The sequence below is a fragment of the Impatiens glandulifera genome, chromosome 7 (genome assembly GCF_907164915.1).
Source record: "Impatiens glandulifera chromosome 7, dImpGla2.1, whole genome shotgun sequence".
Lineage (NCBI taxonomy): Eukaryota > Viridiplantae > Streptophyta > Magnoliopsida > Ericales > Balsaminaceae > Impatiens > Impatiens glandulifera.
The window spans coordinates 800,468-922,363 of record NC_061868.1 but is presented as its reverse complement, the minus strand read 5'-3'; the positions used below and the strand labels follow the sequence as shown (position 1 = coordinate 922,363).

Here is a 121,896-nt window from a genome sequence, read left to right as displayed (position 1 = left end):
TCTCGCCGACCCCTCTCTCTTCATTTACAAAAAAAATGGCGATCTCCTATATGCACTTGTTTATACCGATGACATTATCGTAACTAGTCCTTCACCTGATTTTGTCTCGGTCTTTATTTCCAACTTTGCCAAACGCTTTTCTCTCAAGGACTTGGGGCAACTTTCCTTCTTAGGAGTGGAAGTACAAAACAATACTTCTGGTCTCCTTCTCTCCCAAAGAAAGTACATACACGACCTCCTTCAACGTCATGACATGCTTGACTGCAAACCATCAACTACCCATATGCTTGCTCACCCTCAACTGCTACAAAATACCTCCACACCTCCATGTGATCCTACTACTTATCGTTCTGCTGTTGGAAGCCTCCAATACTTATACCCCACACGTCCTGACATTGCTTACTCTGTCAACAAGTTAGCCCAGTTCATGCAACACCCGTAAGAAGCTCACTGGACAGCTCTCAAGAAGCTCCTCCGCTACCTTCACGGGACTTCTCACATTGGTTTGCAATTACATCGCAATACTCCGTCATCACTATATGCCTTTAGTGACGCGGATTGGGCAAGCGATGTTGATAACTTCATCTCCACTACAGGTTATATCATATATCTCGGCAAAAATGCTATCTCCTGGACATCTCGCAAACAAAAAACGATAGCCCGATCCACAACCGAAGCTGAATTTCATGCCATTGCTGACACCACTTCCGAACTCAATTGGATAAAATCCCTTCTACAAAACTCGACATCCACTTACCTTCTACACCTGTTATATATTGTGATAACTTAAGTGCTACAAATTACTCCGCCAATCCGATTTTTCACTCTCGAATGAAGCATGTTGTTCTCGCCTTTCATTTTGTTCGTGAACAAGTCCAAGCTGGAACACTTCGGGTACAACACATCAGTGGACATGATCAGCTCGCCGACGGCCTCACCAAACCTCTCCCTCGCCCGCGTTTTGAGTTCCTATTATCCAAGATTGGCCTCTTCAATGGAAGGTCCATCTTGAGGGGGAATGTTAAGGAACCAGACAATCTTACTCCACAAAATCTGCAAGTCAAAGATGCAATCAAGTCACAATATATTCCTCCATAATCTTAGTGATTGCACAGCTAATTGCTCCACATATTTAGACTTTGCATATAACAAATTGTAATATAAATAACCTATACATTTCCCATTCATATATACAATTATTCCTTTTCAATCATACATCTTCTCTACACCAACCACATTTTTATTTAAGGTCTCATCTGAATTTATATATACGGATTCTTCTAGGAAAATTTCTATCATGGTTTTTTCAACTATACTAATTTAGGGCGGGTTTGGATTCGAATTTTTGAAATAATTTGAATTATTTAAAAATTAATGATTTATGATGACTTTGAGTGTACATTTTATTTTATAAAATGCTTAAATATATTATATATAATGATAAAGTAATAAATAATAATTTAAAATATGAGATATTTTAATATTTTTGAAACGCATTGAGTTGAAGCGAGAACATGTAGACATATTATTTCTCATTAATTAAAATAAAAAAATTAAGAATCAAACACAAACCCCTACACATACAAATATAAAACATAATCTTTCATTCTAAATATATAATCAAACACAAACTTTATATACATTTTATATACTCAAACAACAATTCTATACGTAATTAATTAATCACAATCCCTCTACTTGGAATATTCAATCACAATTGATATGTTTGGACAATTAAACAAGATTCATGTATTTAGAAACCAAAATACCAATTGAAAAAGGGTGTGAAAATTAGAGAAGAGAGTGACCAAAACCGAAGGTATTCTACAACAAAGTAAGAGACGCCCGTTAGCTAGAACAAAGTAAGGTAGTGATAAAGATCCAAACTTTGTCAAATACAAATTTTAGAAGCAAAATTTTGTAAGTAATAATACTCTTGAAGGCTTGAAACTATCTTATACTAAATCTATTGAGAAAAAAAATACAATATCTAATGTGGGATAATTATATTCATTTTAAATGAAATGAATATAAGTTAGTTTTTTTTTTTAAAAAAAATTGTATTTATTTATAAAAAACTATAAAGAATATAAAATATAATGGAAACCTATTAAATCACACCACGACAAGCCTCATTTTGATACAATTTAAGCAAAATAAACTAAGAATTTCTGTTATTTTTATAAAAAATTACTCAAAACAACTTCAACACCACATGTGTCATGCACCATGTATGTAAACAAAGGAGAAAAAAAAAAGAAAAGAAAAAATCATGACTTGCATTCATCTCCTTCTCTTTCCTCCTCTCACCCAAACCAAAATAGTGAAGCGATTCTCATTCACAAGAAACTTCAAATCTATCCAACCAAATTCAATATCTTCTTCTTCCCCAAAACTATCAAACCCTCAAACCACCTTCTTCTCCGATTTAATCCCATTTGCATTAACAGCTCTCATAACCCTAACTTCTCCATTACCCTCCTATGCAATTCCTTCTCTCAAATCCCCTCCTCTCTTACCCACCACTCCATTCTCACAGTCCAAGAACTTACCCACTGGTTTGGAAGATGGGTAATTTCTCTTTTCATCACTTCCCATTAATAATTTGTAGATGGTTAATGAAAAAGTTGTGAAATTTATGTTTTTTTCAGGAAAATCAGGCCCTGTCCTTCTGTTAATCCGGGTTGTATTTCCACGAATCCGAAATCTTCTTCCTTTGCATTTCCATGGGAAATTCCACAAGGTTCCATAGACAATGCTATTCAGGTTGAAAATTCATTTTTCTTTCCTTCTTTTGAGATCTTGGATTATTGATATGTATATGTATGATGAAACTATCACCAGTACTTTGATTATTCCTTTTGAGTTTCAGAAATTGGAAGAAGCCATTTTGAAGACACAGAAAAATGCAAATATTATGGTTAGGGAAGACATGACTGATGGTAATTTGTGACTCAATTTGGAAACATATGATTCCTACATTTTTTACTATATATGTCTGTTGTTTCAAATGAGATCAATTTTGATTAACTTCTAGCATTCAATATTAATGACTTTTTTTTTTATTAGGTTTCTATGATGACAAATTATTTTATAAATAGTTAAATAAAATATATATCCAAATTGAATTTAATCTTGGTTTGAATTCCAATTATAGTTGTTTAAATGAATAGAGTATAGCTCGATTATTATTAAGGACGTCCTACAGCATAACTAAGTTGTACTAACTTTTTAAAATAAAAAATATCAAATGTATGAATATATATATATATATACCTAAGTTTTATGATAGAAATGATCTTATTCTAAATCAATTTTTGAATGAGATACTTAAAGAATGGTTCAAACTCTGGCTTAAATGTTTTCAAATAATTTTTTTTTTTGTAAATATAGTTCATCTTGTAAAGTGTAAATGACTAATTTAATGATTGATCAGGTCACTATTTGCAAGCAGAGATTGACAGTGGATTTGGCCGTGACTTTGTGGAATTTTTGGTGAAAGGAGACGTGGTTTTGTATCGTTGTATGGCCACAAAAGTTACATATGTTTACCCATTCACTACCGCTTTAGGGGATTCCAAGGGCCAAGAAGAAAGATTAAAGAAGATCAATGAGTATTTGGGTTGGTTATCACCCGATTTTGATCTCGGTGAGTAGATACGCCAATTCATTCATGTTTGTTTGTAATCTCTTAAGCTAGTCCAACTCAAAATGGTGGTTGGTTTAGTCTGAGGTATGATGTCAAACCATATGTTTAGTGACTTAAAATAGTTCTTGAACACAAAGTCATAAACAAACACATTAATTACTTTTGTATATTGGTTTTGCCCATTCAAGGATATGGCAATATTAAGAACCAATGGTACCTTTTTGATTTGGATGAAAATATGGTCATTTTTTACCCATTGTTTAACTTGTAATTTGACATAATTTAGTGTCAATTTCAATCAAGAATATTGCAATTTTCATAATACCTTTTTAATTTGAATAAAAATGTGGTCATTTTTTAGTAGTTTGACTTAACTTAACGGTTAATTTCCTTTAAAATTTTTCATAAATTAAATTTAAATTAATTTGTTTATTATTTTATAATTTGAGAAAAAAAGGTTATAAAATTAATTTGGTCTATAGTTATTTTTAATCATTACTTGTGATTTTTTTTTTCTGAATTGAGTATTTTTATTTTTATTTTTATTTTTATTAATTCAAATTTAACTCATGAATTAGAAGTCAAATATAAAAAAATCTATTAATAATAAATAATAAAATTTATACAAATAATTAATTGATATTTTTTATATGAAATTGTAAAAATAATTTACAAAACTAAACTTTTTAACTGAGATATTTTAAAAAAAGAATCACTTTAATAAAGAACTCAATTGATTTTTTAAACGATAAAATTTAAAATAAAATACATCAAACCAGGGACGAATCCAGGAATTTGTATTGAGGTGGGCTTAAATTTTATGTAATAAATTATATATCAAAAGAAGACTTAAATAAGTTAAACTCTACCGGAGTTTAAAACATAAAATTCATCTATAATAATATATATTTACATTTTTAGATAAATCTCGTTCAATATATTGTGTCAAAGAGTCAGCAAAAAAATTATGCTCTATTTTATTGCGAAGTTCCGTCTTCACATTTTCATTATTGAAAATGTTTGTTCCGTAGTAGTAAAAGTTGTAACGTTAAAACTAAATAAATATTTTATTAAACAGTTAGAGTGAAAATCATAAGAAAAATAGAAAAAAATTGAGAGGTTGTTAACTTGTAATATTAATCTAACATAATAAAATCAAATCAGTTATAAACATAATAAAATTAATCTACATAAATTAAGAAGTTGGATATAATGGAAGAGAATTAGAAAAAAAATGATGATATTTGTAAAGAATTATTACTCTTTTATTATTATCTTTATTATCATTCTCATTTTATATTTATCTCATAACTTGAACTTGAAGAACTTGTTTATTTATTTTGTTAATACTTATAATGAGAAAACTCTCAAAAAGTGGGTGTCAGTTTTCTATTCTCTCAAAACTTAATCTCTAAAATTCTCTACTATTTTTTTAATCTCTCAAAATCTAATTTTCAAATCTCTCAATTATTCTCTATTTAGGTTTATTACATAAATTAAGAATATGGATATTAGGGTAGAGAATTAAAAAAAATAATAATAATTAATATTTAATCTCTTTTCAAATTAGAAAATTAAATATAATTTTTTAAATAAAAATAATTAAATGATAAAAAAATTAATAGTAAAATTGAAAGTTAATTAATTATATGAAATTAACTTTCTTATTCTTATTATTCTTATTATTATTATTATTATAAAAAAGAAAAGTAGAGTATATATTCTATATAGAATAACATTGAAAAAGAATAAGAAGCAGGATGTTTTGATTTTTTTTTTAATTATATATATATATAAAATAATTAAGGTGGTGAGCTTAAGCCACCTCAACCCTGTATGTCCGTCCCTACATCAAACGAACTCACCAAATAAATTTTTTTCCATCCACTATTTTAATTTGAATTTTCAGAAAAAGAGAAATGGAAATACCGGGAACAGTGTGCGTTCTGATCAGTATCATCAGACACAGCTGTGATCATCTTTGGCCAAGGATTCACGAAATTATTATTTTTTTTTCTAAACTAAAACTTATTTTATTTCAAAAACTAGTCTCCAATTCTTGCCCTAGTTTATTAATAAACTGGTTAACCTACATGAGTGGAAATTTGAAACAAGTGTTTCAATAATAAAAAAAAATAAAATAATTTTTAAATTAAATTTCATTATTTAAAACATATATAAATTAACAATTATATAAAAATATTATTTTAATTATAAATATAAGGTGGGTCTCCCTACCTGTATCATATATCTCAATCCCTCTATTCCGACCTAATTTTTTCGAAAAAGAAAAAAAAAATAATAATAATTAAATTTGCTCTGATTTTCTATATAACACCACCTTCATAGGGAACATCAAATCCACAATCATCTTCCCTATTCTACAATTTCCTACCAATGAAGCAAAACCAGCAGCTCAACCAGCACCACCAGCAGCTCAGCCAGCAGCACCACCAGCCACAGCAACAGCAACACCACCAGCCACAGCAACAGCAACACCACCAGCCACCGCAGACCGGAATGCCTCCTCCTCTGATGCCATATCCAACCCACAATCCTTACCACCACATTCTTCAGCATCAAAAACAACAACTTCAGCGTTTCTGGAACCTTCAGAGGCAAGAAATCGAACAAACTACCGACTTCAAAACCCACAAACTTCCCTTAGCCCGAATCAAGAAGATCATGAAAGCTGATGAAGATGTTCGAATGATATCGGCTGAAGCACCTGTTCTGTTCTCCAAAGCATGTGAGATGTTCATCCTTGATCAACTAACTTATCGATCTTGGCTGCATGCAGAGGAAAACAAACGGCTTACTCTTCAGAAGAACGACATTACTGCTGCGATGACTCGCTCTGACATCTTCGATTTCCTTGTTGACATTGTTCCACGTGAAGAGAACAGGGATGGTGGTACTCATGGGATTGGAGGGATTATGAGTGTTGTTGGTAGCAGCAGCAGCGTTCCTTATGACTACCCTCATATGGGTCAAGACCAGCAGCCGCAAACTAGTGTTATGATGGGACGTTCTTCAATGCCCACAATGCAGACCCTACCCCCATTGCCCCCAATGCAGACAATGCCAACAATGCCGACCATGCCTATGGTCGATCCGGGGATGTATGCTCAGCCGCCGTCCCAGGCATGGCAGTCGGTTTGGCAGACAGGGGTCGATGATGGCCCGTATGGAGATTGTGGGAATATGGGACCGGATCTCGATGATGGTCATGGACATGGACATGCGTATGTTTTCTCTTTCTCTTTACTTTAAATTTGGTCATGAAATTATTAGATCTTTAGATAGTGTTTGTAGATCTATGCATGCATCCATTTATTCTCTTATTTCTTGTATTTTTTGTCAAAGAGTTCAAGTTTTCACATTTTAGTTTCTTTTGATAGCTCAACTTTTTCATTTTAGATTTCATTTGACATTGAGCTTAAGATCTAGAATGTGATCTAGTCAAAACACTAATTTGTGATTAAGTTTAAAATCCAACTAAAAGTTAAACCTTTTATGAATATGATAGATCTACAATCAAATCAAATATTTGGGATAATTCTCACTTTCAAAATTAACTTACTAGTTTCTTTATGAACATTATTGGACAATTTTTCATATGAGGGTTATGTCAATATTTCAATTTTATGTGTTTTATAAATGAGTTTTTTCTTTAAACATCTTCAACCACTTTAAAAGATCTGGTCTTGTTTTATCACCTTTGAAATACATCTTTCTCTAATTTATTCATTTCTACTTTCTTTTTAATTCGGTTGGGGGATTGAATTAGTGTCATTATTATGAAATTGATTTAATACTTTACATGCATTTATGATTCATACAAAGACATATATAGATTTATTCAACCCATTAATACCATTAGTTTGATTATGGTATAATAGATTATTTTAATGAAATATAAAAAAGTTTATCAAACAAAGACCTAACACAACCCCTGCACATTGATCTACATTGGAATTGAGTTTATTCTAATGTTTGAGCATATATTTACGTCGGTTCCTTATCATTTTTTGCAGCTAAAATCGACGGTCTCTTCTGTGAATCTGTAATGTAATAAAAGGAGGAGGGATGGGAAGTTGAATTGCTGGTCTAGTGAAACTTGTTGTTATTTTAATTTAATGAAAATTATTTTCGGGATGTTTGTTTTTGTTTTAAAAAACTTGTGAACACTTGGTTCAGAATCCAAGTAGTTGTTTGTATCACTATGATGTGTATCATGGTATTTCACTTTGGGTTTTTCTATTAATCTCTTTTGCAGTTGATCATATCTTTTTGGGGATTGCTTATAATTTTTATAATTAATTAATTTAGTTGAGATATTAGGGTTAGGATGAACTTAGGTTAGGTGACCCTATAGGCATGGCTAGATCCGAAGTTTGGAGTACTAGTCGAAAAAAATCTTACTTATTATTTTACTTGCATGTTATATTGAAAATATATAATAATTTTAATTAGTTAATTAAAGATTTTTTTACTCCACTAATAAACTAATAAATACAAAGTTGCAGGTTCAACCCTGGTATAAAGCAGTCAAAGATGACTAGGAGAGGTTCAGGCCTATACAGCTATATACAGCTTGCCTATACAACTATCTAAATCGTCTTACCATAGGTTCAACCCTATAGATGAGATTCCTGTAAAATCCATCTTTCACGTCCATTAGCTTTCCTTTCCTTTCTTTCCCAAATTCACAACATCTTCCTTCTAAATTATTAAGGATGACTTCAAGGAGCTTAATACCTCAATCAAAACTATAAGAAATGCTGTTATTTTTATTCATTCTTCTCCATCCAGATTGAACAAATTATTAAGGATAACTAGTATGTCAACGGTACCTATGGATGTTAAAACAAGATGGAATGCAACTTATAAAATAACCTGAAATAATAGTTTTTAGACTTTGACCAATTCAAATAAATAAATAAAATTATTCATAAAAGAACACGGATTCATAACGTGGATTCTAAAGATCTCTCATTTTCCATAGCCTCCTTCCTTCCCTCCCTCCCCGTATATAGGGTTTCAACAATTCCTTCTTTGAGTTGAGAAGAAGAGAAGAGAATAGAGATGGACGCCTTGGATTCCGTCGTGGATCCGTTGAGAGATTTCGCAAAGGACAGTATCCGACTCGTTAAGAGGTGTCACAAGCCCGATCGCAAAGGTAAACAACAAACAAACAAACAAACCGGATCTGTATTAATTTGATCTGAAATTTCATTTCAATATCTGATTTTGCTTTTTCTTCCTGTAGAATTCTCCAAGGTTGCTGTTCGTACTGCGATCGGGTTCGTCGTTATGGGTTTTGTTGGGTTTTTTGTTAAGCTCATCTTTATTCCCATCAACAACATCATTGTCGGCTCTGGTTAGGTAATTATTATTATTATTATTATTATTATTAGGATTTCCTTTGATAGTAAGATTGCTTGCTTTTGCATAATCATGTTTTGAAACATAGGTGTTCAATGTAGCTTAGATGCATTTTGATGTTTTTCTTTTTCTTTTCTTTTTTTTTTGTCTGAAATGGTTCAAGAAAAGGATTACAATGTTTATGTTTTCTTTCTTCATTGCTAATCTTTCCATACTGTTTTGGGTTTCTTACTTGATGTTGTCACTTTCTCCCATGGACACATAGAATAGAGAACAGTTTCCCAAACTAACCTTGTTTGGCGTTTACTTTCTCAAACTTCTTTGAACTGTGTTTGTTGAGTTTCCAATACAATTCAAAATGATCTTGTTGATGTAAAAATGTGGTATATTAGTTGATGATTTAGTGATGGCCCTTCTTGTAGAATAAATTATATACTAAAACAAGAACACTTGTTCTATTCAATTCAATTGTATTGTCTTCTTACACCTAATAGTATATTATTATTACACATTGAGGTTCCTTATTTATTGTAACTATAATTTGTGGTTGGTTGAGCTCTATTTATGATCATTTTCCTGGCAGTTCTTAGATTGGTAATTTTCTTTTTGCAGGCTTTCAGGACTTACAAGTTTATAGGAAGAACACAAACACAAATCTTTAATCTAGTGGATGGAATTCAGTGTTAATGAGGAATTTCTGATGTTATAGAGAGATATAATGTTTATTTTTGTTTTAGGATTCTTCTTTCATAGACATGTACTTCACAGCTTTTTAATAAATCAAGTCTAAATTTCTATTATTTTGCTTTAGCATCTTGCTCTTGTACTTGTTAGAAGTTATTAGTGAAATAAATAAATAAACCATATTTAAGTAAAAATTGTATGTTAGAAAATTATCTTAAGTTATCATTTTGGTAAATTTTAATGCTAATCTAATGTGAAATTTCAGCATGAGCTAAAAGGAGTCAAACGGACAACATTTTATTGTGTCATATAGTTCAAAAAGAAATGCAAAATATTTTAATTGATTAAACACATTATTGATAAAAGGAAGTATTTTATAAAAATTATATATAAAAAATATTAATTAGTTGAAAAAAAAAAGGAGGAAATAAAGAATTGAAAAATTATTTTAATTTTCAAACAATCAGATTATGTCAAGTCAGTCTTTCTCTCGTCCCTTCCCCTAATTATTTTTTTTATTAAATAAAAAATAAAATAAAATAAGTTTGTGTATGTTAAAAAAATTGTTGCTAAATTTCTTTTAGATTTTGATTTCTTTTAAATGAAATTTTCTTTTCTTTGTTCATATCAACCAAGTAAATCAATGTTAATTTATATAGAACTATAATTAGACTTAGGCCTTGTTTGATGTATGGGTTATTTGGATAAATCCTGGGTTTTTTCCAAATAACCCCTGTGTGATGAAAATGATAAAAAAACCAGGTTTTTTTAATTTTATTCCTATTATACCCCTCTCTCTCCCTCTCTCTCTCCCTGTATATATATATAATAAAATAATATTATATTAAATAAAATTTTAAATATAATAAAATAAATATTAAAAAACTATATATATATATATATATTAATATTAACTTTTATTAATATATAAATAATTTTTTTATAAATACTTCTAAATAATTACTATTATAATTAAAATATTACATAAAATAATATAATAGATTATAATTTTATTTATATTGTGTATTTATTTTTATTTAATATAATTAATATAATTTTTTTACATAAAATTAATGTTATAAATATTTTTATTTAAATATATATCACTTTATTTTCTAACATAATTATTTATTTACACTATTTAAAATTTAAATGGTATATTAGATAATATAGAATGTTATAAATTTATTTATATTTTAAATTTATTTATATTTAATATAATTTTTAAAAATAAAATAATTTATTAATTTAATTTATACGAAAATAAATTTTATAATGTAATAAAATAATATATATATATATATATATATAAATATAAAATAAAATATTTAAGTAAGGGTAATATGGGTATTTTAATTAATAAAAGTGTTGATTTGATTGATGATGGGATTGTTGGGTTTTGGGATAAAACCCCAAAAACTCAAAGATCAAACGAGGCCTTAATATCTTCACTAAAAAAGAGTATAAAATGAATATAATTAGTAAAACTTGAATAAAAAAGAATTGTAATAAGATGAGAAGAATTAAAGTGGAAAAATATAACCCTATTAAAATAAGAAATAATGAATTAGAATGAGAGATATTTCAACTCATTCATTTTATTTATAAATTATTTTTCAATAACTTAAAAGATATAACATCATTAAATAAAATTTACAAATAAAACTAAAATTTACAACAGTATTTTGCTACATAATTTGTAGGTTTTTATCGCTGCAAGGGAAGCAATGAACCTGTAATAATTTGTTTAATGTCTTATTTAAAGTGGTGGTGACATGATATAATTTGTTTAATATATTGTCTAAAGTAATGTGACATGACATAATTTGTTTAATTTTTATCTAAAGTGGTGATGACATGACATAATTTGTTTAATATATTGTCTAAAATGATGATGACAGAACATAATTTGTTTAATGTCTTATCTAAAGTGGTGGTGACATGACATAATTTATTTAATATATGGTCTAAAGTGATGGTGACAGAACATAATTTGTTTAATGTCTTATCTAAAGTGGTGGTGACATGACATAATTTGTTTAATATATTGTCTAAAGTGATGGTGACAAGACATAATTTTTTTAATGTCTTATCTAAAATGGTGGTGACATGACATAATTTGTTTAATATATTATCTAAAGTGATGATGACATAACATAATTTGTTTAATGTCTTATCTAAAGTGGTGGTAACATGACATAATTTGTTTAATATATTGTCTAAAGTGATGATGACAGAACATAATTTGTTTAATATGTTTAATGTCTTATCTAAAGTGGTGGTGACATGACATAATTTGTTTAATATATTGTCTAAATTGATGGTGATAAGACATAATTTGTTCAATGTCTTATCTAAAGTGGTGGTGACATGACATAATTTGTTTAATATATTGTCTAAAGTGATGGTGACAGGAGGACATGATTTGTTTAATGTCTTATCTAAAGTGATGGTGACATGACATAATTTGTTTAATATATTGTCTAAAGTGACGGTGACAAGACATAATTTGTTTAATGTCTTATCTAAAGTGATGGTGACATGACATAATTTGTTTAATATATTGTCTAAAGTGATGGTGACAGAACATAATTTGTTTAATGTCTTATCTAAAGTGGTGGTGACGTGACATAATTTGTTTAATATATTGTCTAAAGTGATGTTGACAGAACATAATTTGTTTAATATATTGTCTAAAGTGATGTTGACAGAACATAATTTGTTTAATGTCTTATCTAAAATGATGGTGACATGACATGATTTGTTTAATGTCTTATCTAAAGTGGTAGTGACAGAACATAATTTGTTTAATGTCTTATCTAAAGTGATGGTGACATTACGTAATTTGTTTAATATATTGTTTAATGTCTTATCTAAAGTGGTGGTGACATGACATAATTTGTTTAATATATTGTCTAAAATGATGATGACAGAACATAATTTGTTTAATTCTTATCTAAAGTGGTGGTGACATGACATAATTTGTTTAATATATTGTCTAAAGTGATGGTGACAGAACATAATTTGTTCAATGTCTTATCTAAAGTGGTGGTGACATGACATAATTTGTTTAATATATTGTCTAAAGTGATGTTGACAGGACATAATTTGTTTAATGTCTTATCTAAAATGATGGTGACATGACATGATTTATTTAATGTCTTATCTAAAGTGGTGGTGACAGAACATAATTTGTTTAATGTCTTATCTAAAGTGATGGTGACATTACATAATTTGTTTAATATATTGTTTAATGTCTTATCTAAAGTGGTGGTGACGTGACATAATTTGTTTAATATATTGTCTAAAATGATGATGACAGAACATAATTTGTTTAATTCTTATCTAAAGTGGTGGTGACATGACATAATTTGTTTAATATATTGTCTAAAGTGATGGTGACAAAACATAATTTGTTTAATATGTTTAATGTCTTATCTAAAGTGGTGGTGACATGACATAATTTGTTTAATATATTGTCTAAATTGATGATGATAGGACATAATTTGTTCAATGTCTTATCTAAAGTGATGGTGACATGACATAATTTGTTTAATATATTGTCTAAAGTGATGGTGACAGGAGGACATGATTTGTTTAATGTCTTATCTAAAGTGATGGTGACATTACATAATTTGTTTAATATATTGTCTAAAGTGACGGTGACAAGACATAATTTGTTTAATGTCTTATCTAAAGTGATGGTGACAGAACATAATTTGTTTAATATGTTTAATGTCTTATCTAAAGTGGTGGTGATATGACATAATTTGTTTAATATATTGTCTAAATTGATGGTGATAGGACATAATTTGTTCAATGTCTTATTTAAAGTGGTGGTGACATGACATAATTTGTTTAATATATTGTCTAAAGTGATGGTGACAGGAGGAGAACCATTTCCTGTCCTACCCACCTTTTAAATAATTTTTCCCAAACTACCCACCTTTTCATTCACATTCCCAAACTACCCACCTTTCTCTCTCTAAATCATTAATCAACCCATTAATTAACTCACTCTCTATCTTAACCCACTAATTAACTTTCTCTCTCTCTCTAAACTCATTAATTAACTATTCTCTCTCTTTCAACTATTAATTAATATCCTCACTTTTAAACTATTAATTAATTCAATTGAAATATATTATATAAATATTAAAATAAAATAACACATATGTTTTATTTTTATTTAAATCTATAAATATAATATATATAGTTCAAATTAAATACACTAAATTAAATAATTTAAATAGCTATTATAAAATAAAATAAAATAGAATACATTAAAATATATTACATAAACATTAAAATAAAATACATTACATCACAATAAAATACATAACATAAATATTACAATAAAATAAAATACATAATAAATATTAATCGCGTTCAATATACAATAAAATGCATATTTTATCTTTATAATTCAATTTTATGATATCTACTCCATTTTCCACTAGAGCAAAAACCTCTATATAAATCCACATTATGTTTGTTACCATCCTTCCAATATCCATTTATAGTTCTGTATTGTGCAGTAACGATTTCGAAGACTCCTCTTTGTTCATTGTATGGAATAACCTTGTGTGATGATGTTTTTTTCTCAACAGTTTCAAATAATTCTCTTGACCTTTGACAATAAATTTGACCATTTTGAAGGTCATTAAACGTCGCAGTTTCAAATATATAAAAAAATTGAATTATAAAGATAAAATATGCATTTTATTATTTTATTGTATATTGAACGTGATTAATATTTATTATGTATTTTATTTTATTGTAATGTTTATGTTATGTATTTTATTGTGATGTAATGTATTTTATTTTAATGTATATGTAATATATTTTATTTCAAATTCCCGTTTATGTAATGTATTCTATTTTATTTTAATTTATAATAGCTATTTAAATTATTTAATTTAGTGTATTTAATTTGAACTATATATATTATATTTATAGATTTAAATAAAAATAAAACATATGTGTTATTTTATTTTAATATTTATATAATATATTTCAATTGAATTAATTAATAGTTTAAAAGTGAGGATATTAATTAATAGTTGAAAGAGAGAAGCTAATTAATGAGTTTAGAGAGAGAGAGAATTAATTAGTGGGTTAAGATAGAGAGTGAGTTAATTAATAGGTTGATTAATGATTTAGAAAGAGAAAGGTGGGTAGTTTGGGAATGTGAATGAAAAGGTGAGTAGTTTGGGAAAAATTGTTTGAAAGGTGGGTAGGACAGGAAATGGTTCGACAGGAGGACATGATTTGTTTAATGTCTTATCTAAAGTGATGGTGACATTACATAATTTGTTTAATATATTGTCTAAAGTGACGGTGACAAGACATAATTTGTTTAATGTCTTATCTAAAGTGATGGTGACATGACATAATTTGTTTAATATATTGTCTAAAGTGATGATGACATGACATAATTTGTTTAATGTCTTATCTAAAGTGGTGGTGACATGACATAATTTGTTTAATATATTGTTTAAAGTGATTATGACAGAATATAATTTGTTTAATGTTTTATCTAAAGTGATGATGACATGACATAATTTGTTTAATATATTGTCTAAAGTGATGCTGACAAGACATAATTTGTTTAATGTCTTATCTAAAGTGGTGGTGACATGATATAATTTGTTTAATATATTGTCTAAAGTGATGGTGACAGAACATAATTTGTTTAATGTCTTATCTAAAGTGGTGGTGACGTGACATAATTTGTTTAATATATTGTCTAAAGTGATGTTGACAGGACATAATTTGTTTAATATATTGTCTAAAGTGATGTTGACAGGACATAATTTTATTAATGTCTTATCTAAAATGATGGTTACATGACATAATTTGTTTAATGTCTTATCTAAAGTGGTGGTGACAGAACATAATTTGTGTAATGTCTTATCTAAAGTGATGGTGACATTACATAATTTGTTTAATATATTGTTTAATGTCTTATCTAAAGTGGTGGTGACATGACATAATTTGTTTAATATATTGTCTAAAATGATGATGACAGAACATAATTTGTTTAATTCTTATCTAAAGTGGTGGTGACATGACATAATTTGTTTAATATATTGTCTAAAGTGATGGTGACATGAAATAATTTGTTCAATGTCTTATCTAAAGTGATGGTGACATGACATAATTTGTTTAATATATTGTCTAAAATGATGATGACATGACATAATTTGTTCAATGTCTTATCTAAAGTGGTGGTGACATTACATAATTTGTTTAATATACTATCTAAAGTGATGTTGACAGGACATAATTTGTTTAATATATTGTCTAAAGTGATGTTTACAGGACATAATTTGTTTAATGTTTTATCTAAAGTGGTGGTGACATGACATAATTTGTTTAATATATTGTCTAAAATGATGGTGACAGAACATAATTTATTTAATGTCTTATCTAAAGTGGCGGTGACATGACATAATTTGTTTAATATATTGTCTAAAATGATGATGACATGACATAATTTGTTTAATGTCTTATCTAAAGTGGTGGTGACATGACATAATTTGTTTAATATATTGTCTAAAGTGATGTTGACAGGACATAATTTGTTTAATGTTTTATCTAAAGTGGTGGTGACATGACATAATTTGTTTAATATATTGTCTAAAATGATGGTGACAGAACATAATTTATTTAATGTCTTATCTAAAGTGGCGGTGACATTACATAATTTGTTTAATATATTGTCTAAAATGATGATGACATGACATAATTTGTTTAATGTCTTATCTAAAGTGGTTGTGACATTACATAATTTGTTTAATATATTGTCTAAAGTGATATTGACACGAAATTTGTTTAATATTTTATCGCAATCACTTTAATAAAAAGATTAAGGGCCGTTTGATGTAGAGGTTATTTGGATTTTATCGAGATTTATTCCAAAATCCAAATATTCTATCACATATCTAATCAACAATTTTATTCACATAAATACTAAAATTATCCTTCACTTAAATATTTTATTTTATATTAATAAAAATTCACTTTAATATATATATATATATATATATATATATATATATATATATTTACATTTTAATAATTTTTAATATAAATTAAATTTTAAAATTATTTTATTTTAAATATTTTTATTAATTATATTAAATTAAAATTAAAACAAAATATAAATTCAACTATAAGATACCATTTTATTTAATATAACATTTAAATTTTAAATAATTTAAATTAATAAATAATTATACTAGAAAATAAAATTATTATTATTAATTTTATATATGGAGAGAGTGTGTGAGAAAAAAAGAGTGATATGAAAATAAATTTAAAATCTGGATTTTTTCATTATTTAGTCAAACAATAGTTATTTGGGATATAAATTGATAAGAAACTCGTTTAATTAAGTGATAAAAAAAAATTTGATTAAAGGAGAGAAAAATTGTAAGTAGGAAGGAAAAAATATATATTTTTAATTTAAATTATTTTGAATTTTTCCGAATTTAATTCAAACTAAAATAATTAATTCGGTTCAAATTAGTCCATCAAATGTTCACCTCTTCAATTAAGAAAACATAATTACTTAATTTATATTATTAGTTAATGTTTAATTATAAAAAATATATATTATTAAATTTTTAATGTTATAATTAATTTTGTTTAGTTATATTTGTATATGAGAATGAGAAAGATACAACAATAAATAAAAAATATATTATATTGAGATGAAATGATTTACAGAAAAAAAAATTAAAAAATATATTTTTATTTAGATAGTTTGAATAATATGGATAATCCTAATCCAATCCGAATTTATTCTTATCCAAACTCAATCTGATTTCAATCCAATCCGAAATAGTATTTTGAATTCGGATTGAATTTCGAATAAATCACCCAAGGCTCAAATCTACCTCTGCATGTAACTCATATTTTCTCACAAGTTTGCAAAAAAACAAAACAAAACAAAATCTGTCATATCTATTTACAAAAACATACTTATCTTCTCAAAACATTCAAATAGATATAATATTAGAGATGAATGTAAGAAAATGTAATATTTCTAGAATGAATTACATCTAATGCACTTACTTGTAGAGGAAACCACATCTCCTTTTGAGAACAAAACATCACTTGTCTCTGTCCTTTTTCTACAATATAAAAAACAAACATGAATCTTGTAAGGAAACTGTCCATAAAAAAAACTAAGAATTGGATACTTTTATGAATCTTTTAAGGAAACTGTCCATAAAAAAAGCTAAGAATTGGATACTTTTACAAGAATCCTATTCTTTCATCATATATTATATAGGACATATCAAACCAAAGCCTTTTCAAGGCCTTGTTTCATGAAATATTAAATAATAAAGATATTTTTTTAGTCATTTTACCCAAATAAGCCCACATTTGGTTACGACAATCATTCAAACAATTCATAATTTGAGCTTACCATTCTTTTACCAACATATGGCTGAATCTTAATCGACGCTTCAGATTCAGAATCACCAACTTTATAATTAGTTGATTTTTTCTTCTTTTCAGACTCAAATTCTTTTCTAGATTTCTTCCGGGTGCCTGATTGCCAAACACTTCCAAAATTTGGAAGCCAGTTTGGATCCACATCTCTGAAAACAATCTCTCCCTTTTTCTCCATTTCCATCTCGATTTTTCGTTGCTCTGCCCAAGCAGCTCCCACTCGATTTGGGTTCAATTTACTTTTCCCTCCTTGCTTCGAAAGAGAACCACTTGACCGACTTTCAGATTTTAGTCCAACATTCAGATGATCAAACCAAGGAGGTGGTGCTCCTGAGTGCACATTTCCTTGACCATCTTGTTGTTGTAGAGGGATGGAGATTTTAGTTAGGTTATTCAAGCCTGAGGAGGAAAATGTAAATTAGTAAGACTTATATTAGACAATAGGCCTATTTGAAACACTTTCTGTTTTTGGATTGAGAAATTATCTATTTTCAAATGTAATCTCATTTGGATCCACAAACGAGATAGAACAGTGTTTCCAATAGGGGCCAATTACAGTAAAAGAAAACGAACTAAGTGCTCACCTTGATTTACAATCTCTCTGTTTACCGCTTCTCCGTCTAGATGGACCTATGTCTCAATCAAGAAAATCAAAAAGCTTTCCAATAGAAAGAGAGCAATAATGCTCAAACTAATGTCTCTATTCATGTGCATACTTTGACTTTCTAAACTAAGAATGTGTTTTGATAACACAACTTAGAACTTTATCATTTGAATTAAGTTCATCTCCACAATCCACATGATTTTACATATAGTTTCAGTAACTTACAAGTGAAGTAGTTCAAGTAAGAAACCTTCTAAGTTGCACATCAACTCACATCATAACAAGATAACATGCACTGAAAGAGTTGTAGATCATGGATATAAAATATTGAAGAAAATATAAGGATATCAAGAACAATAAACAATATCATAGGGAATACCTTTACTACGTCTGCTTCCAAAATCCTCAATGAATCCACCTTATCCATCTTACCACCATGTTTCCACAAAAAACTCTTGGTGTTCTTCAGATGACTCGCACTCGCCAGATGATGAATTGCAGTGCCACTACCAATCAATAATGTTCAACTTACAAAATATATTGAATAAAGGGGACAACAATATTCCCTTTAATTTTCTCACGTTGCACTAGTAACACTTCAATTTCTACCATAATTGAAAGGCCTATACTCATGAAAAGAAGAATTCGGATAAAAAATCATACCATGATTGTTTTTCAAAACTTAAGCTTGCTAAATTTGCAACCATTTTAAGAATTCAGAAACAAGTTCAGCCAGAATGATAACAAGTTGGCCAATGCTTTTAGGTATTCTACATCAAATCTATCATTATATTCAGAATTCAAAATTTCACTTCCATGTATCAACGGAAAGCAGAGAGGAGTACTTACAAGGCAAAGAAGCTGGGGAGTTCTTCAATATCGCAATTGCAGAACACGCACCAAACACGATTCTCGGAACCATGGGGGACAGGATTCTTCAGGTATGAGCGGATGTTGGAGAGCTTCTTATGGAATCGAGAGATGACGACTGGGAAAGTATTTGTGACGACTGTCTTGATTATGATTGAGGTTGCACACCTCACAATAACTTCATCTACATTAATTTCACAATAATTTCATACAAAGTTCACAAATTGAAATTCGTTTTTTTTTTTTAATCTAATTCAACAATACAGAACTGTTGGTGTTCTACTACTCTAAGATCAGAAGAAAAGAAACAAAATTTTCTAGAAAAGGGAAGACAATTTTTTCTATTCAATCAGTTTTTGGAAATCCAATACACAAACCCATATGTTAAGCGGAATCAAAAGTATATGAACTTACAGGTTAAAAAAGGAGACAATCTTGCTGATCCCTAGAGCTAACAAAGGGGATCTACTACCTCTAATGCATCAGAAAAAGAGGTTATTCGAGCTTTCCTTTGCCAAAATCGCTCAAGATTCTGCCTCCCTCAGAACCACGAACACCGTTCTCCCCCTTTATCTTATATTTCTTCTTCGCGATCGTCGTGCTCCAGAGACGATTTCCTTCAGCGATTCGACAGTCAGATCTTTCCTAAATGAGCTTCTATTGTCTTTGTTTAATCCTCCTCCTCCAGGTGAGAGAAAAGAACAGACACGAAGCTGAAAATATGAGAAGAAATGAACAAGGAAGGAAGGGGAAAGCCGCTGTTTGGTTTTTTGCTTTTTGGGTCTGGTGCCTTAGCCCCGTTTGGTTTGAGATATTTTTTCTTCTTCTTTAATCTTTATTTCAAGTTAAAAAAATATATAATATCATTTCAAGTTATTTTTAATTGGTTGATTTATTTATTTTTATTAAAATGAGCCCCAAATTTAAATTATAAATTCGGTGAAAAATACAGTGTTTATATTATAAATTTATAACATCTCTTCAAGGATGAGGAGGTGTTCCTCAAGGATGAGGAGGTGTTATTAATTAAATAAAATGAAAATATAACTTAATTAATAGATTTTGATTTTTATAATAAATATACCCAAATAAAAATACTATAAAATTCATGAATTTTGTAATTCAAAAATTATGTAAGAATATTTCAAAATTTTTATATGATTTTATTTGCGACTTTGACAATTTTACTTGTTTAAATGGTTAATAATATTTGCAAAACATATTTGATTCAATACTATATTTGATCAAACATATTTGATTCAATACTATATTTGATATAGTGACGAATAGTTTTCAACCAATAATTTACATCATTTTAGGTTTTAATATATTTTTGTTGTCATATTAATCATATTAGAGAATAAGATAAGTCATGAATTATGGAGTAATTAATTAAGCATTTACTAATTATACATATAGAAGAAGATTATTATCCTGATTAGACTTGAGGACATTTTTTAGTTTTATTCTTTTTTTTACTGATTAGGAAATGAATTATAGGCATGACAACAAAATTATATAAATAAATATTTTTTTAATTAATAATTTAGTTTAAACATTAAAAATAAAGTCACTTACCTTAATATTTTTTGATAGAAAATATTTTTTTTATTTAAATTAGATTAAGATTTAATTAATACATGTTGTACATTTTTCATAGGTGGTACATTTTACTTGTTTTATTTTAACTTTTATTTTCAAAGTATAAATAAATTTATTTGTAACAAATAATTATCATTATTAATTTTCAAACTTTCTCATACTCTTTGTCTAAATGAAAAAAATTTCTCCAGTCTAAAATATCATAGAGGGACCCTCTTCCTTCATTTATGTTCATAAAATATTATTTAAAAAATTAATTTAATAAATAATGTTATATCATGTTTAAAATTGAACATAAATTCACATTGACTAAATCATAAGCACTAAATCTTAATTCATAAATCCTAATCTTACAAAATTAACTTGAGGGGTAAATATTGTTATAAGAATTAGATAGGATATCTCAACAATAATAATAAAAAAGAATTATGATCTAGATAAAACAAAATATTTATAAATAAATTCTAACAATTGATTCCTAACTAACTAACTAAACATTATAAATGAGTCCTATAAAAAATCACGTATACTAGTTTAATAAATATTTAGTTACACCACTTAATTTATAGCATCTTTTAGAGAGAAAAACAAATTTGACAACCGCGGTATCGGAAATTTTTAGCCACGAGTTTACGGCATAAGAATCAACTGTTTATTCTCTTCTTTTAAATGATGTACAAATGTCTTTGCTTCTTATTAGAAGATGTTCTAATGTTATCTAAAAATGTACAACGAAAATTTCTAATTATTATGATAGTAATTTGAAATTGGACTAACTTAAAGTCTAGACATACACGTCATAATATAATCTCATTAGACTATACTCTTTAATGGAATTATCAAAGTTGACTATGTAAGTCAAAGTTGACTAGGGTTTAGGGCTTGACTATAGTGCATTAAAAAATATCGATTTAGATTAACTTTGACTTTTTTAGAGTCGCCACCTAATTTACTATTTGAGAAATCAGGAAAGAAAATGTTTTGCGTGTTCAAATGCATTTTAGAGATTATGTTTTTGGTTTGGTACTTTGTTACACGTGAGAAAAGACTTTCGCGCTACATCTCATGTGTCTGTCACATGACAGTCTCTACTTTAAATTTTTTGTAATTTAAAAGAATATTATTTTACAACTTATTTATTTATCTAATATTAGGGCATGCGTCTAAAGGTAATCCAAGCCTAAATATATGTCTAGTTTTGTATCATTCTGTTTCTAGAATATGCGTCTATGTCAATGTTCTAAATCTAAAACGTAATGAAATAAAATCAAATGTTACCTTTGAGCGAGAAGTGAGGCTCAAAAATAGTATCTACAAAAAGAAAGTTTAAATGTTAGTTTGAAAAATGAATAGAATCCAAACAAACATTTATTTAAGCTTATTAAATTTATATATATATATTAAAAACTATTTTTATTTCTTGGGATTTTTCTTAACAGAATAATCAAACAAGTCCTAAATAATGTTTTTGTTGAAAATAATTATTGTTTTTGTTGCTTTAAACTCTTTTTTGTGGATTTTTTAAAAATGATTAAAGCATTTAATGATTATTTTAAACAATTGGTAACTTGGTACAATTGTTTTAAATTAAAAACGCCTCTGGCACAGTCGCCGAAGTACCAATGCCGGTCACGACCGGACTAAATAATTCTAAACCAAATCCAACACTAACCCAACTAACCAGTAACAAAACAAAACAAAAAGCTTGAACATGGAAACATAAACCATTTTAATTATGAATCGAAACAAATAAAAGACCTGCAACAATAATTCGATTTTTCAGACAAAAACAGAGTTTTTATTTCAGATTCATTTGATCAAACGTCTAATTAAACCAAATCAGAAACAATCATATAACATATAGGAACTACACCATAACACAAGATCAAACACTGTACGTCTAGAAGATTAGAAAACTATTTTTCTTCATTATCCATCTGATTTTTGGAAAGTTACAAAGCTACATCATAAATGGGATTTAGAAGTTTACAAAGCTTACTAATGTCTCCAATGAAGCATTCAGATTGATCGCACACAAAATTGAGGCTTCCAACTGCAAAAAGCCAAGATCCAGAAAAGACTGAGGGCCCATTCCTAGGATAAGTCAACCTATGAAGTTGCATAGGTCCCACTTTTGTAGGGCCACTTTTTTATAGGTCCCATTATTTAATATTTAATAGTATTATACAATTAATTTTATTTTTTTTCTTATTTCTCTTTTAATATTATATATATATATATATATATAACTTTTCTATTTCTTTTTTAATCTCTATTCTAATATATTATATAATATATATATAATTTATATCTCAATTTATATTATTAAAATTAAAAAATTACTATTTTAGAGGTCCCAACTCACTCAAGGGTCGGCCAAGACTCAAGAACACGAGCCCGTCAGGCGGCAAGTTCTGTGTCTGGTTAATTGGTTAAGTATGTTTGCGGGCTATGTACTTAACCCGCGGGGATTAATCGCACTCCATAGGAGTAGCGGAACCCAGCGTTCTAAAAAAAAAAAAAAACTCAAGAACAAATGGCAATGGCAATCTCCATTTTTTTTTTTTTTTTTTTCCAGCCTATCTCCTTTGATCTTCTTATATAGTAGTTTTCTCCCAAGCCTCGTATCCTTGCGTTTTCGTCCTCATCCGACTTCTAAAACCAGCGGGAAAGGGGTTCTGTCTTCTGGTCTAGTCTGGTCTGTTTGGCGTTTTGTTCGGAAGCAAGCTGTTTGGTCAAGAATTGGAAAGGAGAAAGGTAGTAAGTCTTGTTTGATTTGGGATTTTTTTTTTGTCTTGACATGCTTTGTGGCATTATTTTTAAATGGGATTAATAATTAATGTTTATAATGAATACCTCAAGAGGGGGAGGAGATATAGTAATATTTATATATAATGATATTGATTGATTTCTCTTAACAACAAAATCTATAGAATATAAACATTAAAATATCATGTTTTAGATTAATATTAAATTATTAAATTAAAAAATGATAATGATATTGATTGACTTCTCCTAACAACAAAATCTATAGAATATAAACATTAAAATATCATGTAATTCAATTATTGTTCTATTGTTAAATTTAGAAATTAGTTAGATCTGATTTTAAACCTTTTTTTTCTTTTTTTTTTTGTTTTTTTATTCTTTTTAATTTTTTAATGAAATGATATTAAGTTGTTTTTTAAAAAAAAGATTAAAAAATTATTTGACTTTGAAAAATTAACAAGGAATTATTTTATCTTACCAGAAACTATCTCATCATATTTAATTTATTTTAAAGATTAGTCATTATGATTTTACCCTTAAACCTTAAAGATATTGAAAGGAAAGTGAAACTCCAATTCTAAATAAGTTAGTTAATTGTATTGGACAAACAATCTACATAATTGAATATTAAACTACCAACTACATTTTTATTTAAGGTCTCATCTGAATTTATTATATATATATATACGATTCTTCTTGGAAAATTTCTTATCATAGTTTTTTCAACTATACTAATTCAGTGCAGATTTGGATTCAAAATTTTGAAATAATTTGAATTATTTAAAAATTAATGATTTATGATGATTTTGAATGTACATTTTAGTTTATAAAATGCTTAAATTTATTATATATAATGATAAAGTAATAAATAATAATTTAAAATATAAGATATTTTAATATTTTTGAAACGCATTGAGTTGAAGCGAGAACATGTAGACATATTAGTTCTTATTATTTAAAATAAAAAAATTATTCTTGATAGGACAAACTCTTAACCTTAAATGCTAACTTTGTAGTTATGAGTTCTAAGTTATATTATTGATATTTTTTTATGATAAAATTTGTGACGATAATTAATTCAAATGTTTCAAAAAATTATGTGGTTAAACAAGTCAAAATGTATTTAGGAGATTAATGAAAAAGAAAATATGTGAGTAAATCAAGCACAATTCAAAAAAACTAGACAAGCTAATAAACCTAAGAGAGTATACTCTACTGATTATCCCAACTCATCGATCTACTATTGTAATCATATTACAATAGTTTATGAGTTCTAATTTTGTTTATACTCATCATTTATTGATATCTTTTTTTAAGTTATTTGAGTTTTTTCTTCAATAACGAATTATACATCTTATTATAATCTGTACATAATTGTTTTTTGGACTATTTACTTTTGATATTTGACAGCGATATCTACAGTTAAATTAATCAATATAATGCACTTTATCACTTAGAAAAAGAGAAAAAAAATATAAACTTGATTAAAAAAATGGAAAAAAAATATGTAGAAGATAGAATTAAAATTATTGGATTAAAATGATTTTTAGGACTGAAAATTTGTTTATGTTAAAGTCGTAATACAATTCATTAAATCAAACTATCAAAACATATAATTTCAAACCAACCCTAAATACAAAATGAACAAAGCAAATCAAGCCAAAGAGAATTTGTCCAATTACAAGATTATGGTCCCTTTTTATCAATAGAGAATACAATTCTTGAATAACATGAAGAAATGCGCATTATCTAAATTAATGTGTTTAATGATAAGAAATGAATTTTAAAATGAGGGATCAAATGGTAGATATACAAATGTTTTAATATCAATTGAATTGGAAAATTTTGAGCCACAAGCTTGATTCCACATAAAGTTGTGTAGAGGGTAGCCAAAGTTGATGCAAGTGAATGGTCACATCCCACCTCACATTTATATGTTGCCAAATACAATGAGTAGTCTTTTTGTTACCTATCATTAATATTTTCCCCTTTTTGAACATCTTGATCAAAACATGTGTTTTACATTTACTTAATTAATTAAATAATAATAATATATATATTTTTTTTTCAATTTCTCATGTTAATATAATTTTTTCTTTCTCAAATATGATTATTTATGTAATGTAAATATCACAGGCACAACTTTCTAATTAATATTAAATTATTATTAATATTAAGAAACTAGTCCAATATAACGAAGTTAACTTAAAATAATTTTATTGAGAATTGAATATAAAAATTATAATCTTTTGAATAAAAAAATTATCTTAAACTAACTAGTAAATTATGTTATAACTAAATTATGATAAACCTAAATTAGAGTGACATAAAATTAGTAATTATATTGTTGTGTTTGTGTTAAGACATTCAAGTGGATAAGATTACTTTTCACAATATAATTATCTTATAACAGGTTAACAAAAAAAAATGTATTCCATAAACTAATATAACAAACAATAAGAGTGATACATAAAAGATGAAAACTCGTACTAACTTTATACTTTTAACAGAAATAATAATAATTTTATTATCAAATAAATAAAAGTCAATCGCTATTTAGGACTCGAACTATGATCATTTTATGAAATGAGACTTAAACTTTAAATTGTGTCATATAATATTTTAATTATTAAAATTTTAGCCATTAATTTTCATTTTTACTTTCTTACTTTAATCTAGTATTTTTTTCTTAATTAATTTATCTCATTTGTAAAGATAAAATATCAATTCTTATTTTTTCGATTTTTTCAATTATTCTCACTTGTTATATATATTTTTTAAGGTATTATAACAATATTTGACATTTTTGAACACATATATTTAAAAAAATACTCAATTTAAAACATAAATACGTCTAAATTGGTAAATGAAACACAAAGTTATGTCTTCATGAATATTTAAGAAATAAATACAAAATCTTGGTGTGTAGTGACAAACTTGGGTTATCTTCATCAAGAAAATTCAAGTGCCCCCAACATGTAATATAATTCACCTATTATTAAATGTTTTTGTTTAGTTTGGAAATCCATTATTTCTTATGTTTTGCGCAGACATGTCACCCTTGTTAAAAAAAACTACTAGCATACACATTTTAAAAGTGAACACTATTTCCTACATCTTATTTAATAACCAATAAGCATTGTCACAAATTGAATTGTATACACATTTGAATTGTATATGTATCTTTGATAAGGAAGAAGGATTTCTTGAAAAAATTGATGTTCGCTACAAGGAAAGATTGATAGCTAAAGACTACGCTCAGAAGGAAGGAGTTGATTATAATGAGATATTTTGTCCTATTGTTAAATACTCTTCTATTAGAATTTTGTTGGCCTTGGTAGCATATATGAATTTGGAGCTAGCTAAACTAGATGTGAATACCGCACTTCTACACGATCATTTGAACGAAGAAATCTACATGTCTCAACCAGATGGATTCAAAGTTGCTGATAAAAAAAATTGGGTTTGCAAGTTGAACAAATCATTGTACGGATTGAAGCAATCGTTGAGACAATGGTACAAATGACTTGATAAGTTTATGATGGACCACAACTACACAAGAAACAAATTCAATTATTGTATGTATTTGCGCAAAATGCAAAATGTGCCTTATATAATCCTATTTTTACTAATGTATGTTGATAACATCAAAGAGCCAATATGAAATTGACAAATTGAAGGCTCAATTGAGTAGAGAGTTTGAGATGAAATGCATGAGAAAAAACAAATATAAACATTGTTTAGATTTGGTAAATATCTCACGTATTTGAGTCGGCGCTGAAGAACGCCAATTGGAAGTACTTAAGAACTATTATTTAATGATGAAGATTTATATTGGATACTTTTCCAAGACAATTAAAAATCCCACGTCGGATGAAGATGGGAGTGGGATAAGTTTTTTAATTTATAAAAAAACTCTCTTCACAATTAGAATTTCACACTGGAAGATGATGAGAGTGGGGAAGTTTCTTAGTCTATAAAAGAAATTCTCCTCTCTTTGGTGCCACCCAATATTTGTATCTCTTCTTCCTTATTAATTGATAAATTTAGTGCCCGGAGACACAGTCAACATTTGGCCAAACTCCGTTATAAAATTCTTAGTGTGTTTTTTCATTTGTTTATTATTTATTATGTTAGTTTTCCACAACATTGACCTCATTCATGTCGCCCGCAAAAAAAGGGAAAATCCCATAGACTAACAACACTAGTCAACTTAGAAAAAGCTTCGTCTTTAGTTGTGGAAGGACATTCCCATAAACAGTGAAGATAACCCACCTAAAGTCATCCCCACATTTTTTCAACTGAACGCTCCCAGAAAATCTTCCAATACTAACATCCATTTTTTCCGAACATGTCATCATTCCATGCCACTAAAATCCCACCTACAGCTCCCACAGAATCAAAAAATTTCAACCATAAAGCCGCCAATTACAAATATCCCGAACAACCCATTATTCTATACACTGCATCTTCGTTTCATTGAAACAAAAAATACCACATTTGAGATTACCTAATAGAGACTTAAGTGTCATTCGCTTATTAGTACCATTGAATCCAAAATCGTTCTACATAATAATCTTTCCAATCATTAGGTAATTGATTATAATACACCTTGATCGGCTTCGAAACTCGTTTCTCAGTATTTAAATAGCCGATAGGAAGTGTAAGCTTTCTCATTTCTCTGTGTTGATAGCTATATGGAAGTGAAGGAATTTCACAAACTTTCGAACACCTCCATTTCGGCCTCAAGTACTGCCTCATGGACAGGGGATCTATTAACATTTAAAGACATATTGTGGGTTGAGAAACCCACACAAACCTCATCATCAATATCATACTCAGTTTCTGTGACAACATATTTTTCTAATGAAATAACATACATGTACACATGTGGTTTATGATATAAAATTCTAATAGGGGTGTCAAAGGAAATATTGGCCATAAGAGACAAAAACTCATCCTCAAACAACTTCATTGTGTCCACATTGGCAGCCAACTCAGAGATAGGATGTGGGAACGTCGTCCCACGTTCATTAAACACTGTCAATTGAAGCTCAAGACGTGGTGGAGATCAATCTGATGTAAGAATAATGTCACAAACAGATGAAAAAGATGAAAGTGGTGTCTCTAAAATCGAAATAGAATCCTTAATAACTACACTCATTATTAGAGACGACAAAATCAGAGTCATTCCCACTAAGGTAGTGATAAAGATCCAAAAATTGTCAAATACAAAATTTAGAAGCAAAATTTTGTAAGTAATAATACTCTTGAAGGCTTGAAGCTATCTTATACTAAATCTAGTGAGAAAAAAAATACAATATCTAATGTGAGATAATTATATTCATTTGATGTGTTTTTCTTAACTTTCTAAATTAATTGTTTAATTCTGTTTAATTTTTTTTTAATATATTGAGACAATATTTGTTTTGTCCAACTCGAAATAATTACAACCGTTTTCCTACTCTAGGACATTTTTAAATGAAATGAATATAAGTTTTTTCAAACAAAAAAAAATTGTATTTATTTATAAGAAACTATAAAGAACATAAAATATAATGGAAAACCTATTAAATCACACCACTTTTGATACAATTTAAGCAAAATTAACTAAGAATTTCTGTTATTTTTATAAAAAAAATTACTCAAAACAACTTCAACACCACATGTGTCTTGTACCATGTATGTAAACAAAGGAGAAAAAAAAACTCATGACTTGCATTAATTGAATCTCGGTTCAAATTCCAATTAAAGTTGTTTAAATGAATAGAGTATAACTCGATTATTATTAAGGAAGTCCTACACCATAACTAAGTTGTGCTAACTTTTTAAAATAAAAAGATATCAAATGTATGAATATATATATAATTAAGTTTTATGATAGAAATGATCTTATTCTAAATCAATTTTTGAATGAGATACTTAAAAAATGGTTCAAACTCTGGCTTAAATGTTTTCAAACAATTTTTTTTTAAATATATTTCTTTTTGTAAAGTGTAAATGACTAATTTAATTATTGATCAGGTCACTATTTGCAAGCAGAGATTGACATTGAATTTGGCCGTGACGTTGTGGAATTTTTGGTGAAAGGAGACGTGTTTTGTATCGTTGTATGGCCACAAAAGTTACATATGCTTACCTTCACTACCGCTTTAGGGGATTCCAAGGGCCAAGAAGAAAGATTAAAGAAGATCAATGAGTATTTGGGTTGGTTATCACCCGATTTTGATCTCGGTGAGTAGATAGGCCAATTCATTCATGTTTGTTTGTAATCTTCTTAAGCTAGTCCAACTCAAAAGGGTGGTTGGTTTAGTCTGAGGTATGATGTCAAACCATATGTTTAGTGACTTAAAATAGTTCTTGAACACAAAGTCACAAACAAACACATTAATTACTTTTTTATATATTGGTTTTGCCCATTCAAGGATATGGCAATATTAAGAACCCATGGTACCTTTTTGATTTGGATGAAAATATGGTCATTTTTTACCCATTGTTTAACTTGTAATTTGACATAATTTAGTGTCAATTTCAATAAAGAATATTGCAATTTTCATAATACCTTTTTAATTTGAATAAAAAGTGGTCATTTTTTTACCCACTGCTTAACTTGTAGTTTGACTTAACTTAACCTTAATTTCCTTTAAAATTTTTCATAAATTAAATTTAAATTAATTTGTTTATTATTTTACAATTTGAGAAAAAAAAGGTTATAAAATTAATTTGGTCTATAGTTATTTTTAATCATTACTTGTGATTTTTTTTTATGTATTGAGTATTTTTATTTTTATTAATTTAAATTTAACTCAATTAGAAGTCAAATATAAAAAAATCTATTAATAATAAATAATAAAATTTATACAAATAATTAATTGATATTTTTTATATCAAATTGTAAAAATAATTACAAAACTAAACTTTTTAACTGAGATATTATAAAAAAAGAATCACTTTAAGAAAGAATTCAATTGATTTTTTAAATGATAAAATTTGAAATAAAATACATTAAATCAAACGAACTCACCAAATAAATTTTAAAAAATAATACTAATATTTTGAGTGATAATAAAAATTATTTAATAAAAAAAATAACATTATTGAGTTGTCCCCATCCACTGTTTTAATTTGAATTTTCAGAAAAAGAGAAATGAAAATACCGAGAACAGTGTGCGTTAAAAAAAAAAAAAAAAAAAAAAAAATCATGACTTGCATTCATCTCCTTCTCTTTCCTCCTCTAGTGAAGGATTCTCATTCACAAGAAACTTTAAATCTATCCAACCAAATTCATTATCTTCTTCTTCCGAAAAACTATCAAACCCTAAACCCTAAACCCTACACCCTCAAACCACCTTCTTCTCCGATTTAATCCCATTTGCATTAACAGCTCTCATAACCCTAACTTCTCCGTTAACCTCCTATGCAATTCCTTCTCTCAAATCCTCTCCTCTCTTACCCACCACTCCATTCTCACAGTCCAAGAACTTACCCACTGGTTTGGAAGATGGGTAATTTCTCTTTTCATCACTTCCCTTTAATAATTTGTAGATGATTAATGAAAAAGTTGTGAAATTTCTGTTTTTTTTTTTCAGGAAAATCAGGCCCTGTCTTTCTGTTAATCCGGGTTGTATTTCCACGAATCCGAAATCTTCTTCCTTTGCATTTCCATGGGAAATTCCACAGGGTTCCATGGACAATGCTATTCAGGTTGAAAATTCATTTTTTTCCCTTCTTTTGAGATCTTGGATTCTTGATATGTATATGTATAATGAAACTATCACCAGTACTTTGATTATTCCTTTTGAGTTTCAGAAATTGGAAGAAGCCATTTTGGGAAGACATGACTGATGGTAATTTGTGAATACATCAAACGAACTCACCAAATAAATTTTAAAAAACAATACTAAAATTTTAGAGCGATAATAAAAATTATTTAATAAAAAAAATAGCATTATTGAATTGTCACTATCCACGGTTTTAATTTAATTTTCAGAAAAAGAGAAATAAAAATACAGCTGTGATCATCATTGGGCAAGGATTCTCTTGTTATTAACGAAATTATTTTTTTAATTTTAAATAAAAATAACTTTGTTTAATTTTTGATGACATTTATGAGTGTCAGTAAATGCCAAATATTAAAAGCTTATGACTTGTTTGGCTAAGTGTTTATCAAGTTATGTTAAAGAGAAAAAATAAAATAAAAACAATTAAAGAGATTAAGAATTAATATTTTTCAACATTTTTAAAATTTATAGAATAAAATAAAATACATTACTTTTTATTTTTTAAATAGAATATTTGGGTGATATTTTTTTTTTTGTATACATCAGATATAAAAATTATATTTTAGATAAGGGTCTAAATTATTTTAAAAAAATTAATGTAATTTTGATAAGTTAAACCAATATAATATATAGTTGATTTCTTGTAGGTGACATTCAAGTTGAAATTGGATAATGAATGGTGTCACAATACAAACAATACTATTAAAGACAAGATATATATATAATATAATATAATGAATAAATTTAATTTAAAATGTATTAAATTTTTAAGTTTTATCGTATAATTTAAAATGTGATTCAATTATACTAAAAATAATTAAGAAAAAAACCAAAAACAAAATTGGATGAATAAGTAGGCGACAAAATATACCAATGAACCGTGCCAAAAATTATAAATGTGAATATTATCGACAACACAAATAAATTGATTCCTCGTCTAAACACACGAAAAATGTTTTAGACTCAAATCAGTTATAATAATTTTATTTTTAACGTGAAAATCATATTTTATTATTAAATGTGAGTGTAGTATGTTTTGAATATTTTAAAAATACATTAATTATTTAATTTGTATCAAAGAATGTCCCAACCTTAAAAATAAGTTTAATTCTAAACTAAAACTTATTTTATTTCAAAAACCAGTCTCCAATTCTTGCCCTAATTTATTAATAAACTGGTTAACCTACATGGGTGAAAATTTGAAACAAGTGTTTCTCTAGTAATAAAAATTCAATAAAATAATATTTAAATTAAATTTCATTATTTAAAAATATAAAAATTAACAATTATATAAAAATATTATTTTAATTATAAATATAAGGTGGGCCTCCCTACCTGTATCATTTATCTCAACCCCTCTATTCCGACCTAATTTTTTCGAAAAAGAAAAAAAAAATAAAAATAATTAAATTTGCTCTGGTTTTCTATATAACACCACCTTCATAGGGAACATCAAATCCACAATCATCTTCCCTATTCTACAATTTCCTACCAATGGAGAATAACCAGCAAAACCAGCAGCTCAACCAGCACCACCAGCAGCTCAACCAGCAACAGCAGCACCAGCAACAACAACACCACCAGCCACCGCAGACCGGAATGCCTCCTCCTCCGATGCCATATCCAACCCACAACCCTTACCACCACATTCTTCAGCATCAAAAACAACAACTTCAGCGTTTCTGGAACCTCCAGAGGCAAGAAATCGAACAAACTACCGACTTCAAAACCCACAAACTTCCCTTAGCCCGAATCAAGAAGATCATGAAAGCTGATGAAGATGTTCAAATGATATCGGCTAAAGCACCTATTCTGTTCTCCAAAGCATGTGAGATGTTCATCCTTGAACTAACTTATCGATCCTGGCTGCATGCAGAGGAAAACAAACGGCGTACTCTTCAGAAGAACGACATTGCTGCTGCGATTACTCGCTCTGACATCTTCGATTTCCTTGTTGACATTGTTCCACGTGAAGAGAACAGGGATGATGGTACTCATGGGATTGGAGGGATTATGAGCGCTGCTGGTGCTGGTAGCAGCAGCGGCGTTCCTGATTACTACCCTCATATGGGTCAAGACCAGCAGTTGCAAACTAGTGTTATGATGGGACGTTCTTCAATGCCCACAATGCAGACCCTACCCCCATTGCCCCCAATGCTCCCAATGCCCCCAATGCAAACAATGCCAACAATGTCGACCATAGGCATGGTCGATCCGGGGATGTATGCTCAGCCGCCGTCCCAGGCATGGCAGTCGGTTTGGCAGACAGGGGTCGATGATGGCCCGTATGGAGATTGTGGGAATATGGGACCGGATCTCGATGATGGACATGGACATGCGTATGTTTTCTCTTTCTCTTTACTTTAAATTTGGTCATGAAATTATTAGATCTTTAGATAGTGTTTGTAGATCTATGCATGCATCCATTTATTCTCTTATTTCTTGTATTTTTTGTCAAAGAGTTCAAGTTTTCACATTTTAGTTTCTTTTGATAGCTCAACTTTTTCATTTTAGATTTCATTTGACATTGAGCTTAAGATCTAGAATGTGATCTAGTCAAAACACTAATTTGTGATTAAGTTTAAAATCAACCTAAAAGTTAAACCTTTTATGAATATGATAGATCTACAACCAAATCAAATATTTGGGATAATTCTCACTTTCAAAATTAACTTACTAGTTTCTTTATGAACATTATTGAACAATTTTTCATACGAGGGTTATGTCAATATTTCAATTTTATGTGTTTTATAAATGAGTTTTTTCTTTAAACATCTTCGACCACTTTAAAAGATCTAGTCTTGTTTTATCACCTTTGAAATACATCTTTCTCTAATTTATTCATTTCTACTTTCTTTTTAATTCGGTTGGTGGATTGAATTAGTGTCATTATTATGAAATTGATTTAATACTTTACATGCATTTATGATTCATACAAAGACATATATAGATTTATTCAATCCATTAATACCATTAATACCATTAGTTTGATTATGGTATAATAGATTATTTTAATGAAATATAAAAAAGTTTATCAAACAAAGACCTAACACAACCCCTGCACATTGATCTACATTGGAATTGAGTTTATTCTAATGTTTGAGCATATATTTAAGTCGGTTCCTTATCATTTTTTGCAGCTAAAATCGACGGTCTCTTCTGTGAATCTGTGATGTAATAAAAGGAGGAGGAGATGAGAAGTTGAATTGCTGGTCTAGTGAAACTTGTTGTTGTTTTAATTTAATGAAAACTATTTTTGGGATGTTTGTTTTTGTTTTAAAAAACTTGTGAACACTTGGTTCAGAATCCAAGTAGTTGTTTGTATCACTATGATGTGTATCATGGTATTTCACTTTGGGTTTTTCTATTAATCTTTTTTGCAGTTGATCATATCTTTTTGGGGGATTGCTTATAATTTTTATAATTAATTAATTTAGTTGAGATATTAGGGTTAGGATGAACTTAGGTTAGGTGACCCCATAGGCATGGCTATATCCGAAATTTGGAGTACTAGTCTAAAAAAATCTTACTTATTATTTTACTTGCATGTTATATTGAAAATATATAATAATTTTAATTAGTTAATTAAAGATTTTTTTTACTCCACTAATAAACTAATAAGTACAAAGTTGTAGGTTCAACCCTGGTATAAAGCAGTCAAAGATGACTAGGAGAGGTTGAGGCCTATACACAGCTGCCTATACAGCTATCTAAATCGCCTCACCATAGGTTCAACCCTTATAGATGTAGATGTGCCTAGTTTGTTTTATACCTAAATTTTTTAAATTAACCATTATTATTTAGTTTATTTATATTTATACATAAGTTTAATACAAAATTCAATACATTAAAAAAAATAGTAAACAAAATTATTAAACTGTTTACATTAACCATTATATTACATTTGGGTAATTGGGTGGTAGGTCAACTGAAATCAAAATATTTAAAATGAAAATTTTAATTTAAAATATATATTAAACATTTTAGGTTTAAGGTATAATTTTTATAATTAATTAATTTAGTTGAGATATTAGGGTTAGGATGAACTTAGGTTAGGTGACCCCATAGGCATGGCTAGATCCGAAGTTTGGAATACTAGTCGAAAAAAATCTTATTTATTATTTTACTTGCATGTTATATTGAAAATATATAATAATTTTAATTAGTTAATTAAATTTTTTTACTCCACTAATAAACTAATAAGTACAAAGTTGCAGGTTCAACCCTGATATAAAGTAGTCAAAGATGACTAGGAGAGGTTGAGGCCTAACTAAATCGCCTCACCATAGGTTCAACCTAGATGTAGATGTGCCTAGTTTGTTTTATACCTAAATTGTTTAAATTAACCATTATTATTTAGTTTATTTATATTTACACACAAGTTTAATACAAACTTCAATTTATTAAAAAAAATAGTAAATAAAATTATTAAACTGTTTACATTAACCATTATATTACATTTGGGTAATTGGTTGGTAGGTCAACTGGTATCAAAATATTTAAAATGAAAATTTTAATTTAAAATATATATTAAACATTTTAGGTTTAAGGTATAATTTTAAAACATAGTAAACAATTATATTTAATATGTTTGACAGCTTAATGTGTGAAACATTGTAAACCTGAATAATAGGCACGACATTACACGGATGACCAATATCATAGTGCCTTAGAGCATCAGCAATGCATAAGACCTCTGCCCTCTTATTTTGTCAAATTTATATTCCACTTCACAGAAAGGGGGCACACATTGTACTTGGACAAAACACTCCAATTCTCCTATAATATAGGAATATTAGTTATAATATTCCTATATTATAAATTAGTTATTCATTTAAAATAGTATAAATAAAATTTATTATTTAGATAAGAGGGCGGACAGAAGCATTGGAGTGTTTTGACCAAGTACAATGTGTGCCCGCTTTCTGCTGATGTGGAATATTGATTTCACAAAAAAAGAGGGCAGAGGTCTTGTGCCTGCTGATGCTAAAGGGCACTGCCCTCTTTTTGCTTTTATCAAAAAATGAAAAAAAGTAATGACCTGCCATTTTACACGTTGTCCGGGCACAAGTCATGTGGTGTAGATGCTCTTAAGCATGAATGAGTAATGTTGTGCCGATATATATGCCCAATTATAATGATACATTGCAATCACTCATATTTATTAATATTTTGAGTAATTTTAATTAAGAGTATAATGATAATTTATATTTAAAATTGAATAATGTTGTGCCGATATATATGCCAAATTATAATGATATATTGCAATCACTCATATTTATTAATATTTTGAGTATTTTAATTAAGAATATAAAGATAATTTTCATTCAAAATTAAATTTTAAAAGAAATGAAATATCACTTTATTTAAAAAAAAAAGTTGAAAGTAATATAAAAATGTTTTAGTAGGAGAGGGAGCTTAAAACAAAAAATAATGGAACTTGAATTATCATAATAGAAATTTAAATGGTAAAACAATATTGAAAAATGATATAGAGCGCAACTTAGAGCATCAGCAGCGCAAATGACCTCTGCCCTCTTATTTTGTCAAATTAATGTTCCACCTCAGCATAGAGCGGGCACATATTGAACTTGGGCAAAACACTCTCTTATCCAAATAATTTAAAAGTGTTTTAAATAAATAACTAATTTATACTATTATAACTAATATTCCTATATTATAGGAAAATTTAAAAATTTAAACTTTAAATATAATTAATAGAAAAATATACTAATTTATTTGAAATATATATTTATTAATTAAATATATATATAACTAATATTAAATAAATTGAAATATAAAATATTTTTATAATTTAAAATATATTATAATATTAAAAACATTATAAGAATAAATTTGAGAATATATAACTAATATTCCTATATTATAGGAAAATTTGAGAATATATAACTAATATTTCTATATTATAATAAAATATAAAATATTTTTATAATTTAAAATATATTATAATATTATTATAATTTAATATATAATTAATATTATTATAATTTAATATATAATTAATATTCCTATTTTATAGTAAAACTTTAGAATATATATTTATTTAATGTTATTATAATATTACTTAAAAATAGTAGAAAAAAATATTATAATTAAATATATAACTAATATTCCTATATTATATAATATATTATATTATATAATCATGAAAAAGTCAGAAGAGGGCATGACCGGCATAGAGGGCACTGCCCTCTTTTTCCTTTTATCTACAATGCAAAAAATGAAAAAAACCAATGACCTGCCCTTTTCCACACTGTCCGATGCGGGGCACAGGTCATGCGTTGGAGATGCTCTTAAGACAGCGAATAATACAAAAATGACGTGGTGGATAGGTAGAATATTCTCTCATATTATTAATTATTTTATCTCTCCTCTTATTAAATAATTTCTATCATATAATTCTAGTTAATGGCCTAGTGCGGACAGGTGAAATTAAAATAAAGATATAAATTCATAATTCATTAGGGTTTAGGATTTAGAATTTAAGGTTTAGAGTTTAGGTTTTAGAGGGTAGAGTTTAGGATTTAGGGTTTAGGATTTAATGTTTAGGTTTAAGGTTTAACTTTAGGGTTTAGCTAAACATATTATTTAAATATTTAATGTGAGAGTTTGTTGTAAATTATTGAGTTATTTTATCCAATAAACGAGAGATAATAATAAATGGAATAAATTAATTTGTAATGATAGAGAGAGAAATTATTTAATAAGAGGAGAGAGAAATTAGTTAATAAGAGGAGAGAGAATATTTTACAAGCCTTAATTATTATTATATTTTTATTTATTTATTAATTTCACATGTTGGCCACATAGACATCACTCTCCCAGTCGCTGTCTCTCAGGAGAGATATGTATCATTCCTCAATAATATTTAGATTTATTTCAAACATTCAGAAACACCCATGGCCTTTTTTTAAGCTTTAAATTTTAGAGTTGCTGGTTTATGATTTTAGTGATTTTTTAAATATGTTTAGAATGTTTTTGTGATATTTTGTTTTTTTATTTTGTTTATTTAATCGAGTTTCATTTATATCATATTAAATTTATTTTTTTTTTTAATATTACTTTTGATAGTGCTTAATTTCATAGACATTATCATTAAAATTTCAAAATTTCACGATAATATACGTGGGAAGATGGAAATATTGTCAATTTAACTTGGATCTTACATTTTTATATAATTGATTGAAGAATATTAATTGAATAACATAACTATTTAGTAGAATTTTGAATATATATAAAAAAATTTAATAAACATAATAAAAAATATCAATAAATAAAAAATTATAACCCATATTTTTTTATTTAATTTTAACTCTTATGTTCAAATGCATTACCAAATTTCAATTAAAATCTTAATAAACTAAGGCAAATTATTTGGAATGAGATTATTTTAAAATTTTGTTTGAAATGAAAATATGAAAGGTTGAGTTACTTGTTAAAATTAAGGGCGGGAAAAATTACCGATATTATAGGTATATCGAAAATACCGTACTATAATTTATCAAAAATATCGATATATTAGGTATACCGAAAAATAGGTAAGGTATGATATCGTTACCGAAATTATTTGTAAGGTAAATGTATGAGATTTTCAAAATTTTGGTATATCTTGTTATACCGAAATATCGAAATAATATTTATAAATTAAAAAATATATATTATATAATACTTATAAGGAAATAAATAAACTTGATATTAATTTAATTAAAAAATAATAATTATATTGTAATATATTTCAATGTATGCGAAATTATATTTTATAAGATATAAAACTAATTTTATTTCACTATAAATTGTTTGATTTCTTTTTTTCAAAACAAACCTAATGGAGTCAAGTTCATCTCAAATACAAAATATGACTCGAAAGAGAGCAAGAATAACTTCAAAACCAAAACTGATTATAACTCCTAAACAAAGTATGAGTATATTTTGGGAACACTGTGAAAAGAAGACAAAAGAGTTGATTGATGGAAGAATACAACCAATCGGGGTATGCAAGTACTGTCAAGTTGAGATACCAACCATTTCTAGAAGTACCAGTGAGTTGAAAAACCACTTATTAAAAAGGTGTAAGTTGAGTCCACTCTATTAAACAAATAAAACGAGTATATGTGATAAAAGTCAAACTATATTGACGAACGAGACGATGGAGCAAGAAAGTGCTTTGGTTCAACATACTTTTAACCAAAAAAGGTGTGAAATAAAATTGTCTAAGTTTGTGATCCTCGATGAAGTGTCATTTAAAGTTGTCGAAGGAAAGAGGTTTCTCAGCTTATTACATGAAGCACAACCGAGGTTCAAGGTTCCTGATCGAAAGAAAGTTGCAGGTATGATTTTTGATTTATTCTTAGTTGAGAAAGCTAAGATTCAAAGTGTGATTAATGACCAAATGGTAAGTATCACAACTGATACTTGGACGTCCATTCAAAACATAAATTATATGGTAATTACCGCTCATTTTCTAGATAGTGATTGGATATTACACAAAAGAATAATAAACTTTACAAAAATAACTAGTCATGTTGGGAAAGAAATTGGCAAGATGGTTGAAATTTGTTTGAGAGAGTTGGGATATAAAAAGTATTTTTAATTGTAGTTGACAATGCTTCCTCTAATGATACTGCAATTTATTATTTGAAAAGAAGAATGAAAAGTGAAAATAAATTGTTGTTTGAAGGAAAGTACTTATATTTTATATTTATTAGTATCCAACTATTATTTATTAGAATTATTTAATATTTATTACACTATATAAATAATAATTGAAATATATATATATATATATTAAAATACAAATAATCAAATTTATAAAAAATAATTATATTTAAATTATATATCAAAATATAAATAATCTAATTTATAAAAATAATGATTTAAAATATATATCAAAATATAAATAATTTAATTTATATAAGTAATAATTTAAAATATATACATCAAAATATAAATTTATATATAATAAATTTTAAATGTAAAAAAATAAATAAATAAATAAAACTGAGTTTGAATAGTAAACTAGGTTAGTTTGGGAATGAATAAACAAACTAGGTTAGTTTGGAAAAGTGAACGCCAAACAAGATTACTTTGGGAAACCGTTCGGTGTTCAATGTAGCTTAGATGCATTTTGATGTTTTTCTTTTTTTTTTTCTTTTTTTTTTTTTTGTCTGAAATGGTTCAAGAAAAGGATTACAATGTTTATGTTTTCTTTCTTCATTGCTAATCTTTCCATACTGTTTTTGGTTTCTTACTTGATGTTGTCACTTTCTCCCATGGACACATAAAATAGAACACAACTTCTTTGAACTGTGTTTGTTGAGTTTCTTCATTAGAAACATACTAAGATTGGAAGAATTTCAATGAATTAAACTTTTTATTAGCTAACAAAATGGATGTTGAATGTAGTTTTGTTCTTTTTACATTTGCTTAATGTTTGTAGATAAATTGTTTCTAGGAAATAACTTCTTGTAGTATTCTTGATTTGGGTTTTTAATGTTGATATTCATTTGAATAGATTAGAAGAACTTGTTTGATCTTGGGTTTATTGCCCATTACAATTCAAAATGATCTTGTTGATGTAAAAATGTGGTATATTAGTTGATGATTTAGTGATGGCCCTTCTTGTAGAATAAATTATATACTAAAACAAGAACACTTGTTCTATTCAATTCAATTGTATTGTCTTCTTACACCTAATAGTATATTATTTCAATTCCTGATTTATTGTAACTATAATTTGTGGTTGGTAGAGCTCTATTTATATCATTTTCCTGGCAGTTCTTAGATTGGTAATTTTCTTTTTGCAGGCTTTCAGGACTTACAAGTTTATGGGAAGAACACAAACACAAATCTTTAATCTAGTGGATGGAATTCAGTGTTAATGAGGAATTTCTAATGTTGTAGAGAGATATAATGTTTATTTTTGTTTTAGGATTCTTCTTTCATAGACATGTACTTCACAGCTTCTTAATAAATCAAGTCTAAATTTCTATTATTTTACTTTAGCATCTTGCTCTTGTACTTGTTAGAAGTTATTAGTGAAATAAATAAATAAACCATATTTAAGTAAAAATTGTATGTTAGAAAATTATCTTAAGTTATCATTTTGGTAAATTTTAATGCTAATCTAATGTGAAATTTCAGCATGAGCTAAAAGGAGCCAAATGAACAACATTTTATTGTGTCATATAGTTCAAAAAGAAATGGAAAATATTTTAATTGATTAAACACATTATTGATAAAAGGAAGTATTTTATAAAAATTATATATAAAAAATATTAATTAGTTGAAAAAAGAAGGAGGAAATAGAGAATTGAAAAATTATTTTAATTTTCAAACGATCAGATTATTTCAAGTCAGTCTTTCTCTCGTCCCTTCCCTTAATTATTTTTTTTATTAAATAAAAAATAAAATAAAATAAGTTTGTGTATGTTAAAAAAATTGTTGCTAAAATTTTTTTAGATTTTGATTTCTTTTAAATGAAATTTTCTTTTCTTTATTCATACCAACCAAGTAAACCAATGTTAATTTATATAGAACTATAATTAGACTTAATATCTTCACTAAAAAAGAGTATAAAATGAATATAATTAGTAAAACTTGAATAAAAAAGAATTGTAATAAGATGAGAAGAATTAAAGTGGAAAAATATAACTCTATTAAAATAAGAAATAATGAATTAGAATAAGAGATATTTCAACTCATTCATTTTATTTATAAATTATTTTTCAATAACTTAAAAGATATAACATCATTAAATAAAATTTACAAATAAAAATAAAATTTACAACAGTATTTTGCTACATAATTTGTAGGTTTTTATTGTGCAAGGGAAGCAATAAACATGTAATAATTTGTTTAATGTCTTATTTAAAGTGGTGGTGACATGATATAATTTATTTAATATATTGTCTAAATAATGTGACATGACATAATTTTTTTAATCTAGGGTCAAAACCGAAGGTTTTTAAATAAACCTTCGGTTTTTACCCTTCTCCGTACTTAAAAAATTTTCAGATTTTTTTAATCTAGGGTCAAAACCGAAGGTTTTCAAATAAACCTTCGGTTTTTACCCTTCCCCATACTTAGAAAATTTTCAGATTTTTTTAATCTAGGGTCAAAACCGAAGGTTTTCAAATAAACCTTCGGTTTTTACCCTTCCCCATGCTTAGAAAATTTTCAGATTTTTTTAATCTAGGGTCAAAACCTAAGGTTTTCAAATAAACCTTCGGTTTTTACCCTTAGAAATTTTTTAGATTTTTTTAAACGAGGGTCAAAACCGAAGGTTTTCAAATAAACCTTCGGTTTTTACCCTTCCCCATACTTAGAAAATTTTCAGATTTTTTTAATCTAGGGTCAAAACCGAAGGTTTTCAAATAAACCTTCGGTTTTTACCCTTAGAAATTTTTTAGATTTTTTTAAACGAGGGTCAAAACCGAAGGTTTTCAAATAAACCTTCGGTTTTGGCCATGCTGTTTTTTTTTTAAATGAAAAGTAAACAAATATAACATATAATTAATTAACAACATATTAAAACCAAACCAAACCAAACAAAACCAAACCAAACCAAACATAATACTAATAATTCATGAATATTAAAAAAAACACATAAAAATATTGTCATCGTTCGTACGGAAAAACTAATAAACACATAATAAATCTAGAAATTATTAGATGGGGTGGAAGGAGGGGGTGGTTGATTCAGTCGACTCCTCAACAATACAAGTTCCTGTTCGAGATTCTCTAATCTCTGGGCCATTTCGGCCTTATCCGCTTTAATTTCAATGAGCAAATGACCTCTTTCCGCATTCCTTAATCGGATTTGTTCCATTTCCAGCGTCATCTGTCTTACCTCTTCCTCACGTGCCGCAATTTCTGATTGTGTTATCAGATTCTGGTAACACGGATGCAGTTTCTCCGGTGTACGCCGAAGTCTCTTCCATGTCGAATCACCCATATCCTAAATGCATTTCAGATATATGTATATATATATTAATCAAACAAAATAACGTAAACTAACATAAATCTAGATATATAATATATATATATATATAAACTTAAGAAATCTAAATCTCATAATAAACAAAACAAAAAAAACCAAATGAAACAAATTACCTGAACGAGAGAGGAGAAGAACCGGCGTGGAGGAGGCAGGCGGCTGCGGCGCGGAAGAGAGAGACAGGAGAGAAGAGTGGAATGAAAAAGAGAAGGGTTAGGGTTTGTATTTATAGAGGTTGATGCCGAAGGTTTTCATATAACTTTCGGTTTTGATATTAGTCAAAACCGAAAGTTTATTAAAAACCCTTCGGAAATAACCATTACTAAATTTAGAATTTTTTTTAATTGAGCAAAACCGAAGGTTCTTTGTAAAACTTTCGGAAATGAGAATTTCAAAAAAGGCAAAACCGAAGGTTCTTTGAATAACCTTCGCAATTAAAAAACCAGGGATTTCAAAACCGAAAGTTTTTACAAAAACCTTCGCAATTAACCCACATCCAACACTTAGAATTTTTTTTGTTTTTTGGAAAGGTAAGAACCGAGAGTTCTTTGTAGAACTTTCGGTAATAATTAATAAACCCGAAGGTTTTATATCCCACTCGGAATCTATTTTTAATCCCGAAGGATTTGTTCCTCTCGGGAGTATTTAGGAGAGTTTTACAAAACTTCCGAGAAAAACCGTCGGTAAAGATCCTTTTTTTACTAGTGAGTGATTGTGACATGACATAATTTGTTTAATATATTGTCTAAAGTGATGGTGACATGACATAATTTGTAATGTCTTATCTAAAGTGGTGGTGAAATGACATAATTTGTTTAATATATTGTCTAAAATGATGGTGACAGAACATAATTTCTTTAATGTCTTATCTAAAGTGATGATGACATGACATAATTTGTTTAATATATTGTCTAAAGTGATGCTGACAAGACATAATTTGTTTAATGTCTTATCTAAAGTGGTGGTGACATGATATAATTTGTTTAATATATTGTCTAAAGTGATGGTGACAGAACATAATTTGTTTAATGTCTTATCTAAAGTGGTGGTGACGTGACATAATTTGTTTAATATATTGTCTAAAGTGATGTTGACAGGACATGATTTGTTTAATATATTGTCTAAAGTGATGTTGACAGGACATAATTTTTTTAATGTCTTATCTAAAATGATGGTGACATGACATGATTTGTTTAATGTCTTATCTAAAGTGGTGGTGACAGAACATAATTTGTTTAATGTCTTATCTAAAGTGATGATGACATTACATAATTTGTTTAATGTCTTATCTAAAGTGGTGGTGACATGACATAATTTGTTTAATATATTGTCTAAAATGATGATGACAGAACATAATTTGTTTAATTCTTATCTAAAGTGGTGGTGACATGATATAATTTGTTTAATATATTGTCTAAAGTGATGGTGACAGGACATAATTTGTTCAATGTCTTATCTAAAGTGGTGGTGACATGACATAATTTGTTTAATATATTGTCTAAAATGATGATGACAGGACATAATTTGTTCAATGTCTTATCTAAAGTGGTGGTGACATGACATAATTTGTTTAATATATTGTCTAAAGTGATGTTGACAGGACATAATTTGTTTAATATATTGTATAAAGTGATGTTGACAGGACATAATTTGTTTAATGTTTTATCTAAAGTGGTGGTGACATGACATAATTGGTTTAATATATTGTCTAAAGTGATGGTGACAGAACATAATTTATTTAATGTCTTATCTAAAGTGGTGGTGACATGACATAATTTGTTTAATATATTGTCTAAAATGATAATGACATGACATAATTTGTTTAATGTCTTATCTAAAGTGGTGGTGACATGACATAATTTGTTTAATATATTGTCTAAAGTGATGTTGACACGAAATTTGTTTAATATTTTATCGCAATCACTTTAATAAACAGATTAAGGTCCGTTTGATGTAGAGGTTATTTGGATTTTATTGAGATTTATTCCAAAACCCAAATATTCTATCACACATCTAATCAACCATTTTATTCACATAAATACTAAAATTATCCTTCACTTAAATATTTTATTTTATATTAATAAAAATTCACTTTAATATATATATATATATATATATATATATATTTATTTATTTACATTTTAATAATTTTTAATATAAATTAAATTTTAAAATTATTTTATTTTAAATATTTTTATTAATTATATTAAATTAAAATTTAAACAAAATATAAATTCAACTATAAGATACCATTTTATTTAATATAACATTTAAATTTTAAATAATTCAAATTAATAAATAATTATACTAGAAAATAAAATTAATATATTTTTATTCATTTATAAATATATCACATCTAAATTAAATATTTATAAAAAGTTTTTTTTTTTTAATTTTTTTAATAAATAAGATTGTGTTAATAAAATTTAATATTAATATTAATATAAATTAAATTATAAAATTATTATTAATTTTATATATGGAGAGAGTGTGTGAGAAAAAAGAGTGATGTGAAAATAAAATTTAAAATCTGGATTTTTTCATTATTTAGTCAAACAATAGTTATTTGGGATATAAATTGATAAGAAACTTGTTTAATTAAGTGATAAAAAAAAACTTTGATTAAAGGAGAGAAAAATTGTATGTAGGAAGGAAAAAATATATATTTTTAATTTAAATTATTTTGAATTTTTCCGAATTTAATTCAAACTAAAATAATTAATTCGGTTCAAATTAGTCCATCAAATGTTCATCTCTTCAATTAAGAAAATATAATTACTTAACTTATATTATTAGTTAATGTTTAATTATAAAAAATATATATTATTAAATTTTTAATGTTATAATTAATTTTGTTTAGTTATATTTGTATATGAGAATGAGAAAGATACAACAATAAATAAAAAATATATTATATTAAGATGAAATGATTTACGGAAAAAAAAAATTAAAAAATATATTTTTATTTAGATAGTTTGAATAATATGGATAATCCTAATCCAATCCGAATTTATTCTGATCCAAACTCAATCCGATTTCAATCCAATCCGAAATAGTATTTTGGATTCGCATTGAATTTCGAATAAATCACCCAAGGCTCAAATCTACCTTTGCATGTAACTCATATTTTCTCACAAGTTTGCAAAAAACAAAACAAAATCTGTCATATCTATTTACAAAAAACATACTTATCTTCTCAAAACATTCAAATAGATATAATATTAGAGATGAATGTAAGAAAATGTAATATTTCTAGAATGAATTACATCTAATGCACTTACTTGTAGAGGAAACCACATCTCCTTTTGAGAACAAAACATCACTTGTCTCTGTCCTTTTTCTACAATATAAAAAACAAACATGAATCTTTTAAGGAAACTGTCCATAAAAAAAGCTAAGAATTGGATACTTTTACAAGAATCCTATTCTTTCATCATATATTATATAGGACATATCAAACCAAAGCCTTTTCAAGGCCTTGTTTCATGAAATATTAAATAATAAAGATATTTTTTTAGTCATTTTACCCAAATAAGCCCACATTTGGTTACACAATCATTCAAACAATTCATAATTTGAGCTTACCATTGTTTTACTAACATATGGCTGAATCTTAATCGACGCTTCAGATTCAGAATCACCAACTTTATAATTAGTTGATTTTTTCTTCTCTTCAGACTCAAATTCTTTTCTAGATTTCTTCCGGGTGCCTGATTGCCAAACACTTCCAAAATTTGGAAGCCAGTTTGGATCCACATCTCTGGAAACAATCTCTCCCCTTTTCTCCATTTCCATCTCGATTTTTCGTTGCTCTGCCCAAGCAGCTCCCACTCGATTTGGGTTCAATTTACTTTTCCCTCCTTGCTTCGAAAGAGAACCACTTGACCGACTTTCAGATTTTAGTCCAACATTCAGATGATCAAACCAAGGAGGTGGTGCTCCTGAGTGCACATTTCCTTGACCATCTTGTTGTTGTAGAGGGATGGAGATTTTAGTTAGGTTATTCAAGCCTGAGGAGGAAAATGTAAATTAGTAAGACTTATATTAGACAATAGGCCTATTTGAAATACTTTCTGTTTTTGGATTGAGAAATTATCTATTTTCAAATGTAATCTCATTTGGATCCACAAACGAGATAGAACAGTGTTTTCAATAGGGGCCAATTACAGTAAGGGTGTGTTTAATGAGGGGGAATTGGAATTGGAATTGGCATTGGAATTCTAATTCCAATTTCATGAGAATTGGCATTGAATTACAATTCAATTCCTATGTTTGGAAAAATGATAGAATTGTAATTCAATTCTAATTCCTATGTTTGGGAAAATGATAGAATTGTAATTCAATTCTAATTCTAATGTTTGTAAAATAAAATATCGGTTCAAAATGTTAACTTTTAAAATATGTTTTCACGTTTTGGCACGTTTAATACGTTTTTGACATTTTTTCACATTTTCACACGTTTTCACGTTTTTCACACGTTTTAACACGTTTTTCACATTTTCACACGTTTTTCATACGTTTTTCACACGTTTTTCACGTTTTTCAAACGTTTTTCACGTTTTTCACACGTTTTAACACGTTTTAACACGTTTTTCACGTTTTTCACGTTTTTCACACGTTTTAACACGTATTTACACGTTTTCACGTTTTTTACACGTTTTAATACGTTTTCACATTTTTCACACATTACAACACGTTTTTCACGTTTTTCACACGTTTTTCACACATTTTCACACGTTTTCACGTTTTTCACACGTTTTAACACGTTTTACACGTTTTTCACGTTTTTCACACATTTTAACACGTTTTTCACGTTTTCAAACGTTTTCACGTTTTAACACGTTTTTCATGTTTTTCACACATTTTTCACGTTTTTCACACATTTTCACACGTTTTTCACGTTTTCACATTTTTCACACGTTTTAACACGTTTTTCACGTTATACACGTTTTTCACGTTTTTCACGTGTTAAACGTGTTAAAACGTGTTAGATGTGTTAAAAATGTGTCAAACGTGTCAAAAACGTAAAAAACATGTGAAACGTGTCAACAACGTGTTAAAAACGTTTTAAACGTGTTAAAAACATGAAAACATGTCAAAAACGTGTTAAACGTTCCAAACATGTGAAAAACATGTTAAACATGCCAAAACGTGAAAAACGTGTTAAACGTGTCAAAAATGTGGTAAATGTGTCAAAAACGTAAAAAAAGTGTTAAATGTGTTAAAACGTGAAAACATGTTAAACGTGTCAAAAACGTAAAAAAATGTGTTAAATGTGTCAAAAACCTGAAAACGTGTTAAATGTGTCAAAAACGTGTTAAACATGTGAAAAACTTGTTAAACGTGCCAAAATGTGTTAAACGTGTCAAAAATGTGATAAACGTGTCAAAAACGTAAAAAAATGTGTTAAATATGTCAAAAACGTGAAAACATGTTAAAACCGTGTTAAATATGTGAAAAACTTGTTGAACGTGCCAAAACGTGAAAAACGTGTAAAACGTGTCAAAAATGTGGTAAACCTGTCAAAAACGTAAAAAAACGTGTTAAATGTGTCAAAAACATGAAAACGCGTTAAACATGTTAAAACGTAAAAAAACGTGTTAAATGTGTCAAAAACGTGAAAACGTGTTAAACGCGTCAAAAACTTGTTAAACGTGCCAAAACGTGCAAAATGTGCCAAAACATAAAAAAAACATGTCAAACGTGTCAAAAACGTGTTAAACGTGTTAAAAATGTGAAAATCATGTTAAACGTGTCAAAAACGTGTTAAACGTGTCAAAGACGTGAAAAACGTGTTAAAAATGTCAAAAACGTGTTAAACATGTTAAGGACGTGAAAAACGTGTTAGATGTGTCAAAACGTGTTAAACGTGTTAAACGTGTTAAACGTGTTAAAAACGTGAAAATCGTGTTAAACGTGTCAAAAACGTGTTAGACGTGTCAAGGACGTGAAAAACGTGTTAAATGTGTCAAAAACGTGTTAAACGTGCCAAAAACGTGTTAAACGTTCCAAAATATGAAAATATATTAAACGTGTAAAAAACGTGTTTAATGTGTGAAAAACGTGTTAAACATGTCAAAAATATGAAAAACATGTTAATTTGGAATTACAATTCCGACCTAAAAAGATAGGAATTGAGAACTATCAAATTACACTGTATTGAATTCTATTGAAATTCTAATTCCAATTCCAATTCTTAATATTAAAGTGTCTAACAAACATAAGAATTGAAATTGGACTCTCCAATTCCAATTCCAATTCCAATGCCAATTTTAGGGCTATCAAACACACCCTAAAAGAAAACGAACTAAGTGCTCACCTTGATTTACAATCTCTCTGTTTACCGCTTCTCAGTCTAGATGGACCTATGTCCTCATCCGCCTTCTAAAACCAGCGGGAAAGGGGGTTCTGTCTTCTGGTCTGGTCTGTTTGGCGTTTTGTTCGGAAGCAAGCTGTTTGGTCAAGAATTGGAAAGGAGAAAGGTGGTAAGTCTTGTTTGATTTGGGATTTTTTTATGTCTTGACATGCTTTGTGGCATTATTTTTAAATGGGATTAATAATTAATGTATAAACTATTTATAATGAATACCTCAATAGGGGGAGATATAGTAATATTTATATATAATGATATTGATTGACTTCTTCTAACAACAAAATCTATAGAATATAAACATTAAAATATCATGTTTTGAATTAATATTAAATTAAAAAATGACTCTAATTTAATTATTGTTTTATTGTTAAATTTAGAAATTGTCTAAATCTGATTTTAAACTTTTTTTTTATTTTTTTTCTCTTTTTAGTTTTTCATTCTTTTGGTTTTTTAATGAAATGAATTAAGTTGTTTTCCAAAAAAAAATATTAAAAAATTATTTGACTTGAGAAATTAACAAGGAATTATTTTATCTTACCATAAAGAAACTAGCTATCTCATCATATTTAATTTATTTTAAAGATTAGTCATTCTCTGATTTTAACCTTAAAGACATTGAAAGAAAAGTGAAACTCCAATTCTAAATAAGTTAGTTAACTGTATTGGACAAACAATCTATAGAATTTCTATCGTGGTTTTTTCAACTATACTAATTCAGGGCGGGTTTGGATTCGAATTTTTGAAATAATTTGAATTATTTAAAAATTAATGATTTATGATGACTTTGAGTGTACATTTTATTTTATAAAATGCTTAAATATATTATATATAATGATAAAGTAATAAATAATAATTTAAAATATGAGATATTTTAATATTTTTGAAACGCATTGAGTTGAAGCGAGAACATGTAGACATATTATTTCTCATTAATTAAAATAAAAAAATTAAGAATCAAACACAAACCCCTACACATACAAATATAAAATATAATCCTTCATTCTAAATATATAATCAAACACAAACTTTATATACATTTTATATACTCAAACAACAATTCTATACGTAATTAATTAATCACAATCCCTCTACTTGGAATATTCAATCACAATTGATATGTTTAGACAATTAAACAAGATTCATGTATTTAGAAACCAAAATACCAATTGAAAAAGGGTGTGAAAATTAGAGAAGAGAGTGACCAAAACCGAGGTATTCTACAACAAAGACGCCCGTTAGCTTGAACAAAGTAAGGTAGTGATAAAGATCCAAAAATTGTCAAATACAAAATTTAGAAGCAAAATTTTGTAAGTAATAATACTCTTGAAGGCTTGAAACTATCTTATACTAAATCTATTGAGAAAAAAAATACAATATCTAATGTGGGATAATTATATTCATTTTAAATGAAATGAATATAAGTTAGTTTTTTTTTTAAAAAAAAAATTGTATTTATTTATAAGAAACTATAAAGAATATAAAATATAATGGAAAACCTATTAAATCACACCAAGACAAGCCTCATTTTGATACAATTTAAGCAAAATAAACTAAGAATTTCTGTTATTTTTATAAAAAATTACTCAAAACAACTTCAACACCTCATGTCATGTACCATGTATGTAAACAAAGGAGAGAAAAAAAAAAAAAAAAATCATGACTTGCATTCATCTCCTTCTCTTTCCTCCTCTCACCCAAACCAAAATAGTGAAGCGGTTCTCATTCACAAGAAACTCCAAATCTATCCAACCAAATTCAATATCTTCTTCTTCTTCCCAGAAACTATCAAATCCTCAAACCACTTTCTTCTCCGATTTAATCCCATTTGCATTAACAGCTCTCATAACCCTAACTTCTCCATTACCCTCCTATGCAATTCCTTCTCTCAAATCCTCTCCTCTCTTACCCACCACTCCATTCTCACAGTCCAAGAACTTACCCACTGGTTTGGAAGATGGGTAATTTCTCTTTTCATCACTTCCCTTTAATAATTTGTAGATGGTTAATGAAAAAGTTGTGAAATTTATGTTTTTTTCAGGAAAATCAGGCCCTGTCCTTCTGTTAATCCGGGTTGTATTTCCACGAATCCGAAATCTTCTTCCTTTGCATTTCCATGGGAAATTCCACAAGGTTCCATAGACAATGCTATTCAGGTTGAAAATTCATTTTTCTTTCCTTCTTTTGCTATCTTGGATTCTGGATATGTATATGTATGATGAAACTATCATCAGTACTTTGATTATTCCTTTTGAGTTTCAGAAATTGGAAGAAGCCATTTTGAAGACACAGAAAATTGCAAAGATTATGGTTAGGAAAGACATGACTGATGGTAATTTGTGACACTCAATTTGGAAACATATGATTCCAACATTTTTGACTATATATGTCTGATGTTTCAAATGAGATCAATTTTGATCAACTTCTTGATTTATAGTAGCATTCAAAATTAATGATTTTTTTTTATTAGGTTTCTATGATGGCAAATTATTTTATAAATAGTTAAATAAAATATATATTCAAATTGAATTGAATCTTGGTTCGAATTCCAATTAAAGTTGTTTAAATGAATAGAGTATGGTTATATTCAAATTGAAGAGCTAAGTTTCTTAAAATAAAAACGATATCAAATTATGTATGAACATATGTATAATTAAGTGTGTGATAGAAATGATCTTATTCTAAATCAATTTTTGAATGAGATACTTAAGAAGGATTCAAACATTAGCTTAAGATGTTTTCAAACAATTTTTTGTAAATAACTAAATATAATTCATTTTGTAAAGTGTAAATGATTAATTTAATGATTGATCAGGTCACTATTTGCAAGCAGAGATTGATAGTGGATTTGGACGTGACGTTGTGGAATTTTTGGTGAAAGGAGACGTAGTTTTGTATCGTTGTATGGCCACAAAAGTTACATATGTTTACCCATTCACCACCGCTTTAGGGGATTCCAAGGGCCAAGAAGAAAGATTAAAGAAGATCAATGAGTATTTGGGTTGGTTATCACCCGATTTTGATCTCGGTGAGTAGATAGGCCAATTCATTCATGTTTGTTTGTAATCTCTTAAGCTAGTCCAACTCAAAAGGGTGGTTGGTTTAGTCTGAGGTATGATGTCAGACCATATGTTTAGTGACTTAAAATAGTTCTTGAACACAAAGTCATAAACAAGCACATTAATTACTTTTGTATATTGGTTTTGCCCATTCAAGGATATTGCAATATTAAGAACCAATGGTACCTTTTTTATTTGGATGAAAATATGGTCATTTTTTACCCATTGTTTAACTTGTAATTTGACATAATTTAGTGTCAATTTCAATCAAGAATATTGCAATTTTCATAATACCTTTTTAATTTGAAAAAAATGTGGTCATTTTTTTTAGTAGTTTGACTTAACTTAACGTTAATTTCCTTTAAAATTTTTCATAAATTAATTTGTTTATTATTTTACAATTTGAGAAAAAAAAAGGTTATAAAATTAATTTGGTCTATAGTTATTTTTAATCATTACTTGTGATTTTTTTTTTCTGTATTGAGTATTTTTATTTTTATTTTTATTAATTCAAATTTAACTCAATTAGAAGTCAAATATAAAAAAAATCTATTAATAATAAATAATAAAATTTATACAAATAATTAATTGATATTTTTTATATGAAATTGTAAAAATAATTTACAAAACTAAACTTTTTAACTGAGATATTCTAAAAAAAGAATCACTTTAATAAAGAACTCAATTGATTTTTTAAACGATAAAATTTGAAATAGAATACATCAAACCAGGGACGGATCCAGGAATTTGTATTGGGGTGGGCTTAAATTTTATGTAATAAATTATATATCAAAAGAAGACTTAAATAAGTTAAACTCTACCGGATTTTAAAACATAAAATTCATCTATAATAATATATATTTACATTTTTAGATAAATCTCATTCAATATATTGTGTCAAAGAGTCAGCAAAAAAATTATGCTCTATTTTATTGCGAAGTTCCGTCTTCACATTTTTATTATTGAAAATATTTGCTCCGTAGTAGTAAAAGTTGTAACGTTAAAACTAAATAAATATTTTATTAAACAGTTAGAGTGAAAATCATAAGAAAAATAGAAAAAAAAAAATTGAGAGGTTGTTAACTTGTAATATTAATCTAACATAATAAAATCAAATCAGTTATAAACATAATAAAATTAATCTACATAAATTAAGAAGTTGGATATTATGGAAGAGAATTAGAAAAAAAAAAAATGATGATATTTGTAAAGAATTATTATTGTTTTATTATTATCTTTATTATCATTCTCATTTTATATTTATCTCATAACTTGAGGAACTTGTTTATTTATTTTGTTAGTACTTATAACGAGAAAGATCTCAAAAAGTGGGTGTCAGTTTTCTATTCTCTCAAAACTTAATCTCTAAAATTCTCTATTATTTTTTTAATCTCTCAAGATCTAATCTTCAAATCTCTCAATTATTCTCTATTTAGGTTGATTACATAAATTAAGAATATGGATATTAGGGTAGAGAATTAGAAAAAATAATAATAATTAATATTTAATCTCTTTTCAAATTAGAAAATTAAATATAAATTTATTAAATAAAAATAATTAAATGAAAAAAAAATTAATAGTAATATTGAAAGTTAATTAATTATATGAAATTAACCTTCTTCTTATTCTTCTTCTTATATATATATATATATATATATATATATATATATATATATATATATATATATATATATATATATATATATATATATATATATAAAGTATTGGGTATATATTCTATATAGTATAGCATTGAAAAGGAATAAGAAGCAGGATGTTTTGATTTTTTTTTTAATTATATATATATAAAATAATTAACGTGGTGAGCTTAAGCCACCTCAGCCCTGTATGTCCGTCCCTACATCAAACGAACTCACCAAATAAATAACTCACCAAATAAATTTTCCCCATCCACTATTTTAATTTGAATTTTCAGAAAAAGAGAAATGGAAATACCGGGAACAGTGTGCGTTCTGATCAGTATAATCAGACACAGCTGTGATATCTTTGGGCAAGGATTCACGAATTTTTTTTTTTTTTTTCTAAACTAAAACTTATTTTATTTCAAAATCTAATCTCCAATTCTTGCCCTAGTTTATTAATAAACTGGTTAACCTACATGAGTGGAAATTCGAAACAAGTGTTTCTCTAATAATAAAAATTCAATAAAATAATATTTAAATTAAATTTCATTATTTAAAACATATAAAAATTAACAATTATATAAAAATATTATTTTAATTATAAATATAAGGTGGGTCTCCCTACCTGTATCATTTATCTCAATCCCTCTATTCCTACCTAATTTTTTCGAAAAAGAACAAAAATAAAATAAAAATAATAATAATAATTAAATTTGCTCTGGTTTTCTATATAACACCACTTTCATAGGGAACATCAAATCCACAATCATCTTCCCTATTCTACAATTTCCTACCAATGGAGAATAACCAGCAAAACCAGCAGCTCAACCAGCAGCTCAGCCAGCAGCAGCACCAGCAACAACAACACCAGCCACAGCAGCACCACCAGCCACAGCAACAGCAACACCACCAGCCACGGCAGACCGGAATGCCTCCTCCTCCGATGCCATATCCAACCCACAATCCTTACCACCACATTCTTCAGCATCAAAAACAACAACTTCAGCGTTTCTGGAACCTTCAGAGGCAAGAAATCGAACAAACTACCGACTTCAAAACCCACAAACTTCCCTTAGCCCGAATCAAGAAGATCATGAAAGCTGATGAAGATGTTCGAATGATATCGGCTGAAGCACCTGTTCTGTTCTCCAAAGCATGTGAGATGTTCATCCTTGAACTAACTTATCGATCCTGGCTGCATGCAGAGGAAAACAAACGGCGTACTCTTCAGAAGAACGACATTGCTGCTGCGATTACTCGCTCTGACATCTTCGATTTCCTTGTTGACATTGTTCCACGTGAAGAGAACAGGGATGATGGTACTCATGGGATTGAAGGGATTATGAGCGCTGCTGGTGCTGCTAGCAGCAGCGATCCTTATTACTACCCTCATATGGGTCAAGACCAGCAGCCGCAAACTAGTGTTATGATGGGACGTTCTCCAATGCCCACAATGCAGACCCTACCCCCATTGCCCCCAATGCCCCCAATGCAGACAATGCCAACCATGCCTATGGTCGATCCGGGGATGTATGCTCAGCCGCCGTCCCAGGCATGGCAGTCGGTTTGGCAGACAGGGGTCGATGATGGCCCGTATGGAGATTGTGGGAATATGGGACCGGATCTCGATGATGGTCATGGACATGGACATGCGTATGTTTTCTCTTTCTCTTTACTTTAAATTTGGTCATGAAATTATTAGATCTTTAGATAGTGTTTGTAGATCTATGCATGCATCCATTTATTCTCTCATTTCTTGTATTTTTTGTCAAGAGTTCAAGTTTTCACATTTTAATTTCTTTTGATAGCTCAATTTTTTCATTTTAGATTTCATTTGACATTGAGCTTAAGATCTAGAATGTGATCTAGTCAAAACACAAATTTGTGATTAAGTTTAAAATCCAACTAAAAGTTAAACCTTTTATAAATATGATAGATCTGCAACCAAATCAAATATTTGGGATAATTCTCACTTTCAAAATTAAATTACTAGTTTTTTTATGAACATTATTGGACAATTTTTCATAGGACTTGCTTTCATGAGGAGATGTTCCCTGTTTTCTCCACCTTTATAAAGTTCAAAACGTTAATTGAAAATAAGTTTGGTCATAAAATCAAGGCTCTTCAAACTGATTGGGGCGGTGAATATCGGCAACTCTCAGCATTTTGTGATTCACAAGGAATTATTCATCGACGATCTTGTCCTCACACGCATGAACAAAATGGGAAGACAAATTTATAACTCTATTTTAAAGATTTTGTCAAATTTAAGATTCTTAATTTTTTATCATTTTAAAAACTTTACTCATAATATTTTCTTATACTTAATACTTCATGTTAACACCGTTAATTTAAGAAAAATTCTGTTAAAATATTTTTCATATTATTTATTTAATATATTTATTGATACGTCATTAACTTTTATATAATTCTAATTTATTTATATCAAATTCATCCTCAATTCCTCTGCGGAGGCCGACTACGGTTTTCCTCAGCCATCTCCGATTCTCCACCTCCACTAAGAATTTTTATTCTCTCTCCTTCTCGGACTACGGTTTCTCCCAAACAAATCACTGCCACTTGCTGAAAATGTTTGCTGGTGAATATAAATAGATTAACTTTGGGATTATATGGTGTGAAAAGCTTCTTGATCTTGATGGCAATATCATCAATGATCAGACTACAAGTTGATCATCTTCCATACCTGTATTGAACATCATCTTCCGGCTTATGCATCCCATCCTTGAATGTTATAAAGAGTTTGTAAATCGGTATTCATCGAAGTTGGAGGGACTGATACATTCAACGATTCAAGTTGCACGCAAGTTCGGGCGGCGCTGAATGTGGACATGCACTTCCTTTCTCTATTTTCACATCCTTTCGGATTTTGGCATCGTTACCTAGTCGAGCTGTGTGCCGGCCTTGTGGTACGAATATGATCATTCAGCATTGTTTTTGACCGGATTCTATAAGCTCAACTGTTGTGTTCAATTTCTATCCTTGAATTGACGTCGGACTATCAGATAAGTCATCATCAATGCTTGAAAAACCTCCGGTTGGTACAATCTCGAAGTCTCCATTGATTAGAAGACGTGAAATTAAGAGAACGCCATAAATTAAGTAAAAAGGAAGTAGGCGGGTGTCGGCAGCGGGGAGAAGGGCGAGTGGAAAGCGGTAGAGAAGAGGTCGGATGATGAATTTGATAAAAGGGAAATTATAATTTTATGAGGAATGATACATATCTCTACTGGGATTCTCCGAGAGCAATGGTGAGAGCGATGGTGTTAACAAAGAGTATTAAATATGATAAAATATTGTAACTAGAGTTTTTAAAATAACAAAAAATTAAGAGAGTTCTAAATTTAAAAAAATCTTTCAAGTAAAGTCTTAAATTTATCATTTATCCCATTTTTCATATGGGGTTATGTCAATATTTCAATTTTATGTGTTTTATAAATGAGTTTTTTCTTCAAACATCTTAAACCACCTTAAGAGATCTAGTCTTGTTTTATCACCTTTGAAATACATCTTTCTCTAATTTATTCGTTTCTACTTTCTTTTTAATTCGGTTGGGGATTGAATTAGTGTCATTATTATGAAATTGATTCAATACTTTACATGCATTTATGATTCAAAGACAACATATATAGATTTATTCAACCCATTAATACAATTAGTTTGATTATGGTATAATAGATTATTTTAATGAAATATAAAAAAGTTTATCAAACAAAGACCTAACACAACCCCTACATATCAAGTTTATTCTAATGTTTGAGCATATATTTACGTCGATTTCTTATCATTTTTTGCAGCTAAAATCGACTATCTCTTCTGTGAATCTGTGATGCAATAAAAGAAGGAGGGGATGGGAAGTTGAATTGCTGGTCCAGGGAAACTTGTCGTTGTTTTTACATCCACTTTTCGGGATGTTTGTTTTTGTTTTAAAAACCTTGTGGACACTTGGTTCAAAATCCAAGTAGTTGTTTGTATCACTATGATGTGTATCTTGGTATTTCACTTTGGTTTTTTCTATTAATCTCTTTTGCAGTTGATCATATCTTTTTTGGGATTGCTTATAATTTTTATAATTAATTATTTTAGTTGAAATATTAGGGTTAACATGAACTTAGATTAGGTGACCCATAGGCATGGCTAGATTTAAAGTTTGGAGTACTAGTCAAAAAAATCTTACTTATTATTTAACTTGCATGTTATATTAAAAATATATAATAATTTTAGTTAGTTAATTAAATATTTTTTTACTCCATTAATAAATTAATAAGTACAAAGTTGCAGGTTTAACCCTGGTATAAAACAGTCAAAGATGACCTAGGAGAGGTTGAGGCCTATACAGCTATCTAAATCGCCTCACTATATTTTCAACCTTTATAGATGTATATGTATAATAAGATGTGCCTAGTTTGTTTTATACCTAAATTGTTTAAATTAACCATTATTATTTAGTTTATTTATATTTACACATAAGTTTAATACAAACTTCAATACATTAAAAAAAACAGTAAATAAAATTATTAAACTGTTTACATTAACCATTATATTACATTTGGGTAATTGGGTGGTAGGTAAACTAGTATCAAAATATTTAAAATGAAAATTTTAATTTAAAATATATATTAAACATTTTAGGTTTATGGTATAATTTTAAAACATAGTAAACAATTATATTTAATATTTTTTACATTCGAATGTGTGAAACATTGTAAACCTGAATAATAGACACGACATTACACGAATGATCAATATCGTAACGTGCCTTAAGCATGAATGAGTAATCTTGTGCCGATATATATGCCCAATTATAATGATATATTGCAATCACTCATATTTATTAATATTTTAAATAATTTTAATTAAAAGTATAATGATAATTTATATTTGAAATTGAATAATATTGTGCAAGTATATATGCCCAATTATAATGATATATTGCAATCACTTATATTTATTAATATTTTAAGTATTTTAGTTAAGAATATAATGATAATTTTCATTCAAAGTTAAATTTTAAAATAAATGAGATAACACTTTATTTAAAAAGAAGAAATTGAAAGTAATATAAAAACGTTTTGGAGTTACTCAGTAGGAGAAAGAGCTTAAAAAAACAAAATAATGGAACTTGAATTATCATAATCGAAATTTAAATGGTAAAATAATATTTAGATTTATTTCAAATAGGCAGGAATATGTGACATCATGAGAGTCAATGAAATGCTATCAAATTGTTACAAGGATTGGGTGACATGGCCTTCTCTAAGCTTTAGATTTTAGAGTTGTTGGTTTATGATCTTAGTGTTTTTTTAAATATGTTTAGAATGTTTTTGTGATATTTTGTTTTTTTTTTATTTTGTTTATTTAATCGAGTTTCATTTATATCATATTAAATTTATTTTAATTTAATTTTTTTCAATATTACTTTTGATAGTGCTTAATTTGATAGATATTCATCATTAAAATTTCAAAATTTCACAATAATATGTGGGAAGATGGAAATATTGTCAATTTAACTTGGATCTTACATTTTTATATAATTGATTGAAGAATATTAATTGAATAACATAACTATTTAGTAGAATTTTGAATATAGTTGATTGATGAAAGAATACAACCAATCGAGGTATGCAAGTATTGTCAAGTTGAGATTCCAACCGTTTCTAGAAGTACTAGTGAGTTGAAAAAACACTTATTAAAAAGGTGTAAGTTGAGTTCACTCTATTAAACAAATAAAACCAGTATATGTGATAAAAGTCAAACTATATTGACGAACGAGACGATGGAGCAAGAAAGTGTTTTGGTTCAAAATACTTTTAACCAGAAAAGGTGTGAAATAAAATTGACTGAGTTTGTGATCCTCGATGAAGTGTCATTTAAAGTTTTCGAAGGAAAGGGGTTTATCAACTTATTACATGAAGCACAACCGAGGTTCAAGGTTCCTGATCGAAAGAAAGTTGCAGGTATGGTTTTTGATTTATTCTTAGTTGAGAAAGCTAAGATTCAAAGTGTGATTAATGACCAAAAGGTAAGTATCACAACTGATACTTGGACGTCCATTCAAAACATAAATTACATGGTAATTACCGCTCATTTTCTAGATAGTGATTGGATATTACACAAAAGAATAATAAACTTTACAAAAATTACTAGTCATTTTGGAGAAGAAATTGGCAAGATGGTTGAAATTTGTTTGAGAGAGTGAGGATAGAAAAAGTATTTTCAATTGTAGTTGACAATGCTTCCTCTAATGATACTGCAATTTATTATTTGAAAAAAAGAATGAAAAGTGAAAATAAATCGTTATTTGAATTGTTAAGGATGACTTCAAGGAGCTTAATACCTCAACAATTCAAAATATCTCTCCTTTTCCATAGCCTATACAATTCAAAATCCATTATTTCTTATGTTTTGCGCAGACATGTCACCCTTGTTAAAAAAAAACGACTAGCATACACATTTTAAAAGTGAACACTATTTCCTACATCTTATTTAATAACCAATAAGCATTGTCACAAATTGAATTGTATACACATTTGAATTGTATATGCATCTTTGATAAGGAAGAAGAATTTCTTGAAAAAATTGATGTTCGCTACAAGGAAAGATTGATAGCTAAAGACTACGCTCAGAAGGAAGGAGTTGATTATAATGAGGTATTTTGTCTTATTATCAAATACTCTTCTATTAGAATTTTGTTGGCCTTGGTAGCATAGATGAATTTGGAGCTAGCTAAACTAGATGTGAATACCGCACTTCTACACGGTCATTTGAACGAAGAAATCTACATGTCTCAACCAGATGGATTCAAAGTTGCTAATAAAAAAAATTGGGTTTGCAAGTTGAACAAATTATTGTACGGATTGAAGCAATCGTTGAGACAATGATACAAATGACTTGACAAGTTTATGATGGACCACAACTACACAAGAAACAAATTCAATTCTTGTATGTATTAGCGCAAATTGCAAAATGTGCCTTATATAATTCTATTTTTACTAATGTATGTTGATAGCATCAAAGAGCCAATATGAAATTGACAAATTGAAGGCTCAATTGAGTAGAGAGTTAGAGATGAAATGCATGGGAAAAACCAAATATAAACATTGTTTAGATTTGGTAAATATCTCACGTATTTGAGTCGGCGCTGAAGAACGTCAATTGGAAGTACTTAAGAACTATTATTTAATGATGAAGATTTATATTGGATACTTTTCCAAGGTAGAAATTTGTTATTTTTTGGCACAATTAAAAATCCCACGTCGGATGAAGATGGGAGTGGAATAAGTTTTTTAATTTATAAAAAAAACTCTCCTCACAATTAGAATTTCACACCGGAAGATGATGGGAGTGGGGAAGTTTCTTAGTCTATAAAAGAAATTCTCCTCTCTTTGGTGCCACCCAATATTTGTATCTCTTCTTTCTTATTAATTGATAAATTTAGTGCCCGGAGACACAATCAACATTTGGTCAAACTCCGTTATCAAATTCTTAGTGTGTTCTTTCATTTGTTTATTCTTTTATTATGTTAGTTTTCCACAACATTGACCTTATTCATGTCGCCCGCAAAAAAAGGGAAAATACCATAGACTAACAACACTAACAACTTAGAAAAAGATTCGTATTTAGTTGTGGAAGGACATTCCCATAAACAGTCAAGATTACCCACCTAAAGTCATCCCCACGTTTTTTCTACTAAACGCTCCCAGAAAATCTTTCAATACTAACATCCATTTTTTTCGAACATGTCATCATTCCATGCCACTAAAATCCCACCCACAGCTCCCACATAATCAAAAAAATTTCAACCATAAAGCCGCCAATTACAAATATCCCTAACAACCCATTAATCTATACACTGCATCTTCGTCTCACTGAAACAATAAATACCACATTTGAGATTACCTAATAGAGACTTAAGTATCACACGCTTATTAGTACCATTGAATCCACAAACGTTCCACATAATAATCTTTCCAATCATTATGTAATTGATTATAATACACCTTGCTCTACTTCGAAACTCGTTTCTTAGTCTTTAAATAGCCGGTAGGAAGTGTAAGCTTTCTCATTTTTCTGTGTTAATAGCTAGCTATTTGGAAGTGGAAGAATTTCACAAACTTTTGAACACACCTCCATTTCGGCCTCAAGTACTGCCCATGGACAGAGGATCTATTAACATTTAAAGACATATTGTGGGTTGAGAAATCCTCACAAACCTCATCATCAATATCATACCCAGTTTCTGTGACAACATATTTTTCTAATGAAATAACATGCATGTACACATGTGGTTTATGATATAAAATTCTAATAGGGGTGTCAAAGGAAATATTGTCCATAAGAGACAAAAACTCATCCTCAAACAACTTCATTGTGTCCACATTGGCAGCCAACTCAGAGATAGGATGTGGGAACGTCGTCCCACGTTCATTAAACACTGTCAATTGAAGCTCAAGACGTGGTGGAGATACATCTGATGTAACAATAATGTCACAAACATATGAAAAAGATGAAAGTGGTGTCTCTAAAATCGAAATAGAATCCTTAATAACTACACTCATTATCCGAGAGACGACAAAATCAGAGTCATTCCCACTAAGGTAGTGATAAAGATCCAAAAATTGTCAAATACAAAATTTAGAAGCAAAATTTTGTAAGTAATAATACTCTTGAAGGCTTGAAGCTATCTTATACTAAATCTAGTAAGAAAAAAAAATACAATATCTAACGTTGGATAATTATATTCGTTTGATGTGTTTTCCTTAACTTTCTAATTTAATTGTTTAAATTTTTTTAAATATATTGAGACAATATTTGTTTTGTCTAACTCGAAATGATTACAACGTTTTCCTACTCGGGACATTTTTGAATGAAATGAATATAAGTTAGTTTTTTCAAAAAAAAAAAAAATTGTATTTACTTTTAAGAAACTATAAAGAACATAAAATATATTGGAAAACCTATTAAATCACACCAAGACCAGCCTCATTTTGATACAATTTAAGCAAAATAAACTAAGAATTTCTGTTATTTTTATAAAAAAAAAATACTCAATACAACTTCCACACCACATGTGTCATGTACCATGTCATGTACCATGTATGTAAACAAAGGAGAAAAAAAAATCATGACTTGCATTCATCTCCTTCTCTTTCCTCCTCTCACCCAAACCAAAATAGTGAAGCGGTTCTCATTCACAAGAAACTCCAAATCTATCCAACCAAATTCAATATCTTCTTCTTCCCAAAAACTATCAAATCCTCAAACCACCTTCTTCTCCGATTTAATCCCATTTGCATTAACAGCTCTCATAACCCTAACTTCTCCATTACCCTCCTATGCAATTCCATCTCTCAAATCCTCTCCTCTCTTACCCACCACTCCATTCTCACAGTCCAAGAACTTACCCACTGGTTTGGAAGATGGGTAATTTCTCTTTTCATCACTTCCCTTTAATAATTTGTAGATGCTTAATGAAAAAGTTGTGAAATTTCTGCTTTTTTTTCAGGAAAATCAGGCCCTGTCCTTCTGTTAATCCGGGTTGTATTTCCACGAATCCGAAATCTTCTTCCTTTGCATTTCCATGGGAAATTCCACAGGGTTCCATAGACAATGCTATTCAGGTTGAAAATTCATTTTTCTTTCTTTCTTTTGAGATCTTGGATTCTTGATATGTATATGTATGATGAAACTATCACCAGTACTTTGATTATTCCTTTTGAGTTTCAGAAATTGGAAGAAGCCATTTTGAAGACAGAAAAATGCAAAGATTATGGTTTGGGAAGACATGACTGATAGTAATTTGTGAATACATCAAACGAACTCACCAAATAAATTTTAAAAAACAATACTAATATTTTAGAGCGATAATAAAAATTATTTAATAAAAAAAATAGCATTATTGAATTGTCACCATCCACGGTTTTAATTTAATTTTCATAAAAAGAGAAATGGAAACAGTGTCATCAGACACAGCTGTGATCATCTTTGGCAAGGATTCTCTTGTTATTAACGAATTTTTTTTTATTTTTTTTTTAAATGTCATTTATGATAGTCAGTAAATGCCAAATATTAAAAGCTTACGACTTGTTTGGCTAAGTGTTTATTAAGTGATGTTAAGTTTAAAGAGAAAAAATAAAATAAAAACAATTAAAGAGATTAAGAATTAATATTTTTCAACATTTTTAAAATTTATAGAATAAAATAAAATACATTACTTTTTATTTTTAAAATAGAATATTTGGGTGATATTTTTTTTGTATACATCACATATAAAAATTATATTTTAGATAAGGGTCTAAATTATTTAAAAAAATTAATGTGATTTTGATAAGTTAAACCAATATAATATATAGTTGATCTCTTGTAGGTGACATTCAAGTTGAAATTGGATAATGAATGGTGTCACAATACAAATAATACTATTAAAGACAAGATATATATATAATATAATGAATAAATTTAATTTAAAATGTATTAAATTTTTAAGTTTTATCGTATAATTTAAAATGTGATTCAATTATACTAAAAATAATTAAGAAAAAAACCAAAAACAAAATTGGATGAATAAGTAGGCGACAAAACATACCAATGAACCGTGCCAAAAATTATAAATGTGAATATTATCGACAACACAAATAAATTGATTCCTCGTCTAAACACACAAAAAAAAATATTTTAGACTCAAATCAGTTATAATAATTTTATTGTTAATGTGAAAATCATATTTTATTATTAAATGTGAGTGTAGTATGTTTTGAGTATTTTAAAAATACATTAATTATTTAATTTGTGTCAAAAAATGTCTCATGTTTTTGACCTTAAAAATAAGTTTAATTCTAAACTAAAACTTATTTTATTTCAAAAACCAGTCTCCAATTCTTGCCCTAATTTATTAATAAACTGGTTAACCTACATTGGTGAAAATTTGAAACAAGTGTTTCTCTAGTAATAAAAATTCAATAGAATAATATTTAAATTAAATTTCATTATTTAAAAAATATAAAAATTAACAATTATATAAAAATATTATTTTAATTATAAATATAAGGTGGGCCTCCCTACCTGTATCATTTATCTCACCCCTCTATTCCGACCTAATTTTTTCGAAAAAGAACCAAAAATAAAATAAAAATAATTAAATTTGCTCTGGTTTCTATATAACACCACCTTCATAGGGAACATCAAATCCACAATCATCTTCCCTATTCTACAATTTCCTACCAATGGAGAATAACCAGCAAAACCAGCAGCTCAACCAGCACCACCAGCAGCTCAACCAGCAACAGCAGCACCAGCAACAACACCCGCCACCGCAGACCGGAATGCCTCCTCCTCCGATGCCATATCCAACCCACAACCCTTACCACCACATTCTTCAGCATCAAAAACAACAACTTCAGCGTTTCTGGAACCTCCAGAGGCAAGAAATCGAACAAACTACCGACTTCAAAACCCACAAACTTCCCTTAGCCCGAATCAAGAAGATCATGAAAGCTGATGAAGATGTTCGAATGATATCGGCTGAAGCACCTGTTCTGTTCTCCAAAGCATGTGAGATGTTCATCCTTGATCAACTAACTTATCGATCTTGGCTGCATGCAGAGGAAAACAAACGGCGTACTCTTCAGAAGAACGACATTGCTGCTGCGATGACTCGCTCTGACATCTTCGATTTCCTTGTTGACATTGTTCCACGTGAAGAGAACAGGGATGGTGGTACTCATGGGATTGGAGGGATTATGAGTGTTGTTGGTAGCAGCAGCAGCGTTCCTTATGACTACCCTCATATGGGTCAAGACCAGCAGCCGCAAACTAGTGTTATGATGGGACGTTCTTCAATGCCCACAATGCAGACCCTACCCCCATTGCCCCCAATGCAGACAATGCCAACAATGCCGACCATGCCTATGGTCGATCCGGGGATGTATGCTCAGCCGCCGTCCCAGGCATGGCAGTCGGTTTGGCAGACAGGGGTCGATGATGGCCCGTATGGAGATTGTGGGAATATGGGACCGGATCTCGATGATGGTCATGGACATGGACATGCGTATGTTTTCTCTTTCTCTTTACTTTAAATTTGGTCATGAAATTATTAGATCTTTAGATAGTGTTTGTAGATCTATGCATGCATCCATTTATTCTCTTATTTCTTGTATTTTTTGTCAAAGAGTTCAAGTTTTCACATTTTAGTTTCTTTTGATAGCTCAACTTTTTCATTTTAGATTTCATTTGACATTGAGCTTAAGATCTAGAATGTGATCTAGTCAAAACACTAATTTGTGATTAAGTTTAAAATCCAACTAAAAGTTAAACCTTTTATGAATATGATAGATCTACAATCAAATCAAATATTTGGGATAATTCTCACTTTCAAAATTAACTTACTAGTTTCTTTATGAACATTATTGGACAATTTTTCATATGAGGGTTATGTCAATATTTCAATTTTATGTGTTTTATAAATGAGTTTTTTCTTTAACATCTTCAACCACTTTAAAAGATCTGGTCTTGTTTTATCACCTTTGAAATACATCTTTCTCTAATTTATTCATTTCTACTTTCTTTTTAATTCGGTTGGGGGATTGAATTAGTGTCATTATTATAAAATTGATTTAATACTTTACATGCATTTATTATTCATACAAAGACAACATATATAGATTTATTCAACCCATTAATACCATTAGTTTGATTATGGTATAATAGATTATTTTAATGAAATATAAAAAGTTTATCAAACAAAGACCTAACACAACCCCTGCACATTGATCTACATTGGAATTGAGTTTAATCTAATGTTTGAGCATATATTTACGTCGGTTCTTTATCATTTTTTGCAGCTAAAATCGACTGCCTCTTCTGTGAATTTGTGATGCAATAAAAGGAGGAGGAGATGGGAAGTTGAATTGCTGGTCAGTGAAACTTGTTGTTATAATTTAATGAAAACTCTTTTCGGGATGTTTGTTTTTGTTTTAAAAAACTTGTGAACACTTGGTTCAGAATCCAAGTAGTTGTTTGTATCATTATGATGTGTATCATGGTATTTAACTTTGGTTTTTTCATTAATATCTTTTGCAGTTGATCATATCTTTTTGGGGATTGTTTATAATTTTTATAATTAATTAATTTAGTTGAGATATTAGGGTTAGGATGAACTTAGGTTAGGTGACCCTATAGGCATGGCTAGATCCGAAGTTTGGAGTACTAGTCGAAAAAAATCTTACTTATTATTTTACTTGCATGTTATATTGAAAATATATAATAATTTTAATTAGTTAATTAAAGATTTTTTTACTCCACTAATAAACTAATAAATACAAAGTTGCAGGTTCAACCCTGGTATAAAGCAGTCAAAGATGACTAGGAGAGGTTCAGGCCTATACAGCTATATACAGCTTGCCTATACAACTATCTAAATCGTCTTACCATAGGTTCAACCCTATAGATGAGATTCCTGTAAAATCCATCTTTCACGTCCATTAGCTTTCCTTTCCTTTCTTTCCCAAATTCACAACATCTTCCTTCTAAATTATTAAGGATGACTTCAAGGAGCTTAATACCTCAATCAAAACTATAAGAAATGCTGTTATTTTTATTCATTCTTCTCCATCCAGATTGAACAAATTATTAAGGATAACTAGTATGTCAACGGTACCTATGGATGTTAAAACAAGATGGAATGCAACTTATAAAATAACCTGAAATAATAGTTTTTTAGACTTTGACCAATTCAAATAAATAAATAAAATTATTCATAAAAGAACACGGATTCATAACGTGGATTCTAAAGATCTCTCATTTTCCATAGCCTCCTTCCTTCCCTCCCTCCCCGTATATAGGGTTTCAACAATTCCTTCTTTGAGTTGAGAAGAAGAGAAGAGAATAGAGATGGACGCCTTGGATTCCGTCGTGGATCCGTTGAGAGATTTCGCAAAGGACAGTATCCGACTCGTTAAGAGGTGTCACAAGCCCGATCGCAAAGGTAAACAACAAACCGGATCTGTATTAATTTGATCTGAGATTTCATTTCAATATCTGATTTTGCTTTTGTTCGTGTAGAATTCTCCAAGGTTGCCGTTCGTACTGCGATCGGGTTCGTCGTTATGGGTTTTGTTGGGTTTTTTGTTAAGCTCATCTTTATTCCCATCAACAACATCATTGTCGGCTCTGGTTAGGTAATTATTATTATTATTATTATACTAGCTAGATCTGGAGTATTTAAACCAGACTTTAACGTTTTAGGATTTCTTTTGATAGTAAGATTGCTTGCTTTTGCATAATCATGTTTTGAAACATAGGTGTTCAATGTAGCTTAGATGCATTTTGATGTTTTTTTTTTGTCTGAAATGGTTCAAGAAAAGGATTACAATGTTTATGTTTTCTCTTCTTCATTGCTAATCTTTCCATACTGTTTTGGGTTTCTTACTTGATGTTGTCACTTTCTCCCATGGACACATAGAATAGAACACAACTTCTTTGAACTGTGTTTGTTGAGTTTCTTGATTAGAAACACACTAAGATTGGAAGAATTTCAATGAATTAAACTTTTTATTAGCTTACAAAATGGATGTTGAATGTAGTTTTGTTCTTTTTACATTTGCTTAATGTTTGTAGATAAATTGTTTCTAGGAAATAACTTCTTGTAGTATTCTTGATTTGGGTTTTTAATGTTGCTATTCATTTGAATAGATTAGAAGAACTTGTTTGATCTTGGGTTTATTGCCCAATACAATTCAAAATGATCTTGTTGATGTAAAAATGTGGTATATTAGTTGATGATTTAGTGATGGCCCTTCTTGTAGAATAAATTATATACTAAAACAAGAACACTTGTTCAATTCAATTGTATTGTCTTCTTACACCTAATAGTATATTATTATTACACATTGAGGTTCCTGATTTATTGTCACTATAATTTGTGGTTGGTAGAGCTCTATTTATGATCATTTTCCTGGCCGTTCTTAGATTGGTAATTTTCTTTTTGCAGGCTTTCAGGATTTACAAGTTTATAGGAAGAACACAAACACAAATTTTTAATCTAGTGGATGGAATTCAGTGTTAATGTGGAATTTCTGATGTTGTTACATCTTATTATACACTAGAGAGAGAGATAATGTTTATTTTTGTTTTAGGATTCTTCTTTCATAGATATGGACTTCAGCTTCTTAATAAATAAAGTCTAAATTTCTATTATTTTGCTTTAGCATCTTGCTCTTGTACTCGTTAGAAGTTATTAGTGAAATAAATAAATAAACCATATTTAAGTAAAAATTGTATGTTAAAAATTATTTTAAGTTATCATTTTGGTAAATTTTAATGCTAATCTAATGTGAAATTTCAGCATGAGCTAAAAGGAGTCAAATGGACAACATTTTATTGTGCCATATAGTTCAAAAAGAAATGCAAAATATTTTAATGGATTAAACACATTATTGATAAAAGTAAGTATTTTATGAAAATTATATATAAAATTTTTCAAGTAAAAATAAATTTATTTATATTTTATAAATAAAATGTGAATGTGAATTATTCTGTTGTATAGGTAAAATAATGTTAATTTTTTTTGGTTGAAATAAAATATTTTTTAAAGTAGTATTTTATTATAATTATATTAATTATTAAAAGATGAGTGTTAAAGGGATGAAATATGAGAGAGAATGATGTGCCATCGTATTATTGGTTGAAAAAAAATAAAAAAATATCAATTAGTTGAAAAAAAAAATGAGGAAATAGAGAAGAGAGAAATTATTTTAAGAGGAATGACAGAGGAGGGAATTTGAGGGAAGGAATGATGTATCACTACATTACTGTTGGAAAAATGATAAAAGATGAGGAGAGAGAAGAGAGAAAAATTTTTGTTATTTTTTTTTGACTAATTAAATTGAGCCACATCATTCCATCCTCATTCTATCTCTCAAATTTTCTCTCTCAATCATTTCTCATTCATCTCTTATTTTAATTTTTAAATCAGATTATGTCAAGTCTCTAATTTTCTCTCTCAATCATTTCTCATTCATTTCTTATTTTAATTTTTAAATCAGATTATGTCAAGTCGGTCTCCATAATCCCCTTCCCTAATTATTTTTTTTATTAAATAAAAAATAAAATTAAATAAGTTTGTGTATGTTAAAAAAAATGTTTCTAAAATCTTTTTAGATTTTGATTTCTTTTAAATGAAATTTTCTTTTCTTTATTCATACCAACCAACCAAGTAAGCCAATGTTAATTTATATAGAAGTATAATTAAACTTAATATCTGCACTTAAAAGAGTATAAAATGAATATAATTAGTAAAACTTAAATAAAAAAGAGAGTTGTAATAAGATGAGAAAAATTAAAGTGGAAAAATATAACCCTATTAAAATAAGAAATAATGAATTAGAATGAGAGATATTTTAACTCAATATTTTTTTTATAAATTATTTTTCAATAACTTACAAAATATAATATCATTAAATAAAATTTACAACAGTATTTTACTACATAATTTGTAGGTTTTTATCGCTGCAAGGGAAGCAGGACATACTTTGTTTAATATATTATCTAAAGTGATGGTGACATGACATAATTTGTTTAATGTCTTATCTAAAGTGGTGGTGACATGACATAATTTGTTTTATATATTGTCTAAAGTGATGATGACAGAACATAATTTACATAATTTGTTTAATGTCTTATCTAAAGTGGTGATGACATGACATAATTTATTTAATATATTGTCTAAAGTGATGGTGACAAGACATAATTTGTTTAATGTCTTATCTAAAGTGATGGTGACATGACATAATTTGTTTAATATATTGTTTAAAGTGATAGTGATAGTGACAGAACATAATTTGTTTAATGTCTTATCTAAAGTGGTGGTGACATAACATAATTTGTTTAATATATTGTCTAAAATGATGATGACATGACATAATTTGTTCAATATCTTATCACAATCACTTTAATAAACAGATTAGAGCATCTCTAGGAACCATTTCCTGTTCTACTCACCTTTCAAACCATTTTTCCCAAACTATCCACATTTTCATTCACATTCCCAAACTACACACTTTTCTCTCTCTAAATCATTAATCAACCTTTTAATTGCACATCTTCTATATTAAATTCACTAATTAATTTATTTTATAAATACAAATATATATAATTAAAATTAATAATATATATTAAATAAAATATATTACATAAATATTAAAATAACATATACTTTATTTTTACTTAATTTTATAATTATAATATATATAATTAAAAATAAACATTATAAATTAAATAATACAAATAAATATTATAAACTAAAACAAAAATCATTACCTACACCTTTAATATTATATATTAAAATAAAATATATTATATTATATAAATATTAAAATAACACTTATATTACATTAAATATTAAAACAACACATATATTTTATTTCTACTTAATTTTATAAATATAATATACATAATTAAAACTAAACATACTAAATTAAATATCAAAATAAATATTATAAACTAAAATTAAATAAATAACATAAACCTTAAATAAAATAAACTAAATCTTAAAATATTTATATAAGTATTAATTTAAAAAACCTTAAAATAAAATAAATTATAATAAACTTTAAAATATACTTGTTATTTTAATATTTATGTAATATATGTATTATTTTAATATTTATATAATATATATTTTATTTTATTTTAATAAATAATATAATATTAAAACTTTATGTAATTTAATTTATTTTTGTATATAATATTTTATTTTAGTTTATAATATTTATTTGAATTATATTTATAATATTTAATTTTAATTATATATATTAAATATATATATATATTTTTGTATTTATAAAATAAAGTAATTAATGAATTTAATGTGAAAGATGTGTAATTAAGAGGTTGATTAATGATTTAGAGAGAGAAAGGTGAGTAATTTGGGAATGTGAATGAAAAGGTGGGTAGTTTGGGAAAAAATGTTTAAAGGGTGAGTAGAACAAGAAATGGTTCGCATCTCCATCTCCAGCCAGCGCGCACAACATCTCCAGCGCGCACAAGATGTCTGCACTCTTATTTTTTCAAATCAATCTTCCACCTCTAGGGCACATGTTGTACTTGGCAAAACACTCCAATGCTTAGCCCACTCTTTTCTCTACTCCAATACTTAGCCCACTCTTTTCTCTAAATAATTTAAATGTGAATTTTATTTATACTATTTTAAATAAATAACTAATTTATACTATTATAACTAATATTTCTATATTATAAGAAAATTTGAGAATTTAAATCCTTAAAACATGTTAATATAATTAATAAAAATATATATTAATTTATTTAAAATATATATTTATTAATTAAATATATATAACTAATATTAAATAAATTAAAATATAAAATATTTTTATAATTTAAAATATATATTATAATATTAAAAAAATAAATTTGAGAATATATAACTATTTTTTTTATATTATAGGAAAATTTGAGAATATATAACTAATATTTCTATATTATAATAAAATATAAAATATTTTTATAATTTAAAATATATTATAATATTTTTATAATTAAATATATAACTAATATTCTTATATTATAGATATTATAGGAAAATTTTAGAATACAGTCTATACAAATGGAGTGATAGAGGGAGGGAATGATGTGTCACTACATCACTTGATTGGAAAAAGAATAAAATGTAAGGAGAGAGAAGAGAGAGAAATTTTGTTATTTTTTTTACTAATCAAATTGCGTCACATCATTTATTCCCTCAAATTCTCTCCCTCAAATTATAAAAATATTCTAATATATTTTAAATTATAAAAATATTTTAAATTATAATTACATTAAAATGTTTATTGACATATTTTAAGGGTGAAATTCTCAAATTCTCCTATAATATATATAATATAGGAATATTATTTATATATTTAATTAATAAATATATATTTTAAATAAATTATATTAAAACGTTTTAAGTGTTTAAATTCTCAAATTTTTCTATATTTATAATATAGGAATATTAGTTATAATAGTATAAATTAGTTATTTATTTAAAATAGTATAAATAAAATTCATATTTAAATTATTTAAATAAGAGGGCGGAAGCATCAGAGTGTTTAGCATCGGAGTGTTTTGCTCAAGTATAACATGTAACGCTTTCTACTGAGATGGAATATTGATTTGATAAAATAAGAGGGCAGAGGTTATTTAGAGCATCAGCAGCGCAAATGACCTGTGCCCTCTTATTTTGTCAAATTAATGTTCCACCTCAGCATAAAGCGGGCACATATTAAACTTGGGCAAAACACTCCAATGCTTCTGCCCGCCCTCTTATCTAAATAATTTAAAGGTGTTTTAAATAAATAACTAATTTATACTATTATAACTAATATTCCTATATTATAGGAAAATTTAAGAATTTAAACTTTAAAACGTGTTAATATAATTAATAAAAAAAATATTAATTTATTTAAAATATATATTTATTAATTAAATATATAAGTAATTTAATTTAAAATATTTTTATAATTTAAAATATTTTTATAATTTAAAATATATTATAATATTAAAAACTGAAAATGACCTACATAAAAACTGAAAATGACATACATAAATAAATTGAAATATAAAATATTTTTATAATTTAAAATATATTATAATATTAAAAATATAAGAATAAATTTGTGAATATATAACTAATATTACTATATTATAGGAAAATTTGAGAATATATAACTAATATTTTTATATTATAATAAAATATAAAATATTTTTATAATTTAATAAAATATAAAATATTTTTATAATTTAAAATATATTATAATATTATTATAATTTAATATATAATTAATATTCCTATTTTATAGTAAACTTTAAAATATATATTTATTTAATGTTATTATAATGTTACTTAAAAATAGTAGAAAAAAATATTATAATTAAATGTATAACTAATATTCCTATATTATATAATATATTATATTATCTAATCATGAAAAAGTCAGATGGCATGACCGGCATAGAGGGCACTGCCCTCTTTTTTCTTTTATCTACAATGCAAAAAATGAAAAAAACCAATAACCTGCCCTTTTCCACGCTGTCCAATGCGGGCACAGGTCATGCGTTGGAGATGCTTTTAGATTTTATCCAAATTTTATTACAAAATCCAAATATTCCATCACATCTAATCAACAATTTTATTCACAAAAATACTAAAATTATCCTTCACTTAAATATTTTATTTTATATTAATAAAAATTCACTTTAATATATATATATAATATTTATTTACATTTTAATATTTTTTAATATAAATTAAATTTTAAAATTATTTTATTTTAAATATTTTTATTAATTATATTAAATTAAAATTAAAACAAAATATGAATTCAACTATTAGATACCATTTTATTTAATATAACATTTAAATTTTAAATAATTTAAATTAATAAAATAATTATACTAAAAAATAAAATTAATATATTTTTATTAATTTATAAATATATCTCATCTAAATTAAATATTTATAAAAAAAAATTTAATTTTTTTAATAAATAAGATTGTGTTAATAAAATTTAATATTAATATAAATTAAATAATGAAATTATTATTAATTTTTTTATATAAAGAGAATGTGTGAGAAAAAAGAGTATATACGAAAATAAAATTTAAATCTGGGTTTTAAAGGAGAGAAAAATTGTAAGTAGGAAGAAAAAATTATATATTTTGAATTTTTCAAATCCGAATTAAACTCAATCCGAATTTAATTTAAACAAAAATAATTAATTCGGTTCAAATTAGTCCATCAAAAACTCACCTCTTTAATTAAGAAAATATAATTAGTTAACTTATATTATTAGTTAATGTTTAATTATAAAAAAATATATATTATTAAATTTTTAATGTTATAATTAATTTTGTTTAGTTATATGTGTATATGAAAAAGAAAGATACAACAATAAATAAAAAATATATTATATTGAGGTGAAATAATTTACAGAAAAAAAAATTAAAAAATATATTTTATTTAGATAGTTTGAACAATATGGATAATCCTAATCGAATCCAAACTCAATCCGATTTCAATCCAATCCGAATTAGTATTTCGGATTCGGATTGAGTTTCGAATAAATCACCCAATGCTCAAATTTACCTTTGCAAATCTACCTTTGCATGTAACTCATATTTTCTCACAAGTTGACATAAAAACAAAACAAAACAAAACAAAATCTATCATATCTATTTACAAAAACATACTTATCTTCTCAAAACATTCAAATAGATATAATATTAGAGATGAATGTAAGATGTAATATTTCTAGAATGAATTACATCTAATGCCCTTACTTGTAGATGAAACCAAATCTCCTTTTGAGAACAAAACATCACTCGTCTCTGTCATTTTTCTGTAATATAAAAAACAAACATGAATCTTTTAAGGAAACTGTCCATAAAAAAAAAGCTAAGAATTGGATACTTTTACAAGAATCCTATTCTTTCATCATATATTATATAGGACATATCAAGCCAAAGCCTTTTCAAGGCCTTGTTTCATGAAATATTAAATAATAAAGATATTTTTTTAGTCATTTTACCCAAATAAGCCCACATTTGGTTACGACAATCATTCAAACAATTCATAATTTGAGCTTACCATTCTTTTACTAACATATGGCTGAATCTTAATCGACGCTTCAGATTCGGAATCACCAACTTTATAATTAGTTGATTTTTTCTTCTCTTCAGACTCAAATTCTTTTCTAGATTTCTTCCGGGTGCCTGATTGCCAAACACTTCCAAAATTTGGAAGCCAGTTTGGATCCACATCTCTGGAAACAATCTCTCCCCTTTTCTCCATTTCCATCTCGATTTTTCGTTGCTCTGCCCAAGCAGCTCCCACTCGATTTGGGTTCAATTTACTTTTCCCTCCTTGCTTCGAAAGAGAACCACTTGACCGACTTTCAGATTTTAGTCCAACATTCAGATGATCAAACCAAGGAGGTGGTGCTCCTGAGTGCACATTTCCTTGACCATCTTGTTGTTGTAGAGGGATGGAGATTTTAGTTAGGTTATTCAAGCCTGGGGAGGAAAATGTAAATTAGTAAGACTTATATTAGACAATAGGCCTATTTGAAACACTTTCTGTTTTTGGATTGAGAAATTATCTATTTTCAAATGTAATCTCATCTGGATCCACAAACGAGACAGAGCAGTGTTTCCAATAGGGGCCAATTACAGTAAAAGAAAACGAACTAAGTGCTCACCTTGATTTACAATCTCTCTGTTTACCGCTTCTCCATCTAGATGGACCTATGTCTCAATCAAGAAAATCAAAAAGCTTTCCAATAGAAAGAGAGCAGACAAATATTTATGCAAGGAACTAATTAGAGTTGTAAGAATTACAATAATGCTCAAACTAATGTCTCTATTCATGTGCATACTTTGACTTTCTAAACTAAGAATGTGTTTTGATAACACAACTTATAACTCTATCATTTGAATTAAGTTCATCTCATAATTGTTATTTAAAATCACTTAATTATTTAAACTCATCTCAAATTAAACAAAAAAATATGAATTAATAAGATACGTTATCAATTACATAACTTGATAATCTCGTTTGAGTGTCCACAAGATAACTTTAGTCCTTAAAAATTAACCAAATTACGTCGTTGTAAGAGTAAAATAGTGTATAAGTATTTTTCTTAACATTAATTCCACATTTTATCAAATCAACTTGCATAACAAGTACTTCAAATATTGAGAATTCATTTTTAGAGACTAAACTCGTTCGGCAGTTAAATTTTTCAGTTTTATCAAATGCACCCTTAGACCTTCTAAAATAACTATGAAATGCTCAAGGTCAATGAACATGCTTACCCCTCCTCCAATACTGATGGAATCTTTTCTAGCATAAGTATTACTTGTACCTGAGTCAAATATGTATTAAAAAGAAAAACATTAGAATTACATTCTTCAAATTACTTCAAACTATTATAATAGGAGATGTACATTGCATACACACCTGTTAAATAGTTTGCATTGCATGGAAATTTCTCAAACTGTGAGCTCATATACAGAGTCTGATTGTCTCTAACTGAAGAGAGGTCTGAGCCTGTAAACTGATGTCTCTCATCCGTATTCTTTTGTAAAGGCAAAACACCATTCATATAACTAGAATTAATTGACTGATTAATATTTTGATTGAAAGTATCTATACATTTAGAGTAGAATTCATTGTGGATATCATTCAGAGGTCCATGAGTCGTTTCATTTGCACCATCACTTTTAAGTAATCTGCACTTCTTCTCCCACTAAAATAACAAAGAGGGAAACTCAATGAGTTATTTGTTGATAACTTGAAGAAAAAAAAAAAATCTCATAGACAAATGGAGATAATTGTAGCCACTCTGGTTGTTCATTACAAGAGAGTTTATCAAAATAAAATGGACCCATTTGGATACACTTATGGTTTTTGTATCTCGATATGTTTGAAAACAAAATTTACTTGGGGGATTTTTTTGATTTTGCATCTGTGCAAACAGATCAAGATACAAAAACAATAAGCTTTTCCAAAATGGGGCCATTGATATCACCTCTTTGGGTAATTGTTTTTGGCTCCACAATTGTCATAGAAAACTTATATTTCTATGATATGTAGATGTCATATGACAATTGTTTTGGGTAAATATATTTGTACTGTTCCTAAAAAGAACATGACACATGCAAAGATTCCATGAGAATAGAAGGTTTGAGAACAAGCAAGTAAAACAAACTGAATGTAACGGACCTAGGCTTCGATAGGCCTGACTTCGCCCATTAGTTGAATAATATAATTAGTCATATATTGTTAGCTTACTACAATAAATAAAGGAAGTAGCTAGGTTATTTCTTATCGGCTTATATATGTTTAAAGACAAGACTATTCCTCTCTTAACTCAGGCTATTTCTTTCTCATCTTTAATATCCTTGGTTTTCATCTGCTTACTTCCTTCTTGTATAAACCCTAGAGGTTTGTTACACTGATCGTATAATTGAATTAAATTAGTCTTGGTTGAACAATATTTATCCAAGTTTTGAGGAATCGCCCTATGTGATTTCAAGCGTTCGTTTTATTTGAGCTATTACAAGGTATAACGTTATAGTAAATTATCGGGTCAAATATCTCAACATTTCTCCACAATCCACATGAGTTTTACATATAGTTTCAGTAACTTACAAGTGAAGTAGTTCAAGTAAGAAACCCTCTAGATTGCACATGAACTCAAATCATAACAAGATAACATGCACTGAAAGAGTTGTAGATCATGGATATAAAATATTGAAGAAAATATAAGGATTTCAAGAACAATAAACAATATCATAGGGAATACCTTTACTACGTCTGCTTCCAAAATCCTCAATGAATCCACCTTATCCATCTTACCACCATGTTTCCACAAAAAACTCTTGGTGTTCTTCAGATGACTCACACTCGCCAGATGATGAATTGCAGTGCCACTACCAATCAATAATGTTCAACTTACAAAATATAGTGAATAAAGAGGACAGCAATATTCCATTTAATTTTCTCACGTTGCACTAATAACACTTCAATTCCTACCGTAACTGAAAGTCCTATACTCATGAAAAAAAGAATTCGGATAAAAATCATAACATGATTTTTTTTCAAATCTTGAGCTTGCTAAATTTGAAATCATTTTAAGAATTCAGAAACAAGTTCAGCCAGGATGATAAAATCTAGGACAATTCTTTTGGGTATTCATCATCAAATCTATCATTATATTCAGAATTCAAAATTGTACTTCCATGTATCTACCGAAAGCAGAGAGGAGTACTTACAAGGCAAAGAAGCTGGGGAGTTCTTCAATATCGCAATTGCAGAAAACGCACCAAACACGATTCTCGGAACCATGGGGGACAGGACTCTTCAGGTATGAGCGGATGTTGGAGAGCTTCTTATGGAATCGAGAGATGATTGAGGATAGTGAATTGACGTGGCTGGGAAAGTACTTGTGACGATTGCCTTGATTATGATTGAGGTTGCACACCTCACAGAACTCAAATATTACACCATCCTTCTTCATTTTGGAGCTGTTAGAGGAGGTTTGATCACTTCTCTCCTTCATAGAGACCTTATCCTTCTTCGGTTAGGGTTTGGTTTTCCGACTGCTAAATTAGAAGGGGATTTGTCTTCATGAAAACTATTTCCTAGCTCATAAAATTTAATAATGGTACAATTTATAAAAGAAAATTAAATATAAAACAATATTAATTAGTGTAAAAAATATTTTTAAATATCAATATAATAAGTTATAAATCCATAATAATTTATCAATTAACTAGTATTTCGATCAACAAAAATACTATTTCTTGCAATTTTGAAGCAAAATTTTCAATTAAGTCAATTATACTCTAACTGTCTAAACACTTTTTTTTCAGTTAATATCATAGTTAATTCATTCGTGATATAATGAAAAAAAATATGATAAGTATTTTAAAATGAGAAAAATTATGAAGATAAATATAAGATTAAGAACAAATAAAAAAATTAATTAAAGAGTAAATTTAAATTATTAAAGATGAAAAACGGATAAAATATAAACAATATATTTAATATTAGTGATATAAAAGGGCTAGAATAAATAAAAGATGAACCTAATATTAAGGATAAAAAAATAATAAAACCGTTTACCAGATAAAAAAAATTAATATATTATTATATTAGATATAATATGGAGAGATATATTATTATATTAGATATTATTATATTATATTATTATATAATATGGAGAGAGAAAAATATATATTATTATATATAATATGGAGAGAGAAAAATATATATTATTATATATAATATGGAGAGAAAAAGTTAACGTTTTATAAAAAAATAAATATTAAAGGAATAAATAAATATAAAGAAAATAATATAGAGAAAAAAAAGTTAACCGTATTATAAGGAATTAAATATAAAAATAATAAAGGAATATAAAATAATATGATATTTTATAATATATAATTAATAACATAAATAATAATATTATATACTAAAAATTGGGGCTTATTAAATGGGCCTATGGAACTGAATTGGTTGTACTTAGGCCTGGCTGAACCAATTCATTAAAATTAAGATATATCAAGAAAATGAGATTATTGCAGTACAATACTACCGACAAAGCATACAATAAAACGGAAGATGCTTATTTCACGACAAATGCAATTGATTACTGTAAGATTTACTAGAAATTACGGTGTAAAATTGATAGAGTAAAACAAAAACCCCTGATCATGGACGGAAATCAATTAGACCATAAGATTGCAATCAACTTCAGACAGAACTTAATCTCAAAAACGAAGATTTGAATGTAAAAGTAGGAAGATAAGCGGCGACAGACTTTGTTCTTTAAACGATGCCGGAAACGGAAACCTGATCGGATTTCTGAAGACCGGCGAATCTGCGATCGGTCACACTCGGAGAAGAAGAAGAAGAAGATGAGGGCTTGCGTTTTTGTTCTAGTATGTTATTTGATCGTACGGGTAATTTTGTCTTTTCATCTACCTATACTCGGGTCATCCTATCTTAGGACGGGCGCAATTCCAGTGACCCTCCGGATAAGTTAATCTTGTATTTTCTTCTTGATTAATAAAGAATAATAAATTCATAAATAAAATATCTAAATATTTGTTCTTGAGATTTAAAATAGTTAATTAATGATGGTAACTTTAAAGAGGGAAATTATTTATTTGTTTTTTTAAATGATTTGAAGAATATTAATATATAATAATAAAATAAAAAATAAATTAAAATATAATATATTGAATAATATGATGGATGGAAAAAGGAGTGAGGTACTATTTTTAGATTTTAATTATTTAAATAATTCAAATTTTTAATTTTTAATTTTTTTTATAATTCTTCCAATTAAATAAAATTAGTGTAATTCAATTGTAAAAAATATAATTAAGATTGTATTAGTATTTTTAAAATAAATATAAAATCTATTAGAAAATGATGTTAAACAAGAATGTACATTTTGTTTATAAAAAGATATTTAAGCTATAGTTTTTTTTTTAATTTATAAAGAGAATATTGTTTTTTATTTTATTAATATTTTTTTAAGGATAAAAAGAGATATAAATTATATATATTTTATAATTTTGTGTTTGGTTTGAAGTATAAGAAAATTATAAAAAAAAAGTAAAATATTTTACTATTTATCATATTTATTTTTTGAGAAATGATTGGGAGAGGGAATTTGAGAGAGGGAATGGGGAAGAAATGATGTGACTCAATTTGATTTGCTAAAAAAAATAACAAAATTTCTCTCTATTCTCTCTCCTCACATTTTATCATTTTTTCAAACCAGTGAAACAGTGACACATTATTCCCTCCCCCATTCCCTCCCTCAAATTCCCTCTCTCTATCACTCCTCTTATTTTTTATACTTAATTATATTTTTTACAATTGAATAACACTAATTTTATTTAATTGTAAGAATTATAAAAATTATTTAAAAATTATTTCATAGTTTAGTTTAAAATATGAAAGATAATATATTTTTTAAATTATTAAATTAATAAGTATTTAATATGAGAGATATTAATATTATTATTTATACTACTCATAATAAAACAGACAATAACATTCATTTTTAAAATAAATAAAAAATTTAAAATTTTAAATAATAAATTATAAAATAATTTAATTTTATAAAAAAAGAGTAAATAATAAATAATCAAATTAAAAAAATATTTAAAGCTTAATAATTAAAATTTAATGAAAGATTAAATTATAAACTAACAAGGTAAATATTAAAAAAATATGATTAAAAAAATTAATAATTTAATACTTGTTATAACATGTATAAAGTATACTAATTTATACCATTTTAATGTATAATATAGTACCTATTCAAAGGTTACAAGAAATAATTTATACCCTTTTAAAAAAATATAATTAAAAAAATTAATAATTTAATACTTGTTGTAACATATATAAAGGATACTAATTTATACCCTTTTAATGTATAATATAGTACCTATTCAAACCAGTTACAAGAAAGTATTAAAATTTTAATTTATTTTTAATATTTTTTAATCTTATTTTTTTAATATAACATTAATTTGTTTTATTAATTTTTCATTAAAGTTTAATTATTAAGCTTTTATTATTTTTAATTTTATTTTATATTATTTTTTTTAAAATAAACTTATTTTATAGATTTTAATATTTAAAATTTTAAATAATTTTTAATTTTATTTATTTTTACAAAAAAAAGTTAACGTTTATTATTATTAGTTATAATTATTATCTCTTAACGATTAATTCAATCATTTAAAAAATATATATATTATCATTCATATTTTAAAAAAAATTATGAAATAATACTAAATATTTATTTTTATATATTATTATTAATTTAAAATAATAAATTGTAATTATATTATTATTTATTTATTTGATATAATATTAGTAATATTTAAAGTAATTATAATAAATTTTAAATAATATTAAAATATCAAAAAAGTTAGTTAAAAATAATATTAAAAACATAATTAACAAAGATAAAAAAAATTATTTTATTCTTATACTTAAATTTTATACTATCTATCAAACAAAAAATTATAAACCTATATAATTTATGAGAAATGATTAGATAAGGGAATTTGGTGAGGGAACAATTTGGCATAATCTTATTCGCTGAAAAAATCAAATAATTTCTCTCTTTTCTCTCTTTCCTCCTACTTTTACATTTTTCAACCAATGAAGGTGATGCCAAGTCATTCCCTCACCAAATTCCCTTATTAAATTCTCTCCCTCTATCACTCCTCATAATTTATATAATGTCTTATACTTCCAACCAAATAATAATAGTTTATATAAATTATACTCTTTTATATTTCCTTACCATTTATACGTCCTTATAACTTTATAACTTATAGTTTATACCTAATATGTTGTAGCTCTTACCAAACGCGCAGTCTAAGTAGATAAAACTAATCCAACAAAACACATATATAATTTTACTAGGATAATTATACCATCCTTTGGGATAATACCTCCTATCAAATATCATACACCACCTAGATGAACAAGTTTAAATTATTGAAAATTAAGGAAAATAAAAAATTGTATAAAAAATAATAAATGTGTAAAGGGTTTACTCTAAAATCAATTAAATCGATACAATATCTTAGAGTTTGTTCAGAGTCCAAAATCGGAGAATTCTGAAAGTTCAAGGCGAAATTTCTGAAAATATTTCAAAATTAGTATTTTGAGGTTGAAATTGGACTTAATCAATGTTGGACGGTCCATTTGAAATTGGGCAGAAAGTTTGAGGGTTGAATCAATTTTAATATATATAAAATAAGTTAAAATTAAGATAATCTGGTTAGATAAAAGAGTGAGAAGGCGAGTCTGCACATGAATCAGAAGTTCAGGGAGTCAAGCACATTCCTTCAAAAGTTGTTTTTGTCATTTCTTTCGGTGGTATGATTGTAAATAGAAATCGTCGTTAAGAAGTGATAACCTTGAGCTAGAGCCAGGATCCATGTAGAGTTACGAGGGATTGAAGTTGGTTATAGGAGAAAATTTCAACATAGGCTTAAAAAAAGGCACATTTCTCTTACGTCATTCGAGTCACATGCATATTAATTACCACTATACTATAATTACTTGTTGTAAGATAAACCTATCATGTTCTTTTTATCTTAATAATCTAGGAGTCAGTCCCTGCACAAGCCCATGCTATAGGTAATAGGAGGGTATGATAGATATTTTAGGATAAAAATGAGTTAAATGGTCTTGGCAAGGTGACCGGGTCGTGCTGAGTCCTTGGGTCGGGTTTTGGACGAATGGGCTAGATAGCCACGGTCTAGGGCTACAATTTTGGCTTTGAATTCAATCCATTTAATGGACCAAGGTCCAACTTATGATTTTTTTTAAAGTTTTCCAAATAATCTCTTACCCGATTTCCTCTTATATTCTCAAATAGAAACTTTGGAGAGCTCTCCGGACAACTCAGGATGAATTATGAATTGAGATCGGTACCCTTGGAAAGGTAGGGATCCCATTATAATTTTTGTGTGGTAAGAATTAAGATCTTGGCTTGCGGGCTCCCTATCGTGGACACGATAATGAACGAATTAGGTGACCGGCTCCTTATCGTGGACACGATAATAAACGAACAGGTGGCCTATTTGATGTCATTAGTATTAAAATATAAGATAAGTTGTAGTTATATCATTAAATTATTATATTAGTTTCCTTATAAGTCTAATATAATGTCTAATATAATGTTTATATAATAAACATAACTTATGTAAGTCTACAATTTATATTCCAATATAATTTTTCTCTATATTCTAACATGGTATCAGAGCCAATGTTTTATTCTTGACCTATAAATTTAATCTTCAGCTGCCTCTATCAATTGTTATTTTAGTCATTGATAGAGGGCTCTAATAATTCTTTATTAATTATTATTATATTTTTTAATAATATTTTTTTTCTTTCAAATAATTTTGTTGATGTTCTTATTTTCTTCAACAATTATATTCTATGAGTTTTCTTTTCAGCTGTTGCTTTATCCTAATAGTCAATGCCCATATTTTTATTGGTCTTAATCCACTCATATGTGTTTCTTTACTGGTTATGTAGTCAACACACTGTCATTCTTTCGTTAGAATGAGTTTTTCAGGTGTTGTTTCATCCCAGCATTCCATACTCATGGAATTCTACCTTCTTCGTTGGTTTCTTTTATGCAACACAATGTCATCCCGGCGTTGAATGGATCTCGAGACTCACGAGTAACTTCAAAGTTCATTCGGTTGTTATTTTACCCCAGTATTCAATGCACATGACCAAATTGTGACACCCTAAAATCCTAAATTCTATTCTAGGATAGAGGGTGTGGAACCTAACCATTACAGTCACATACGCGGAAACGATAGGGTGCCTTTTTAACATTTCTATTAAAATTGTGTTATAAAAGTCGATTGTTCACTACATGTTCCTATAAAACAACGGTTGTACAGTCTCGGTCCCTCCTTCCACACGAATCTCCTACACTTTTATCCACTCCAAAGCTTCCTTCACCTGTCACCTAAAAATAGTGGTTGGGTACCTACACCACACAAGCATAGTGAGTCGATAGACCCAACAAGCATTTAAAAGAATAAATAAAAGACATTTAAACTACATTGCATCCATATAAGGGATTTTAAGAGTACATCATCAATAGTGAAAGTACAGTCACATCTTGAACACATATTTTGACCGTAATTCCTTCAGAGCTGATCCTGAAGGGGAGGAATCCATATCCGTCAATTCGTTAGCCAGTATTTTGGAATCAGACTACCAGAGCTCATCTTGGTAGCCCTCCTCCCGCATTCATTCGTCAATTCCTTCATCAGTATTTTATCACTTTGATTCCATAACCCTTCTATAAAACATCATTCTTTAGAAATCATGGACATGCAATGAAATAATGCTTCGAAAACAGTATGCATCATTTATATAAAATACATGAATAAATAACATGAATAAATAACATTGTGTGGATTTCTAAAGAAGTATAAAAAAGTTACTTGCCTTAATTTAGAATATGCAGGATCATCGGTCGGACCACTCGTTCCTAGGTTCCAATATCCTCGGTCCTACGTCTCAATCAGGATTGAAAATTCTCGGTCGAGAAAAGTAAATTTTTAGGAGGTGACTCCTGTCCTTTTTTTACTTTTCTTCACCTCGGTTTTCGGGGCCTTTTCCTAAAAAAAAATACTAACATAATCAATTTTGCATTTAAAAAAAAAAAAAAGTTATGTTTAACTACAAAGAATGACACATGGGATGTCTTTTCGTCGAAAATGTCCAACATCGATATTATATTCATTTTTCACGATTTTCCGAACCCGGTCCTCGTGAAGGTGTCTGTGGACTCAAGTTTTGAATATTTTTAAAAATCAATGTTTGATCAATCTTAATTATTTATTTAAAATATTTTAATTTATTATTCGTGCATGAACATTCTACTACACCGAATATATTTATTTTAATTATTTTGGGTGAAAAATGGCATGTGTACAATATTAAATTTATGGTTTGTGATATTTTAATTCATAGGTTTAGCTTTCTATCTAAACTCATTTTTATGTAATATTGTATGTATACTTTTTATAATTACAAAATAATAATAAATTAAAAAATATTTACTTTAACTTAAAGTATTAGTATTAGTAGTGATGGTGTTTTTCATTTAAATAATCGTTTAATAATGATATTTAGTTTTTTTTGTTATAAGAATGATTAAAACTGATGTGATCATATGACTATCAATTCGAACTTAAAATTTAATTATTTTTTCAAATCAATATCAACGATTTTATGTGCATTTCATTGTACAAACGGATTGAATTAGATCATTTAAATAAATTTATTTCATTCAAATTTGAATGTTTAAAATTTGAGACATTACATTTTCGATTTGTCTAAGAGAAAGATTGTGTGCTTACTTTTCATGTCAAACATCGCGTTATGCCATTAATGTTTTTTTGAGTGAATTGAAAAAATTCGTCAAAGAATATTAATCATCATATCGTTGAAATGATTATTTTGTTCTATTACATTTAGAATACAAGCGTGTTATTTTTTAATGTAAGAAAATATAAAATAAGAAAAAGAGACTATGCAACATTATTTTTTTATTCTAAGATAGAGCAAAAGTAATCAATGTGATGGAAATATAATTTGGCACTAAAACAGAAATGGCCGACATATTATTCAAGTGTTTTAATGTGAGGAGCCTTTATAAAATATTTTAATTTTGAATTCCCCATACCTTATAATGGTTAGCCCATTGCTCTTTTTCATTTTTGATAATTACTTTTCTTTATTCTATATATAATTAATGAATCATGCATAGACATAAAATTATAGTTTTATTATTTATGGTAACAATTCTCTTTACAGGGAAAGACAAATAGTATATTTTGAATTTATTAAATAATAAAAATCTACTTATTGACATTTCTCTTTTCTTTCTAACGAACACGGTGGTCAAAAAACCGAAAAATCGATAACCAAATCGAATTGATAACTTACCGGTTTCATTTTACCGGTTTATCGATTAACCGGTTAAACGGTTCAGTTTATACGGTTAAACTATTTTTTTATCGGTTTAACTGGTAAAAATTTAATTATATATTTATATTTTATAATTTATATTAGTTAATTTTATAAATATTAGATATATTATAAGCTCTTAAAATATAATTACAATAATATAATATATATTATAAAATATTTTTAAATATGTCTATAAAATATATTATTTATAATAATAATATATTATATTATAAAATAGATAATAAAAAAAAAGGATAATAGCACGACGTCGCAAATAAGGATTTTGAAGAAGAAAGTCGGATGATGTCGTTGGCATCAAACTCCATAAGTTTATGTGTTATTTTTGAGATTCCAAAAAAAATCATTATTGTCTAGTATATAAATAGATAAGAACCCAACTTATTAGGAATATAGTGACATAAAACTACTCATAAAAGGAAGAAGTTAGATTCAAAGCGTTAAAGTTTAGGTTAATATCAATTTCATATTTAATCGGATATATAATTTCAATTGTAATAATTTCTATGAATAAAAAAATGGAATCATTATGGTCATTATCAATGAGAACATTCAAAAAAATCAATAAAGTTATCGGTGAATTGTAACACGACTTACGAGTGATGTATCCGACTAAAATTTTAAAAGAATCATCAAAGTTATCAGAGTTATGGTTTATAGACTCACCTTGATCATTGTTGACTTAAAATTATCACGTCACTGAAAATTTGGTTGAAAATAAACGCATGTACTTTTTTAGGTATTTTTAAACACGACGGATAAAGTGTTTATTTTCTTTAAACACATTAATCTCCTTATCCCAATTAAAATTTGTCAAAAAAATGAGTTTACGCCTCCCAACAATGACACCTTTTCTACAACAAAGAAAATGAATGTTAACAACTTTTTTGTTCATATTTTCAATGAGATAACCATTTACATGGAGTTACCACTAAAATTTCATCCATCAAATTTCTACATATGGGGATGAAAAATGTTGTATTGATTGATGTCACTATCAACTTTTGTCTTGTCTTTTACTATGACAATAGGAACTTGGTCTAGACATGTTTGTCAACCACTTCTTCTTCTATTTATATATTTTGAGTCTCTCTGTGAGGCTGAAAATTTCTAGTATTGTAAACTAGACAAAAAAGAAAAGGTTGGTGAATATAAAATTCTAAAAAGAGAAAATAGTTACAGTTAAAATTTTAAATTAGACTTTTTACAATAATAAAATATAAAGTTAGAATAAAGTATAAAAGATGATATTAGTTGTTTATTAAGATAAAATAATTAACTTGACCTGATTACAGACAGTTAGAATAATATAAAACTATTGTATTGAATTGTTATTGTTTAAACTAGCAATGTCGGGTAATGATATAAAAATCGAGAAAAAAATTACGGTTAAAATGTGATAACAATTTTAATTTACTCTTACATATATATCTAAATTAACTACAGCTCTCGAACCCGGCAATCCGAACCCTTTGAAAATTAAGCATCATTATATATATATATATATATATATTAGTTAGTTAAAAAGTTGAACTTATATGTTAAAAAGTCTCGCGTTCATCAAATTTGATGTTGAATTTAAAAATATAAAGTCTTGTTAGCCTAATTGGTTAAAGGATTGTACTTATTTTGTTAATTTACAAGTTCGAAACATACCTATAACATTTTTAATTTTATTTTTAACCGTTTTAAGTTTATGGACGAGTCAACCCACAATTCGACCTAAATATTCATTTACTCTCACATATATATCCAAATTAGCCACAGCTCTCGATCCGGCAATTCAGGCACATTAAAAATTAAGCATTATATATATATAAATTATATAGGTGGTGTCTATTATAGACATTAAATTAGACTTAAACTAATATAATGTAATATTTATATATTAAAATTTATAATATTGTAATAATATCTTATAAATACATTATTTATATTTTAACATACCCTCTTCAAATTCACGATATAACAATAATAATCATTGAAAATTTGTCAGTCAGAAAACAAAAGCGCAAAGCCGAGTGCACTTTTGTAAATATATCAGCAATTTATATTAGTAAGTAATCGACATAACCAAATAATTTCACAGGCAGCAGCAGGACAACAAGAAGGTACTTATCATTTTTAATCTTTTTCTCTTCGTTTTCTTCTCTCTTCTTTCAAATTCATTGATCATCCACCTAAAAAGTAGCTCTTCTTCGTTTCTGTTTCTGACCAACAAAATGAACAACCCACAACAACCAAACCAAACTCATTAAATCATTTTTCTCAAAAAAACCAAATCAAATTCAACTCTCTATCCTCGACAACAACAACCAAAACCAAGATCAATTAAACCAAATTTTACAAACACGTGGAAAAAATAAACCAAATTTAACTCCCTATTTTCAACAACAACCAAAACTAAGACCAATCAAACAAGATTCACAAACACAGGGAAAAACTAAATCAAATTTCACTCCCTATTTTTCAACAACAACAACCAAAACCAATCAAACCAAGCTTCACAAACTCACTTCCGATTTCCTCTCCTCTAAGACTAATAATAAAGCCAACATTCTTATGAACCATCTAATTCAACCAAATCAACCTAAATATCTAAAAAGAAAAGACATTATTAAAAACAATAAGAATGAATTACTAGAGTTTTCCATAAATGATCAAGATAACCATTGATGAATGCAGTAGAAGATTATTACTTGATTGATTCAAGAATAATAACAAAACTCTAATACCATGTTAGAATAATAGAAAATTATTGTATTGAATTGATATTATTTGAATTACATAGGTTATAGGTTGTGTCTGTTATATATACATTAAATTAGACTTATAAGAAAACTAATATAATATTTATATTATCATAGTTTATAATATTGTGATAATATTTTATCGATATAATATTTTATATTTTAAAAATAAATAAAAATAAATAAATATAAATTGGATAAAGTGATCTGTATAAAAATTATACATCAATAAAATTGAGTTTCAACCTAAAATAACTCAAGTATTCATTTGTCTTACTTTATAGATCAAATATTTTAACATTTCTACGTAATAAGGGTAATTTATAATGTCATACTAAATACTAAATATATGAATATATTAGTAAATACACCTTGCATTGAAATACTCGATAACTGTTCTTATATATAAGATAACCGTTCTTATATATATAATACAATCGTTCTTATACACCATGCTAAATGTATTATATATATATCAAAATTATTATTTTTATTAAAAACAAATTAAAATAGAATATTAGAATTATAAATCTTATTAAAATAAAATTATTTATTAGTGATATTATGAAATGCAGAGTCGTTTAAACATAACGAAAAAATATAATATTTATGAAGAAAAAATCAAACAAATATTAAAAAATTAATGTGTACGAATATCTTCTAAAAGGGCAACGAGCTCACAACTGAATTTGTCGGCTTCATAAAACGAACATCGTATAATGTCAAGATGATAGCATTGTGAAGGATCTGTAACGGTCGTTTGAAATTGTTGAAGGTTCTACGATTTTTCTCCAAACCAAATTATCCACCAAAAAATTATAGAGATATTATCCTAATTGTTTCATATCTGCAAATTTAGTCGCCTTAATCCACGATTTCCACCACGTAGTAATGGTTCTCGACATAACTCAACGAATACCAGTAATACTCCAAATACCAACGACACCCTTACAATATAAAAGAAGACGAGGGGTCGTCATCACTTTCTTAAGACACAAACGACATCGACTAACTAAGATAATACCCTTGTGCATATATCTATCATTAGTTGAAATACCATCGTGGATTACACTCCACCCAAAAACGGATATATTATTGAGAATCCTAGACTCCCATAATTTCTCCTGGTGCAACTCCTTTGGAATAACTCTATCAAAAAGAGAATAGCAATGTTTCACATGAAACTTATTCAAATCTCTCCATCGCATTGCATCATGGTTCAATGGAGACACTCATTTGTTGGCCACTAGGGATAACAATCTATTATGAGAAGAATTTTCCTCAAATGATAACAACCTTCTATATCTGATACGATTCACAAACCCTTGAGAGTGATGATCGTACATGTTCTTGACAGTGGCATCTCACAAATAACAATGGCTAATGTGGGAAAGAAAACATCAAAACACTTACCTCCACATTATGCATCCACCCAAAAACGAATTGATGAACCATTGCCCACGGTAAACGAAAATGGTCAAGATAACTTTTCCACATAATTGATATGTCTTTTCATATGTTACATCACACAGGGTGATATGATATTTTTGTGAACCACTCATATATTATTTCATATTTAATTATAATCATATTAACCTAGAAACTTTCTTGTTCCGAACTCATTTTACAAATGTTTATTATTATATTTCAAACTAATATTAGAATATTGTGTTTATTTAAAAACAAGTAAAACTGAAATTGGAGTTTATTTAAGTTCGAACAAATAAATGTTATTAAATTTACTAGTATATAATTATATATATAATTAAAATATATTTTAAAATATTATTTCATCTAAATTCATATTTCAATATTAAAAAATAATAATAAATTTATAAATTTATTTTTTAATCCCGTGCAGCATAATGGTTCCTGTTCTTTATAATTTTAAAATATTAAGGGGCGGAATAATAGGAGCTACTGAATTTTTTTCTTAATTCAAATGTCACATAAGAAAGGATGTGTACTATATAAAAGAAAAAACCTACATGGTATACTAATTTTCAAACATTAAGTTAATAAAATAGTTATAATATAATTGACACTTTTACCCAAGTTGATATTTATAAAATCTTTGAACGATGCATAATTATGAAGAGAATTGTATAGTATCTAGGATAGGAGGTTGGGATGGGGAATGTATTTATCATTTTTCCTGTTTTTATTTTGTTTTGTTTTTAATATCATTTCTGTCATGTTTGGTTTTGTTCAGTTTCAAGAAATCTCAACGGGGCACGTTAATAAAATATTTTAAAAAAAAATTATATAAACGAATTTTTTTATATAATATATATTGTAATATATTAAAATTTTATATTATTATAAAGAAATAAATTTACAACTCTTATAAAATATAATGTATAAATATATTAGTGATTTAATATATATTTAATTATGTTTATAGTGTTCGGGACAGAATTTGGACGAGATCGGAGCAGGGGACATAAATAACATCCCCGTTCAGTTTTAGAGAAAAACCGTACCAAACAGAAAAATTCGGTCCGATTTTTGCGGGACAATTTTAAATTGTCATCTTGATAGTATCATTTAAATAATAAATTCTATTTTAACAAAAATAAATAAATAAATTTACTTAATTTTTCGATTTGTCAAGAAAAGACCGGTGACTACTTTTAAAAATCAAATTCACCTTTACAACTATCACAATGCGTTGTATCATTGATGTTTTTATAGTGTGGTTTTAAGATATTCTTAAATATATGAATCATAATAAAGTTGAATAAAATATTTTGAACTATTGCATTTACCTTATATAGAATAATGGTTTATTATAATTTTCTTTTCTTTTTTATATTATAAGAATAATCAAAAGTAATAAATGTGGTGGAAATATAATTTTGGCTAAAACAGAATTTTCATCAAGTATTTCTAAAATATTATAATTTTGAATTCCATTTATTCATCTTGATCATTACTTTTATTTAGTCTATAATTAATGAATCCTAGACATAAAATCCTAATTTTATTTTCTCTTTTTAGTGAAAATAAATAATGTGTCCCTAATAAAACTATATTACTGATTCAACCACTAAATTTAAGAGTAATGTTAAAATAAATTATCTTATAAGATTATAATACTATTTTATAATATAATATTATTATTTTAATTAGTATTACTATATTTGTTATTATCATTCTTTTTCATTAGAAAATAAAATTATTTTGAATCAATTGAATAATAATTTCTTCTCAACTAATAAGATTTTGTCTAGATTGGGTAAATATAAAACTAAAAAGTGAAACTAATGATAGTTAGAACTTTAAATTATAATTTCACTATAATAAAATATGAAGCTAGAATAAAGTATGAAGATTGTATATTAAGAGAAAATAATCGACATGATTATGCATAGAGAAAAATTAAATGAATTCAAGCACTAAATATAAGTTGGATAAAGTGATCCATATACAATTCAACCTAGGGTAATTGAAGTAATAATGTGTCTTTAAATGTTTTAGATTATAATTAAAGACAGGTCCTGAAAATTGGGCTGACCCAGACCAGTTTTTTTTTATGTTTTTTTTTAAACAAAGACCATAATTTTTTTGGGGGTCATCAGGCCGTGTAAAGGTGAGTCTCGTGACCTCGTCCTAGGATCGATTTTTGGTCATTAGGCTGTGTAAGGGGTGAGTCTCGTGAGCTCGTCTTGGTCGATCCTGCTCATGACTATCATAATTGACTGATTATCCACGAGTAGTCATTTAATTACGAACAATTTAAATAGATTAGTTGTAATATCAATTAAAACCAATTGTTACTTGCGAAATCTGAAACTTAACAAAGGGGTTGATAGGTAATTGTTTCTAATAATTGTACACAAAATGTCCTACAACTCAAGATTTCCTTTTTTATATTTCACTCCCAACAATAAATAATATATCTTAAAATATGTTTGTCTGTATCTAATAAGTAATTCGTTCAGTAGAATTTTGAAGGATGCATCAGGTAAGTGTGAAGGATCTAAGAAATTAAAAAAAAATTAAATTTGATTAGTATGATCATATTATTTATCCACAAAAATAAATTTCAAAAAAATGTATATTTAAGAAACTACAATAAATGTAAAATCATCAACTTCAAACAAATTCATATACAAATACTCAATAATGAGTATGAGTGTGAATAAAATATCTATTTAACCAATAAAAAATGAATACGCCACAAATATGGAGAATATGTACAAAATATGTACCTATTTTGAACGCAAAGTAACTAATATTATAATATTTTAAATGTTTATGTAATAAATCAAGAAAACATAATTAAAAAAAATTAAAAAATGATCCCACTTTAATTTATTTAACCCCACCTAATTATATTTTTTTTTTATCATCGTCCTTTAGGGTTTTTGGCTCAAAATTTTAAATTTTCTCAAATTCTCTTTTTTAGAATTAAATTATAACACCGAGAATTAGGGTGGAACTGAATTTGATCGGACATATGATAGATAAAACAAAAGACAACTTATGATTTCGCGTATGCATGCAGACTTTCTCTTTTTTTATAATTCACGGGACAGACATAACGATAACGATTGAATAAGTCTTGTTCCTCTGCTGTAGTGGAGCCTATCAATATAGAATCAAACTAAAACTCAAGCTCATACAAAGTAAATCCGCTAGAAAGGCACAATAAGCTTTCCAAACCGGCATGACTATATTTTTGACTTGGTCGAAAATAAAACTAGATATTTTCAACTAGCACAAAAACTAGACGAATGACAATTTCATATACTTATCATTTTCTTATTTTTCCAATACAACAGGTTAAACTATTCATTTTGAAATATTCATATAATTAACAAAATATTTTAAAGTATTATTTAATCTAAATACATTTCTTAATAAAATATTTAAAAATAATAATTTTTTATTCTAAAAACTCAGATACAGCTTTCCAAACCGGCATGGCTATATTATTTATTTTTATGTCCAAAAAAAACAAACTAACGGCTATATATATTGAAGTAATTCAACTGCATATGGCGCCACCGCCATTAAAAGACCAATCTTTACTTTCTCTGAATTCAAAAATGTCCTATACAATCTCCACCATGAATCCCACCATTTCCAAATCTTCAAAACTCATTCTTTACAAACATAATTCTCGCCACCGCCACCGCCGCCTCTCCCTCTCCAATATCCTCTCACGCCCCATACCACCTCTCACCGCCGCCGCCGCCACCACCACCACCTCGCCGGAATCTCTCAAACTCAAATCCCCACCAAACGAACCCATGAAAGGTTGCGACATTCTCATCAAATCTCTAGAAAAACATGGCGTAACCGTCGTTTTCGCCTATCCAGGCGGCGCAACACTAGAAATTCACCAAGCCTTAACTCGCTCCAAAATCATCAAAACCATCCTTCCCCGCCACGAACAAGGCGGGATTTTCGCCGCCTCCGGTTACGCAAGAGCCTCCGGTTTACCCGGAGTCTGCATTGCTACCTCTGGTCCGGGGGCCACGAATCTAATCAGTGGCATCGCAGATGCCATGATGGATAGTATTCCGATCATCGCTATAACGGGTCAAGTCCCGACTAAAATGATCGGAACCGATGCTTTCCAAGAAACCCCGATTGTTGAATTAACAAAATCGATCACAAAACACAGTTATCTTGTCTTAGACGTGAATGATATTCCTAGAATTGTTAAAGAAGCTTTCTTTATAGCCAACTCTGGTCGACCCGGTCCAATCTTGATCGATATTCCGAAAGACATACAACAACAATTTGCGATTCCGAATTGGGATCAACCCATGAGATTGCCTGGTTATATGTCTAGACTACCCAAACCACCAAAGATTTCATCTTTGGAACAGATTGTGAAGTTAATTTTAGAATCGAAAAAACCGGTTTTATACGTTGGTGGGGGGTGTTTGAATTCGAGTGAGGAATTGAAGAAATTTGTTGAATTAACTAAGATTCCAGTAACGAGTACATTAATGGGTCTTGGGTGTTATCCATGTAGAGATGAATTGTCTCTTCAAATGCTTGGAATGCATGGTACTGTTTATGCTAATTATGCTGTGGATAGAACAGATTTGTTGCTTGCATTTGGAGTTAGGTTTGATGATCGGGTGACTGGAAAGCTTGAGTCTTTTGCTAGTAGAGCTAAGATTGTTCATGTTGATATTGATTCTGCTGAGATTGGGAAGAACAAGAAACCATATGTGTCTGTTTGTGGAGATTTGAAATTGGTTTTGAGAGGGATAAATGAGATTTTGGAGAAGAAAGGTGTTTGGAATGAGCTTGATTTTCAGTCATGGAGAGATGAGGTTCAAGAACAGAAGAGGAAGTTTCCATTAAGTTACAAGACATTTGGTGATGCCATTCCTCCCCAATACCCTATTCAGGTTCTTCTTCTCTTCCTTCTTTTTTTTTAAAAAAAAAAAATATATATATATATATATAAAAAAAAATAAAAATTTAAAACAAACTCATTTAAGTAAACAACGAACGTTGAAATAGAACAAGTAGAACGAACCAATAAATAGTGTCGAAAAAATCTCAAAATTATAATTGACCTTACCGAAATATTAATATCGAGAAGCTTGTACATATTATGAAAATTAGTTTTAGTAACTCTAGTAAAAAAATATAAAAAAAATAACTCTAGATCGGATTATTTTGTTTCATGTGATGCCAAAAACGAAAAATACGAATTTAAGAAAGAATCACCAACATAATCGGAATGTATGATTGAGTACAAACGACCTACCAACGGTAGAGTATTATTCAAATTGTAAAATTTCGATATAAAAAATCTGATCCGACTAAATAAAATGCCGAACCGAAGAAAGCTTAACACCAACTTAAATTTGTGATAAAAAAAATTAGATCTTCCTATATTAGAATAGTCATCAAAAGAACCTAGAAGAAGAAATATTTTCAACTTTTTAGAGTTTTTTATTTTTTAATGAGAATTTTTTTATATTATACATACTAAAATATATCTTTTAAAATAAAAATACCCTTTACTTTTGTAAATATATATACTTATATCCTAATGTCTTTTTTATTATCTAAATCACTTTAATTAATCTTATAACCATATGAAAATAATCACTCATAGATATTCATATAACCTTGACCAAAACAATACATTTTTTCTTATTCATTTTGTCTTTCTTTACATGAGATAGTTATCAGTATTTTCAACCCATGAAAATAGTCTTTGCCTAAACCAAATAGTTCTCATTAAAATTAAATAAATTAAATAGTTATGGCTACATTGATTTAAGCTTCTACTTTCTTCCTCATAATTTCCCATATAGGTTCTTGATGAGTTAACCAATGGAAACGCCATTATAAGTAGTGGGGTTGGGCAGCATCAAATGTGGACAGCCCAACATTATAAACATCAAAACCCACGTCAATGGTTATCATCTAGTGGTCTAGGAGCCATGGGTTTTGGTTTGCCAGCAGCAATAGGCGCAGCAATTGCTAAACCAGACTCTATAATTGTAGACATTGATGGAGATGGAAGTTTCATGATGAACATTCAAGAATTAGCCACAGTTCGGGTTGAGAATCTTCCTGTTAAGATAATGGTGTTAAATAATCAGTATTTGGGTATGGCTGTACAATGGGAGGACCGATTTTACAAAGCAAACCGTGGGCATAGTTTTTTGGGTAACCCTTCAAAAGAGTTTGAAATATTTCCAGATATGTTAATGTTTGCTAGGGCTTGTGATATACCAGGTGCTAGGGTTACAAAGAAAGAGGAGGTAAGAGATGCAATTGTGAAGATGTTGGATACACCTGGACCTTATTTGCTGGATGTTATTGTGCCTCATTTAGAACATGTTTTGCCTATGATCCCTCTTGGTGGTGTTTTTAATGATGTTATTATTGAGGGTGATGGGAGATCTAAATATTAATTATTCATCATTTCATTATTCAAATCAATAATTTGTTTCTTCTTTCTATAAGAAGAGCTTGTGTGTCAAATCTATCTATATGAGTGTGTACTAGTGTTTTTTTTTTTTTGTTTTTTTTATATTTTTTTATTTTTTTAGTGGAGGTTAGAATGTAAAATAATATATTTATAAGATATTATCATAAAATGATAAATTATGATAATATTAATATTATATTATTATATTATTATATTAGTTTCCTTACGAGCTTAATAGTCTCTATAATATAAATAACTTATGTAATTCGATATAACATTAATCCAATACAATCTCTTCATTCTGATCTTAAAAAATTCTAAACTAAATAGTTGAAACGATTATGTGTCGGTAAATGAGATTTAAATTTTTTTATAAATGTGAATTGTATTTGGACTCTAATCGGTGATGATCCATTTGCCTAGTTTATTATACTCACATGGGTCACAGGGACCTCAAGTTCGGGTGATACAATTATATCATAATTTAATCTTTTGCCTTGTTCTCTCTGGATTTTTTAAAAAACCCACTCCAAATCATTTTTCTAATCAATCACTTCTCAACAATCACATCACTCATTTCATTAATCAAAATACTAAAATACCCTCTATTTTAAATTATTATTTTTTATTTTATTCATATATATCAATACCTTTTAAGTCTTTTTACCAAAAATAATCATTACCTCCTCAAAATCATCATTAAGCATTACCTTTTTCCCTCTCTAGGTTTTTTCAAAACCCCCAATCCAATTGTGAGTTACTTTTAAAATTGAATCGTGGTGCATGATTAATTTGTTGTCTAAACTATTAATTATTATAGTTTACTTTTTTGCTCACAAGCATTATGGACATCCAATTGAATATGTTATAATAAAACCTAACCTAAACAAAAGAAAAAGAATTAAACAAAGAAACCTATAAATAATCATTAGAATTCTTTTCTAAATTTTGTCTTAGGGAATCATCAATTAGCAATTAAAGAATATCTCAAAAGGTTAAAATTAGTTACAAATCTATATGAAGATAAGTTAACTTTGTGTTCTTCAAATCTTTAAATTAGTTGAGAGTAATTTTTTATAAGAGATAAATTTTGATTAGTCATCTTAAGTCCTCTCACTTGACACTTCTTCAATCAATTCAATTAATTTATCAATCAAAATAACATAATATCATTTATTTATTTTTATATCATACATACACACAAATATGCACAAATGTGCCACTATGAGAGATGGATTTACTAATTGATTTTTTTTTATAAGATTTAGGAAGATCACACTTTAGTTAATAAAAAAACGTAATCATCATTAAATAATAAACATAAATATTTTTTACTTTTATATCTTTTGCTAATAAAGAACAAAAAAAAACAAAAAAAAGTCTAATTTATAGAACAAGTCATCATTTCACTTCCAACTCAACATTAATTTGGATTTCTTTAAATTTTAATAATGAAAAACTCTCCTATTAAAAATGCAACCACATGAGAATGAACAACACCTACAAGACTACAAGTCAATATGTTCTAACTCAAACCTAAAATATTAATTTGAGTAAGTTAATTTAGGTTGAATTAAGTATGGGTTGGGTTAGAGTTACTCAAATTACTCAAATTAAATAAATTTAATTCTCTCTTATTTAGAGCTGCAAATGAGTCAATCCGAGCTCGAACCAGCTTAAGCTCGAGTTCGATTCGATTAATTATTTATTAGCTCAAACCAGCTTAAGCTCGAGTTCAACTCGATTAATTATTTATTAGCTCGACTCGAGCTTGAACGAATTTATAAATTTGACCTCGAGCTCGACTCGACTATTTATCTTCAAGCTCGGCTCGACTCGAAAGCTTGAACTAAAATTAAATTTTCAAACTCGAATTTGATCTTGAATTCAAACCAAAATTTATATTCAAAATGAAAATATCAAATTTTCATACTCATTCAACATTAAAACCATAATATTTTAAAATGAAAAATCAATTAAAGCAAATCAATATTTAATCATCAATAACAAATAATATAATATATCGATCTAACAAAGCCACAATAGACATTTTAAGTGGAGTCTATTGAGAGAAACTAATCAATAATCGAAAAAAACATAACTATTAACATAATCATCAAATACCTATAAGGTCTCTAAGTCCTCTCTCATTACGAATATGTCTCGCAAGTTCAATATCTTTAGGCATAATAGTCATCCGTTTGGCATGGATAGCATACAGATTAGTGTCTTCAAATATACTAACTAAATAAGCCTCAATTGCCACTTAGAGAGAAACTATGACGGAACTCTAAAATCTCAGAACTGTAATGAAATCTTGTGCAATCTCACGAACAAATCTTTGGAATGAAAGTTTACGGATCAAAAGCTTCATACTCTTTTGGTACTTACGGATCACTGTCAAAGCAACTGTTCCTGGCGAAACTTGTGAGGCTTCTTCACACCTTCGGTAGCTGGAGAAGATTTTATAGTTTCCTTCATCGCTAGTTACTTCCTCAACTCATTGTCTCTACTCTCTAGTTGTTTCCTAGCGAAGTCTTTTTTGTGCATATCATTTGAATAAATGAGATAATATGGAGAAATAAAAAAAATTGTGAATGAATGAGAGAAATTGAATAAATGAGAGATAATGTGGAGAAATGAAAAAATTTTGTGAATGAGTGAGAGAAATTGAATAAATGAGAAATAATATGAAGAACTCTTGTGAAAAAGTAAGAAAAATAGTGAATATGAAAAGTCATGTATGATATGATGATGTATTAGAGAATTATGGTTTTTCTTTTTAAATTTTGGGTCGTAAAATATAATAATGTGAATTGTGGGACTGCCATGTGGAAGTTGAAAAGAGAGTGAAGAAAAAATATTTGTTTTAGAATTTATGTTTTAATATTAAAATAAATAATTAAAATATATTATATATTATTAGGCTCGAAAAAGCTCGACAAACCATCAAGCCAGTATTATATGAGTTCGAGCTCGACTTGAATACTAAACGAGTCGGCTCGAGCTCGACTCGAGCTTTGACCGAGCGACATGCGAGCAGCTCACGAGCGGCTTGACTCATTTTCAGCCCTACTCTTATTAATCCAATATAAACTAACCATCTTCCAACTTCAATATATTTTTTTGATTTTTACTACGTTGATTTCCATTACAGTCAAATAGAAAATAATTTAAAATTTTAAAACTCATTAATAATATATTTATTAATTATAGTCTAGCCATATAAAACTAACCTATCACAATTATTCTAAAACTCTTTAATAAAATTATATGTTTATGAAAATTAACATAGTTTATCAAATTCAAGACTTTAAATGATTTAAATATTATTTAAATAATTCATATTAATCTCACATATTATTTCTTCAACTAATTTAGTAATTAAAATATCAAAATAATTTTTAAAAAAAATCAAAATTATGTTAAACGAATCAAAACAATGTATAATAATGTCAAAGACATATTAGACAGAGTAAAAATAAATAAATGGATCGAAAATTTTAAATGTGTCACAAATGTGTTAAACGGGCCAAAACGTGTTAAACATGTAAAAAACGTGTTAAACGTGTCAAAAATGTATTAAATGTGTCAAAATATGTCAAACGTGCCCAAACGTGTTAAACGTACCAAAATATGTTAAATGTGTCAAAAATTTGTTAAACTTGTCAAAAACGTGTTAAACATGTTTAAATGTGTCAAAAACATATTTAACATGTCAAAAGCGTGTTAAACATGCAAAACGTGTTAAACATGTCAAAAACGTGTTAAACGTGCCAAAAACGTGAAAAACGTGTTAAACATGTCAAAAACCTGTTAAACATGTCAAAAATGTGTTAAACGTGGCAAAAACATGTTAAACATGTTAAACATGCCAAAAACGTATAAAACGGAATAAAACGAGTTACATACTTATTAAAACTAAAAACGTATTAAGTGAGTCAAAAATAGGTCAAACGAATCAAATATTAGATAAAGTGTTGAATAAGTCAAAAACATATTAAATTAGGTAAAACGAATCAAATAATTGTTAAACGAATCAAAATGTGTGAACCGGGACAAAAACGTGTTAAATATTAAACGAGTAAAAAATATAATAAATATATTGCAAACTAAAATTTAGTTTAAGTTACCCAACCCATATTATTCATTAATATGGGTTGAATAATGGATTGACCAATTTTAATTTGGGTTGAATATGGATTGAGTTTTCCCAATTTGCACCCTTACAAGTCAATATGAGAGCTTTTCAAAGTTTTAAGTTAAACATAATTAAATTGATAGAATAATGTGAGCATATGGGAGATTTAATCTAACTTTTATTAATGCTTAAGATTATTTTATACATATTAATTACGAACTCGATTCGCACTTAAAACACCTTAAATAAAAAAAAAATCATAATGACGATATAGTGTAATGCTATCTTTCTATGATAAAAGAACAATGAAATATAACCAACTAAAGGTAAACATTTTTGTAGTGATAAGAGTGGTTCCTAATGGATCCAAATTCACGGTTAGTTTGGTTCCTATTTAAAACGCTTAAAAAAATGAAGTGTCATATTATCTTTTTATATTAAAATAAATTTAAAGAAAATATATATCCCTTTAAAGTGTTCTTAAATAGAATAATAAAACAAATCTCAATCTAATAAAACACATTTTCCACGGAAAACAAAAATTAAGTAGTTAATGAGGTGACATTTATAATATGAAACTTGTCTAGTGGACATGTTTAAGTATTAAATTTATTTCTAACCTTCTCCCTTAAATTGGTAATTCCTTATCAATTTATTCTAGGATCTTAACAAACTCCTAACAATCTTTGTATCTTCAAGAAAACATTAATCTTTATGACTTTGTCTTCATGTTTGCAATTTGAACTTGCAAATGAAAATGCAAGAGCTCGACAAGTGTTGATCGATAAACATTTATTTGTTTAAAACGATATAAAGTTCCACCTCCTTATCTTCCCCTCCCGCTACTTCTTCAGTCTTTCAACTTTGTCTCAGCATTTGCTTTGCCAATAAGCATCATGTTTAAACTTCTCTAGTCCTTTTCATCCCAAAAAGGTCAATCAAAACCCTAGAGTATAGTCATGTTTATAATTAGAACTATAATTTGTGTATTTTGTTTCTGATTTTCTTTTGCTAGTATTATAAATTAGGGGTGCAAGGTTTCAAAATTTTCATCAAACAATTTATCTAAAAAATAATAATTTAATTATATTAAATACTAAATTATATATATATATATATATATATATATATATATATATATATATATATTATGAAATTATAAATTTTCTAATTGTTTTGTTTAGCATAAGTCATCACTACTTATAAAGTTATATAAATTATAATATTTTAGCCCAAAAAATACAATTTTCCCAAATAAACACACATATAGTTTAAAAAACTATTATTTATTTATATTATCTCTCTTATTAACAACTCTATTATTAAATAAACTATTGAGACTTAAATGGTCCAGTTGTGAGCCCTTTAATGCTGAATTTAAGAAAATTGAATTTTCTAAATATCATAATTTTTTGAACCTATAAATGAATTTGCCAAAGGATTTCATGTCCAAGCCCAGCCCATTAATTTGAATTCATCTATACATATAAATTTCTGTCAATAATATAATGATGTTAAAATACTAAAGCCCTAATGGTTTGTCACTATACTGTTATGGGCTTAAAGCCCACCTATATTTTAATTGGAATTAAAAATATTTTAAACATAAATACAAGCCATCAAAACTCACAAAAGTTGGTAAGGATTCAATAAAATATTAACAAGTTGTAATATTATTGAGAATTTTCTTTAGATGGTAGGAATTTATTATAAAATATTAAGTATAAAATTAATTAAAAAATAATAATAAACAAATAACACTAAAATAATATTAATTACATTAATTTCATTATTTAAATAAATAATAAAAATAATTAATTTAAATATATAAATTCACATTTTTTAAATCAAATAAATTCGTAAAATAAAATTATTTACAAACTTGTAAAACTATAAAATCTTTAAAAAAAAAATCTTTAACTTTTTTTTATTAATTTAACTAATTTAGTAGTCACATATCAAATCCTTAATTTTCTTTAAAATTATAAAATTTTAATTTAAGATTTTAACTACCTTATTTATATGATTTTATCTAGGAGTGGGTTGGATAATATATATAAATTTTTTCGTATTAAAATTTTCGGTACAAGAAAATTATACAAATATATCACCGAAATCTCGGTATAATACAAGTAAAATACCGATTTCTATATAGTATCAGTATTATACCATTTATATAAAGAAAAAACATTTGTTATAAAAAAAAACACTAATTCAGTATAATAAAATATTCAATTTAAAACTCCAACCATTTTAGAGATTACAAATCAAAATTGTTTCACATCTTGTAAAATAAAATTAATAGGTATTGCATTAATTGAAATGATACAATAACCTTTTTTTTTTTTTAATCGTCAAATATTTGGTTTTATAATTGAATTAACATCAAATTTGTACCACCAAATTAAGCGGCTCATATTAGAGCAAATAAGAATTTACTTATTAATTATAATTTTTTTTAATTTTTTTTAAGGTATAAGAATTGACTCATTAATTATAACCTTTTGTTTATTTAAGGATGTTTTTAAATTTTATTTTGATGTTTCTTCTTTAAACTGTAAAACATATTGTGTAAGGTCAATTTCAATTTTTGCTCAAGAAATAAACACTTGACTAGACTATTTTGATACATTTTAGTTAACTTTTAACCAATCATATATCGTTAATTATTTTGTAATAATTTAGATTTTTTTTCCAATTAAACAAAATATCTCAATAGTTATATAAATAAATAACTTTATATGTTAAAAAAATAAAAAATACTTTATTATTATTGTTAATATTTTATTGCCACTCATTCTTATAATCTTGTCCTATAGTTATCCTTTTCACTTTCTACTATGTATGCCTTTCTTTATCATTCATTTATCTACTTTATCTCAATTGAATTCACTTTTTCTATTTCTAGGCCAGCAACATTGGTTCAATTTAAAGGGATTTTCTTATATAGTATTTGCTCATTTCTATTTGTATATATTTTAGTAAACCGTCAACCTAAAAGGGCATGATTGGTATAGAAAATTAAGATCCGGATAGAACTAGATTGGATCGGTTTATAATTATTTCGGTCAATTTTTTAGTTTCGGCTTACACCGTTCATTCCTAGTGCTTAAATAATTTTTAAAAATATAAAATTATTTATAACAAATAACATAAAATATAAATAACTTTAATTTTGAATTCAGTCAAGAAGAAGTAAATACCATTTTGGCCTCATCACTATTCACTAGTCAAAAGACTCAAAAAGACAGAAAAGAAAAGAAAAAAAAGCTGCAATCTTACAACAGACAACGGTAGAGAGCAATGAAAGAAAGGGAGAGAATACAAAATTCAGAGATATCATTTATATATTTGAAAACCGACTAATATATAGATCTAACTTTAAATATATATATTTTTTTTTAAATTTGAATAACCAATTAAAATATTCATTTTTATTTTTAAATTATGCATACAGGAATAAGAATCATGTATGTAAGACTTTTTAAATCAATTTATTATTTATGAAAGCTTTTTTTATATAAAACAAAAAAAAATATACTATTATTTTAATTAAAGTTGGGATAAAGAGCCATTATTTAATATATGGTCAATTTTGAGTTATTTGACTAAATTAATATTTAACCAAATCATAAATATAGTAGACTTTTTCATTGCATTCAGACATTAAAAAAATCCTTGGTGTATTCCATTTTTTATCCTAGATTACTATCTCAAATATTATATATAATTAAAAAAAAAAAACTCATTTTGTATCTCAAATAAAATATATATTTATTAAATTTGGACAGTAATTAAGTGAATCTTCTTATTTAATTTATTCATTTTAGAAAGAAAAAATATTTAATTATAATTTTTTGCTATTATTAAGCAAACACTCAAATAAAAAGAACTACTTAAATAACAAATTCAATCTATATTCTCTTAATTAAACTTTCATTAATAAAAAAAATACTAAATACTCTCTATTAGAAATTATTATTTTTTATTTTATTATTATATATATTAATAAACTTTAAGTACTTAGCACCAAAAAAAATATTTTCTTTAAAATCATTATTTTATAAATAATTAAAAAAAAACAAACCCAATACAAGATTTAAACTATGCAGTGATGTTTAAAATAATATATACACAAAAAAAATTATATTTGTCAAATCTATTAAAATAAAAATATTTTTTAAATAATATAAATAATTTAAAAGAAAAAAATCATAATATAATCTAGATAATGATTTATAAAATAATAGTGATTCAAAAAATAATCCCTCATTAACAATTTTAACTTATTTTTTAAAAATATCATTTATCATTTGATCCTAAAAAATTGAATGTCATAGATAAAAGAAACTCAATCAAACAAACCCCTTTATCTAAAAAATCTAGAAATCAAACATCCTAATCCAAAACTAACAGATTCCAATATTTTTTTAAAAAACTTGAAAAGATAAAAGAAAGAGGCTATAATGGTGCCAAGAGAACAGCATTACAATTGGGCCCCTATGATGTGGCAGTGCTGGCATGGGTTTTTTGTGACAAAATTAATCTGGTAACAAGTAGCTACTACCCACCCCCCACATACACCTTTTTCTCCAAATTTCAAATAATAATTATTAAATAATATGCATGCCGACATTTAATTAATACAAAATATATATTTAAAACCCAAAATTTCATTCAAAACCACCCATAAATACTTTCCCATATAATGTACAAGTTTCAAAATAAATATTTGTAAAATCCTTTCTGTTTTCTTTCTTCTTATAATAATAATAATAATAACTCTCAATTGTTTTACCAAAAACTAATTAAGAAAAAGATTTGAAGATTTACCAGTCTTGGTTGGGCTGGGATCTGCTGTCTTTCATCCATCTAATAAAGCCAGCGGAGCAACAACAACCACCTCACCATCTTCAATCTCAGCCACACGATCAACATCATCTTCTTCTTCATCTTCATCGTCTTCTTCATCTCCACCAATCCATGGTTCCATCGGAATACATTCAACCTTATGCCGGAGTTTCCAATCTTGTGCTTGACAACCACGTGAACAATAGTTAACAGTACTACACGCCGAACATCGTCGGTACTCATTCCGGCGAGTCTCCGGCCGACCACAACCGCTATGTGAACATAACCTAAGAGTTTCACCCGGTCCATATTCCTTTGATTCAAACCACTCCATTAAGAAACGGTTCACCGGATGTACTTCCCTAGCCGGCATATTATTATTATTATTAGGATAACCCGAACCGGAGACCAAACCGGAACCCGAACCGGATGGTGGTTGAATCATCTTGAGGAGACCATTAGCCTGTTGGCTAAGAGATAAACCAGGGCGAAAACCAGGGATGGAGCGTATAACGGACGCGAGTTCACGCGCGTTAGCCTGAATAAGAAGACGACGACCGGCTGTAACGCTTTGTTTTGCTCCGTAACCGTCTTGAAGGCAATGACCTAGTTCACGTAAAGCATCGATGTGACCGAGGAAGGCGGCGCGTGCACATAACGCTACGCCGGCACGTAAATCCTTATCGTTCTTCGTACCGCCGCTGCCGTTGAATTGAATAACGGCGAGAGAATATAAAGCCGGAGCGTGTGACTTAATCGCGGCTTTCGCCATTAAAGACGCTCCACTTGCTCGATTTTGAAAGCAATAAAAACGGATCTGAACGGTTTTAAAGAGAGAATCTCGTAAGATAATGAGTTTATTTGAAATGTTTGTATGTATGTATGTATGAAGTAAATAACTAACTAACCATTCCGAGACTGTAAGATGATTCAATACTTCCTGCGTTAACGCACTGTTTGAAGAAACGATGAGCAGATTCACACCAGTTTTTCGCTCTGATAGCGAATGTGTTCGAACCTGCTCTGGATAGAACCAGAGGATTTAAACCTAATCTATTCAGTTTCTTACATCTGTTTATCAACAAAACACCGTATCAATTCAAGCAAGAGAGAATACATACACATATATAGAAAGTTCATGAATAGAAACGATGTTTACGTACGTGATTAGAGCGCTGATGAAATCCGCAGGACATCGAGAAGTAGCGTTAAGCTTACAGAGAATGGAGATGACGATATCATCTGGTAATCTATCAAAGTAGTCAGATCTCTGTTCTTCATCTTCATCATCATCTTCAAACGAAGGTTTGAATCGTTTCCTTGGATACATCTATCGATTCGCCTTTCTCTTTCCGTTTCTCTCTCTCTATCTTCTGTTTGGCCTCTTACCAGTCGTGCTTATGGGGAACAGAACCGTTTATATATATATATATATATATATATTATATAAATAAAATATAAAAAAAACGAAATAGGAAAGAAATATTACAAATAAATAAATAAAAAAGAGACCCGAAATAACTGCAATAAATAAATAAAAAAGAAAAAGAATATTACAAATAGTGAATAGTAATTGGGTAGATAATGACGGTTGAATACTCTAAATAAAACTACCACTTTTAAATTACGGAGACACGTCACCTTTTTTTTTATTTATTAATACATACTATACGAAAGAAAGATAAAGGATCGTAATATTTTTTTGACTTATTTCTAAATTAATTATGTATGAATTAAATATTTATACTTTTTCTATAGAAAACGTTATTTATATATATATATATATATATATATTTATATATATATATATATATATATATATATATATATATATATAAACAACGTGCAATATCAATCACTAAAGTATTTTAATATTGTAAATTTAATTCAGTTATGACAAATAATTAATATGGGCAAATTTGAAAGAATTTAAAGATTTATATATATTAATTTTCTATTAAAGTAATATAAAATAATTTGTTTTGATTATTTAGGAAATTCTATTTAAAATAAGAATTTTTATTTTTTTTAAGGTGTGATTGAGTTTATGCTATAAAAAATAATAGTTGTTCACTTATTAAACATTTAAGATTTAAATATTTATAATTTCACCACCAAATATTATATATATGTTAATTTTATGACGTAAGTTAAATACATTAAAATATTTGTTTTAATAACTTATCTATAAATATTGTTAGCTTATTTTATTATTCTTATTCAATTTTGGTTAATATATAAGACTTGATATATATATATATATATGAATAGTTTATATATATTTTTTTGTATCATTAATGTTATATATATTTTAACTATTACATATTCAATGTATAATTTATTAAAATAGCCTAAATAGCAAGAATTTTATTTAATAAATCAAAAATCTATTAATCCAATTCGCATTAAAAAATAAAACTACCATGGATTAAATTAAATCTGAAAAGTGTTATATGTTATTGTAGATAGTTAAGATTTAGAGGTTTCAAAACATTATTCAAATCCAAAAACGTTTCACTTCAAATAAAAAAAATGCCAAAAAACATAATCTTTAGTATTAAGAACTATTTTACATGTAAAAATAGATAATTTGTAACTCAATGTATATAATCATAAATTTTACAAACCAATCTCACAAGTATCCCACAAAAATAAATACTTATCAAATAAGTTTATAATTATGAAATTAATACTTCCTCGCTATACTAATGAGATTTTTCTTCCTGAAATTAAAAAAATAAATTATTATACGAAACACTAAATTTTACATAATAGTATCATTGCCTTCAATATAATAAAATTGATCAATTTCAAATAAAATTGAGTGAAGTTATTTCATTAATCTAAGTTTTGTGGGTAGATCACAAAAACTTGGTTAGAACACTAAGCAAAGTTTTATTTAGTATAAATTATTCTATGAATTGTGAAAAATTATGAATTAAAACATAAATATCAAAAGTACTCTAAACAAGTAAAAATATTCACCATAAAAACAATTCCATCAAGATTTATAGAATTCTTTCATTATACATTTGAGTGAGGTTTTAGTAATTCGATCTCTACTTTTTTTTTATAACTTTTTTTAGTAAGTCAGTCATGTCCCCACAATTATTGTCATTCTTAGTAGAAAATGAACATGAGCAAGATTGTTTTGTTTCATTGTCTTACTGCGAGAAAATGTGTTCAAAACCGGCAAAATAGATTAATTATTCTATTTTTTAATACATAAGTAAAATATATTTTTTCTAAATGTTAATAATTAATTACATGTGAGCGTAATTGAAGATTGAGTGTCGAACAATAAAGATAATTTTTTGTTGACAAATAAATTAAGTATATGAAAATATTTGAACATTAAGTATTTAAGAACTATATGTTGTTTTGATAATATAAAAATATAAGTATTGTTACACATTGTACATTGACTATTTAATATATATCTTTTCAATGACAACTCTTAATAGTTTGTGGTCCTAATTGAATATTTCAATATTGTTTGAATTGACCACGTAAATAAAAGTTAGCCAATCAAAAAAAATACATTAAGGCCGACACAAATTTTCGAATACAAGTACATCACATATGTAGTAATATACTATAATATCTATCATTCATATGAAATAGAAGTATTGAAACTCATTGGAAAAATCATATCTTAAAATTTTCCTATTCGTTTCCATTAAAAATATTTTAAACATAGAAGCCATCGTTATAAAAGTTGTACTAAAATTTTAAAATAAATAATAATAATAATAATAATAATAAAGTTAGAGGTACTGGTATGTTTTTTTAGGTTTAGCATCCATTAGTTTAAAATTTAATTTAAAAGAATTGAACATTTTATGTATGCTACTAATAACCAACTAATGACAAACATTTTTCTTGTGTGAATTATATTTAATGGGAACGTGATAAGTCGATCTCCTAAACGCCTGGTTCTTATGTTTATATCGATAGTTTTCACGTTGATTGATTGAATGTTTCATAATTCTTCGAGCTCGACCATCTAACTAAATTCGGGAACCAATAACCCTCTATTAATTTGACAAATTCCAGAGTTAGATGGAAGAATATAAACCTTATTTTCCTTTCATCAGAGCTTTGATTGGAATGGTTTTCTTTGTGAGGGACAAGTAGTACACATATTAGCAACTCTCAAAGATAATAGTTAGATTTTTATGTCTTACAACCCTAATATATCCACTAATTCAAACTTATTTTGATACCAGCCATATCTCAACTCGAGTTTTTGGGATGACGCCAATAACAGTTGTTTAACAAGTACTTTACATTGCGTAGATCAAATTTAATGTACAACTTGATGAGTCGATCCTTTACCTTTACTTCTACATATGACTTTACTAAACGCCCAAAACATATAGAGAAAATAATAAAATAACAAAATTTTCTGTCTAAGTGCAAGCAATGTTGACCTGTAAAATTGGGCTTCCTATAAGCTCTAGAAAAAAAATAATTTAACTACTTACATGTTGGAAAAGAAAAAAAATATATATATAAGTAATTTGCCATAGGGTGGGTCTTCCCTAGTGTTATGCCTTTCATGGATTTCACTAGTTACAAACTTAATTTGAAGTTGGAGCAACTACTTTCAAATTTACAAAAGAAAATCAATGACTACATGTAGTGAGAGTGTGAGTCGAAAATGCAAACTTCTTTTAAGTTGTTTTTTTCTCTTTTTGAATATAAGGTTACATGTGACATTTTTGTCTCTTACGTCAAGTAGAATGATATTTTTTTTATTATTAACTTAAAAATAAATCTTCACATTATTATTAGGCTAGGTTAATATTACAAATTAATATAAATATTTAATCCCAGCAAAAAAAAGTTATATAAATATTATCATATATGATAAAGAAACAACCAATAAGTTTGTTAAAATGTATTATATGATGAGGCATTAGTTTAATTTAGTTTTTGAAACTAACAACCAATGAGCTTATCAACATGTATTATATGATGAAGATAATAGTGAGAAGATAACATTATTTATTTTGCACAAGAAACAATCAATAAGCTTATCAACATGTATTTATATGAAAGTGTATTAAAAAGACAAGAGTATATATTCTATGAAAATTGGGTAAAATTGTTGAAAACCACACAATAAAGGATAATCAAAACTAATTGGATCTAAGCAATATAAATTTCAATATAATATAATTGGAATATCTAAATTGGGAAGGAAAATAAATTAAAGACAAAACTCTTTTTCTTGACACAAAAATAGTCATATAAGAATGTTATAGATTTGACTAAGAAGTTTGTGTTATTTGTGTGACTTATACTACATTTTTTTAATTATTTATTTATAAAATTATTAAAAATAATATCATATCACTATCTAATTACCTATTACAACTTAGACTTTTGATTTATTAGATAAAACTTTTATAGTTTTAACAAAATAGTTTATGAAATCTTTATCAACTATGGTTGTTAGTATTTTACATTTTTGCTTTTTTTTTCCACATTTTTTGTTGTTTATATTGAAAAGTATTTTTGGTGATAAAATTATTATAATATTTTTTTAAAAATAAATTATTGATACCAACTTTATATCATTAATTATTAATTTTTATAATATTGTATTACTGTACCTCATTTTTTAAATATTATTTTTTTTAACATTTTGTTATTTTGATTTATTATTTTCTATATATTTTAAAACAATCCGTTTTCTTGGAAAATATATATTATTTTATTAAAAAAGTAATTATTTAATTAGATTATTAAAATATCATGAGTATATACTTAGTATTTTAAAATATTATAAAAAATAAATAAATGTATTTTAATATATACTTTAGTTGAATTTTTAAATAATTTGATAAAAAAAATACAACTCAAAGAAGATTATAGAGTTTGTTTGATTTTGTTTTTTATATTAAAACCCAAAACTTGTGTTTTTAATAAATAAAAATCTTATTAATGTAATAGGAATTTATTTGGGTAAAAAATCAAAATATTTTACTATTTAAACATTAAAATATTATAAGATATAAATAATATTTTAATTGATAATGAAAAAATTATTGTATCTATAATAAAAGGTTCAAAATTTAAAGCTCAAACTTATATAATTTTTATTGAATGAGGTTCAAAATTTAAATTTTGTCATAAAAGACTTCGAACTAATACAACTTTACCTATTTGAGATTTTTTTCAAATGGATAAAATGAATTTTTCTATTCTAACGTATCATTTTCGTTTTTCTAATTAATTTGTCACGTTTATAGTGAAATGATATACTCAAATATTTTAGACGTATATTTTTTTAAATCGAGTAATTTTTTAGATCTATTCTTTTAAATTGTCAAAAGTGATTTGGGTGACTAAAAAATGTCTAATTTATGAAAATATTTAAGTAAATTGTAAGAGAGATAAATTTTATATTTATTTTTACAGAACGACATAACTTTGTTTACCGTTTATAAAATTGAACGTATTAATGTATTAAATTTAATATTTTTTTCAAAATATACGCATTACACTCTTATAGTTTGAATGTCTTAAAAATAATTTTATTATGTGTGAATAATTGGAAAAAGTCAAAAAGAGAACAAATAAAATATTACTCTAAAATGGAAAGATAGACCCTCGTTACTTTTTTACCTTCACCCTTATATAATTAAAATTTTGATGGTTCGAATTTGTATGACACAATATAAATTTAAAGTCCTAGCATCATCTAATAAAAATAATACAAATTTATCCTCAAATAACAATTAGGCCTATAATAAAATAGTGATTTATTTTATAATTAATAATTAATTTTAAATAATAAAACAATTTTATATAGTGGCTGCAAGTACTATGCTAAAACTTCAAAAACAAACAACAATATAATTCAGATGTTTCTGTTTCACATGTACAAGAAACATAATTATATTAAAAAGAGAAGTAAAATGGCATAATTTCAATCTGTATTTAGTTATAAAAAAAACAATGTTTAATATTTATAATTTAAAATAATAAAATAAATATTGAATAATTTCTAAAGAAGTGATTTAGGATTGAGATCAGTTATATAATATTGCATCAATCCTAAATTACTCACTCATTTTATTTTTTATTTTCATAACTTTTTTTTTTTAAACTTTTTTGCAGATTCACCTTGTAATCCTATGTAATAATTGAGCATTAACTAATTTCTTTCTCTCTTAAAGTAATCAACTATATTATTATTTTCTTAATCACTAAATCTCTTTGAACAATTTTTTTTAATTAAGAGCAAAACTCTAAATAAGGTCAATTTATTTTATTTGTTTTAGCTGAATTTATTTTACAAGAAAAATAACACGACTACATTCCCATGCAATGACTACTAATTTAAATAAACTACATTCTATTTAAGTTACAAACACTAATTATTATAATTTTTTTAAAGTCTTAAAAAATTAACATGATCCCATAATATGACTCGTTTCAATTTAAGACGGTTTTATTAGGTTACGACACATCCATTTTAAGAATAAAGTATAACAAAATAGTATGTTATATAGTAAATTGCTTATAAAACTGATTTGTAACGTCTGCATTGATTTACATAATAGTATAGGGAAAGTAGAATATGTGAATCACAAGATTTCATTAAAATATTTCATGGGTTATGCATTTGACTACAACCAACATTTAGATTTAAGGAAATATATTGTGTAAATTCTTAAACGTTAAGAATGAATATCTCTCCTTGCAAGCTAACTACTTGGAAGAAAGTAATGTGTAAATAAATAATTTAGTATCAATAACTTTATATATAAAATTAAAAAAAAAAACTATTAGAGTTAACTTAATACCAAAATAAAGGATGGTGACAATTAAAAATATGTATATTTCTAGTCAAATTGTCCACCAAAATATAACATTGAAAACTCGATCAATGATTAAAGTCGGTCTAATCGCCTCGATCTAACCATTTCTAACAAGGCCTTGTTCTTTTCAGGTTATTTAAATAACCTGAAGAGATAAAACAATGATTATGTATGATAATTTTAAGAAAATGATGATGTTTTTTTTTATAGAAATATTTAAAGGGTATTTATATATAAATAAAATAAATAATAATAATTTAAAATAAAAATTATTTTAGTATTTTAATTAATAAATTAATTGATTTGATGAATGAGTGAGTGATGTGATAATTAATTTTGTTGAATTATTTGAAAAACTCAAATACGAAGAACTAGACCCAAGAGCCAATGAACTTTAGTACAACCAATTTGATCTCAATAATGCTCCGATAGACACACTATATTGGATGAGATCGGATTTAATCTCTACAGGATATATACAACTACTTGTAATATAATTATTTTAATGCTTCCATCTAAAGGGCAATGTTCCATAATTTTAGAAGAAGAAAAATTCAGGTAAGAGATTCAAAGAAAACTTATATTTTTTTTCTAAAACAGAAAACTTAATTAATATGTAGTAAAAACTATAATGTTCTAAAATGGCCTGAGATTCAACCAAACATTTTAGATTATATTTTTTAAAATTTACTATACCATATGGAAATTATATATACTATTAATTATTTGGTTTATAAAAAATAATTAATTATAAATGTAAGGGATAATAGGTATATATAATATTTCTAACCTATCCCCATATAAATATAAAGTATCTTATTGATCCTTATACATTTATTTTTATTCGAAATTGCTCCTTATAGATTTATTTTGTTTAAATTTACCACACAAATATCTAAACCATTTAAAATGTTATAAAATAATTAATTTAGGTTAAAAATATACACAAACTTCTCTTAAATGTGGTATATCTATTTTTTATTTTTCTAAATCCCACTGCATGTAAAGTTTTCACCTTTTATCTCGAGATGTCTTCTTCAACTTCATTATCAAACGACGACGTATCTATTTTGTTACATTTCTAGACAACAATGTTTCAAACTAAGGCAACGACCAGGTTGATACACATTCTTCTTATCCATATTTAGATGTGTATTTATGAAAACACATTCAAAAAATGGAGTTGTATAGACTAAGTATGGCAATTTGAAACCGCCCTGCGGTAATCGAATTGAATTGCCCCGTTTGGGGCGGTTTTTTCCCGATTTGACCAGTAGTTGACCGGGGATAGGGATGATATTTATGTCCCCGCTCCAATCTCATCATGATTCTGCTCGAACACTATAAACACAATTAAATATATAAAATCATTAATATATTTATATATTTATTATATTTTATAAGAGTTTTAAATTTATTTATTTATAATAATATAAATTTTCAATATATTACAATATATATTATAATAAAAAAAGTGTTTATATAATTTTTTTTTAGAGAATATGGCCGCTATAAATGGTGCTCCACATGGATTCCCTGAAACCAAACGGAACGAGGATGGTAGTAAAAAAATTTTGAAGTAAAAACGGGACGGAGATAGTAAATATATTTCCCGTCCTAAACCACCTCATTGTCATCCCTAGTGTAGACCTTCTTATTGAGATTATTTAAATTGTAGATTATATAAAAATATGAATAATAGAATGAAAAATATTAAATTGTATCATTGATATAAAGGCTAGTCTGCATCTTTCATGATATTCACTTTAACTTAATGCTTCTAAGTGAGAATTAAATATGTAACATTTGTTCTCTTATAATTTTTTTTTTGTTTTGAAAAAGGTCCATGTATATTAAAAATAAAAATAAAAATCGTTTAAGCATAACAACAAAACATGACATAAAAAGAAAAAAGAAAAAGAAAAAATGGTACTAAATAAGTTATCGAGCTCGTAAATCTTCGAGAAGAATGATTAACTCATTGACAGACTATATTGTCTTTTCTGAACGAATCTCAGAAAGCGTCATAATATTAGCATTATGCATTATACACATCGGACGACTACAATTATTGAAAGTTCATCGATTTTTCTCCAACTAACTAGATAGTCCAACAAAAAATAATTGGGATGGTAACCCAAATATGTAGGTCTGTCATATTAGCCGCATCATTCTAAACTTTCTAATAATTACCCAAAGACTCGGACATCACTCAATGAATCTTGGTAATGCTCCACAAAAGATTTCAAATACTAGTCCCCCTCGACAATGCAAAAGTAAGTGGGTTGATGATTTAACATTTTCGTGATATATACGACTAGCCACAATAAAACCTTTTTTCATGCACATATCATTTGTAAGAATTCCACCGTGAATAATATTTTTCTATAAAAAAATGAGATTTTGGATGAAATCTTTAATTCCCAAAGTTTTTCCAACAAAAATTATATGGAATCATTTTAGCGAACAACTTGTAGAAGTATCCCACATGAAAACTATCTATATCTTGTCAACGCATAACGTCTTGTTCAAATGAGGATACTTGACTGCGTTCTACCAAAAGTAAAACACTATTATGTGACGAAGTCTCCATAATATTTAATCTCCTTTTATATCTAGTTCGGCTAGCGAAACCACTAGACTAAGGATTAAACATATCATTAATTATGACATTTCTACATATAAAAATTGAAGCAAGCTCATGATATGTCGTAACTAGACTTTTGACACATACCAAATGTCGTCCCAAAAATTAATCAAAGAACCATCATCCACAATGAATCTAGACTACTCACGAAACTTTTCCACATAAAATAAATCCCCCTCCAAATGTTACATTCCGCTGAATAATTAGACATTTTGATAAACCAACTAGACAATTAATTATGACCATACTTACATCTGATTATCGATGCTCAAATACTATTCGGCTCCGTTGCAAATTTATTACACCATTTTAATAGAAGAACCTTATTAAAAGAATAAAACCTCGAATATCCAAACATCTTTGATCATTACAATATTTAACATTATCTCAACTACCTAAATGACAAAATAATGAGTTAGAAGATCCCCATAGAAATTTATATATTATTCTCTCCATTTTTACCGTCACACTTTTAAGGAGAATGAATAACGTCATCATATATATGTAGACATAGATGACAATACACTCTTATTGAGAATTAGCCGACCCCCTTTCAAGATTATTTACATTTTTATATAGACAGTTTACATTTTATTTTAGTGATGTTCTATTAGAAGCAACTTTAGTGAGTTTAAATAGTATTTAATATATAATTGTGAAATAATAAATTTAATAATTTAATATTTTAGTCAATAAAGGATGAGATTAGATATGAAAATATGATAAATTATTTGAAATTGAAATTTGTAAATAATCCAATTCAATCAAGGACCAAACAAGGCGGATTTTTTTTTTTTTTGAAAGGTTAAGAAATTAATAATCATCTTCCAACGTACGCATAGTACCGTACAAGTTGAGGACAAAGAGAGAGACTTGCAATCAAAGGTAAGTGAGATTGAATATATTATTATTATTATTATTATTATTATGAAAAAAAAAGTAAATTTAAATGGAGAAATAAATATGTGTAATGCATGCATGGTTTGATCTTGGATAAGGTTTGGATCCACGCCACGTGGAGTTGGTGGAACGCAAATCTCTTCATCCTCTCTCTCTAGATTGGATAAGTATTTCGGACTTCAAAATTTAATTTTTTCAAATTCAAACAAAATAAATACTACGTTTTTGTTTTCTTTCTAATAATAAAAATATATATATATTAAGATGATTATTCATTGATTTCGGGACTCGTAAAGATAATAAGAATTAGAGTAAAAAAAAATCACCGTTACAAATTATATTTTATAACAAGATGAAAATGAGTAAAAAAACATAATTCAAACCCATTAAATATGATAACATTGTAACGGGTTTAAGAATTAGAGTTGTGATGGATTTAAATATTATTTGAGATAATTTACAAAAATAAAATAAAAAATATATATATATATATATATATATATATAAAAGTATGAATATAATTAGTGAATAAACGTAATTTTTTTCATTTTTTTAAATTAAAAAAATAAATATATATATTATGTGTAGGCTGGAGATAATCTAAGTCCTAACATAGATGTAAAATTTATTATTTCTGTTTTTTATTTTATTTTTTTACTTTGTCTTAAATTTGGATTGTTCCTCCGACTTTTTCAAGTTATTTATTTATATATATATATATATATATATATATATATATATATATATATATATATATATATATATATATATATATATATATATATATATATATATATATTTAATCAAACTAATCGAAATTTCTTTTTAATTAATAGGTCTTGTTATTTTCGTAACTAAATGAATGGTGTTTATTAGTATCCATGTGATACAATTCTACATCCCAATAAAACTTTACCAGAAAATATGTCAATAGAATAAAATCAGATGGTTGGTTGAATCATGAATGTTATTTATGCACTTATTTGAGTTTTTCTAAATCTTAAAATGTTAAAAAAAAAAATTAAAAGTTTAAATACATTAAAAACGTGAAAATATATTATGTTATAATTGATAATTAAAATTGAATAAAAATGTTGGATAGCTTAGGCTGCAATATTTAGTAGTTTTCATTGAAACTTTGGGCCATGAAATGATCACACGCTTCATCATAGTTTACAAAAAGAAAATCAGCCCACTTATAATTAAACATGTATGATTTTATTTATTTATTTATTAATGATGTACAAATATTTTTAATTTATAAAATCACGTTATGCCTTAAGTTAGTTTATTTGGTATATCTATCAAAACAAATCATGTCTAAAAATTTATTAAAATTTGTTTGATCAACTTTTTACTTTCACATGTTTCATACTAATTGAAATAACTTTTTATTTTGATATTCATAAATAATTGTGATTTTAATAGTAATTATGACAAAATTCAAGAATCTAAAAAAAAAAAAAAAAAATCAAATTTTAGTATAAAAATTCATTACAATTAAATAAATAAATAGAATTATTTTCCTAAATATATGGAAGTTTTCTATTTATTATAGAAAATACTATTAATTAGCATGTTCTAGTAGTTTGTTTTGGATTATTTAATATTTTGTATCAAGAATTACTTTATTTAAGTAAATTAACATACATTGATAAATTCTTGTTTTTTGTAGGTGGGAGGTTAATTTTTGTACAAGAAAAATGTCAAATTTTGAACATTTTCATACTCAATTCCTTTAAATAATAGTGTTAATTTATGAACCATTTCCTGTCCTACCCACCTTTCAAACAATTTTTCCCAAACTACCCACATTTCTCTCTCTAAATCATTAATCAATCCATTAATTAACTCACTCTCTATCTTAACCTACTAATTAACTCTACCTACTAATTAACTCTCTCTCTCTAAACCCATTAATTAATTTCTCACTTTTAAACTATTAATTAATATCCTCACTTTTAAATTATTAATTAATTCAATTAAAATATATTATATAAATATTAAAATAAAATAACACATATGTTTTATTTTTATTTAAATCTATAAATATAATATATATAGTTCAAATTAAATACACTAAATTAAATAATTTAAATAGCTATTATAAATTAAAATAAAATAGAATACATTACATAAACCAGAACTTAAAATAAAATATATTACATAAACATTAAAATAAAATACATTACATCACAATAAAATACATAACATAAACATTACAATAAAATAAAATACATAATAAATATTAATCACGTTCAAAATATACAATAAAGTGCATATTTTATCTTTATAATTCAATTTTTTTTTATATTTGAAACTGCGACGTTTAATGACCTTCAAAATGGTCAAACTTATTGTCAAAGGTCAAGAGAATTATTTGAAACTGTTGAGAAAAAAACATCATCACACAATATTATTCCATACAATGAACAAAGAGGAGTCTTCGAAATCGTTACTGCACAATACAGAAACATAAATGGATATTGGAAGGGTGATAACAAACATAATGTGGATTTATATATAGATTTTTGCTCTTGTGGAAAATGGAGTAGATATCATAAAATTGAATTATAAAGATAAAATATGCATTTTATTGTATATTGAACGTGATTAATATTTATTATGTATTTTATTTTATTGTAATGTTTATGTTATGTATTTTATTGTGATGTAATGTATTTTATTTTAATTTTTATGTAATATATTTTATTTCAAGTTCTCGTTTATGTAATGTATTCTATTTTATTTTAATTTATGATAGCTATTTAAATTATTTAATTTAGTGTATTTAATTTGAACTAT

At 27.1% G+C, this 121,896-nt stretch overlaps 14 protein-coding genes across 16 annotated transcripts; 10 read left to right on the top strand and 4 right to left on the bottom strand.

Annotated features, from left to right (window-relative positions):
* The first annotated feature begins 2,244 nt into the window (after positions 1–2,244).
* Positions 2,245–3,900, top strand: LOC124944517 (thylakoid lumenal 17.9 kDa protein, chloroplastic-like). Of its 2 annotated transcripts, none has more exons than XM_047484785.1 (4): positions 2,245–2,571; positions 2,652–2,766; positions 2,873–2,942; positions 3,455–3,900. In XM_047484785.1, exons 1-4 carry the CDS (start codon positions 2,273–2,275, stop codon positions 3,655–3,657), a joined length of 687 nt encoding a protein of 228 aa, XP_047340741.1. In that variant the 5' UTR covers positions 2,245–2,272; the 3' UTR covers positions 3,658–3,900. The 2 variants fall into 2 exon arrangements, with proteins under 2 accessions (XP_047340741.1, XP_047340740.1); XM_047484784.1 differs by having other exon boundaries at positions 3,437–3,900.
* A 2,146-nt stretch (positions 3,901–6,046) lies between these two features.
* LOC124944829 (nuclear transcription factor Y subunit C-1-like) lies at positions 6,047–6,970 on the top strand. Its single transcript, XM_047485176.1, has one exon. It carries the CDS (start codon positions 6,047–6,049, stop codon positions 6,920–6,922), a length of 876 nt encoding a protein of 291 aa, XP_047341132.1. The 3' UTR covers positions 6,923–6,970.
* A 1,696-nt stretch (positions 6,971–8,666) lies between these two features.
* Positions 8,667–9,837, top strand: LOC124944518 (protein transport protein Sec61 subunit gamma-1-like). The gene is made up of 3 exons (XM_047484786.1): positions 8,667–8,831; positions 8,922–9,037; positions 9,650–9,837. The coding sequence occupies exons 1-2, from the start codon at positions 8,738–8,740 to the stop codon at positions 9,035–9,037; spliced, it is 210 nt and encodes a 69-aa protein (XP_047340742.1). The 5' UTR covers positions 8,667–8,737; the 3' UTR covers positions 9,650–9,837.
* Positions 9,838–17,694: 7,857 nt separating this feature from the next.
* Positions 17,695–20,042, bottom strand: LOC124944828 (TITAN-like protein). The gene is made up of 6 exons (XM_047485175.1): positions 20,039–20,042; positions 19,641–19,845; positions 19,066–19,297; positions 18,772–18,817; positions 18,162–18,586; positions 17,695–17,862 (listed from the first exon to the last, which is right to left on the bottom strand). Exons 1-6 carry the CDS (start codon positions 20,040–20,042, stop codon positions 17,842–17,844), a joined length of 933 nt encoding a protein of 310 aa, XP_047341131.1. The 3' UTR covers positions 17,695–17,841.
* A 13,100-nt stretch (positions 20,043–33,142) lies between these two features.
* LOC124944826 (nuclear transcription factor Y subunit C-1-like) lies at positions 33,143–35,200 on the top strand. The gene is made up of 3 exons (XM_047485174.1): positions 33,143–33,943; positions 34,025–34,152; positions 35,197–35,200. Exons 1-3 carry the CDS (start codon positions 33,308–33,310, stop codon positions 35,198–35,200), a joined length of 768 nt encoding a protein of 255 aa, XP_047341130.1. The 5' UTR covers positions 33,143–33,307.
* A 12,184-nt stretch (positions 35,201–47,384) lies between these two features.
* Positions 47,385–51,727, bottom strand: LOC124944825 (TITAN-like protein). Its single transcript, XM_047485173.1, has 4 exons — positions 51,713–51,727; positions 50,221–50,281; positions 50,149–50,175; positions 47,385–47,839 (listed from the first exon to the last, which is right to left on the bottom strand). Exons 1-4 carry the CDS (start codon positions 51,725–51,727, stop codon positions 47,385–47,387), a joined length of 558 nt encoding a protein of 185 aa, XP_047341129.1.
* A 100-nt stretch (positions 51,728–51,827) lies between these two features.
* Positions 51,828–53,478, top strand: LOC124944516 (thylakoid lumenal 17.9 kDa protein, chloroplastic-like). The gene is made up of 4 exons (XM_047484783.1): positions 51,828–52,160; positions 52,241–52,355; positions 52,462–52,531; positions 53,015–53,478. The coding sequence occupies exons 1-4, from the start codon at positions 51,859–51,861 to the stop codon at positions 53,233–53,235; spliced, it is 708 nt and encodes a 235-aa protein (XP_047340739.1). The 5' UTR covers positions 51,828–51,858; the 3' UTR covers positions 53,236–53,478.
* A 2,219-nt stretch (positions 53,479–55,697) lies between these two features.
* Positions 55,698–56,582, top strand: LOC124944824 (nuclear transcription factor Y subunit C-1-like). Its single transcript, XM_047485172.1, has one exon. The coding sequence runs from the start codon at positions 55,698–55,700 to the stop codon at positions 56,580–56,582; it is 885 nt and encodes a 294-aa protein (XP_047341128.1).
* A 7,436-nt stretch (positions 56,583–64,018) lies between these two features.
* On the top strand, positions 64,019–64,777 carry LOC124910592 (thylakoid lumenal 17.9 kDa protein, chloroplastic-like). The gene is made up of 3 exons (XM_047451263.1): positions 64,019–64,342; positions 64,425–64,539; positions 64,646–64,777. The coding sequence occupies exons 1-3, from the start codon at positions 64,044–64,046 to the stop codon at positions 64,709–64,711; spliced, it is 480 nt and encodes a 159-aa protein (XP_047307219.1). The 5' UTR covers positions 64,019–64,043; the 3' UTR covers positions 64,712–64,777.
* Positions 64,778–66,141: 1,364 nt separating this feature from the next.
* LOC124910625 (nuclear transcription factor Y subunit C-1-like) lies at positions 66,142–67,041 on the top strand. Of its 2 annotated transcripts, XM_047451296.1 has the most exons (2): positions 66,142–66,172; positions 66,260–67,041. In XM_047451296.1, the coding sequence occupies exons 1-2, from the start codon at positions 66,142–66,144 to the stop codon at positions 66,991–66,993; spliced, it is 765 nt and encodes a 254-aa protein (XP_047307252.1). In that variant the 3' UTR covers positions 66,994–67,041. The 2 variants fall into 2 exon arrangements, with proteins under 2 accessions (XP_047307252.1, XP_047307251.1); XM_047451295.1 differs by having other exon boundaries at positions 66,142–67,041.
* Positions 67,042–68,735: 1,694 nt separating this feature from the next.
* LOC124910590 (protein transport protein Sec61 subunit gamma-1-like) lies at positions 68,736–69,110 on the top strand. The gene is made up of 2 exons (XM_047451261.1): positions 68,736–68,900; positions 68,978–69,110. The coding sequence occupies exons 1-2, from the start codon at positions 68,807–68,809 to the stop codon at positions 69,091–69,093; spliced, it is 210 nt and encodes a 69-aa protein (XP_047307217.1). The 5' UTR covers positions 68,736–68,806; the 3' UTR covers positions 69,094–69,110.
* Positions 69,111–76,172: 7,062 nt separating this feature from the next.
* LOC124945513 (TITAN-like protein) lies at positions 76,173–80,094 on the bottom strand. The gene is made up of 7 exons (XM_047485961.1): positions 79,748–80,094; positions 79,279–79,405; positions 77,931–78,219; positions 77,786–77,835; positions 77,170–77,215; positions 76,560–76,984; positions 76,173–76,311 (listed from the first exon to the last, which is right to left on the bottom strand). Exons 1-7 carry the CDS (start codon positions 80,032–80,034, stop codon positions 76,291–76,293), a joined length of 1,245 nt encoding a protein of 414 aa, XP_047341917.1. The 5' UTR covers positions 80,035–80,094; the 3' UTR covers positions 76,173–76,290.
* Positions 80,095–95,799: 15,705 nt separating this feature from the next.
* On the top strand, positions 95,800–98,700 carry LOC124944821 (acetolactate synthase 3, chloroplastic). Its single transcript, XM_047485168.1, has 2 exons — positions 95,800–97,173; positions 98,095–98,700. Exons 1-2 carry the CDS (start codon positions 95,800–95,802, stop codon positions 98,698–98,700), a joined length of 1,980 nt encoding a protein of 659 aa, XP_047341124.1.
* An 8,783-nt stretch (positions 98,701–107,483) lies between these two features.
* LOC124945864 (F-box protein At5g50450-like) lies at positions 107,484–109,096 on the bottom strand. The gene is made up of 3 exons (XM_047486379.1): positions 108,873–109,096; positions 108,618–108,780; positions 107,484–108,526 (listed from the first exon to the last, which is right to left on the bottom strand). The coding sequence occupies exons 1-3, from the start codon at positions 109,037–109,039 to the stop codon at positions 107,723–107,725; spliced, it is 1,134 nt and encodes a 377-aa protein (XP_047342335.1). The 5' UTR covers positions 109,040–109,096; the 3' UTR covers positions 107,484–107,722.
* Positions 109,097–121,896: the final 12,800 nt, after the last annotated feature.

Excerpts from the sequence above, each read along its gene's own strand:
- LOC124944517 (XM_047484784.1), top strand. The coding sequence starts at position 2,273 with ATGACTTGCATTCATCTCCTTCTCTTTCCTCCTCTCACCCAAACCAAA. Across the intron at positions 2,572-2,651 it reads CCCACTGGTTTGGAAGATGG|GAAAATCAGGCCCTGTCCTT; the intron begins GTAATTTCTCTT and ends TGTTTTTTTCAG. Across the intron at positions 2,943-3,436 it reads TAGGGAAGACATGACTGATG|GTCACTATTTGCAAGCAGAG; the intron begins GTAATTTGTGAC and ends ATGATTGATCAG.
- LOC124944829 (XM_047485176.1), top strand. The coding sequence starts at position 6,047 with ATGAAGCAAAACCAGCAGCTCAACCAGCACCACCAGCAGCTCAGCCAG.
- LOC124944518 (XM_047484786.1), top strand. The coding sequence starts at position 8,738 with ATGGACGCCTTGGATTCCGTCGTGGATCCGTTGAGAGATTTCGCAAAG. Across the intron at positions 8,832-8,921 it reads TCACAAGCCCGATCGCAAAG|AATTCTCCAAGGTTGCTGTT; the intron begins GTAAACAACAAA and ends TTCTTCCTGTAG.
- LOC124944828 (XM_047485175.1), bottom strand. Across the intron at positions 19,298-19,640 it reads CTCCCCAGCTTCTTTGCCTT|TGGCACTGCAATTCATCATC; the intron begins GTAAGTACTCCT and ends ATTGATTGGTAG. Across the intron at positions 18,818-19,065 it reads GCATGTTATCTTGTTATGAT|GTCCATCTAGACGGAGAAGC; the intron begins GTGAGTTGATGT and ends ATTGAGACATAG.
- LOC124944826 (XM_047485174.1), top strand. The coding sequence starts at position 33,308 with ATGGAGAATAACCAGCAAAACCAGCAGCTCAACCAGCACCACCAGCAG. Across the intron at positions 33,944-34,024 it reads GTTCTTCAATGCCCACAATG|GATCCGGGGATGTATGCTCA; the intron begins CAGACCCTACCC and ends ATAGGCATGGTC.
- LOC124944825 (XM_047485173.1), bottom strand. Across the intron at positions 50,176-50,220 it reads CAGAACCCCCTTTCCCGCTG|CGGTAAACAGAGAGATTGTA; the intron begins GTTTTAGAAGGC and ends TAGACTGAGAAG. Across the intron at positions 47,840-50,148 it reads CAGAGAGATTGTAAATCAAG|GCTTGAATAACCTAACTAAA; the intron begins GTGAGCACTTAG and ends TTTCCTCCTCAG.
- LOC124944516 (XM_047484783.1), top strand. The coding sequence starts at position 51,859 with ATGACTTGCATTCATCTCCTTCTCTTTCCTCCTCTCACCCAAACCAAA. Across the intron at positions 52,356-52,461 it reads CCATAGACAATGCTATTCAG|AAATTGGAAGAAGCCATTTT; the intron begins GTTGAAAATTCA and ends TTTGAGTTTCAG. Across the intron at positions 52,532-53,014 it reads TAGGAAAGACATGACTGATG|GTCACTATTTGCAAGCAGAG; the intron begins GTAATTTGTGAC and ends ATGATTGATCAG.
- LOC124944824 (XM_047485172.1), top strand. The coding sequence starts at position 55,698 with ATGGAGAATAACCAGCAAAACCAGCAGCTCAACCAGCAGCTCAGCCAG.
- LOC124910592 (XM_047451263.1), top strand. The coding sequence starts at position 64,044 with ATGACTTGCATTCATCTCCTTCTCTTTCCTCCTCTCACCCAAACCAAA. Across the intron at positions 64,343-64,424 it reads CCCACTGGTTTGGAAGATGG|GAAAATCAGGCCCTGTCCTT; the intron begins GTAATTTCTCTT and ends CTTTTTTTTCAG. Across the intron at positions 64,540-64,645 it reads CCATAGACAATGCTATTCAG|AAATTGGAAGAAGCCATTTT; the intron begins GTTGAAAATTCA and ends TTTGAGTTTCAG.
- LOC124910625 (XM_047451295.1), top strand. The coding sequence starts at position 66,142 with ATGGAGAATAACCAGCAAAACCAGCAGCTCAACCAGCACCACCAGCAG.
- LOC124910590 (XM_047451261.1), top strand. The coding sequence starts at position 68,807 with ATGGACGCCTTGGATTCCGTCGTGGATCCGTTGAGAGATTTCGCAAAG. Across the intron at positions 68,901-68,977 it reads TCACAAGCCCGATCGCAAAG|AATTCTCCAAGGTTGCCGTT; the intron begins GTAAACAACAAA and ends TTGTTCGTGTAG.
- LOC124945513 (XM_047485961.1), bottom strand. The coding sequence starts at position 80,034 with ATGAAGGAGAGAAGTGATCAAACCTCCTCTAACAGCTCCAAAATGAAG. Across the intron at positions 76,985-77,169 it reads CAGAGAGATTGTAAATCAAG|GCTTGAATAACCTAACTAAA; the intron begins GTGAGCACTTAG and ends TTTCCTCCCCAG. Across the intron at positions 76,312-76,559 it reads CATATGTTAGTAAAAGAATG|AAAAATGACAGAGACGAGTG; the intron begins GTAAGCTCAAAT and ends TTTATATTACAG.
- LOC124944821 (XM_047485168.1), top strand. The coding sequence starts at position 95,800 with ATGGCGCCACCGCCATTAAAAGACCAATCTTTACTTTCTCTGAATTCA. Across the intron at positions 97,174-98,094 it reads CTCCCCAATACCCTATTCAG|GTTCTTGATGAGTTAACCAA; the intron begins GTTCTTCTTCTC and ends TTTCCCATATAG.
- LOC124945864 (XM_047486379.1), bottom strand. The coding sequence starts at position 109,039 with ATGTATCCAAGGAAACGATTCAAACCTTCGTTTGAAGATGATGATGAA. Across the intron at positions 108,781-108,872 it reads TTCATCAGCGCTCTAATCAC|ATGTAAGAAACTGAATAGAT; the intron begins GTACGTAAACAT and ends GTTGATAAACAG. Across the intron at positions 108,527-108,617 it reads CATCTTACAGTCTCGGAATG|ATCCGTTTTTATTGCTTTCA; the intron begins GTTAGTTAGTTA and ends AAAACCGTTCAG.